At 41.3% G+C, this 144179-nt stretch overlaps 2 protein-coding genes across 4 annotated transcripts; one reads left to right on the forward strand and one right to left on the reverse strand.

The window, feature by feature from the left end:
• Nucleotides 1–781: 781 nt before the first annotated feature.
• Nucleotides 782–34887, forward strand: LOC141987609 (tubulin polymerization-promoting protein family member 2-like). 3 transcript variants are annotated; one of them, XM_074953092.1, is made up of 7 exons: nucleotides 782–846; nucleotides 1121–1201; nucleotides 1764–1932; nucleotides 13983–14134; nucleotides 33577–33753; nucleotides 33936–34089; nucleotides 34474–34887. In XM_074953092.1, the coding sequence occupies exons 3-7, from the start codon at nucleotides 1885–1887 to the stop codon at nucleotides 34654–34656; spliced, it is 714 nt and encodes a 237-aa protein (XP_074809193.1). In that variant the 5' UTR covers nucleotides 782–846; nucleotides 1121–1201; nucleotides 1764–1884; the 3' UTR covers nucleotides 34657–34887. The 3 variants fall into 3 exon arrangements, with proteins under 3 accessions (XP_074809193.1, XP_074809191.1, XP_074809194.1); XM_074953090.1 differs by lacking the exon at nucleotides 782–846 and having other exon boundaries at nucleotides 992–1201; XM_074953093.1 differs by lacking the exons at nucleotides 782–846; nucleotides 13983–14134 and having other exon boundaries at nucleotides 995–1201; nucleotides 34474–34796.
• A 9786-nt stretch (nucleotides 34888–44673) lies between these two features.
• Nucleotides 44674–118812, reverse strand: SYK (spleen associated tyrosine kinase). Its single transcript, XM_074953089.1, has 14 exons — nucleotides 118704–118812; nucleotides 86354–86806; nucleotides 85020–85180; nucleotides 71429–71567; nucleotides 69950–70031; nucleotides 69087–69139; nucleotides 61359–61427; nucleotides 57149–57236; nucleotides 55430–55607; nucleotides 52944–53153; nucleotides 52328–52517; nucleotides 50135–50275; nucleotides 49731–49843; nucleotides 44674–47648 (listed from the first exon to the last, which is right to left on the reverse strand). The coding sequence occupies exons 2-14, from the start codon at nucleotides 86765–86767 to the stop codon at nucleotides 47576–47578; spliced, it is 1911 nt and encodes a 636-aa protein (XP_074809190.1). The 5' UTR covers nucleotides 86768–86806; nucleotides 118704–118812; the 3' UTR covers nucleotides 44674–47575.
• Between the last annotated feature and the right edge of the window lie 25367 nt (nucleotides 118813–144179).

Here is a 144179-nt window from a genome sequence, read left to right on the forward strand (position 1 = left end):
TGTTTCCAGCTGTGCTACCTGATTAGAAAGGACAGGTTTTTCATGTTTGCTTCTCCCCAAGCCACACACAGGTTAAATGCTTCCCACAGATATGTGTGTTTTCTATTAAGGCAAAGTACAGAAGTGCTATTAGAAGTAGGAAGATTTTACATCAATATATCTCTAATCTTTACCACTCGCTGAAAATCAGATGACGCTAAGAACTGAATCCTCAGGTGCTCTAAAACTCTACTGGGACTTTTCTGTCCCCAACCTTGGGGGCAGCCTCTAACACTGGGCTGCTTTAAGTTACTCTGATTTGTAACAGCCCCTTAGGAGCCATTTCAGCCATTCAGGACTGCCAAAGTATAGTGCATTCCAGCCACACAAACCCATGTCTCTGCCTGCCCCAACATCCACACTACACAGAGTTGCTGAGGAGTGGGGGCACAGAACAAGCTTTACCTGGGGGATTCTCCTGTGGCAGAGGAATTCCAGGTGTCCCTTTAAGTCCTCCTTGTTCCACTGGAACAGCAAAACCAAAAGATATGTCTGACAAGTTTTTTGTGGGAGGTTCTATGGCCTGTGTAACACAGGAGATCAGACTAGAGGATCCCAGTGGTCCCTTTTGGCCTTGGAATCTATGAAAACTTGGAGTTAGACTGGGATGAGGGCCTAAAAAACTACTTTTGAGCATTCTGGGTGGTGTAACTACACAGAGGGGGTGTAAACGTGTTAGTTAACAAAGTGTGTTGAAAGATGTATGCAGAATTTTGACATTTCTAGTGGAATATAGTTATATCTAGATGAACTGATCAGCTGGTAAATAGCACACCCGCTTAATGGGGAGAAGTGCCAGGGAACAGAGTGAGTGCAGTGCATTTCAATGACTACACAACCAATCAAATGCACACTTGGTCTGTTTAATGAGCAGCCTATTGTCTATTTTAAAGCCTTTTTATAGGAGGTAATGAGTGAATGGACCTTTACTAGCATAAATTTCCTGTGGAAAGTCCTTTGTTCAGTTCAGACTGGTTTCCTGCCCTGCTATAAATTCACTAAATGAGTCAGCTTTACTAATATTTAGTGTTTTGTAAAATGCTTACTTTTAAAACACGGTGCTACTCATCTTTAAATTTAGGCGAGAGCTGGAGACCAGAGAGGTGTTCATGGTGCGAGGTATGAACTATTGTAGTGTTCCAGAACTATGTGGAAAGGACAGGTATGTTTCATATTTGTGATACAGTGTCATATGTTTTCTTTGTGTGTGAACTGTAGCATTTGAAAGGGGCCAGTTTCTTGATATAATTCATGCAATATGTAAAACACATACATTATTTGCACATATACAACACATTTTTAATTGATGCATGGAGCTGATCAGCAGATATCTGAAAACAATTGCATCAACATGCATGAGTGATTCGATAGGGCAGTGTGTTAACTTTGTGCATCCCAGTGAGAGGGGTCCCTGTAGGTTCAGAGAACTAACTACACTTTGAGAACCTTTTACCAAAGTAAACCTTCAAAAACTTCTGAGGTTTGCCCATCACCATCATTAATCTGTAGCAAAACTGCAGCCCATAAGTCGTTGTCAGTATCATCCAGTATTCTGTACTTAGGATGCATTTGACTTTCAGACACAATCCATAAATTCCTCAACAAATTTTGTGTCATCTTCTACGATTTATCATTTTAATGATGTCACAAGTTTTAATATATTTAAGAATATATATCTAAGGCTGTGAAAACCTGACATGTTCCCATTGTTTCTGTCCAAAAAGATGGACAATAATGAACAGCTGTGTCTGAAGAACTCACCAGTACAGCTTTGGAAGCACTCACCAGGGAGCTGAAGAAAGAGGTATAGCCTACTGAAGAAGGTTGCTAAGAAACAGATTTCAGATGCTTCCTGATTCTATGAAGGAGACACACCCAGAAGGAAATGATCAGGTAAGAAATTTTTTATTATCAGATGAAACAATCATATTATTATTGAATAAGGAAGTCTGAGTAATCAGGATTAAATCCTGTTAATAATAAATAAGAATAAGAATTTATAAACAATGATATAACTGGACAGCTCTGGAGGAGACAGGGCTCTGAACTTTCAACAAATCTTCCACTGTTATAGATTCAGCAGAGAATCACTTAAACAAGCTGCAAAGTTGATTGGGCATGTTGTTTTGATGAACATCAGGTGGAAAACCCACATTAACGGTCCACTTTGAGGCAAGAAGAATTCATGCTGTTATGACAACTGATGTGTGATATATGCAGGCATGCACTGCAGAACAGGACAGAGCTAAGTCAATCCCTGTTGTTTATAGCAAATTATATTCTCCTCTTCCAACTCAAGTAGTTTAAATTGGTGCGAAAAAGCTACCTCAAAGCTTTTAGCTAATCCCAAATATGTATTTCTTAATCCATACAGTTTCAGATGATTTATTTGTTTCCATTATCCTTTCCAAAATTCTACTGAGTTGTATTCCTAAATATGGCAATCAGTTGCTGACTGTGACTTTACCTTGTTTCTTAATCATCTAATTTAAATAGGTTTCAAAGACTGTTTTAATCTTAGGGTATAGAAGTTCAGAAATGCTACAAGCCAGTTTTTTAATATTTGATTCCCAAATTCTTCTTTTTATGAAAACTTGGCCAGTCTATTTATCATCTCTGGATCCAGGGAACTTAACCTGTCAACAATTAAATGAACTGGAATAAAGATAATCAGGCATGATTTAGCAGAGTAGAACATTTCACAGAATAAGTGGCCAATATGGTTTTGATTCTAATGTGCCTCAGTCTGGTTCTGCACGGACCACATTTACAGAGAAGAGCACAGTTAAGTTTCTGAGAAGATTTAATCCTTGGCTTCTATGACTGCATCCTCTCTTGGATCTTCTTCTATCCAGTGGTGTAGCCAGCATGGGATATTTGGTTGGGCCCCGACCTCAGGTGGGTGGGCAATTACAGGAGGGAAGGAAGGACAGGGGGCTGGCCTCCCCCATCCCCTGCAGCCAGCCTTGTGGGGGCGATGGATGGACCCTCTGGCCAGAGCCTCCTCCCGGTCCCAGGCACGTACCTAGCTGCTCTCCACCATGCATGGCTCTCGGCTCCCTTCCAGATCCCACTGCACCACAGCCGCCCTGGCTCCCCCAGGTGGCAGGCCTACCTTTTTTGAAGATCTCCTCTACCGCCACCATCTGTCCACTCACTCACCCTCCTCCCAGTGGTGAATTAGCCACTGGGCTAACCTACGGCCCCAGAAAAAATTGGCACTCCTGCACCTTCTCTCGCTCTGCCTGCCTGGCGCTCCCATGGGGGCTTGCTCCACTCCACCTGCCCCACCGGTGCTCCAGCCTGGAAGTGGGGTCAGGGCATGGGGGCTTGACCCACTCCGCCTGCCCACCTGGCGCTCCAGCCGGGGCATGCGGTTAGGGCATGGGGGCTTGCCCTTCTCTGTCTGCCCAGCCCCAGAAGGAGTGCCAGGCAGGCGGAGCGGAGCAAGCCCCCACACCCCAATCCCACTTCCCGACTGGAGCACTGGGCAGGTGGAGCGTGGCAAGCCCCTTCACCTCAACCCCACTCCCTGTCAGGAGCGCCGGGCAGGCGGGGTGAAAGCCTCCGTATCCCAACCCCACTCCCCAGCAGGAGCGCCTGGCAGTTGGGTAGACTGGGGCAAGTGCTGGGGCCAGAGTAGATCTGGGGCTGGGGTGCTGGGCATGGATGATAAGTGGGTGGGCCATGGCCCTCCCAATCCCTCTCATGGCTACGCCCCTGCTTCTACCTCACAGACTGTTTCTTCTCCTCTCTTCCTTTCTCCTGGCAATTCCAGAGGTTGCCATCCTTAACTCCTCTTCTCCTTCCTTTGTACCCTGTTTGATCTCATCCACGTACATAGCTTCAGCTACCATCCTTAATCTCAAATCTCTCCTCAGAATCCACACCTGACTTGCTGCATGTTAAACAAAACAACAGCCAGTTAATGATGGGTAGACTGTGGGGCTAATGAAGGATAGTTGGCACTTTATCTTAACTATCATAAGATTTTTTAAAAATTCCAAATGTATATCTATGTGAAATTGTATATATTTGATAGTATTTCTAACCCTTTCTTGTGTCATTTGTCTTTTTAGATTTTAGGGAAATGGGACCCTGATCCTGGCTGAGGCCCCTGGGTATAATTGTAATACAAATATTTCATAATAATAATTAATAATAACTAGCTTCTCTTATAAGATTTTCCACTGTGGCAAAAGTGAGGACATTTATCCATTCATAACTGGATCAAGACCAAAACTCATTTCCCCAAGGTCACTAAACAAGTCCTATTTTCAAAAATGCCTACATCATGTATGCACATTCTATAGTTTTACATCTGGACAACTTCATACTGGCAAGCTAGTTGTGGAAGGCTCTATACCCATTGCCATGACTTTGAGTCATCCATTCCCCCAATTAAGTAGTATTCTTAAATCATTTAGATATTGCTGGATGAGTTTGTAGTACATTTAGCCATGAACAAGGTACAATTTTAAGATATTTATTAGATTATAAAACCCTGATATATCTAAAGGTTTACAATGTGCAGCAATTGTATATACTAGACTAGAAGTGATGTATTGTTTGTATGAGTACAATTATTTTAAATAGATTATTTAAATAATTCTCCTTTCAAAATGAATGGCAATGTTTCTCTCAGTGTGTGTTCTCAGGAGACTTGTCAGAGCTGATGCAGGTTAATTTTCCTTGCCTGTATTCCAGGAAGGTATGTTTCCATGCATGATAATCCTGTGGTGGAGATGGGGAGCCCATTATTTTGTTTGATGGATACTGTTGCCCCCTGGAGAGAAATTCTCAATTATCGCAATATTAGAGTGAATCTTAAATTAAAACTTAGAAATGTTCTCTATTATAAACAAAATATCCCCTTTGGCAATTAAAAATATTGTGATTTTAATTAAAAGGGCTTATGAGCTTAGAAATAACTGATTTCTTACTATGCTAATTATTTTTTGTACATTTGCTGTTTGGATTTGCAAATTACTTGACAGTAAAATGTAATTGCTTTTTAAGGGATCTGAATATTTAATTTATGTATAATATTTGGGAAAGCAGAGGGCTTTTTGAACAGTGTAGCTAATCAAAGTAGTAAGTGTGAGTGTATCCACATGCACTATGGGTGTGTTCTTGCATAACACCAGTGTTGCACATGTACATGTGAGGAAATGGGATGAGCAAGGCAGAGAGATCAGGGCAACCCAGCCCTGGATAAATGACCGTGTAACTGCTAAGTTTTCCCTGACTGGTAGGAGGACAAAGGCCAAAGGGTACATGTAGCTAAGCACCTTGCTTTCATGCTGAGGATCATACTTAATTCTGTCTCTCCTCAGACGCCCATTTAAAACCCCATCCCCATCTCTTTTCCAGCATGTGTTCTTGTGATTAGGAGCAGCATTGTACTTTATATAGAAAAGCCATAGAAATGGGTGCTATGAAGGAGCAACTTGTGGTTGTATTGAGGGAGGAGTAATAGACTACACATGTTAAAAGTTTCAGAGTGGTAGCTGTGTTAGTCTGTATCAGCAAAAAGAACGAGGAGTACTAGTGGCACCTTCGAGACTAACAAATTTATCTGGTCATAAGCTTTCGTGGGCTAAACCCAACTTCATCAGATGCATGGAGTGGAAAGTACAGTAGGAAGATATATCTATATCTATACAGAGAACATGAAAAGATGGGGGTTGCCATACCAACTCTAACGAGACAAATCAATTAAGGTGGGCTATTAGCAGCAGGAGAAAAAAAACTTTTGTAGTGATAATCAGGATGGCCCATTTCAAACAGTTGACAAGAAGGTGTGAGTAACAGTAGGGGGAAAAATTAGCCTGGGGAAATAGTTTTTAATTTGTGTAATGACCCATCCACTCCCAGTCTTTATTCAAGCCTGTTGGCATACTGTGGTGCCATGCGGGTACCATAGCAGTGCCACTGACTTGAAGATATACATTGCTCCCAAATGTGAAATAATTGTGGGTGAGGACAAAGTCACAAAGTTCAGCCACCAGGTTTGCCATGACATTATCGGGGATACTGTTCCTGATGGCGTGTAGTCCATCTTTGTGTGGAATGTTGGTGTAGAGGACTTCTACATCCATAGTGGCCAGGATGGTGTTTTGTGGAAGATCACCAATGGATTGTAGTTTCCTCAGGAAGTCAGTGGTGTCTCGAAGATAGCTGGTAGTGCTGGTAGCATAGGGCCTGAGGAGGGAGTCTACATAGCCAGACAATCCTGATGTCAGGATGCCAATGCCTAAGATGATGGGGTTTCCAGGATTTCCAGGTTTATGGATCTTGGGTAGCAGATAGAATACCCCTGGTCGGGGTTCTAGGGGTGTGTCTGTGCAAATTTGTTCTTGTGCTTTTTCAGGGAGTTTCTTGAGCCGATGGTGTAATTTCTTTTGGTAACCCTCAGTGGGATCAGAGGGTAATGGCCTGTAGAATGTGGAGTTAGAGAGCTGCCTAGCAGCCTCTCGTTCATATTCCGACCTATTCAGGATGACAACAGCACCTCCTTTGTCAGCCTTTTTGATTATGATGTCAGAGTTGTTCCTGAGGCTGTGGATGGCGTTGTGTTCTGCACGGCTGAGGTTATGGGACACGCGATGCTGTTTTTCCATGTTAAAAGTGTGGATCCTTCTCCCCCGTCCTCCTACCCCTGGGGTGAAATCCTGGCTACACAAAACTCCCACAGATTTCAGTGGGCCAGAATTTCACCTCCAGTTTTCGATTTTGATGCCTAGATACTAATATGCATTAGGGTGCATTCGGAATGTCTAAGAGAAGCCATCATAGGTCACAAGTTCAAATTGGCCCCAGATCATTTTCACGATGGCTCCCTAGCACTCTGGATCAAATCTGAACCAGTGACCTAATTCCATAGCTCATTACTAATGTCCCTACTCATGCAGCAAGATACTCCTCAATGTGTGTAAGGGTGGCAGAATCTAGCACTAAATATTTAGTTATTGAAAGCATCACTGGTATAAATTAAGTTGTATAGTGCTAATTTGTATGCATATTTATTTTTATATGTTGCAATTGCTCCCTTAATTTACATCAGTAATTTGAGTGGTGCCTTTCTACAAATACTGTAGCTCTTAGTCTTTTTCTCACACTCGCAGTGTTTCTCCCTGTTGGGTATATACCTTACTCCCGACACTCTTGTTGTGTGGGATGTTGAAGATTAGCTCTCTGGGCTTTCTGCCACAGAGACCATTACAATTCTAGGGGTTTATGTGATTGTGAAGAAATCAAATGTGTTTTAGTCCAAGGAGGATCAGGACTAATTTTTTTCTATCTTTTGTATGCAGGTATGATAGTAAAGGGAAATGCTTCACATATTAATCTTCTGTTTGCCTCTGACTCACATTGTGGGTAATTACTAGAAGCATGCACCCAGATAAAAGTAAGGCCATCCTGTTCTGAACCATCCCTTAAGTGTTGTTCATTCCACCAGTCTACCGACCTCATGATGCAGACACTGACAGTTCTCTGAGGTGGTATATTAAGGACCTTCTCTTTTGCCTTCAAGTGCTGTTTTTTATTTGAAGACCCTAGAACAGCTGTTTACCAAATGGTGGGTCCCAACCTATCAATGGGTCACAGGAAGGTTCTAGATAGGTTGCCACATCCAGGGCCTGATGAATCTGAGCCCTGGCCTAGCATACATACAATTCTCCTGGCCCAGTGCAGAGGGGATGCTCCAGGCAGGGTGGGGTGGGAGTAGAGAGGAAGTCTGCCATGCAGCCACCCTGCAGTGGCATGTCCCATCCTTCCTGTTCCGAATGTTGTGACCTGGTGTGCAGAGTCGCAGTGTCACTCAGGTTTGGCATGGCTGCCTTTCCACCAGATCTGAGTGAGTAGCATTGAACCCCATGCGCCAGGTCACCATGCAACTCAGTTAAATTCAGCCTGGCCCCCCTCCATCATGACAGAGGGGTGGCTGGGCCTGACCTGAGTGATGCTGTGAACCCTTGCATCAGGGTTGCAATGCCTGGAGTGGGGAGAAGGGCCCAGCCCTGCAGGACAGGAGATGCTGTTGCAGAGTAAGTGTAGGGTGGGATTGCTCTCCAAGGCCCATCCCCCTCAGAACCTGGCCTCTGCACTGGACGGGATTAGGGTTATGGTGTTGGAGTGGAGGGTGCATATATGTAATGGTGGATCACAAAAAAAGACACTCTGCAGTTGGTGGGTTGCCTGAGAAAAAAGTTTGGGAACCACTGCCCTAGAAACCCTCTATCTCTGGGAATTCATTTTCCTCCTCCATCCAGTTTGCATTCCATCCTAGCTCTTCAAGTGATTCACATTAATGTGTGTAACCTATATGCAGAGCTTTAGCCAAGAATGAGTGCATGCTGAATTTCAATGGTCCTCAAAGGAAGCTGAGTGACTATCATAAAATCCCTGAAAAGCAGATAACTCAATGTCTGTTAGAAATTGCAAAGTCACATGCTTATTGTAGCTGTTCTCTGTCAGAAAGATCAGTGCCACACCCTACATAGTCAGGTTTTAGAACAATTTATTTACTGTAATATCAATTAAAGTGGTTTCCTGCGTCAAGGATTAAATACAATTCTCATCCAATTCGTAGGTCAGAAACCAGGAATGTGTAGTTGAACCACTCACAATACATATCCTAACTAATGAAAAGGATTAATTTCAGTCCTGGGATCTTTTTGCTCTGCAACATAACTCAGCTAAGTCAATATATAGCAGAATATATAATTTTCTTGAGGACACACTAATGGCTTTAGTCATATCATATGGGATAATATGCACACACACACACACATCACTTCATTTATATCGGTAACACATGAAGTAAAAATGGGAGTTCATGCAGTAACATGTAAACCTGTGCAAACTATCTTTACTGTTCCTTCCAACATTCTAGCCTTACAAATAGTGACAGATGCAGTTTAGTGAAAAACATTGCACCTACAGTTGTGCTAGAGACTCCAGTTTTGACCATGTTTGGTTTTCAGGGAAATATTGAGCCTGCATAAAACCTGACTTCTGACATTAATGCACAGAAACTAGGTTTGGGACTGGCAGTCTACTCAGGAAAGAAGCTGAAGGAGTATTACAGAGGTTAAGGCTGAACTACATTGGCAAAGCTATGTGTAGGATTGGACTGTTCAGCTAAAACTCGAACACTAAAGTGATATATCTAAAATAATGCTTAACCCTCATACAGTTCTTTTCATCCAGAGATCTTAAAGCACTTGACAAAAGTGGGTAACCATTATGGTCCCTATTTTATAGATGGGGAAACTGAGGAACAACGGTGAGATATTTTGCCCAAGGTTACACACCAAGCCAATAGCACAGCAAGGTATATAACCCAGGTTTTCTGACTCCTCATGAGGTGTCCCATATATTATATCACATTGATTCCATAGGTATGTAAGAAGTTGTTTTTAGTACATTACTTATTCATTGGTTAATCTCATTTTCAAAAGAACATTGCTTTAGAAAGGGGATGAAAATATTCATTTCTATTTCAAATGTTTCTTTCTATTCAATCTTCCAATTTAAGAATGAACTGTTCACTTTGGCCACCGGGAAGGCTTAGGCTGTCTATATCAATATTAGCTGGGTAATCTTCCTACTTTCTGATTCCTTTCTGACCACAAAATGTGAACTCAAATAGGCCCTAAAGCAGCATGAAAAGCAAAACCTGTTTCTTCTTCATTCCGCGTGGTATTTACAGTTTTGGATATGAACAAAGTACGTTCCAAAAAGGCGTTAATTGTCGTCAGTTACAAATACCACAGCAGGAAGGAGAACTAGCTGTTTCTTTTGTTTGTAATAAAGGGTGAGCAGAGCCACAAACGGAAGATTTAATGAGAAAAAGAATTTGTAAATAATAGAGAGGAGGAATTCTAAATTGAAATAACCACATGCGGACCGCAGTGCTAGCCTGAAATGCTTTGTTGAGGTGATGTATGGTTCACATGAGGTGAGCTCTGTTTTGTCTACTGCTGCAAATAGATGGGTGGAAAAAAGTAACTGGTATGCATGTGCACAGAGGAGTCTAGCAAGGCACTGTAAAAATGGTCAGTTCTTTAGCATTATTCCTCTCCGCCCCCCCCCCCCCCGCAGGTACATTTTTTTTAAAGGATTTGCTGACCCAAAAACATTCTGAACAAAGTGCACCCGTAATCCCTTCCTCAACAGAGCTGAAAGACGATACACTGTAGTATATGCTAGAATCCTCCTATCACAAGGGATAATCTTCTCATACAAACAGCCCTGAAGCCCCTGTGCAACTACTGAAGTCTAAGTTACTAAGGCTGACCGCAGACAAACCACGCAGGACCCATGGAAGGGGACAAAGACTTCCAATAAATTTCCAGTGGTTTGATGTAACAGCTGCTTCAGTGCATAATACCATTAAACTTCAACCACATAGGTTACTGATTTTATTTTTTAAGATTACTTAGTAGGCAGGTAATATAATTTCTGGTACAGTTTCCAGCCACAGATTTTTGCAAAACAAAATTTTAAAAAATCAGAAGTAAAGGGAAAATGTCTACCCTCATCAGCACTGATATAAATCCAGACTTCAGCTAAATTGCTTTGGATTTGCATTGGTGTAACTGAGAGCAAAATTGTCTGATCTTTTTTTAATGTTACAAACATCTGTGGTAAAGTATCAAAAATATCATTAAAAATGTGCCCAAATTAGCCTTGTTTCTCTTGTTCTCTACATAACAATAAGGAAGAAACTTATTTTCTCAATTGTTTTGAAACCAACTGTACTTCCGAATTACTGTTATGGCAAAAAGTGCTTATGGTTTAAACCATTGGGATCATTGATGTATAAGTATTAAGTGTTGAACTCCCCATAGACATAATTAAAGACCCTATGCAGTAGCCACATCCAGAGTTGTTAAGGATATTATTTAGGGTAAATCACTCTCCTTTGTATGGCAGCTGAAGCTCTGAGATTCCTTTGGTTGTACAGCAGCTTCATTAAGGGAGGATATATGTCCAGGTTGACCTTTCCAGACTATGTTATCTTCATGAGTAACCTTGGACTAAGACTACGGGTATGTCTACAGTTAAAACGCTACAACGGCACTGCTGCATCACTATAGTGCTTCAGTGTAGACACTACCTACGCCAACAGGCTGTAGCTAGGTCAACAGAAAAATTCTTCTGTTGACCTACTGCTGTCTACATGGGGATTTAGGTTGGTTTAACTATGCCCCCCAAGGGTGTGGGTTTTTCATACTCCTCAGAGACACAGCTATGCTGATATAACTTGTCAGTATAGATCAGCCCTAAGGGTTTCCCTTGTGTAAAACTCAGGGGACTGAATAAGAAAGAGGACACTGTGTGTTAAGTAGTGGGCCTTGTGGAAGGCAGAGACAGAGGTGCAAGATAACTGCTTCAGGGGACAGGGCAGAGGTGCCTTGCCAAAGGGCTTGTCTTCACGAACAACATTACAGCAGCACATTCAGTGTAGTTAATCTACTTCCCCAAGAGATGGTACCCATGTCTATGGGAGAAGCGCTCCCGTCAACATAGCACTGTCTACACTGGGCATTAGTGGATAACTACATGGCTTAGGGGGGTATATTTTTCACATCCCTGAGTGACTTAGTTATACCAATATAAGTCTGTAGTGTAGAAGGGAATTTCCCATTTGCCATCTGTTATCACCCCGTTCCAGGGCACAGGATTTGTGCACTTTTGTAAATTAACGAATGACACTAAGAAAACACGTGACGCCACATCACTGATTTCTCTTCCAAACAGGAAACTGATCTTGAAACCCTCAAATTCTGCCTCTGCTCAGTAAACAGGCAACATTATTTAAAAAGAAATATTTTCCTGGGCCAGACTTTATGCTGTTCCTTCATGTAGTTGTTGTTCTGAGTGGTGTGGCTAATGCTATTAGGCAGAGATCTCCAATTCAGCTGTCATTTTTATAATGAGCCATTTGATGTCTTTACCCTACTGTAACAGTTTAAAATGCTGTCTGTGTCCTATTGAGCAAAGGTGGCAGGAATTGAATGTGGAAAGTGTTTTATCATGCAACACGGTAGGTTAATTAGAAAACTTCTTACATTAATAGTGAGCCTAATTAATTTCACTCTTTTGAAGAGAGCACTGATTACATTTGGAAAATGTCTGATAACCCCAATAGCAAATGAAAGGTAATTTAACACAAGGTCACTGTAGTTTGCAAAGTAACATGGCAGCAGTACATTATGCTGACATCTGAGACAGTTGGCTGGGATTTGGGAGCGGCATGTCATGCCGGTGAAAGGCTTATTCACTTCAGTGCAGCCTTGTTCCTCTGGATAAAGTATTTGTGTTTCCAGAGTCTAGCAACTTGCATGGAATTTGGAGGGAGGAGGACAGCTTGCAGGAGGGGGAAGAGTTTGAAGGAAGCACCAGGAAATCTGTCTTTGTGTACATGGCTGGAATGGTTGCTGCAGTTGCAGCATTTCTGTAGTTTTACACTTCTACCCTTCAGTTCATGGGAAATATTGTGCACTGCAGGTGACTGACTTATTCCATTTACAAGCAAGAAAAATATAACTGATCTTGCACACAATTAAGCACAGACAGAAGGTTGCTCACGTGAGCAGACCTGTTAACTTCAATGAGCCTGCTCAAAATAGCAAAGTCATGCAGACGCACAAGTATTTACAGAATAGGCCCGATAGTAAATGTGTCAGGGCCACTTTTCTCAGGCCTCCTTTTTTCACTCTGCCAGTGGAGATAGGAGGTATGGGAAGAATTCCTTCAGTGGGCCTCAGTGGGAGATCTGTGATGGAACCAGCAGGGGATGATGGCAGGGTGCCCCTGCATTGAAGCAATAGCATAAATGCTCATGACAGAGAGGTCAGTCTGATTCAGACCTCATTGCTTCAGAAGCCTCCGTTTATATCAGCACTATATAGGGGCATACAGGGTCTGTATGGCTCTTAGATATTTCTGCTGCCCAGCCATCCCAAATCCACAGATGCAGAGATTACATCTATTACTGCCCCTGCCTGCCGGCACATTTTTGTGCATCATCATGTCAGTGCATATACCTGAGGAGCTGGCCCTTTAACTTTTCAAAGAGAGTCTTAAAATCATTTTGCTAGGTTATTTTTTAAGTAATAAGTGATTTTCAGGTGTTGTGATTTAGTTTTATATTTGGATATGATTTTCCATGTCTGTAATGATCTGAAGTCTTTTAAGGCTGAGTTTTTAAGTAAGGTGACTAGAACGCTGGCAATAGACATGCTATATATGTACATTATATTACTGTTCCATTGTTTTGTAGGTAAGAGTTCAACAGCATCTGTGTGAGTTGCTGAGGATTTTGTTGCTAATTCCCATTCCTGTGGCTAAATCTATCTGCATCACAATATTTTTGTTCCAATTGTATCAAATCACAATAATTTTTTATTTAAAAACCTGGACTGACCTATTTTTAGAGCAGTGTTTTTCACTCATAGTATCTAAAAATGTAATCATCCTGTATCCTCATAGGAAGTATGGTACTGACTGATATCACGCTTAGCTGAAGACACATTATAGAGAATTGCTGTGGCCTGTTCACATAGCCATAAAATCCTTGTGAAATCATCCACTGAAGTCTCTCTCCAGAGGAGACCAATGTGGCGAGAGAGGGTTTTTTTCAAAGATTTAATCTGACTTTTGTTTAAACATATTTGTATAAAAGAATAAAGAAACCCGGCATGGAGGTACTTGGGGCCAAAATTGTCTCCACTGAAAAAGTGGAGCTTTAACAGTCTACCCCAGCAGAGAATCTGCCCCTTGGCCTTTGTACATGTATTTAAGTGGAATGAGGGACAAACTGAATGTACTCAGAATAAAATGAGCTTGCCCCTGAGTATAGCTATGTTTGAAGGCCTGATGGCCAGACTGATTGTTTTTGTTTCCACTCCTGCCTGCCACATCATTAGGTGGACCATGCTGATTCCTGTCATTCCATGGAAATACCATGCAGACGTCTCCCAAAAATGGTACATCTGAGAGTGATGCACTGCACAGGAATTGCAGCATTGGAATGTCATGTGGAGGGATTAAACCTACCAAATGTTTTCCAAGTAGTTAGGTGGGTAGCACTTTATTCTAGTACCTTCATCGTTTTATCACTTCAGAATGGGATTTTCAAAAGTGTTCAGGGTTGGCCTAAGTCTGCTGTTAATGGAGTTTTACCATTGAATTCGCTGACAGCAGAGTTAGGCCGTCACTTTTGAAAATCCCACCCGGAATGCCCACAAGCCAGGCACTGATCTTTCCAGGGCTGCCTGTGTGTTTGCCCTAGCTGGCTTGTTGGTAGAGCTGGGCAATGCTTGAAGAGCTCTTTTGCTGATGCCATCTGAGCCGCTCATCCCTGCCCCTGCTGTGCCAGCTGTGAGGATTGGAGGGGCTGAGTATATTGCCAAGATAAGCCCTGCTGACTCAGAGCCTCCAGCAGCAACAGATATTAGCCCATGTGGTGGAACCTGAAGGGAATTCTAGATGTTACTGCCCATCCTGTCAGGGGTTTACTGTCACTGGCACTTTTTGCACATGTGATGAAGCAGAGGGCTCTGCCAGCTTCACATACACAAGACTGAATTCGGATCCAAGAAAACTATTTAATATGTAGTTTGTAATCCAAAATCAGAATTTAGAATCCGTTTTTGGATTTGGAGGTTGGCAAAGACCAAACTGATGATATTCTGCTGCTGTACCAGGGAAAGAGGTAGTGTGCTTAATCTTATGCAGATGGGAGAGCACCAAGCCACCACCTGTGACACTCAGTAATGTCTTGGAACATGACCAGGGTATTAATAATAGGCCAGAAGTACTGGAACTCCTCCCCATTTCCAGTGCTCACTAATCTGCATACTGTACAAATCCTCAGTGGGCAGATGAATGAGGGAACGGAGGACTTAGTGATTATTTGTTTATATAGTTTGTAAACCACAACATTTGGTCACCTGCATGAGTCTTCCCTTCATTAATACAGTTTAAAGAGGTTCTTCCATAGGTTTTTAAGGCTGGAAGGGACCATTATGATCATCCAGTCTGCCATGCATTATACAAGCCAGAGGTATTCATAAAGTACAATTCTTTTGTATTGAGATTTCTGAAATTCTTCAGGGAAAAAATATTCTAGAGCATTAAAGTTTTTAAAGCTGTTCTGTCTTCCACGTGTGTCCATGTCTCCCATTAATCTCTATAGTGTTTATGCATGCATAGGTACCCACACAGTTTGGGGCTAACCTCTGCTGTCCTTTATTCATACAAATAGTCCCACTGACATCAAGTTTGAATGCGTACAATGAATAAAGCAAGGATTTGGCCCCATTTATAAATCTTGACCCCAGTTCATATATATTTTTATGCTTTCAAGCCATGTGCAGTTATGAGTATAAACTGGCTGTGTGTGGAAAAGAGGTCCTGTTTTCCCAAAATGCCAAGTGTTTTCTCCTACCAATTAGGAGATGATGTTAGCACCACAATGAGGTTTTTAATTTAATTCGGGATGGAGGAGTTGATATAATCCCTACCCCTAAAATCCGCTGCCCTCCCGCCATACCTGACATTCCCATTGTTGCTAAGAGGACTGAAGGCCTGGATCAAAGGTAATAGGTGGTGCTAAATACTGAATTATTTATCTTGAAATTGATACTAAAAATCCAAGTGTCAAAGAAGCAAAAGATACTTCAGGGGCAGAGAAGTTTATATTTATATCCTGTTTCCATGAAGGAACCAGCGGCTGAAATTGACAGTTGAACCGTTGTGCTCACGTAGAGCATGTGAGTGTGTGTGTGTGTGTGTATTTCTGCTAATAAAACCAGCATTCCCCTATAATTAGGAGTAGCAGATGGTGAGATCCTGAGCATTGTGTACCACAAGCATGGGTTCACACCTGTTCCTTTCACAAAAATAGGAATATATATATATATGTGTGTGTGTGTGTATGTATATATATATATATATATTTTGCCTCAGGTTCTCTGTTTTTGCACACGATTCACCTAAGATGGAAACACAGGGCTTGATTGATATCAGCTTTAAACAAGCTGGGTTTTGGTTTTTTCCACCCCCCCCCCTTAACCAGACCTGTAAAGCAGTCCCAGGCTGTGGCTTCAGCAACCGGCAGAGTGAGGCCAGCTGAGTTGTGTAGACTCCCACAAAGGGTGTCTTGCTTCCGGCAGATGTCCCAGATACCAGGCCATTCAATTCCACCACAAAAATAGTTGCGTAAAATATTGTGTGTTCTCTCTGACCTGACAGTGATGGGACTGTTCTGCTTAACTGGGCTTGTGGAAATATCCAGAATGAGCTGTGGCTTGTGTCCAGTAAACCTCTCTTCATGGTGCAGCAAAATGCCTATCTGTTAGAATGAGAAAGGGAGAGGATGTGTGGTTCCCTGGCCCCCTTTAATGTTAAACTTTAAAAAATTCGGGTTTGTGTTCCTAATTGACACTTTTTATGTTGGTTGCCAGAAGGGATGGAAGAAAGGAGGAAGGAGCCAGGGAATTTGTGTTTCTGGTACATTTTGGGACTTTTGCAATGTCTTCAGGAAAATTAGAACAGAGAGCCAGATTCTCAGCTGGTGTAAACTGGCATAGCGCCAGTGACTTCTGTGCAGCTGTGCTGATTTTCACCCTCTGAGGATCTGGCCCACGAAGAATTTTTAAAATGAAGCAGAGTATTTTGCATTTTATGTCATGAAATAAGGAGGAGATAAGAAATGATAGCAAAGATTCAGCCACCTGAGCTGGACTGATTTCTTGGAGCTAGAAGACGGCTGATTCTCTTTAACATTGCTTTTTTCTCTTCACTGCCCTGTTTCTAATCTTATGCCTCTTTATCTGGTCTTTGCTGGGAGCAGGGACTGTGTTAGACTAACATGGATTTCCGAGGAACTCTGAGCACCTTTCTGTCCAAATCATGCTACCAATTATCCCCAAATGCACAGAAAAATCCTTATTCACATTGGTCAGTGAAAATGTACAAGACCCCGGCTTTTCTACAAATATTCTGCTCCTAATGTGGACAAGGCTTTCCATTCTGCTTGCTGGATTTCATCTTACTTTATATGAATTTCAGAACTCATCCCTGTTGCCTAGGGTCTCATTCACCACTGCCTTGCACCATATGATATCATTTACATAGGTGCAAATTAGACTGCACAAAGTATGAATGACTCCACGGGATACAAGGCTTATTTCCTCCCATCTTCCTCTCTTGCTCTCATATTTCCAGAACTATGCTAATCTTTCTCCATGTGGTTATCTCATCTCTCATCTCTTTCCGTGGGCCAAATTCCAGTTGGAGCTGATTTGGCTCCCTGTCTGTGGAAGTGCATAGTTTTTTAAAGTGCCTTCCTCCAGCCAACCTTAAACAGAGAGCACTACACAGAGCTCAAGCTCTTTTCTCTCAGGACATCTCAAACTGGGGGTGAGTCTCAATTTTGCCTGAGTTGTACTTGGTTCAGGAGTGGAGTGGGGCAGGAGTGTAGAGGGGATTTTGTCATATCTTGGCATCTCCCCATATTCTTGGGCAATCTGTGGGCCAATTTGACTATTAGTGTAAAATAGAATATCATTGGTGTGCTCTAACTTCTCACTCTGCTGCAAAGGTCCAACCACCTGTTCCTGCTATGCTGGGGGCTGTGAGGATGGGTGAAGGAGAGCTGACTGTGATACTGCAATAAATTTAATATTGGCCTCAATCCTATGCACAGGGATGGATTGGGGGGTGGGGGTGGGGAAATAGTTGCATAATCCAGCTGTATCTATATCAGTAATCAAGTTTTTGGAAATTATTATTATTATTACATAAGAACATAAGAATGGCCATACTGGGTCAGACAAAGGTCCATCCAGCCCAGTATCCTGTCTGCTGACAGTGGCCAATGCCAGGTGCCCCAGAGGGAGTAAACCTAACAGGTAATGATCTAGTGATCTCGCTCCTGCCATCCATCTCCACCCTCTGACAAACAGAGGCTAGGGAGATTCCTTTCCCATTCCTTACCCATCCTGGCTAATAGCCACTGATGGACTTAACCTCCATGAATTTATCCAGTTCTCTTTTAAACCCTGTTATAGTCCTAGCCTTCACAACCTCCTCAGGCAAGGAGTTCCACAGGTTGACTGTGCTCTGAGTGAAGAAGAACTTCCTTTTATTTGTTTTAAACCTACTACCCATTAATTTCATTTGGTGGCCCCTAGTTCTTATATTATGGGAACAAGTAAATAACTTTTCCTTATTCACTTTCTCCACACCACTCATGATTTTATAGACCTCTATTATATCCCCCCTTAGTCTCCTCTTTTCCAAGCTGAAAAGTCCTAGCCTCTTTAATCTCTCCTCATATGGGACCCGCTCCAAACCCCTAATCATTTTAGTTGCCCTTTTCTGAATCTTTTCTAATGCCAGTATATCTTTTTTGAGATGAGGGGACCACATCTGTATGCAGTATTCTAGATGTGGGCGTACCATGGGTTTATATAAGGGCACTAAGATATTCTCCGTCTTATTCTCTATCCCTTTTTTAATGATTCCTAACATCCCGTTTGCATTTTTGACTGCCGCTGCACACTGCGTGGACATCTTCAGAGAACTATCCACGATGACTCCCAGATCTTTCTCCTGATTAGTTGTAGCTAAATTAGCCCCCATCATATTGTATGTATGGGTGGGGTTATTTTTTCCAATGTGCATTACTTTACATTTATCCACATTAAATTTCATTTGCCGTTTTGTTGCCCAATCACTTAGTTTTGTGAGATCTTTTTGAAGTTCTTCACAGTCTGCTTTGGTCTTAACTATCTTGAGCAGTTTAGTATCATCTGCAAACTTTGCCACCTCACTATTTACCCCTTTCTCCAGATCATTTATGAATAAGTTGAATAGGATTGGTCCTAGGACTGACCCTTGGGGAACACCACTAGTTACACCTCTCCATTCTGAAAATTTACCATTTATTCCTACCCTTTGTTCCCTGTCTTTTACCCAGTTCTCAATCCATGAAAGGATCTTCCCTCTTATCCCACAACAACTTAATTTACATACAAGCCTTTGGTGAGGGACCTTGTCAAAGGCTTTCTGGAAATCTAAGTACACTATGTCCACTGGATCCCCCTTGTCCACGTGTTTGTTGACCCCCTCAAAGAACTCTAATAGATTAGTAAGACATGATCTCCCTTTACAGAAACCATGTTGACTTTTGCGCAACAATTTATGTTCTTCTATGTGTCTGACAATTTTATTCTTTACTATTGTTTCAACTGATTTGCTTGGTACTGATGTTAGACTGCAATTGCCAGGGTCACCTCTATAGCCCTTCTTAAATATTGGCATTACATTAACTATCTTCTAGTCATTGGGTACAGTAGCTGATTTAAAGGACAGGTTACAAACCATAGTTAATAGTTCCGCAATTTCACATTTGAGTTCTTTCAGAACTCTTGGGTGAATAAAGAAAAGGAGTACTTGTGGCACCTTAGAGACTAACCAATTTATTTGAGCATAAGCTTTCGTGAGCTACAGCTCACTTCATCGGATGCATACTGTGGAAAGTATAGAAGATCTTATTATATACACACAAAGCATGAAAAAATACCTCCTCCCACCCCACTCTCCTGCTGGTAATAGCTTATCTAAAGTGATCACTCTCCTTACAATGTGTATGATAATCAAGTTGGGCCCAACTTGATTATCATACACATTGTAAGGAGAGTGATCACTTTAGATAAGCTATTACCAGCAGGAGAGTGGGGTGGGAGGAGGTATTTTTTTCATGCTTTATGTGTATATAATAAGATCTTCTATACTTTCCACAGTATGCATCCGATGAAGTGAGCTGTAGCTCACGAAAGCTTATGCTCAAATAAATTGGTTAGTCTCCAAGGTGCCACAAGTACTCCTTTTCTTTTTGCGAATACAGACTAACACGGCTGTTACTCTGAAATCTTGGGTGAATGCCATCTGGTCCCGGTGACTTGTTACTCTTAAGTTTCTCAATTAATTCCAAAACCTCCTCTAGTGACACTTCAATCTGTGACAATTCCTCAGATTTGTCACCTACAAATGACAGCTCAGGTTTGGGAATCTCCCTAACATCCTCAGCCATGAAGACTGAAGCAAAGAATTTATTTAGTTTCTCCGCGATGACTTTATCGTCTTTAAGTGCTACTTTTGTATCTTGATCGTCTCGGGGCCCCACTGGTTGTTTAGCAGGCTTCCTGCTTCTGATGTACTTAAAAAACATTTTGTTATTACCTTTAGAGTTTTTGGCTAGCTGTTCTTCAAAATTCTTTTTGGCTTTTCTTATTACATTTTTACATTTAATTTTGCAGTGTTTATGCTCCTTTCTATTTACCTCACTAGGATTTGACTTCCACCTTTTAAAACATGCCTTTTTATCTCTCACTGCTTCTTTTACATGGTTGTTAAGCCACGGTGACTCTTTTTTAGCTCTTTTACTGTGTTTTTTAATTTGGAGTATACGTTTAAGTTGAGCCTCTATTATGGTGTCTTTGAAAAGTGTCCATGCAGCTTGCAGGGATTTCACTCTAGTCACTTTTCAGAGTAGCAGCTGTGTTAGTCTGTATCCGCAAAAAGAAAAGGAGGACTTGTGGCACCTTAGAGACTAACAAATTTATTTGAGCATAAGCTTTCGTGAGCTACAGCTCACTTCATCGGAATGCATTCAGTGGAAAATACAGTGCGGAGATTTATATACACAGAGAACATGAAACAATGGGTGTTACCATACACACTGTAAGGAGAGTGATCAGGTAAGGTGAGCTATTACCAGCAGGCGAGCGGGGGGTGGGGGGGGACCTTTTGTAGTGATAATCAAGGTGGGCCATTTCCAGCAGTTGACAAGAACGTCTGAGGAACAGCGGCGGGGGGGGGGGGGAAGAAGGGGGGAATAAACATGGGGAAATAGTTTTACTTTGTGTAATGACCCATCCACTCCCAGTCTTTATTCAAGCCTAAGTTAATTGTATCCAGTTTGCAAATTAATTCCAATTCAGCAGTCTCCTGTTGGAGTCTGTTTTTGAAGTCTTTTTGTTGAAGAATTGCCACTTTTAGGTCTGTAATCAAGTGACCAAAGAGATTGAAGTGTTCTCCAACTGGTTTTTTAATGTTATAATTCTTGACGTGTGATTTGTGTCCATTTATTCTTTTACGTAGAGACTGTCCAGTTTGACCAATGTACATGGCAGAGGGGCATTGCTGGCACATGATGACATATATCACATTGGTAGATGTGCAGGTGAACGAGCCTCTGATATTGTGGCTGATGTGATTAGGCCCTATGATGGTGTCCCCTGAGTAGATATGTGGGCACAGTTGGCAACGGGCTTTGTTGCAAGGATAGGTTCCTGGGTTAGTGGTTCTGTTGTGTGGTGTGTGGTTGCTGGTGAGTATTTGCTTCAGGTTGGGGGGCTGTCTGTAAGCAAGGACTGGCCTGTCTCCCAAGATCTGTGAGGGTGATGAGTCGTCCTTCAGGTTAGGTTGTAGATCCTTGATGATGCGTTGGAGAGGTTTTAGTTGGGGGCTGAAGGTGATGGCTAGTGGCGTTCTGTTATTTTCTTTGTTGGGCCTGTCCTGTAGTTGGTAACTTCTGGGTACTCTTCTGGCTCTGTCAATCTGTTTCTTCACTTCAGTAGGTGGGTATAGTAGTTGTAAGAACGCTTGATAGAGATCTTGTAGGTGTTTATCTCTGTCTGGGGGGTTGGAGCAAATGTGGTTGTATCGTAGAGCTTGGCTGTAGACAATGGATTGTGTGGTGTGGTCTGGATGTCACTGTACTTTTTAATTTCTGTTTAACTAACCTCCTCATTTTTGCATAGTTCCCCTTTCTGAAATTAAATGCCACAGTGTTGGGCTGTTGAGGTGTTCTTCCCACCACAGGAATGTTAAATGTTATTATATTATGGTCACTATTTCCAAGCGGTCCTGTTATAGTTACCTCTTGGACCAGATCCTGCGCTCCACTCAGGACTAGATCGAGAGTTTCCTCTCCCCTTGTGGGTTCCTGTACCAACTGCTCCAAGAAGCAGTCATTTAAAGTATCGAGAAATTTTGTCTCTGCGTTTCATCCTGAGGTGACATATACCCAGTCAATATGGGGATAATTGAAATCCCCTACTATATTGAGTTTTTTATTTTGATAGCCTCTCTAATCTCCCTTAGCATTTCATCGTCACTATCACTGTCCTGGTCAGGTGGTCGATAATAGATCCCTACTGTTATATTCTTATTAGAGCAAGGAATTACTAGCCACAGAAATTCTATGGAACAAGTGGATTCATTTAAGATTTTTTATTTCATTTGGTTCTACATTTTCTTTCACATATAATGCCACTCCCCCCACCGCACGATCTGTTCTGTCCTTCTGGTATATTTTGTACCCAGGAATGATTGTGTCCCATTGATTGTCCTCACTCCACCAGGTTTCTGCGATGCCTATTATATCAATATCATCCTTTAACACGAGGCACTCTAGTTCACCCATCTTATTATTTAGACTTCTAGCATTTGTGTACAAGCACAGATAAGTTATTAGTTATTAATAGTAGTTATTAATTTTATTGCCATGAGGCCACACCCAAGATGTGGCCCACATTTTGCTTGGTGCTGTTCATACATAATGAAAAGACAGTCTCTGCCCCAGGGAGCTTACAATTCAAGTATACAATGAGAGACAACAAGTGGATTCAGCAAACAGACAGGGGACCAAAGGCAGCCATGAGACAATGATTTCCTTCTTGTCTTCCCCTTTAGTGATTTGTATAAAGAATTTTCTGTGCATGTGGTATTCATGGAAGGTACTGGATTGACAGCTGTGAAGATTGAAGCTCTCTGCTAATACAGTCCCAGTGCAGAATGGTAGTAACAATGCAAGGTTCCCTCCATTTGCGCACCAGTTTGCTTCAGCATTGGGTCCCCTACAGGAGGGAGATTTCAAACTCTATGCTCATTCATATCTCTCTCTCTTTCTGAAAAGTTTACAATCTCAGTCTCTGTTTGATGGCAGCTGCAGCCTTTTCATTTGCAAAACACAGTTTATTTTCAAATGAGTCATTATATTTCCTACCACTGATGGAAACATAACGAAATCTCTGTTTTATTTTTTCATTGATATTCCTTGATGGAAACATATTAGTGTTTTAAAATCCCCAAAATGGCTAAACGAGCATTACTTCTGCTTTTGGAACTCACAACAGATTGTTAACAAAGTAATATTATTTCCTACACACAGTGCAAGGAGTCTACACACTGCAAACAGGGAGTTCTAAAATGCGAGCTAAATCGTCTTGTGTTGTGTAAGTCATGCTATGCTCAAGGCTTATTAACTGGGATGTTGTAAGTAGTTTTTTTACTTTTCACGGAGTGCGAGGTGAGATGATATAGCAAAAAGATAATGTAATACAGACTGCAGATATAAACTTTTACAGTAACTTTGCTTAATAGCTACCTAAGCAAGGTCAAAGCTCTGTTTCCATATAGTAATTGAGCCTTGATCTTTATGCATTGACATTAGAGAATGTTGTTGTTATTTCATAGATTAGAGAGGAAAAGTTAACAGAATGCGGTCCATTAATTATTTTATAGTTTGCCATTTTTCTTTCCTCCCATTACCTGAAATACATCCTAAGAAGCTTGAAATAACATTCTTCAGCGTTCAAACATGTCAGTCCAATCAATGGGAAAAGGAGAAAAAACAATAGCTACAGAAGGGACATTAAGGACCAGTTTCATGTCATGTGGGTGTATCTCTGTTGGGGGTCCCGCATATTTGCCTGTAAGGACATTGGGTGGCAACCTGTTCACACTACAGATAGGTTTCCAAAAGCTTGAAAGTATCTAAATTTTCCATAGGCTTAAGTGTTGGGTCTAAACTGCAAAATCCCACTGAAAGTCAATTGGACCTGGGCTCCTTAGGCACTTCTGTAATTTTTACTTCTTATAATTTTTGTTAAAGTGCTTGTTTTTGTAAACAAGAATGTAAGCATTAAAACAATATTAACATAATCTTTCTTGTACACGAAAACCAAGCTTCAATGACTGCTGATAAAACATCAGCGTCTGTACTAGTACGGTAAGTACAGTACAAAAGGCATGAAGAATTTAAGATATGTGTCTTTTAGATTAGTGTTGAAAAACTGCCAAGGGTCTTGTGCATACAGAAAAATGCTGTTGGAACAACATCCACATGACTGGACTTGTTGAAACATGTCCAAACGAAATCACTCATTACCAGATGATTTCATCCAATCAAGTCTGAGGCAAGTGCAGTTTTGATTCTGGAGGGAGCTAATATATCAAAACAAGAAAATAGACTTCAGGAGCTAAATTAATTCATAGAATATCAGGGTTGGAAGGGCATCGAGTCCAAAACCCCCTGCTCAAAGCAGGACCATTCCCAAACTTTTTTGCCCCAGATGGCCCCCTCAAGGATTGAACTCACAACCCTGGGTTTAGCTCAAACCCTCACAACCCTGGGTTTAGCTCAATGCTCAAACCACTGAGCTATCCCTTCCACTTCTGTGATTTAACTCCAGGGAAGCAGGATTATATTAGGGATGAATTTTACTAACATCACAGCATGTTTTTTTATTATTGTGATAAATTATTGTATGCCATCTTTCTTAAGAGGTTAGCTACAGCCTTGTGAAGGCCAGTCTGGAATTATTTAATAGTTTCTCTGTACCTCAGTAGATTTTCAACAAAAGGCATGTCCACTTAGCACTTGGGTAGTTAATGGCCATGCCAGCATATTGATTAGACACTGTAGACCAAGTTCGACTCTGACTTATGCCCATGCTATCCCATTCAAAACAATAGGGATGCAGGGTGTAGATATTGTCCTGCCTTCTCATCCTGTGTCTTAAGGATCTATCATCCGGCTGCAAAATATTTACTATGGGCCCCTCAGCCTGAGAGAAACTTTTATCTTTTTTCCCTTGTGGGCAGGTTCCTGGGGAAAAGAATTCTTCCTGCTCCCCAATACAACCAATGCAAACCAAAACCAGTATTCCATTCAAGTGAGTAGGAAGAGAAGGAAGCAGTATAAAGAGTGTTGATAAGTACGTGAGGGCTGCTAACCCTAGGCTGAGTTTGTTAGGCCCGAGGCCTCCAGGCTGCATTGAGACAAGGGCAGAAAAGACACTTTGAGAAGTATTGTAGCATCTACACAGTTTGAGAAATTGTAAAACCAAGGTTCTTAAGAACAATTTCACTTACTACGTTTCCGTTGCTGTCCAGCACAGTCAGACCCTGGTCTTCTTTAGGGCCTCTAGGGGGTATCATAGTAAGACTACTACTGCTAAAAATAAGGGAAAAATAAAAGGGGGAAACTTCATTTAAGTGTTCAGAATTAAGAACTGTACAGTGAAAACTGAATATTGTTTTCTTTTGGTCATGTTCCATAATAAGAGTACAAGGCGGTCACTTGTTGACATTGATGTCTGTGAAACAAACAAACAAAAAATGCAAATACATCTTCACACAGCATGTAGTTAACTTTAGCCTTCATTCCAGCACTCACAGATCATCTGGTTCCTTTTTGATCAGAGAAGTCTAACTTTCTGATACTGTTAAACACATCTAATGTTTTTCATTTATTGGTACTAAGAGCACACTTTACAGACCCTGGCCACTAGAATATTTTCTGAATTATTTTTCATTGGATCCTGATTCATATTTAATGAATATTGATTATGTTTTTAGTCACACTAGTTCACGAAGTAGAAGCTTGAATAATTAATATTTGCACTCCTCTTTGTACTGGGATCATCAAATATTTTTTTTTACAATTTATAAATAAGGCTATGGGTATTTTTAGTATAAGTCATGGACAGGTCACGGGAAATAAACAAAAATTCATGGCCCGTGACCTGTTCATGACTTATACTAAAAATACCTGTGATTAAATTTGCTGGGGGAGCATGGGAGAACCCCTGCAAGGGGGGGTGCCCGTGGCCAGCAGCATCAGCTGCTGGTTGGCGGGGGACCACTCCCTGGGGCCATGGACTGCGGCTGCTCCAGCTGGCCAGGGACTGCTGCCTGGGGCCGCAGACTGCAGCTGCTCTGGCTGGCTACCTGGGGACTGCTGCCTGGGGTCACGGATTGCGGCTGCTCTGGCTGGCTGCCTGCGGACCATTGCAGGGGCTACAGGAGCAGCGGGTGGTATGGCTGTCCCTGGGGCTCCTCCAGCGGCTGGTGTGGCTGTCCCAGGGCCACCTGAGCAGCTGGCCCCAGAGCCCTGGGGTCAGCCACCCTGGTCCATGGAGAAGTCATGGAGGTCGTGGAAAGACATGAAATCCGTGACTTCTGCAACCTCTGTGATAGACATGGGGCCCGAGTTATAAATGATGAAATGTTCTTTTTAATAAAAAAAATCTTTCCCCTTACCAGAGGTAAGCAGAGTCTCACTTTAAATAAAACTGAGTGCCCTGTATGAAAGTTCAGCCTATTTGTGGCCAGTTAAAGAGTATTCTTTCTGAAGCGAACTGCAGAGTCCTTTACAGATTCTGTTTGACCAAAACTCAAAGCAAAAATCAGCCACCTCTCTATGTTCTCAATGTCTGATACTATAGATCAGTGATTTTAAAAGACTTGTAGGGGTGCTAGTCTCAGGAAATTGGTCATTGGAAAAATATTTTTATTTTTTTATGGAGGGGAATGCACATACTATGGTCAGTGTCCTTAATACACAGGCTAGAATGGACAATTTCTGATTTATTTCTGAAAGTTAATTGGAATGGGCACCTCCAGGACCCAAGGACAGTAAGAGAAGGTCATGTACCACACACTGGTTTTCAAATGCTGGGCTGGGGCTTTTTTGCTCACTATGAGCTATCTTGTGGCATTTACACTGTATCATTACGTCGAGGGCAGAGGAGTGCTTTCCTACCCAGAAAGAGCACGAGGAAAGACTGTCTTTAAGAGTTTTGCCAGGGGATTGGCCCATGAAGAAGGCTATACCCAGATTTAAAATTTCTACTAAAACACTGTCATTATAATCCCATATGTTTAGGGACTACAAACCCTGTGATGATAAATTTCCCCTCTGAATTAAAATTTAACCTCTGAGCCTAAGAAAGAATTCATTTTCTGTAACATAAATGGAAAATTCATTATGAGAATTAAATTCTAAACTATAAGATAAAATAATATTAGGAGCAACTAAGTGTTTAATCTATTTTGCCTTATCTTAATTTCTGACAAGCTGTTTGTCACTTTTCTAAGACTAGGATTTTCTCTTCTTAAAACTCCATAAATCCTTTCCTATAAAAATGGGTAATTATGCCCTGCTCATGATCTTGCTTTTACTCCTATAAATTTGCATCAAACATAGTATATTTGTTTACCTAGGCAGACATGATCATTGACTTTCTAGATAGGACAGCATATCACTCCACTGTACTTCACTTTGATTAAAAGTAAAACACTATGTAAATGGTGTTTCTGTTTAGAGTTTAAAAAGGCTAAGGTTCAACCTCAAAATACAGTACTGTTGACCTCAACAAGGGACAGGCTCAAGACACAAAACATACAGCCATGTCTGCGTCATGATTTCAGACTTCTCCATAGTTCAAAGGTTCTTGGATCCGCACTTTTGATTTTGGTCCATCTGTACTTTGAACAGCTCATTTTGATTGATTTCAAATGTTTAATACAGTTCTTGGGATTGTCAATGTGTTAATGCCTTCATTCAAACAATTTCTCTGATCATGGCACTAAAAAGAATTTATGCTATAAACAGCTGCATGTGAAAAGAGAGGTTTATGTGATTATGGTCATAATTCATAAAATATAGAAGCTACATAGTAATTTGGAATTAATTTATTCATAACAGCAGAAAAACATTCTTCTTGCATATTAAAGATTTTGATACTTTAATCTTTCTCTTTTCCTGAATTTCTGGTGTTCTGTATAACATGTATGCATTATTTTAGCATTGCAAGTGCCCTAACTATTTTCTTTTTTAGGCTCTACAAAATGTTTGGGTCTCCTTTAAATAGATTATCAGAATCCTCACGATGATATCAAAGCTGTCCTCCAACTTTCCTGAACAACTGTGTGTTTGAACAGAATCCTGAATTATACTGTTTCTTTAGTGGCTAAGCATTTTACTAGTGCAGATTCATCCCCTTACCTAGCGCTGAAGGTTGGGCAACCTACTGCATCCTTCATAATTTGTAAAGTTTTGAAAAAGTTGGGTTTTTTTGCTCTGGAAAGTGGAGATGTGGACTTTGTGGGACTTCTTTAAAGAAGTCACAAAGGAGGGCCTTTTTTTGTGATCCTTCTCAGTGGCAGAAATAGAGCATTAACTTGTTCTCAGCCTGGTGTCTTCAGTGTCTGTCCACATGAGATTCTCATCTCAAACCTCACTAAACGGAGTTTGTAAGAGGCTGGCAGCAGCTCAATACTTAACTAGTTACATGGTACCAAATTTTGCACTCTCTTGTATAGACTTTGTTGAAAGCCCTGGATGTGCTGTAAGTTCACTGAAGCAATGTACCTGGAACATTTTGAAAATTATTCTGCCATGTGATCTGTCTACTTTAGACAAGAAAAGATGCTCTTTACAGCTAGGTCCTCCATGTTAAATGGATTAAGAACAGACTGACTGACAGGTGTGAAAAATAGTTGTCAATGTGGAATCATCATTACGTTGGGGGTGTTGCTAGTGGGTTTCTGTAGGGATTGGGAGTAGACCAGGTACTAGTTAACATTTTGATCAATGAGGTGGAAGTAAATATAAAACCAATGCTGATAAAAATTTACAGATGACACAAAGATTGGGGGAGTGGTAAATAATGAGGAGAGGAGGGCAGTTATACAGAGTAATTTGGATTGCTTGGTAAGCTGGGCCTAGTCAAACAAACTGAGTTTTAATACAGCCAAACGCAAGGCTATATATTTTGGAACAAAGAATGCAGGCTATACCTACAGAATAGACAACTGTATCTTGGAAAGCAGTGATTCCAAAAAGGATTTTAGGCTCATAGCAGACAAACAACAGAACACGAGCTCCCAGTGTGACGCTGTGACAAAAAGAGCTAATATGATCCTTGGAAGTATGAACAGGGAAAGTGTGACTAGGAACTGAGAAGTGAGAGCAATACTGGAATACTGTGACCTGTTCTGGTGTCCACATTTTAAAAATGATATTGAAAAATTGGAGAGGACGCAGAAAAGAGGCACAAAAATGGTTTGAAGGGTTGAAAAAAATGCCTTACATTGAGAAAATTAAGGAGCTCAATCTACATAGTTTATCAAAAAGAAGAATGAGAGCTCGCTTGATTACTGTGTGTAAGTAGCTTAGTAGGGAGAAAATACAAGGAACTCATTAATCTAATTTAGCAGAGAAAGGCCAAACAAAACAAAATAAAAAGCAATGGCTGGAAGTTAAATTCAGACAAATTCAAATAAAAAACAAGGCAACATTTTTAACAGTCAGGGTGATTAACTATTGGACAAACTACCAAGGGGAATGGTGGGTTCTCTACCTCTCGATATCTTCAAAGCAAGACTGGATCTCTTTCTGGAAAATGTGTGTTGGTCAAACACAAGTTATTGGGCTCAATACAGGGTAAAGTGGGTGAAAATCTCTGCTCAGTGTTACATAGGTGGTCAGACTAGGTGATCTAATGGTCCCTTCTGGCCTTAAAATGGATGAATGCTGGTGACACTGGATCTAAGCAATCAGGTGTAGGTTGACCCAAATATATTACTAAATTCATTACATGGTACTATCTAAGCACTTGTTTCAATTTAAGGTCTGATCCTGCACCACTGAAATCAGTATGGGTTTTACCATTGGCTTAACTGGAAACATGATCAGGCATTTTCTCTGGGTAAATTATAGTTAATTTACTTATCCACTTGTGCCTCCTCAGATGTTTAGCCAATAGGAAGCTTTCTGGTTGTACAAGGTTTCAAACAGTTCAGTTAACATTGCTGGAAAGATAAAATCAAACACCCAAGGAATATAATGCTCAACACAGTGGAACCCCAATCCTGACTATGGCCTCTGAGCACTATTGTAATCCTAATAAATAATAATACCAAAGTCAGGTGGATTTGTGAAACTCCCTGGAGCCAGAACTATAATCTCAGAAACATCTCACAGTTTATTCTTACTAAGAAGTGGGTCTTATCTGTGAGTTTCCAGACCTCTGAGCCGAGTAAAAAATGGATACCGCTTTCAGTTGTAGAGCTAAAACAACTCCAGACACATTCTGCTCTTGTATGTGAGTGTGGGGCTGCCACTAATGGAATGCTTTTATAAAAACTGTTTCCACATAAGTGATAGTGAGGAGTATTGTACTGTTTGGCTCAGTGTACACTGTGCTAGTGGTGGTCACGGTTGAGATAGGAAACGTTTATGTTGTTGGGTGAACTGTCTGGAGTTTCCCATTTTAGAGGAGCACTGTTTATGCCTTATAATATTCCTCACCATCCAGAAAGTTAAACTTATATGTGTTTTAATAATAAAGGCCCCATGTATTATGCTACATAAACATGGACTAAATTTGTCAGAAATGCTTATCTAGAAATTGCCAGTTCTGCGCATGCATGCTGAGGTGAACAGAACCCTTGTATAATGGTTTCTCTCTGATATTCTAGCTCCTGGACTAAATAACGGTCACCTGTGCTAACTAATATTACCACACAGGCTATCCTAGCCTGGATTAAACTGGCATGGAGAGGAATGCTGACTACATTACATTGAAGTACAGATTATACTCTCCTTGTAGCATGAAGCAACCGTCCAACGTGCATGCTGAGGTGCAGTACTGCTCTGAAACATGAATAACAATAGCATTGTGGGGATTTCATATTCTGTCAATGACTTCTAAAGCAACTTTGCCCAATTTATCAGTCAAAAGATCTCCTTCAAACTGCAGTTGGTTTCTTTCTGGCACACCATTAGGCATAGGTTCAAATATATCTTCAGTAATAACTTTTATTATAACTAATATTTTAGAGACAATGGGATTGCATGTGTGTTATGTGTGTTGTGTTATGGCCTGCAAATTTTCCATTCTTACAGCACATGCAGCAGAAGGAAAGAACCCGCTTGACTTTCACATCCCAGGCTGAGTTTGCAATCTTTTGACTTGTAAAGTGAATAAATTTGATTTGGAATCACTGAGAGATAATAAACATGGAATCCCAGGACTTATTGTATTGATTACATCCAGGTGAAATATTTTTGGTAGAAACTTTTTGGGAAGAAAAATTCAGATTTTTGTGACACAAAAATGTTTTGCAAATTTGCGTCAGTTTTGCCAAATATTTCATTTTGGGAGGAAAACACATTCTGAAAAAATCTAAACTTTTCATTTTGACATTTTTGAAACATTTCATTTTATGATTTGTAATAACTTTTCATTTCAAAATTTCCTGTAATTTTATCTTTCACAAAAATAAAAAAATGTCTAAAGCTGGTCAAAATTCAGCATTAGGTTTCAACTTTGTCAAAACAAAACATTTCATTCAACCTGAAATGATTTTTTTTTCTTTTTGAGCTGTAGATAATTTACATTTTTGGTTCAACCTGAAATTTGTTTTTGTTTACTTTTCAAAATTGCCAATGAACCAAACAATTTGTTATTTTCAGTTTTAGTATAAATTCCTTTTTCAGAGTATAATAAACTTTAATGGATTGATTCTCCTCTTGTTACACACAAATTATTTCCATTAACATTAGTAGGAATAATACACATGCATAGATGGGCGAAATGAGTCGTCGTGTGCATGTGACTTCAGAAGGGAAAAAATCTGTCTCTTGTTTTTTAGTCTTTTGGCTTAGCGAGCTGCTTTATTCTACAAAGTTACCGTTCTGGAAATTCACCTAACTTTTTCGAGGACAGTAAGTGCTGGAGCCAGAAGCACAAGGAAAGCCACCTCTTGATTGATTTCTACCAACTGTTTGGGCTGTGAAGAGCAGTGATAAGCTCTCTGTGTGTTTAGGAATGAGTGATGGTGGGTTTGAAGACACTGGGAGTTTTTCTGTTGACTTCAATGGAGCCAGGCTTTCATTCCGAGGGTTTTGGCATTAGGGGCAGGGAATCCATTTCCTAATTTTTTCCCAAATAATGTTGTAAAATAATATGTAGTTGGGTATAAACATTTCTCATCCTTCAACCCAGTTCCCCAAATACCACCACTGCTTTTAGCCTTCGCCCTGTGACACTGATGTCAGCGCTCAGGTGGGTGGGCAAGTGATGACATCACAAACAACTGATGAGGTTACAATAGGTGGCTCAGCCTGAAACCCCAGTCTCTGGTGCTGATGGCTTAAAGTAGTTGACCTCCTCCCAAGAGAAACACGCAACAAGCAGACAAAGGGCCAGGAATATCTGCCCACTCAGGTTAGCCCAGCCTCTGGATAAGGAGTCAGTATTAGAGGGGAAAGGGATCAGTTCTGATTTTAGTTATCCCTTGGACTAAATCCAGAGACACTACATTCAGTAAATTCTTTTGGGATTTCAGATGAGTGTCTCTGGATTTACCCAGGTGAGCAATCTGGTTCTTCCTTAGTGTTCTGGAAGCACTGGGAGTACTTTAAAAACCCTATCAGCCCCAAAGAAACTTGAAGGACAGAACCAGTGGGTGAAGGGAGGTGGGTGTCGATAGGACTTGATGGAAATTTCCAAGAAGCCTAAGGAGCTTAGACACTCAAATCCCTTTAAAAATCAACAGAATTGGAGTGCCCAGCTCCCTTGTATTGCTTTGAAAATCCTGGCATTTTCTCTCTCAAGCCTAAATCCAATAGTCCTGAGTCTGAATCAATTGACAATTAATGGAATATTGACAAACGGTCAGAAGAGGCTATAGAGCTATGTCTGGGGAATTAGTGAGAGGGAGAGTTTGATTGATTTGGGTTTGATTTTAAGCTCAGCCAAAGACTTAAACTAGGATTTTCAGATCTGCCTAAGGGGATTTGACAACCAGTCTCCATTTAATTTTAATGGGAATTGGATGTCCTAATTGCTTAGACAGCATTCAAAATCTCAGACTTCATTTCTCCATCCCTTAGTTCCCCATCGATAAAATGGGAATAATTCCCTTCCTCAGAGGCTAAATTCAGGGATGAGGCTCAGATACTATGGTAAGAGGGGTCTAAATAGGGAGCTATGGTCTGACCTACCAACTTCATTCACTGCGGGGAGAAAGCAGACCATGCAGGAATCTTTGGGTAGAATCCCAAAGTTTGTGTGATGCTGGAGCTCTGACTATGGTTGTGGTTTCCAAAGCTGTCCAGAGGATTTAGACTGCCCAATTTCTATACATTTTAATAGAATAAGACTGACACACTCCCTCTCCACAAATCCCAACTCTCTAGAAATAACGCCCACCCATTTCTCTTCTCTCCCCAGACACCCCACTCCTAAATTCCAGTTGTCTTTATGTAAATATCATTATGACCCCAACAACTTACTCTCAGGGTGAAGGGGTTGTAGTGGTGATGTCTTGGTGGGGAGGCCCAGCCTAACAGTCTCCCTCTTTCCCTAGCTGGAGGATGTCGGAGTTGGAGAAAGCCTTCCGTAAATTTGCCACATATGGTGACACGGCTGCCACTGGCAATGATATGACGGGCAAGAACTTCTCCAAGATGTTGAAGGATTGTGGCGTGATGGACGGGAAGGCCGTGACCAGCACCGATGTCGATATTGTGTTCAACAAAGTCAAGTGAGTGGGCAATGGAGAAGAGATGGGAGCAACAGATAAGGGTGGGAAGGGAAAAACAAAGAGGAGTGAAGAGCTCGTTCCCCAGTGTGATGAGTGTAGTGGGGATGTTCTGGACTTTTTGCTGCCACTGCAGCTCCCTGGCCCAGTGGTAACTTCCCATGTCTGTTCCCCTCTCACTGCAGGACCAAAGGCTCTCGCACCATCAACTTCGCTGAGTTCCAGCAGGCCATGAAGGAACTGTGTGGCAAGCGGTTCAAGGGCAAGTCTCCTGAGGAGGCCCTGCAGGCTGTGTACGCACTGATGGAGGGCAAAGAGCCAGCCAACGTGGGTGTAACGGTGAGTTACCAGCTCTCCCTAAGGTGTCCCTAACCTGGCACCCCCTCACTTCCCTGCCCAAGCACCAGATCTCCCTGCCCTCTGTACAGACCCTACTTGGGGCAGGAATGAACCCGCTATGAGGGCTCTTCTTCCCTTCCACCTGCCCAAGATCCCACTTCACTCAGGAAAAGAATGAGCATAATGTGAGGCATCCCACCATAGAGAGATAACACCCCACTCAGGGCAGGAACTAACCTAATGTGAGCTTCATGGAGATATTACATTCCCCGGAGACAGGAATGAGCCCAGTACAACCCCCACACAGGCCCCAACCTTTGGGATAGGCCTGAAACTATTGTGACCTCCACCCTCAATTCTGCTGACTTTTGCTGTCTCTTGCAGAAAACCACCACAGCTGGTGGGGTTGATAGACTGACAGACACCAGCAAATACACAGGGTCCCACAAGGAACGGTTTGATGAGAGCGGCAAGGGGAAAGGGATAGCTGGACGTGAAGACGTGACCGATAACAGTGGCTATGTTGGGGCCTACAAGGGAGCTGGCACCTATGACAAGAAACACTAGAGTTGGCACTGCACCTTAGGAAGCCCTACACCCTGTCAACTCCTGTAGCCTAGGAGGGAGGCCATTAAACATCTCATGCTCAGTGCACCTTGGCTTCTTTGTGTGTGTTACTCCTGGGGGAATACTGCGCCACTCCATGCACACAGAATTCATGTCCCTCACAGATTTCTTTGCTTATCTGCGGAAAAAATGACTTCTGACAGAGAAGCAAAGGGAAGACTCAAGAGCAGTCATGTGCCCCTCCCCAGCCCTGCAGGTGTGTTGATTCGGGCACCCGGAACAACAGGCAGAGAGGTAAATTACTGTGGGGATGCAGGAGGCTGGGGTTGACCTGGCTGGAGGCTCCTACCCTGTGCTGAGCTCAGCTGCTAGTTCTGGTTGTGTTGGGGTGTTTCTGGGACAGGCCAGGCCTTGCTCTTTATCTGGGTTGGGTGCAGCCTCACCGCCCACTCTGTGTTGGGGGTGGCTTCAGGGTGATCTCCCATCCCACTGCAATGCTGGAGCCTCCACATTTATTTATTGACAAATAAAATATGCAGAATTTTAAAATATTGTGTGCAGAATTTTTAGGCACAGAATTCCCTCAGGAATAGTGTATGTGTGGGTGTTTGACTCCCAAATAAGGTTGCCTCGTGTCCGGTTTTTGACTGGAACGTCCAGTCAAAAAAGTGACCCTGGCAGCTCGAGTCAGCACTGCTGACTAGGCTGTTAAAAGTCCAGTTGGTGGTGGGGGTATGAGGACGGGACCTGCTGCAGCTCTCTCTGTGGAGCTCAGGCGTGGTGCGAGCCCTGGCAGGCATGTATCCCAGCAGAAAGGCTGGGAAAGGCATTTGGCTGCAGGCTGGGGCCAGCAGTGTTAATCCGGGGCAGTAGCTGCCGCAGTGGCCAGGGTGGATCCCTGAGGACTGGGCACTGTGGCCTTTAGGAACTGCTTTCAGCCCCCTCCCTGACCCGCAGAATGCCCCCTGGCCGATGGGAGCAGAAAGAAGAGCCAGCCCAGCTCCCCATGGATTACATGAAGCCGGCATGAGGGCAGGGGGCCAGGGCGAGCTGTCGCTGGCTGTCCCATAGCCTGTTCCCAGAGGCTGCTGTGCCGGGCTTGTTTCAGGACCATGCAACCAGCAGGTAAGGGGCTGTGGGCTTATCAGTCTCCTCCCGAATGGGCTGCCCAGAAGCATGGGACTAAAGTTGGGCTGCTCTCCCTGGGAACGGGTCCGAGCAGAGCCGGGCAGCAGCTGGGCATGGAGGCCCGAGCCAGTGGCTGGAGTGGGGGGAAAAAGGAGAGGGGCTGGGGATCACTGCAAAGGGTGTGGGGATGAGGAGGGAATCTGCAGCAACTCTCTCCCTGGAGCTGCTGTGATTTGGGCTACACTGGGGGGGCGCAGCAAGCCAGGGGCAGCAGTGAGGTATGTGTGTGTGTGTGTGTCACTTGTGGGGAATTCACTCCCCTTCACCCCTCCCACCCCCCGCATTCCGGAGAACAAGATAAACTTTTGTCCTTGGTGCACTGGCCAAGCCATGTGTCCAGGATTCATGGCAGATAGAGCAGCCTCTGAGCCCCTGGAAATGCCAGAGCAGTGCTGATGTGGCTGCTATTTAAGGGGCCCCTGCGAACTGACCCAGCGAGAGCCGCCTGGAGCCTGCACCCCAAACCCCCTCCCATGCCCCTGCCACAACTCAGCACCCCCTCCCAGACCCAACCCCGAGCTCCCTCTCACACTTGGCCCCAGCCCAGACCCCCCTCCTGCACCCCAAACCCCTCAGCACCACCCCAGAACCTGCACCCCCAGCTGGAGCCCTCATCCCTTCCCACACCCCAACCCCATGCCACAGCCTGGAGCCCCCTCCCACACTCCAAACCCCTTGGCCCCAGCCCAGACCCCCCTAACTCCTCATCCCCAGCCCCACCCCAGAGTCTGCACCCCCAGTCAGAGCCCTCAGCTCCCCCTACCCCAGCCCGGTGAAAAGGAGCAAGTGAGCCGGGGGGGGGGGGTAAGAGCAAGGGATGGAGTGATCAGGGACAGGGCCTTGGAGAATGGGAAGGACCTTGGGGCAAGGCGTGGGGCAAGGGTGTTCGGTTTTCTGCAATTAGAAAGTTGGCAACCTTACTCCCAAGTCTAGGATTACAAGGGGCCAGAACAGCTGGTAAAATACCTGGATGCGGGACTGGAGGAGTCCCATCCAAATATGAACAGGTCCAGCCCAGCTCAGTGCAGGATCCTGACACCATGCTGTTTTGGCTGCTGTCTGGTGGAATCCTCAGCTCTATTTTCAGGATCATGTTTATCAAAGCTCCCACTAGTTATAGAGATTAAAAGGAGCAGGAATGAAGCTAGCTCTAGAGTGCTGCAGAGAATGGCAGAAAGCCAATGCGAGGAGATGCTGATCTGGGTTGTCAATACAGATGGGTTCTGTTCATAGAGGAAAGAGAGGGGAGGGGTTGCTAGAGTTTTTCAATCCAGTAGCAATATAGGGCTTATGAAACATGTATGTTTAGTCCTGATTCCACTCTTTGGTGTGATTTAGTAGTTAGAACAGGAGGGAAGCAAGGAGTCAGGACTCCTGGGTTCTCTTCTCAGCTGTTTATGGGGAGCGAGCTCTTACATGATAAACAAGAGGGTAAGTCAGGACTCCTGTGGCTGCTCTGCCACAGTTCCTGTATGACCTCAAGCAAATCACTAAAGCTTTGTGCCTCAGTTTCCCCATGTGTAAAATTGGGCTAATCTTATTTTCTCCCACCCAATAGACCAAATCCAAGCTTAGTTATACCAGTGTAAATGTGCGGTACCTCCAGTCAAGTTAATGGCATTACTCCAAGTTTACATATCAGTAACTGACCAGAAAAGATAGCCCTTAATCTATCATGTCTATTTAGATTATGAATGCATTCCTCCCACATCTACCTATGCATGCTGTAGAACAAGGGTTCTCAAATGTCCTTGCACCACAACCCCCTTCTGACAACAAAAATTACTATACGACCCCAGGAGAAGGGACTTAAGCCTGAGCCCTCCCAAGTCCTGCGGCCCTGGGTGAGGGTGCCAAAGCCTAAGCCCCAATGCCCTAGGGTTGTGTGTGTGTGTGTGTGTGTGTGTGGAGCTAAAGACCAAGGGCTTCAGTCCCACGCAGGGGGCCTATAACCTGAGCCCCACCATTCAGGGCCCCAGCAAGTCCAATGCCAACCCTGGTGACGCCATTCAAACGTGGTTGTGACCCGCTTTGAGGGTTTAACCCACAGTTTGAGAACCAGTGCCCTAGAACAAGAAGGGAGAGTATTGGCAGTGGGTGAACATGCTGTTGGGAAAGGCTAGCTCCTGGCCTCCCCTTCTGGCCAAGGCCCTGCCCCTGCCACCTACCCCCGCTGAAGCCTAGAACACACACTCCTCCATGCCTGCTGGCCCCCCGCGCATGCCCCCCGTGGTGGGCAGGAGGATGGCATGGCCGGAGCACCCTCCAGTCCCAGACAGGTGGTGTGGTGGGAGCACCCCCAACCCAGAGTGCGGGATGGGTGGCACGGTCCCAGAGCCCAGCCCTGGGCCTTGTGTGCACCGGCCCCAGCCTCTCAGCCACAGAAGAATGGGAAGGGAACTGAAGCAGGCAGAAGGGAGCATGGGGGACGCGGAGCCTGGGTGGAGCCACACCAGGCTGTTTGGGGAGGCACAGTCTTCCCCTGCCTATGCTTCCTGCCGCCCGTGTGGGCGAGCCAAATCACAGCTGGGCTATGAAGAGCAGCAGTCCCAGCAACACAGAATCCCCTATTAGTAATCTAGGAAGGCAGGGATGACCAGGGTATGAAGTGATGCACTCGAGGAATCACAGCACCCCCTTAGCATCTGTCTGGGGAGAAGCAACAGGAGTGGGTGGAGAGGGAAGTAACGCATGCAGCACAGTGCTCCCTGGTACGAGGTTTGACAGATGGCGCACTGCCAAGATAATGTGGGTGGCACCTGTAGCTTCACAATGCCCCCTTGTGTTAGGCTGTGGTGACAGGGCACAGCCAGGGTGGTGGCATGCCCAGCTACATAGTGTCCCTTCACAGCCAGGCTGGTGAGACAGGGCATGACCAGGGGACAAAGGAGGCTTATTGCCATTTTCTTCCTGTCCCTCAGTGCTGGCAACTTTAGAGGCTTCAAATACTTCAGCTAGGATATGGGATACAGCAGGGGTTCTCAAACTGGGGGGTCATGAGGGTATTATATGGGGGGGGGCGCAAGCGGTCAGCCTGCACCCCAAACCCTGCTTTGCATCCAGCATTTATAATGGTGTTAAATATATTAAAAAGTGTTTTTAATTTATAAGGGGGGGGTCGCACTCAGAGGCTTGCTATGTGAAAGGGGTCACTAGTACAAAAGTTTGAGAACCACTGGGATACAGCATGTACCAACCTCCTTTGAATATCCTCCTTCATTACCCACATTCACCCTCTGGCATGACAGTTGACTCTAACCCCATGTGACTTCCCCTCCTAAACTGGGGGAAGGTGTCATGGGTGTTAGGAAGGGGAGGGGCAGTAAAACTTTAGTTAAGGAGGCAGTGGAGCCCTGCAGGATTTGAGGGGAGGATTTCCCCTGGGGCTGTCATTGCTCTCTGCCCTCTAGCCCCTGCCTGGTCTGGTCCTCTGCATGTATCCAATTGCATCCTGCTGTGGAGCAGAGAAACATTAAATGCAGGGGACTCCATTTTGGGGGGAGGAGCAGTCATGGAGGGTCTCCCCTTTGGCATGCGTGAGGAGGGAATTGGGGACTCCTGGTTAGTGTGGGTGGGAGGCCTGGGGCAATATGTTAAGATATGGAAATGCACAGAAATACCTAAACAACCTTAACCTGCCCTGTAGTGACAAAACAAAATGGGTGTGTGTCTCATTAAAAATAAATTTAATCAACTCTGTAACCACAATCACTAAAAGGCCTTAATCATAATCATATGGTTAGTGCATGGTGTCACTACAGGGCAGAGTTAAGGTTGTTTAGGTGCCATAACTGTATTTCCATATCTTAACACATTTGGATATCTTTTAATGTCAAAGCTTAACTCCAAATTTCACAGGTTTATAATGTTTGGTTTAGGAATAATTGCCACAGCTCTGTAACAGATTTTAGCCTACATGATTGATACCTATTATTATTAATTTATATTACTGTAACACCCCTAGTCACAGGACGTCATTGTGCTAGACCCTTCACAAACTGAACAAAAAACAGCCCCTTCCCAAAGAGCTTATATGCTCTCAACCTTAACTCCATCTTTACATAGTATTTGTCTGCAAATAGAATCTGAATTTTAAATATTTTATATGTATAAATATATTAAATACTTATCAGTTACATTTTCAGCCATGGTAGAAACATTACCTAGTTACTATAATCCTAACCTATGTAGTTAGGGTTAATTAACATATAGTTGTAAAGTGCTTTGAGATCCCTGAGTGCAAAGATGAGAAGACCCATGTATTTTTCTTGGAGAAAATATGTAGTAGAGAGAAACACGAACAATATTTCAAAATAGTAGGGGAAATAAACTAAGAACATATGGAGGAAAATACAAGCCCCATCCTTGCATTTTATGGCAGAGCTCTGAATAGTCAACACACAGCATCTGTCCTCAGCGCTGCTTGTTTTAGTACATTATGTCCTGTACAATACTGCAAGCAAAGTACATGTACGTTAAGAGAGATGAGGACATTATCCAAAAAAGCTATTGCACCAGATGAAACAATCATAGAACATTCTCTTGTCACTTTGTTTTCCAGGGCAAACCAGTGTTTTGTTTATACAGTCAGCAGGCAACTGCAACGAGTATAATATTTCATAGCTACTTTGTTGGCTCTCTTATTTGCTTCCTGAAACAGCTCTGCTTGCCTAATATTGTACTTAGTGTTCAGGAGTCAATGTGACTCAGAGGCTGTGGGACTAATAAGGGTAATAGCATTCCCCCACATAGAGACCCATTGCCCCACTCTCACCGTTGCCCCATTCTGGGTCGTAATGGTAGAAGCCATCCCCATAGGGCATACCCTCAGTGCTCTTTGGGAAGGCTAGGGCTTCCTTCCTTTCCAACCCAGTGCTTCCTTTCTTCCAATGGGCCGCGAGCCATCCCAGAGGAGAGAGGCCTCAACCGCCCACTCCCCACAGAATACAAGCAGAGAACTATGTGTGAGTACGCCCTCCTGACACTCCAGCAGAGTGTTCTGTGTATGGGGGCCTTTACAAACGACCTCTCAGTTTGTGCTCTCCTTCCCCTTTATGGTGGAGCCAATCTGTGAGGAGATCCCTTCAGGAACTACAGAGGGAACCTCTGTCATAATTGCTCCTTGCCTGTGAACTGTCACTCTTCCCAAGTGATAGAGACTCTTCTAGCATCACACAGACCTTCTATCAGCTGGACTGGTAAAACCATTTGGACAAAATTCTACTAATGTCAAGGGGAAAGGGAAACACTAGAACCCCAGCTGTTCCAGCTCTTCTGGATTTCTTAAAAGATGACCATGCAAAAACTCTGCTCTTACAGAAAAAAACCCAAAAAATAGTATTCTGAGGATAATCTTCATATTCTAGTGTTGTTGGTAACTAAGATTTAACTCTTTCTTCCACACATCACAGAAAAGTCTCTTTTTGCCTTGGCTTACAGTGGCAATGGTCCTCAAGACCCTGAAATAAACTTGTGAATAAAAAAGCTGATCATAAGAAACGGCATCTTCTTTTGTCTCAAAGCAGAAGAAAGCTACAAATTTTGACTCCTACAGAAAACATTTAACTCCCCCCCCCCCCGCAGTTCTGCTGAACACAGCAAGTACAAAACAGATGGAGTTCACATCAGCTATTAAATTTCCAGAAATATAAATCAGAGGTTTGATTTCAGGATTACTTTACAGCCTGTATGCATTGTATACAGTATATACTGTCACAAAGTATCTGCTGAACAAATTGAACAGCTAGGAATTTAATATACAGGTATACAATAGTCAGATTTTTGAAGGGAACAGTTTGGATGCAACAAAAAAGAATTGCACAATAATTTCCTGGTATAAAGTTATGAAACAAATTCAAGAGGGTTTTTTTTTTTTTGTAAGAAAAAAGCTTGCATAGAAGCAGCTGTGGGAGCTTTGGGAACAAATTGTGAACTTTGTACTTGTGTTTGTGTGTACTGCAAGTTCTGTTTGGCATTAACATGGATACAATCAGACAATTGAGGGTGACTTTCTGAGGCATGACTTACTCCATACTTCATCCATCCTTTAACCTAAATTGTGCCGCACTGTATCACTAAGAAGAACCAGTACTTGTTCTACTTGCTCAATATATGCAAAAACTATGAATGGGTCAAGAATGCCAGACTCACAATCCATAGTGTCTAAACCCTTTCACTTTCTGTGAGTGGATGGACAGAGTCACAGTCTACTAAAGAATTTAAAAATAGTACCGGAGCCAGGCAGGGTTCTGCAATAGCACAGCAAGGATAGAGCCTACAATTGAATACATAAAGAAAAAAGGGGCTGTCCTAGCATTCTGAAAGACAGGAGCAGCCAGGCAATATACAATATCTTGTTTGGCCTGGATTTTTACAATTACATTGCCAAGTGTCGTACAGTCGCTGTGTATTGCAGTGTGCAGAACCCCTACCTGATTTTTAAAAAAGTGGCTGCTAAATGAAAGAGGGCAAAATAGAAGGGCAAGCTTTTGGGTTGGTTTTTTTGGGGGGTGGGGGGGGAACTTTTCAGATACACAGTGGGCACAATTGAAAAGTTTCCTTTTACCTGGTTTTCCATTCAGCATGAGCGTAATGGTTTTAGTGATACTGCTGTTGTAGAGAAGGAATATTGCACAAACTACCACATTATTCCAAATGTGGAAAAGAAAACCATTTATGTGCACGCACAGTAGTGCAGTCATGTCTTCAAAACAGACATGTAAATGTGCATTCAGAGAAGCAACTGCACTCCTAATATTGTAGTTTTTGTCTGTGTGCCAAATTACTTGCTGTGCTTTTAAACCTTTATTTTGAAAAGGGGAAGGCAGCCATTGCAACACCTCTTCCATGTCCCTTCCCCACCATCTGGCGCTGGGCAGAAGCACTGGGAGGCTAGTGCTGCATCCTCTCCAAGGTGTTCCTCTAGCCCTGAGGGACATTCAAGGAGAGTGAATGTGGCTGGCCTTTGTGCAGAGATGCCAGGCTGAGGGAGTCTTGCACCCATTCTCATTCTTGCAGGGACAAGCTGCCACTGAAGTTGGTTATTCGTATGGCAATGTAAAGCATTTATTATGATGGGCAGTCTTTGGTATCTGTATATTTTTATACCTGCTGGCTGTAAAAGAGTTCATTGAAATGAGAGCTATGAGTGTGATGGTCCATCAAGGCATTGTGCTCTGTGGAAAAGCTGAGGTGACTGAAGGGAAATGGTGAATGTGCCAATCTCTCAGCCATTCAAAAAGGTAATGACTAGGCTCAGTGAATATTTCAGTGTATGTTAAAGTGTCTAGCTGCTTTTCACCTGAACTAATAGGTAGGGCTAAGGCACAGGGGAAATGTGGGTGATTGCTATAACTATTCCCCTAACCTGAGATAACATTCTATCAATTTAGTATTGATATTTAATACCGTTGCTTTCATTTATGTTTCTAGAGGCAAGCTAAGCTACCCGAGACTGACAGGCCACAGCTTTGTTAAAATTCATGAGCGAAGCAACATTGGATAGTGCTTGGATGGGATGGGAGACTTCCATGGAACAACTGGATGCTCCAAGCAGGGAGGTATTGATTTAATAGGTGGCATGCATCCCTCTGAGTCAGTACTCAAGCCCTGAAGGCTAGCTGTAATCCTTGAGGTGCTTTCCTTCACTGTGGTCATTAAAATACCCCAGGATACTTTTTGCAAGAATTAGAGGTATATTTTCCTGGACAAAATTTATTGCAGGAAATTATATACACTTAGCCTAAGATTTCCACTCTCATTCATTTGGTTACAATATCCTTTTCTTCTTGCCCTAACTTGTGCAGTGTGTTACTGTGTGCTCTTCAATAGCTGTCATGTTTTATCCCAGAGTTGGTTGCACTTCAATGGTAGGGGAAGTGATGGATTTATTTAATTACTTATTTTTTTCTAAATATATAATCAAAGTGAAAATGCAAATTAAATTAAAGGTAGTTACAGAAAATAAAAGGTAAGGTGTTTAGAGAATAAGAGAGTATTAACAGCATTAAATCTATTCAATCACTGCCATCTGCTGGCAAGATGTGTTTCTTACAGCTGGATCAGCACAATTCTAAAGTGACTAACGGATTGAGGAATATCATTATTGACCTTTTAAAAATAAAAACAGACAGTTTCAGGCGTTTAGCCTGAACCTGTTACCAGTTCTAGCTGTAATTATTTTAGTTCATGAAATTTATGGGTATTATTTTTGGTTCCAAGTTTAAAAAAATCTTCACTTGGTATATTTCTTGGTATATTTAGGGTTTATCTACACACTGATTCTTTTCAGTTTCTTTAAGTAAGCAATGAGTGGGGATGAGTGAGTGGGACCATAATACAATAAGTACCAAGATGCAAATGATTAAAACAGATGGTAACTGACATGATATTGAATGCTTTACATAAATCATAATCTTAAGAGATTATACTTTTCCATCAATGTAATAAATACATCTCTTCAAGAGGCGGTAACTAAGTGCACGGAAGAATTCCTCCAGCAACCTATCTGCATGTACAATGGGCATTAGGTTGACCTAACTATGTCTCTCAGGGTGCAAAATTTTGGCCCTGAGCAATGCAGCTAGGTCAGCCTAAATTTTAGGTGTAGACCAGGCCTGAGTAAGGGAATCACAATCAGGCTCAAAATAAATAATCACAGTAATTTGACAAATACATATTCGCTACCTTGTATCAGTAATGGTTAGAAGACAGTAAATAAAACATAACTATATCACAGTCAAATATATTTTTAAAAAGGATTCTTATTACAACCAAACCTTTTACAAAAGAATACCTTTAATTTCAGTTTAATAATATATTCATTTAGGTCACAAAACTTTGTATTCATACGCTGTAGGCTTTTATAGCAAAGCTAAAAAACAATAAAATAATACTAATCATGATCTTTCTTCACTTTTAAAAATGTTTTAAAAAAAAATGGGAGGAGGTTGGGCCTCCCCAACTTTGTCACATTAGGCCATGCTCTCAGAGGGTCCGAGAGCATGTGGAATTGTAGCCCTTCTTGGTGATGGGATTTTATACTCAAATCTCACTTGTGCTTGATTTACATCCAGTTTCATGCACAGGTGGATTACCGCACATGGAGATTCTAAATTGTCTGTGCAAAAGTGAGTGCTCAAAAATCAAATAGAGGCCACTTCTGGACAACATGGCCATGCAGAAAAACAGATGCTGAGATATCTAGCTTTTCAAACCAACCAATTTATATACTGGTCCCACTTGGATAAAGATAAATAGCCTTCATTTTCAAAAGCAAATAGTGGTTTTGAGTGTCTTTAAATATCAGTTACCTTTACAATGTCCTCCACTGGACACCTCAAAACTGAGGCATTGAAAAATCACTAGTCAATTTTGAAAACGTAGGACATTTATCATTAATTTAGTCAAAAGAAACAAATGATCTCTTACATTAGATCTACAGTACCTACAAATATTTCACAAGGGAAACCAAACTTCTATAACCCTCTTCTATGTTTGAAACATTGGCACTGTGTAATCAATTTCTTTTTCAAATGACAAAAATACCATCTAAATTAACTTTTAAAATACCCAGTTAATTCCATGGTAAAATACATATGTTCTGAAAATACATAGAAATAAATATATCAAACCTTAAACATTATTCTTCAGTACGTTTGCATACCCGTATTTCCTGTAGTAATAAAATGTGCATCCATTTATGTGCATGCCAATAAATTAATTTTGGGAACTATTTATCTTATAAGAATAGTCTACATATATTTGGAAGGTGTAAACACCAATAATTATTTAGGATTGAATACAGGGCTCAAAAACAGTATTGGAGTATGGGGCTGTAATTAAGAAAGGGAATGAAAATTTAGGCTACATATCAGGATAAACCTGGAATATTTAAAATGAGACTGGAGAAAAGTGGCAATAGGGAACTATGAGGGGAACTGAATGATTTGTTATCTTTAGACACTGCCAGAGAGAGTTTGGTGCATTGCAAACAAACAGAAAGACAAAGACTCCTTCCTGAAGGGTTTACATTCTAATGCAAGATGAAAGCTATAATGGTAGCACAAACACTAACATTATGGGAAGGGCAAAGGTAATGAAATTGAGGCAGATGGATCCCTTGGGATAAAGGGATTGGGGCTGGGGGATGCTCTGATTCCTGCAGAGTGAGAAGTGAAAAACTGGTTGCACTTCAAATGTCTTGAGAGTTCCCTTTTTATGCAATGACGTTATTATAAAATATTAGAGTGCTGGTGCCCACAATTCAAGGAAGACATTGATAAATTGAAGGGGGTTCAGAGAAGAACCATGAGAATGATTCAAGGATAGAAAACATGCCATCTAGCTCAATCTATTTAGTTTAACAAAGAGAAGGTTAAGAGGTGACTCGATTAAGTATCTAGAGGGGGAACAAATATTTAATAATGTGCTTGTCAATCCAGCAGAGGAAGGTGTAACACAATCTAATGGCTGGAAGGTAAAGATAGACAAATTCAGACTGGAAATAAGGTGTCACTTTTTGACAGCGGGAGTAATTAGCCATTCGAACACTTTACCAATGGTCATGGTGGATCCTCTAATCACGGACAATTTTTAAATCAAGACTGGATCTCTGTAAAAGGTATGCCCTAGGAATTTTGGGGAAGTTGTATGGCCTGTGTTGGAGCTCTGACTAGATGCTCACAATGGTCCCTTCTGGCCTTGGAATCTGTGGAAGCGCGTTGTGGACGAGGAGGAATTTGAAAGAGGAGGTGGTAGCTGTTTGGCATACAACATCAAGAAGTCTGTTAAAAGACATAATCCATAAAAGACATTGGAGGAAGAGGACAAAGGTAAGACAGAAAAGGAGATGCTTCCACTGGCCAACCAATGCTCTCTCAGCTAATGCAGGCACAGACAATAAGTTTAATACTGAGCAACATTAACTGAGGCATTGTTACTCCCTCTTCTAGAAGGAAGCATGCCCCAAGGACTCCTCTTGTATATATGACTATTCCCCTAGACAAGCTGGAGAGTCCTGAATAGAAAAGGGGGCAGGTCGGGGGAAGAGGAGAATTCAGAGGGGAATGGATGCTTCCTTGCCACACGGTAGGGATTCACAAATTCTGTTTCCTCTCTCCTTGCATTACTGCAGGGGAGTGTAGGGCTTTTTACTTGAGAGGATTTCAGTGGTCCAGGTAGAGTACATTAGGATATAAACTAAGAATTAAACAGTCAAAGATCAATACCTTCCTCTCACTGGGAGAAAAAGCTTTATCAAAGCTTGGGGACTTCTGAGCAATTTTTAGGGTAAATAACAGTAGTGAGAAAATTAGTAGCAAAGCTTTTATGCTGGCTCTGTATTCAAATATATGCATGAGAGGAAGAGAGATGAAAGAGAGAAAATGGAATTTGCAATATACATCCCTCCCTCCAAAGACAAGAAGGCTGTATGTAAAATAAAACAAACTTAATTTAGTAGAATTCTAAAGATCTATTATGCTGTCTTTGCTGCACACAGTGTAGCAATGTCTGCTTTTGAAAAGATATTTCAGGGCCGGAAATTGCACTGAAAGCAAGTAAAGACGTCTATTACAAAGGGCTTTGCTTTGAACTTTGGTACTGCTGAAGCTCTTTATGTTGTCGACACTGAAGTCATGATGTTTTCTAAAGCTAAAACTTTTGGCTTTCATTTTCAGAAGGGAGCTTTCAGCAGACCAAAGTGAGCATAAGGTCCATAGTACCCACATTGTTAATGTGAAATGTCATAATAGTAGTTACGTAGTCTGAGTTCAACAGCAGAAAATCCTGGTCGGTCATCAATCCTGTAAGAGGAAGAGAGATATGATGGTATAGTAATTGGAAAGCTGTGAAAGGAATGACTTTTGGACCACTGTTCCATCTCCTTATACCCCCAGACTTTGCTGAAGGTTCATGTAAATGGTGAAGATATTATTAGAATTACCACCAGAGAGAACACCAAACGGTGATTGTCACACTAAAGTACATCCAGATCAACTAACCCATCATTCATCTAGACAATGCAATATATTACCTATTACTATATGTAGTCAGAGTCAGTGATACACCTGTGCACGAAAGGATAAAACTGCTCCCCTTTACCTTCTACCTCATTTATTTCAGATGTAAGGTGTGGAAGATAGTCCATACACTGCACCATCTGACTCATAATGAGAGCTATGACCAAAGCCCTGGAGTTGCTTCTGCTCATCTCTGAACGTGGTCCTGGATACGTGGCTAGAATGCGTTTCTTTTACCCACTATTAATTCAGGCAACTGATTAAATTGAGAACAAGTCCTTATGAAATTTACATTATACATGGATCCATTTACTTCATATGGGTATAGAACTCCTGTTCAAGCACAGGTGCACTGTCCTTAGCATTTGCCCTGGTACATTTATTTCATGGATATAATAATTAGTTTTCTCATAATATATTTATTCAATGATGTCATAATTAAGTGTTTAAGACTTTGCAATTAATCCTGACAGAAGTGACTCTGATGTGATCAACAATTGTTTATGGCATTCATTGAATTAATCAGGGAAGAAAGTCAGGCTGATTATAAGAAAGAATTTATATTTCTGTGAAGCTCGTTATGTTTGTTGTTATTTCTAGAAGCACTTTGCTCACGAGGACTGTATTCCTGCTATGACATACCATCCACCAAATTCTGCTTTCAGTTATTTACTGATGTAAATTGAAAGGAACTTCTCCCAATTTATGCCAATGGAACTGAAAGCAGAGTTTGGCCCACTGCTTTCATATGTAGAAGACTGTTTCTTTTTGAAATGTACCTGTGATGCATACAATATGATTTTTGTCTTGTCTTGCGGGAACACTGAATTTGTAGTAGTTGTTTAAGAACCCGTCTTCTCACCATGGCTGATTTTGAAGTGTAAAAAGCATAAATTTAAATAATTTGAGTTTAAATTTGAAGACACCAAAAGACTGCATAGCCATTGTAGTCCCCATACAGTCTGATATTTATTTTATAGAAGGTAGACAAAATATAGTGAGGAAAAATCAGAATTTTGAAATATTTTGCAAGTTGTTTCTATTTTACAGAATAGAACTTCATTTCTAAATGAAGAACTTTTTAAAAAATGTTTTTCCAAAGTAAAAATATTTCACATGTCAAATTTTTGAATATTTATCACACAGTGCAATAAAAGGAATGTCCAGGTTAGGGTGGGTTTTTGTGCTTTACATTTTCAAAATTTCTTCAACTTTGGAAAAACTATAGAGTGGAAAAATGAAATTAACTTAGCCATTCTGTAACTTTTCAAAACTTCAGTCTTAAAAAAGTTAGTTCCCCCCCCCCTTTTGCCTCTTAATAACTTTTCCAAAGTTGTGGATGTTTTGAAAAGATGGGGGGAGGGGGAGAAGAAAGAGAGAGAGAGAATATAATGTAGAAAAAAATCTAGACTTCAGTGATTCTATTGCATTCAAGGGGGAAGGGAGTGGGAAAATATCTGATAATTGGAAATTTTCTTGTTTTCAAAAATTGAAATGGAACAAAAAATCTGTTAAAAATATCATCAAAAGTGACATTTGTCTGTGAACAATTTTGATTTTGATGAAACCCTATTTTTTGGCCAGAACATTTTTATGCCTTATTCTTGTTTAAGCAGTGTGGAAAATATCACATTTGAAATCAGATACATTTTTTGTTTGATAGGTAGATAGTAAGGGCATATAGTTCCACAGCAACTTGTGGTTATTTGAAAGCATGATGGACTGCCTGAAGATTATAGCTCATTGTTTCTAATTAAAACATCAGCTGAAAGTATATGTTTTCAAATGTCTCTTGTTTTCTTTCTACGTATAAGCTAAGCTGCCTAAGAAATATCAACAGGAGGTAAAATGTCACATTATACTTACTTGTATGTCCAACACAGTTTCATCAAGTCATAGACCTCACTTGGACAAGCCTCAGGAGATTCCATTCGCTCTCCTCTTTCAATCATCTGGGCAACCTCACTTCCTTTCATTCCCTAAAACAGAACGATAAAGCCTCAGTTGCAGCTAGAGTACATCATCCGTGCTGTCACTTAGAATATGAAAGGTGTAGACACAGCAAACTTCGGAGCCACACTATAGCCCATGTGCTTCATCAAGCTTTCACAAATGGGTAGCTGGGGATTGCCCTGACCTGGGAGAATCACTTGTTGCAGCAGAATGGATCTATCAGATATGTGTGTGCGCACACATGTGCACATATACATGTGTGAGGTCATTACTTTTCACTAACTTCGACAAAAACATAATTGAAGAAAAATACTCACCTTATATGGCTTTTGCCCAAAGGAAAAAGCTTCCCACATTAGAACCCCAAAGCTCCAAACATCACTCTTGCTAGAAAATTTGTAGAAGTTCATGCATTCTGGAGCATACCACTTGACTGGCCACTTCCCATGGCTTTGTGCCTAAAAATGAGTCACAAAAGAAAAAGCAGGCAGTGGAAACAATTATAGTTATCATCAAAATTCAAATATGCCATGTTAACTGAAGAAATGTAAAGCAATGCCATCAAATTGCTTACACATGCACACACACACACACAGAGAGGAGTTATTACTGTGCTATTCACACTATTCCACACTCTATGTTCTAGCATAGGAATACCAGGAATACCACAGTAAAGGTAAATTTATCTGCAAATTATTTTTGGTCATGTTTTTAATGGCATCTGCTGCATGCTATTTGTTTAATTTAATACTCAATCCTTTTGACACTTTTTTAAAAATAAAGGTTTTCATATCAAGTCTCAGTTGCACAACCTGAGACATACCCAATTAACCTGAGGCTCATACTTGCTTCAAGGCAGAACTCGGTCTCAAGCAGAGATTCCCTTTTGCCTCAAACAGCATAGGGACTGACAGCATTGCATTATGATACTGAGTTGCAATCTAATTAAGTTATTTCTTAACACTATTCTGTGGCAATACCAAGTTATCACAAGGCAATGTCACTGTGAAACTCCACTCTGCTTTTCAGTGGGAAAGAGGAATGCACCTTTGTCATCGACTCTCAGGGCTGGTCTACACTACTGCATAAGTTGATGTAACTTATGTCATACAGGGGTGTGAAAACAACACCCCCCTGAGCGACATAAGTTACATCGGCTTAAAGTGCTGTCCACACCTTGCCATGGCGGCCTCTTGCAGAAGTGGAGTTATTATGCTGATGTAGTGGGGTAGTGTAGACATGCCCTCAGTTAAGGTCCCCTCTTCACTTGAAACAAACTGTGCTTTTAAAGAGCTCATCCTGATCCCAAACATTTTACTTGTAATTAAAAACATATTTCTACTGTTTGTGGCTCCCCAGCACCAATTGTAATGAGCATCCTCACACTTTTCTTAATGCTACCGCTCATGTAGCATTCATGCAGGTTGGCCCTAACTTACCTATGATGATAAATCGATTGAGTAGGACGAAGAGGAGGAGAGGACAGGGGCAAGGAATGATTTGAATTGCAAAGCCTCACATGCATATCTGGCTATTCACCTAGCCTTGGAGACGTTTTGACAAGAAAGACAGAGCAGTGAAAAACATGGGGAGAGGCTGGTATCATAAGTTCATCCAAAAATGCTTCCACAGGGGACTTGGATCTCATTTTAGCCCTAGATATTCTGCTCTTCAGGAAATACAACAGACCAGCTCCAGCTTAAAAAGGACAAAACCTTCTTGTGTTGGGAACAGGGGGAGCAAAATCAGAATATAAGATAAGGGAATTAAAAGAAGATATGATGGGCCCAAAGGTCTCCCTTAACTCTCAAGGACTGTTATATTTTTATGAAACTTGGCCGTCATTTCCTTTCCTTTGGATGCAGGCAGCAAAATTCACTTAAAACTGAACTGAACAGTCCCTCTATACAAGGATTTATTTAGCCATCATTTAACCAAACTGTTTTCATTCAACCTCTTCCCAAAATGAATCATCATATTTCAATAACAACAGTGTTAGGTTTAGTTTTGGTTGATGATGTTGAAAGAGTTTGGATGCAAAATATATGCAAATGGATTGACACTATTCTGTAGTAGAATCCATTTCTAGGGCTGGTCAAATGTTTTTAATTGAAACTGTTTTTCAACAGTAAATTGGGCTTTTGACTAAACAAAAATTTTCAAGGAAAGTGTCTGTTTTCCGTAGAAAACTTTGACTTGTAATCAAAAAACAATATCTGAAAAGTCTTTGCCTTTAGGCCAAAACCAATCTTTTTGGCTGAAAATTCCCTGAGCCCCCTTTTTTTGTGTGTGGAAAATAGTAAAAAAAATTTCCATTGAATTTTTGTTCCCAACCAGCTCTATACAGTTCAGTAAGGCCATTCCTTTGTTTTAATTACCTACTAACAGGCAACAAAATAATAAATTATGTTCTGTATTTCAACTTTTAGAATAACTACTTCCACTGAAAATCATTCCATAAAAAAAAAATCACATCACTATCAAAGTCATATTCCTTGTACTAATCTTACCTTGTAATAATTCTCATCAGAAGCAAGAGCTTTGGAAAGTCCAAAGTCACTAATTTTGGCATAATGTTGGGTAACTAGCAACACATTTCTTGCAGCCAAATCCCTGTGTACAAAATTGTTTTCCTCCAAGTATTTCATCCCCATGGAAACCTGATGCACCAGCTCTGTTATATTCTTTTCCTTGACATGTCTGAAAGTCATAATTGGGTCTGTAAGAGGTCAGTAGTTCATTTTCATGACTTTTAATGGAGCTACTGTACAAATTCATTAAATGACCTTCCTTGCATCATATGGGTCATCGTGTTCATTTATGTTTTAATAAACTTTAATTAGAACTGATGACAGAAGTGGTTCCTGAACAAAAATAAGAGTTGTATTCTCAGATCAACAGGCAATTGACAGTGGGGCATTTGGAAATGTTTCATTTATTCAAAAATGTGGCAGTTTCATCAGAAAATGTTTGATACATAGGAGTCTTACAGTAGCTTTCCACACTGTAGATTTAAGAAAAGAGCCCATTTTCATTGGTATTCAATTTTTTTTAAAAAAAAAGAACATACCAATCTCGTTTCCTTTTTTGATAAAACAATATAAAACATACTCAAAGCCAGCATACCGGTTTTTCTGCAAAAATTTGTTCAACGGTCCAAGTTCTGCCATCTCCATTACTAACATCCAGGACTCAGCTTCACATATGCCTATCATTCGGACAATGTATGGGTTATCCAGTTGCTGCATTACATTAGCTTCTCTCAGTAATTCATCCTTTACGGCTGGATCATTATTTTCATTCTTAAGAATTTTTACAGCTACTGGCTTGGCACCCCTATAAAAGAAAGTCCAGTTGTGGGATTACCTGTAACAAAAATTCTAACTTGCACATACACACAAATTTCTCAAGAGTTACCGTACACCGACATTGACACTTCTAGGTTTATAGCAGAGATTAGAAGTGGTGATACAATTGGGATGTTTGAATTCTTTTTGGCACTGAAAGGCAAAAAAGTGTAACAAGAGTATCTCTTACAATGGGTGAAGACAGCTGAATGAAAGATAGAACTGAAGGAATCATAGAAACAATGCACACGCATCCAAGAGAAGGGTCTTGTAAACAACCGCAAGATCCTCATCCCCACTCTGGCCTCTTTACATTGGATAAAAGGCCTGAAGCAGTATGAAGGGGCCCTGAAAGCCCTGTGTCTGGCTGGGGGAGGATTCCCCTGGTGCAGGCACATGGAAAATAGCTATAAGGTTGCCTTCCAAGGACTACTTCATAAGCCCTGGTAAAGGGGCAGGTTGATATGGTGTTCTGGGCGGGTGGGACTGGTGTGTTGGGGGCAAACCAGGACTATGTAGCACTCCAGAGACTCAAGTCAGCACACTGGCAGATAGGGCAGCCAGGGAAGGCTGCTGTAACTTAGAGAATGTGCAACTGAATGGGAAAGTCATTGTCTGGAGAAAAGTGGTGAATGGTCATAATTTGGGCCCAACAAATTCACAGTCCATTTTGGTAAATTTCACAATCATAGGATTTTTAAAATCGTAAATTTCACCAGTTCCAGATGTTTAAATCTGAAATGTCACAGTGTTGTAACAACTGGGGTCCCGACCTAAGTTCCCTGTAATCTGTGCGGTTGCACAGCACAGTCTTCTTAGCATCACACAGGCACTCAGGGAACCCGCGCCGGGACCTGCTATGGCCAGGGGAGGGGCGCCTCTCCCCTGGCCCCAACCTAGCCCGGCCCCCAATCTGCCATGGTGCCCCTCTCCCAGCCCGAACTCAGCCCCAGCCTGGACCTGCTGTGGCACCCCTCCTCCGGCCTGAACACAGCCCCGACCTGGCCTGCCAGGGGAGAGACACCTATCCTGCAAGCCCCAGCTCCGGAGCTGCTGTGGCAGGGAGAGGTGCCTCTCCCCAGGTGCTGCTGCAGGGAGAGAGAGCTGGGGGGAGTCCTCTCTCCCCGCCATAGCCCTGGAGCACCCTCCTGCACCCCAAACCCTTCATGCCCAGGCCGACCCCAGAGTCCGCACCCCCAGCTGAAGCCCTCACACCCCTGCACCCCAACCCTCTGCCCCAGCCCTGAGCCCCCTCCCACACTCTGAACCCCTCGGCCCCGCCCCCACCACATGAATTTTGTTATGTGCACCAATATGAAGGGCATGTGTCACATTACCTCCATATTGGTGCACATAACAAAATGTATTCCACACACGGGTGGGAAAAATTAGAGAGAACACTGGTCCTGACCCAAAAGAGGGTTGTGGGGGGCAGTCACAAGGCTACTGTGGGGGGATGCGCTTTTGCCACCCTCGTTTCTGCTCTGCTGCTGCTGGTGGCAGTGCTGCCTTCAGAGCTGGGCTCCCAGCCAGCAGCTGCAGAGTTTCCTGGAGTTGGGTCTGACCCGGCCTCAGGAGCAGCCTGTGCAGGGGAAGAGGAAGCGTTGTCCCTGCTCAGCGCAGCTAGGACTAGCAGCTGGAGCCCGGCACAAGGTGGGAGCTCCCAGATGGGATGCCCCCAGCCCAGCCCTGCCTCTCCCTGGCTCTAAGCCCAGCACAAGGGGGTTAAAGGGGCCTTGCAGTGGCTCTGTGTGTGTGTGTGTGTGTGTGTGTGTGTGTGTGTGTATGTAATGACCACGTCACTCACCTGACCATGGCAGCCTGGGCCATCACCCACCCATAAGGCCGGCCCTGGCCCCCTGCAAGAAGCGATGACCCCCACCTCATACCATGCCACCCTCACGTCTGTGCTGCTTCTGACACTGGCGCTGCCTTCAGAGTTGGGTGCCTGGCCAACAGCTGCCCCTCTCCAGCTGCCCAGTTCTGAAGGCAGCACAGAAGTAAGGAGCACAGAAGTAAGGGTGGCAATACCATGAGCGCACCCCCTTCCCTCCCCCCCCCCCCAGCCAGATTTCATGGGACAGACCAGATTTCACTACATAGATGTAGTGGGCACACTTACACCATATGGGCTAAAATAATGGCTGGGGAGTACATGAAGCTTATATATTTGGACACAGAGGGAGAAATGTGTGTGAATTTCACCCTCAGTTACTGTATGTAAAACATTTTGTGACACTAAATGAAATGGTAGTAAAAACTTACTTTTTCATCATATAGAGCCCTTTCTTTACAGTACCAAAGTTACCAGAGCCAAGTTCTCCTTCCTCCAGAGACAGCAGTTTTCTGTCTAGGGAGACATTTTTTGGTTTTATCTCCTCTGGATCTGCATATGGACTTTCATAGACTTCTGTGTCCATGGGCAAGGCATCCCTCTGATCTCCTGCATTTCAACCAATGAACAAGTTATCAAATTACAGGAAGTATGTCCATTACTTATGGTAGTTCCTGCCTTCACACCTACTGTATTCACAACGTAGGTGATCAGAATTGTCACTCATACCTCTGGTTTAGCTGTATGAGTATTTGCTTAAAAAAAGCCTAGCTACTGATAGCTTCATACACATGTGGCATTACTCACATTGGGGGGCATTGGGGTAAGAATGGTGAGCTACCTCATCTTTTTATCAACCTATTTTCCTTTCTACTACCACCAGCAGTGGAAAGTGTAGCATTTGTCATCACTACCTGCATTGTCCTTGCTGGTACACTGATGTGCCATTTTTTTTGCAGCCTTGTATACATGGAAAATAAATAGAATGTTACAAATAAGTGAAGTCTTTCCGAGACAATGTTTGTGGATGTACTCTACTGTGTGTGTCATTGTAAATGTTAGCCTGTGCTTATAGTCTGATCCATTGTTTAATCTTGGGAAAAAGTTCATTTATATGGTGACATCTTATTTGTATGCCCTTACCCTTTCCATTCCGCATAAATATCCACAGTCATCAACTTAAAAACACAGTGCTTTTCTGAAAAGTGACTCTGGTAAAACTGGCATCATGCACTTCTGTGTTTACTGTCAGAATGATTTCCAGATCTAATTTTCTCTGTTTAAAAGGAACATGATGTTTTACTAACTGCCAGCCCTGATCAACCTGGCATCCGAAAGTCCAAGTTGGGTTCTTTCCTTTTCTTACATCATGACTGGTGATGAAGATTCTGGAAACCAAATTAGGTGACCACTTGTACCTCTACAACCTGAGGTCTCAAAATTTAGTGTGTGTGTGTGTGTGTGTGTGTGTGTGTGTGTGTGTGTGTGTGTGTGTGTGTGTGTGTGTGTGTGTGTGTGTGTGTGTGTGTGTGTGTGTGTGTGTGTGTGTGTGTGTGGTGGGAATATTCTGCACCCTTTTTCAAGGGTGGTACAGCAGGCATGTGCAGGAGCACTGCTGGGGAAACTTCCCTGCAGGTTCCAGATGCTGCAGAGCCCCTCTTCATCCATCTAACATGCCCGACGATGCATGTGGTAGACTCTAGCCCACAAGTAGTAATCATTTTTAAATGGTTTGAAATGTCTTCCTTTGTTGAAACGGTCACATATTTTAAAAGTTGACAGCATTGCTGTTACTGAACAAACACTGAATTATCTGTCTGAGCTCTTATCCATATGTAAAGGGCATTATGCCAGCACTGAGCCCTGTGCTATTACTGCCCAAAGGGGAAAAACAGGCTATCCCTAAATCACCCCCATGCTGTTATTCATATTGTACCAACTCCTCTGACCAGGATGCTGTGTCCATGTGTTGCTGCTCACGGGAAGAGAGTCGAGAATGTAGTGGGGTTCCATACAACCTTAGACTCTGTGTCAAGGAGCCATGGGAAAGGGAGAGAAGGATCCTCCTCTGTATGTCTGGGCTTGGTAGTGATTAATATTGGCAGGGAGAGGTAAAGGTTTTGGTATTGACATAACATATCTCTGCCTACCTTGTTCAGCTCCCATTAGAGCTCTCGTCCTCTGCAGCACATAAGGATTAAAAGATGCTGAATCATCATGAGCAATGGATGGATGGAACTGCAGCACACAAATAGAATTTTTCAGTTTGCTTAAGAAATGGTGCCCTTGAAAGCATTTTTTTCAGGGGATTATGGCATAATGTATGCTAGAAAGATGTAGGTGGAGAATTAGAGCATAAGAAAGGGGTCAAACCAAGCTTATCTCATTCTTCAGGTTATTGCTTGAGTAAATATGCAGGCCAAATAAAACATATGCTGCTAAAGCAGAACAAGGTACTGCAAATATTTCAGAGCATTGGTTGTGAGATAATTAACTTTAATGGTTCATGCACAAATCTTATCCTGTGGTCATTTTAATTTGCATGCAGTTTTCAAATCCTATTTCAGTGTAACACTAGAAGTCCTCAGTATTTTTCTTTAATTTTTTTACCCCCTGATTAAGTCTCTCCAAACCCAGGCCATACAGAAATTCTGAGCACAAAAATATATCTATCTATTGTCAATGCACATATTGTAGAAATGGCTCCAGTTCCACTATTTTGAGGAAAACAAGGGTAGATAGAGATGACATTAATACTTTTAGGCAATCAAAGATTATGGGCCTACTCAGTCCCCTTTATGGTTGTCTCATTTCACAAAGGGGCCAGAAACTCACCCTACCTCTCCAGCATGGGGAAATCTCCAGCAGATGTAGAGCCAGTTATGCCACCCCCACTGCAAACTTTGTTGTAGGGGAGTGAATATGGCTCGTGTGCACAATTTTTTCCCCTCAAACAGAAGCTCAGGAGAAATGGGGACATAAATGGGGAAAGGGCTTAAAAATGACAAGCTCAGAATTTCTAGTGGACTGGAACTTGCTGATTGAAACTATGAGCCAAATACATGCTTGATAGTAATACAAACATGGAGCCTGAATCATAAAGAGGTAAAGTTATGAAAGACCAAAAAGTAATTATTTTTGCATTTTGATAATTAGTAAGATATTTTGATTTGTACCTGATCCAAATTTATATATGGAAGTATTCTACCTCTTTCATTTACTAATATTCATAACCAAAATCCAATAAGTTAGCACTCAGACCTTACTAGCTAAGCAAAGACTAGACACTGGCTAAGACATTTTAGCCCCCACTAGATGGCACTAGTTGATTTAAATTTTCTTTTTTGCCAGGTGACTTGAACTTCCTTTGTCTAAAGGAATGTGTGAACTGTCTATTTTGAGTCACTGAAGGAGCTGCCAGGAAACATTTTGATTTGACATTAAGATATAAAATCAAACATGATCTATTTTTAAACTTTTTAAAATGCACATTCTAGAAACTACTGGCTGTAATTAAGGAGAAATAATAATCTTCCTAATTAATCAAGTCTAAATAAACTTTGACGTCCAGCTCAGTATGTTAATTTTTGAGCATGGGTTGTAATTTTGCATTATCATAAAACCTGCATTATTGTTGAGTACTCATAGACACGTACTGTTGAATCGCTATCAAATCAGGGTTCAGAAGCTACCTCCCATTTCCTAAAAATATCCGGCTTCCCTTACAAATATGTACGTAATAACAGAAACTGCTCTCCAGGACTGCAGTTGTCTTCACAACAGCCACACAAAAGCACAGATTATTTATTAGGGTGCTGTTATACTGCAGCCACCAGACATTATTTTGCTGCACAACAGACTTCAAAATGTGATTCTGAAATCCATGTGTCACAAGACAAGGCTGCCTTTCCTAGCACTAACTTGAGATCCACTCACTTTGCGCATTTGGGGCTCATGTCCTGCACCCTTTGAAGGCAACAGAAGTCTTATTATTTAACTCTACCTCATTTTTCCCACAATTTTTACCTTCCACTGTTACAAAGTGCATGAGAGAGACTGGACTACAGTAATTAATATGGTTGTAGCTGTTGTGTGGCAGCTTCTGGAGCCTTAGATCAATGTATGGTCATACCACTAGGATTCCATAATCTTCCATCAAATGCTGGGTTCTTACTGGGATCACCGGGAGTTATGGCATGAAACTGAGAAAGGGAAAATTTAGCCATAAGGAAAAGCTTTCTCACAATAGATGTATCCCACTGAGGGAACAGTCCTCCAAGGGAAATAGTGGAAGCACGATCACTTAGAACTTTTAACAGTAGGGTAGAGAAAACACTAGTAAATATGTAATAGCATTGAAAGGCAGGTAGTTTAGAGGAGAGATTTTCTCTATCTGTAATTTCTATGATCCCCCAAAGCATTTAATGTGCATTATATTGCCACAGGAAACAGAGTTGTAGTTTCCCTGAAACAGTCCACATTTTCAGCCCAAATCTCACAAGGTAGTTTGATTCTGGGCTGTCAATCTGTAACCTGTGAGATCCCACCTGATAACCACACGTACATTTGTTTCTGAAGGAATGAGAAGAAATCCTGAACGGTTGTGTATTAGCCATTTGTGCTAGAAGTTTAGTTCTGAAAGAATAAATGTGGCAAAACAAGAATGTCGCTAGCCTCTTAAGGGACTGCATGTTGAAGGAAATTTTTCAAGGAGAAATTTTCAAATGCAGAAATGAGAGTTATACGCCCAACTTCCACTGAAAGCCAACAGGAGTTAGGCGCATCTAACTCCCATTTCTGCCTTTGAAAATCTCCTTCTTAAATTCTTGGACACAGACTTTGCTATGAAATATAAGATAATACAACAATATTTTGTCTTATGAAACACTATTAATGTATCAGTTAGGATGGTTGATAGTCACCTAAAACTGAATGACAGTCAGGAGTCAATGATGGTAGCGCAAGTCACCTGCAATACCACTGATTAGGAGGTGTATTGACTTGCTGAAGAAGGAACAGATAAGGGTGCTGTTGGTTGTCTATAGTATTTTGTTGCTGAGTGCTTATAGACATGGTGATGTCCAGAAATTACTTTTCGTTCCTGATGGTGCTCTCCACAGAGTTCCATTCCATGTCCCCTGTGATCCAGTGTGCATGTGAGCCTACTGGGGAGGTGGATGGGAGTTGGGTGGCAAGTATTGAGGATAAATGGCATTGATTAGATAGCACCAATAACCAAGATGGCTTTTTCCCCCATCTATACCTAGAAAGAATTCAGACCCCAAGGAACTTATTAACCAACAACAATGTAATCAAACAAAAACACCTACACTCCTCACATTCAACATCATGGGCAAATTTTCAGATGGGCTTTAAAATCTGTGTCCATAAGTATTGTGCACACAAACAAGCACATGTGCATGCAAATGGAGCATTTACCACAAGGCCTTCTTCTGCAAGTCCTCACATGGTGCCCAGCAGAGAGCAAAGGTTGTTCGTGCTCCAGCATGACAAATAAGGTAAGCACTAAGCATAGTGCTCCACACTAACCAGGAGTAAATCTCAAGCATCTTTTGTGTCTGCTTCTTTACTCTCAAGAACATAGGGTAAAAAAAGGGTGAGGTATGGGTGAAGAAAGGACATAAGTGTTATTCTCAATATGCAATGAAGCTTTTTTTGTTAGGTATGTGCTTGAGATTTTGCCTCTATACCTATCACTGTGCAGCGATAATTTATTGGCCATGTAGGAGTATTCTCTTTAATGCAGGATTGAGTTCTCTGGCACCCACTACCTACTTAATTGTGCTTATTCTTGCAACACTGCACTTGCACAACGCATGATCAACCCCAAGACATAACGACAAGATCTGTGCCCATAAGTTCTGCAGAAGCATTGTAGTTGTTGTTTGAATATTTGACCCTAAATGTACTCACTAATACATAAAACAAGCCAATTTTCTGATGGCTAGTAATTGTTTACATTAGAAATATAATTTTGTACTGGTATAATTTATTATTTTTAAAAGTATGTCCCTTATATTGTATCTCAGGCATACTGAAAACAGTGCTAACATTTCTGGATGTGAGGAATAAGTTATCTAAAAATACAAAACAAATCTTCTACCGTTGCTAAGGATCAGGCACTGGTTTAATTCAATTAACCAAGACCACATCTGTGCATATGATTTGTGATTAGATAAAACGAGAATTAGAAGCAAAAAGATTATCAAATCTACACGACCAAATTGTTAGTAGCCAGACACATGCTTAGTATCAGCAAGCCGAAAAAGAAGTGAGGTTAGCCAAGTGTGGGTAAATCTTTTCACTCATTCAAAAACCTACTAAGACTGTATTATGCACCTTTTTGCTGCCAGGCTTTGGAAAGGTGTACGATTTGAGTCTTGAGATAATTCCACCTGTTGACCAAGTCTAGAAACCATAATGTCAAAGAGGAAAGTAAATATGTCAGGAAAATATCTAACGGTAATTTATAAACAGATGTATTTTTACAAGAACAATCTTCCAAAACACTCCTGGTATTTTCTCTACTCTGTCTTTAAGTATACTTTTAAATTATTACACTGTATCAAAAAGTATGCAAAAGTAGCATGTAAAATCTGCAACAGATCTTCCTTAAACCATATCACTCCCTCCCCCTTCAAATCTCTCCTTTAGAAATCATTATATCCCAACATAAAGGAGAAAAACACAACTGTTACATGTTGACTAGCATCATTGGGATAATTTCTGCTTCCAGTTACACTTCTGCAATCCCACTAATTTTAGTGAGGTTCCATGTGTGTAGAGCAAAATTTAGTCCTTCATATTGTATAGAATTTCCAAAGTTGGAAAATACACCATACTTTGCAGAAATACAAAAGGCAAATTTGACTACAGTTATAAATCAAAGACAGTTAGGCTTTTCTCCCAGTCATTCACACAGTAAACCTCTTCCACTACTACTGTGAAATTCTTACTCCCTAAATAAACAGGATTTACCAATGTGAAGCAGATAATACTCCACCTATAATGTATTAAGATTAATACAGCTATCCATTTGAAGCCCACCTTGGTTTTAGAGTTAACATAAGATGGTTATTTGGTTATTTTTTAAAAAACTACATAAGCTGAACTGAACGCAAAACAGTATTTTGAAAAACAACAACAACAATAGATTTTGATTTCCACAAATGCAGTCGTGTCTATCTAAATTAATTGAAAACAAAAGCAAATATGTTGTTCAGCAAGTACGTTATATGAGTTGATTAGCCTAATGCGACTGATTAGCCCTAAATGGCTTTCTCTAAGAAATAAACAGGTACAAAGAGCACACATTTAAATTTTTGAAATAGTATTGTGTTGGCCTAACAATTACACACTTACAGTTGAGATGGCACTTTGACTCCTCTTTTCAGTCATGTAAAACAGTCTCAGAACTTACTTTTGAGGTTGAAGGTTTAGAACTTTTCAAATAATTAATTTGGACATTATTTTGAGTTATCTTATTATTTAAAAAGAGTCTGTCAGCTGTATTTTCCCCAAAGCTTTCTTTTTAAAAGGACCATTTGCTTTCAGACAACTAAAAAAGCAGCTTTGTTTTAAAACATCAAACTTGGCCAACATGTACATATTCATGTTTCAGGAATGGGTGCTGTGTGGTGTGAGATAAATTTTAGGATTGAAATATCAAAGTTCCAAGATTTTTAAAATTGCATATTTGAATTGGTTATTTTCCTTAATCTGACAATGTTCTCTTTCCATATGGGATCAAAAACCTTTGGGAACTTTCTAGTTATCCTGCAACAAATGAACATATCTTCTAAAGCAGTGTCTCCCAAACTTGGCATGCTGCTTGTTCAGGGAAAGCCCCTGGTGGGCCGAGCCAGTTTGTTTACCTGCCGTGTCCACAGGTTTGGCCGATCACAGCTCCCATTGGCCGCAGTTTGACGCTCCAGGCCAATGGGGGCTGCGGGAAGCGGCGGCCGGTATGTCCCTTGGCCCGCACCGCTTCCCGCAGGCCCCTTTGGCCTGCCGCGGTGAAGTGGGAGCTGCGATCGACCGAACCTGCGGACGCGGCAGGTAAACAAACTGGCCAAGCCCGCCAGGGTCTGTCCCTGAACAAGCGGCGTCCCAAGTTTGGGAAACATTCTTCTAAAACGTTTAGTGTTTTTGTGTAGGGTGAGCACTGTTCATCACACTTTTCCTGTAACAGTCACTCCTTAACTTTTGACCCGACCCCTGTACAGCTGTTTGTAAGGCTTTAAAGCTAATAATGGCTAACTCACATGACAGTATTGCAGACATAAAAATGCATCCTAAGATGAATATTTGGTAGAAGTTGAAGGAGGATGGCAGTACCAGTCTAAATAAGCTGGCACTCATAAAAATTTAAAAACTAATTAGGTTTGGGCCTAGGACTTACATGCCTAGTGCATGGTAACTACTATATAAATATATTAATATAACAATACTTGGACAGATGACCATTACTGAAATCTGGGTGCTCTAGACTTGTTGCTTCTCTGTATTGTTAGTGACTGATCTCAGGCTCAAATCCTAAACTCATTTCCTGGCCTAAATCCGATCAAGGTTTTAGGAAGATGCTCAGGGTGAAGGAATCATCCCCAAGGTGGTAGAGCCAGTGTCTGAAGAAGTTTACTTAGGGTCCCTTTACATGATGGGAAGGAAATGTCTCTACCCTGCCCAACTCTTCAGTGGAGTACTGCTATATATGGGGATGATGAGCAGGGCTTCATGCTCTCTGTGGTGTATGCACCTCTTGTACAGCCTTCTAACACCCTGTCTCCCCTTTCTGCTCTGGTTTCACTGCAAAGGAGACCTCAGTGTGGTAGAAGAGGGGACTGGATTTTGACATCTTGTCTGGTGGCTTAGTGATAATATTACAGGAGACCCTACTGCTCTGTTAGTCATTGATGCTCCAGAGGATGAACAAAAGGAGCTTCTCCGAAGCCATAAATTGTGATCTTCACTCTCATGAGCTAAGAAATATTGGAACTACTAGAGGCTTGTCTTGTGAACATAGCAAAGTCTATTCCATCTTTTCTTCCTGCACTGCTTATCTATCACCTTACATTCCACACAACTTTATTTCTGGGTGCCTTTTCCAAGACAAGCTGGGGCCTCTTAATCAGAAATGTTTGAATAATAGATTTTTTTGGTTCACTGGCAATAAAAATATTTTTTCGGGTTGACATGAAAACAATTTTTTTGGAAGTTTTCAAAAAGTCAAAAAAATCATTTTGGGTCAAACTAAACAACATTTTGTTTGATCTAAAATGAAACTTCATTTTGGATCAAATGAGTTTTTTTCCTTTTTAATTTTTTTTAAATAAAATGAAAAAAGTCATTTCAAAATTGAAAAGCGAAAGAATTTAATTTTGAAAACGTCAAAATAAAACATTTGACAAAACAGATTTTTTTTCAGTTTTTTGTTTTGATTTATTTTGTTTTTTCACTGAAACAATTTGCAAAATGGATGCAAATTCATTAAGTGCTTTTAGTGGATCCAAATCTGCCTATTTTGGCTGAAAATAGTTTCAGTTGAAAAGTTTTTCCCACTCTACCCCTAATCAGTCTAGCTCAGGCAATAGCCAAGTCTAAGAAGCAAAGGATGATATCTCTGACTGTAGAGTCATGTTTAGGGTACTCATTGATGCATGTATCTGGGAAGAATTCCATGCAGATGTGTCTATTGACTGTGAATGTTTTTTGTGGAATAGCAGGCACTAAATAGGGGTCTCTCCATGTAATATTCTCCTGTAGCACATTAAATCTCCTGCTCTGAGCACCTCCTCTTTGTTTTATAGGTCACCATTGGTATTTATGCTAAATTGAGTCCTGCATTCTTTGTGGCTTTCTCTCTTTCAAAGTAGAGGCTAGTGTTGTTATTTAAAAATATGGGCCAAAAAAATGTGCTTGCAAGTTTAAAATAGGAGTATCATGGAAAGGAAAATGTCAGCTTCTTCTACAGCTCAATTGGCTGCCTAGCTATTTTCAGATCCAAACCTCCCCATTCTACTTCATGATTAAATACTTCTCTTACACAAAATATACCACTCCTTTTGGTAACTTCCTCATTGCTGGTTTTTGTATCTAGAGAATTCAAGAACAGAGTGAGGAGTGGGAAAGTGATAGTGACCGAGAGGGGCTAGTGGCATGGCGGGCTTGTTTATGAATAGGGGTAAAGGAGGATCAGACTAGCAAGTGGGAGAGAAGAAGATGATTGAGGGGATGAGTAGTAACATGGGGCCAGATGAGGAGTAACAAGAGACCAGAGACTAAGGGAAGCAGCAGCAGCAGGGTAAGGTAGGAAGAAGGGAGCCAGGACAAAGATAGGTAGGTGACAGGGGCTTTTTGGAGCAGGACAGGGAGAGGAAGGCAGAACTATATGGAATAAGGAGTATGAGGGAAGGTGGAGAGGCAGAGGGAAATCTGCTTAGGTGAGGAGACCCTGTTGACTCTCTGGCTCGTGGAGAAGGAGGAAGGACTTGGGCTATATGCTGGTTGGCAGGCAGGAAGAATCTGGTCTGTGGGAGGAGGGGAGTGGATTTGGCTGCCATAGTTAAAAAGGAAGAGGCAGGTAAGGGGAGGAGCTCCTTGCTATCCAGCTTTGTAAAATTAAAGGGATATAATGCTCCAGGATTTCTGAAAACTCTGATCGTAGAAGAGACCTAGCATGCTATGAAAATGGTGTATTGGAATCAAGTGGATGGTTAACTGCGAATTCTACATGGTCTACATCAGTGTTTGCAATTGTTATTGATTCTTCTGAGGATGCAATTCTATCTGTGACGTTTGAATTAATTTTTCATTTAAGCCCTGTATATAAGAACTGCTGCATAAGTGGTCAGCTGAACAGTTCAAGAGTTACCGTTTCTCCACAAGGATGTCCATGTGGAATTCAACTACAGTAAGTAAACCTTTTGAGCTCTGTAGATAATATGATTCCCTGTAATTTTCTGTTTTTTCCCTTTATATTAAAAAAGCAAAGAAATGACATACAAGGAACTCTGTTAATGCAATACCAATGTTCAGATGTTAATTACAGAAAAGTCTATAAATTATATATTACTGAGAATATATTCTCTTTACAGCAATAATTTTAGAAAAGGAACTAACAAGGTATGCACATAACAACATTGAACTCTTTGTTCTCCCCAACCCTCCTTGCTGTTTTACCATATGTCTAAGAAAGGGCTCAAAACTATTTCAAATTAGGTCAATAGCAAAATTTCTATTCACTTCCATGGCAGAAGACTCAGGTCTATATCTGTAAGTCCCTTGAAGTTTTAGTGTTTTGAGCTCCAGTGCTGAAAACACTAAGAATGTGTATAATTCTACTCGTGAACAATTCTACTCATGTATAATTCATGTAAATAATTCTACTCATGTATAATTCTACTCATGCCTTTTAAACTCAATGGGACTATTCACATGAGTAAAAACACACGTTTAAGTGTTTGCAGGACCAGGTCCTTAGTATGTAAAGAATCATGAAAAACTATGGAGATATAAATAACGTTAAATTATAATGATACAACTAGAATTAGAGTTGCACTGCAATTTCACTGATGAAGTGGAAAGAAGAGTTGGGCCTGTGTTCTTTCATTATATGATCACACAACATTGGTCAATTTAACCTACTATTCAGCTAATAGTATAAAAAAAATAGAACTACCGTTTTTTCTAAGATAACACTTTATAGAGTTTCAGGTGTTTACTTTTCCTTTATAAACTTGCAAGCATATAAGCAGTATTTTCTGTTCTTGCATAAGCTGAATTTTAACATTTTGCCTCCACTAAGGTTGTGTAAATAAGATGACTTGTGTATCACTGACATATTTAAACTTCATATTTGAATAGAATTTTAGTTACACATATGTTGTATGAGCCAAACCTCAAGACCAAGATTTTCAAAAGTGGCTAATGGTTTTGGATGCATATGTCAAAGAGACCTGATTTTCAGAAAGCATTGGCCTCCTATTCTCTGAAAATCAGGCCACTTTAAGGTGTCTTCAGTTGGCACCCAAAAATTCAGGCATCCAATACTATGGGCCACTTTTTGAAATATTGGCCCAAATCCAGATATTGTATGATGATATAGCAGATTGGGACAGTATTCTCACAAAAATCTCTCTCAGTCTCATCGAAGTATTTCCTGGGGTTATTTCTCTGTGGAAAAAGCCATTGAACAATCTACCGTTGCAGTAAGAGGTGGATGTGTTTTGTGATGAAGGGAATGGATGGCAGGCCACAGTCATTAGTTTGAGCAGGCATAGCATCAGCACAAAAGCTAGAGCTAATCTGAGCCAGCGGGGCAGGGAAGCAGCACTTTTGAGAGCCAGGAATTTTTCTTCTTTAAAAACAGGGTGAAGCCCTGGCTCCATTGAAGTCAATAGCAAAACTCCCACTGATTTCAACGGGGCCAGGATTTCACCCAAAGCTTGTGATCAAGGTAAAGATGCACAGCTCTTGTTTATGTGAGAAAAAGTGTTTATTTTGTTTTTTTAAAAATTACTACGTCAATCTCCCTGACCCTCCGAGGCTCCAGTAATGGCTGTGGTGCAGTCACCCCTCTAACTGGGTTGTGTGAGCTAGTCCAGGACTTGGCCCTTAGTATGTGACTAAGTCAAAGTTGTCCCTGAGGCCGGTGTGAGTATTCAAGCAGCCTATGTACATGCATGCATCAGGCAGAAATGCTATTGTCACATTTTGTGCATTGCTTGGCAAAGGTATTACATTATTATTATTATTTTAAATATTACATTTTCCTCTCTGGCACCACTGCCTTTCATGTTCTGTTGTTACTGATCAAACACTAAAAGGCTGAACATAGGGTACCGTGCTGTTGTTTACCTAAATGCTATCACCAGCCCGCACCTCACCACAGGCTCATGTATTGTATGCTCGCCTGTTTATGTGACATTTTGTTTTTAGCTGATCATCACTCATGGAGAGCCAGGACAGTTTACCTAACTACTGCCCACTCATCAAGCTCTGGCTCGTTTGGGCCCCTGTAGGCCTAAAACACAGTCTTAGTTTGGGTATATCGGCTCTCTCATTCTTCCCCAGAAAGAGTTTCCCAAGAGCTCAACAATTTCAGACTCTTCCTGTATTGTTTTTCTGTATCTGATGTTTCCCTAACTGGAATCCTAAACCTGAGTCTAAACATTCATAAGTGTCAAAGGTACAAGATTCACATTTTAGATATTTTTAAAAACTAGTGGCATATAGGTGCCATTTGTGCCTCTGAAAGTATGCCTGTATTTTCCTACAATATAACAAGTGATATGATTGCATATGTTTGGCGATCATGTAATTAAAGACTCTTTTGCAGTCCATATGGGCAAGCAGGGCAGTTCTGTTTGGTGTGAACCTCAATTATGAATTTCTTGTGCTTTGTATAATTAAAATTTCAAGTTTGGGGCCAAATCCTGCCCCCTGCAGCAGTGAGGAGAAAAAAGAAGAAAGTCTAGATAATCTTTGACTGCCTCTTCATCTTTTGCAGAAGCAGCAGGGCAGAATATTTCCAGACAGCCCAGCGCATGGGCCTGGCTGTCATCTCTGTCTGCAAACCACATCCTAAAGGGTACATAGTTTGTGGTCAAACAAGGGTGCTTCTAGCCTCCCAGTCAGCTATAGCCCAACCCAACACTCACTGAAGTCAGTGGAAAAAATCCTACTGATTTCAGCGCATATTGGATCAGGCCTTTGCAAAACCAGATGTCAGCAACAAGTGTTAACTGTGGAAATAGTTTGTACTTATTCAGCAAAGTGATTCTGTTTTAGCCAGCAGGTTCCTGAAACAGAAGATGCACTGTGCAGTATCTCAGCTCCCCCCTGCTGTTATAGTTAGTGCAGGATCTAGCCAGTAATGTTGCTATAGTGTAGCTTTTTCACATGATAGATCATAATATTTGAATCTTGTGCCTATAAAACAAGCCCAAGAAATTATGTGCTGCATATAACTGAGCATGCATTCATTAAAGTTCCTAAAATGCTAAAAAATACTAAGGATCTCACTTGCTTTTCTTAAACATAAGCATTACTGCTACTGCTTACTCTTACCTTAGGATGCGTTCCAGGAAGTGGAGGCGGACGGGTGTCAAAAATGATGTTAGCTATAAGGGAATCACACATAAGAATTACTTTATAAGCATACAAATTGCTGCCATTCTTACCAATAGTGGGGAATATAGCAGCGAAAAATAGCAGGTGGATGGCCTCTTACCAAACTACTGATTTTACATACTATGGTTCCAATAGGTTTTACTTATGACCAACTGACGAGATATTGAACACAACAATCACTGTCTACACTGATTGGTAAGTCATGTTCAACACCATGTTAGTTATCACCATGCTACAATATTGTATTCTGATGAGAACTAATTTTCAAGTGAAGAAAAAGCCATTTTTATGACCTGTTGAGACTTTCACCCCCTATTGCTATATAAACTAGCCTTAGAACCTGGCCCAGAATTTTTTTCTGCTTTCTGGACTAGACAGAATACTTGCCAGGCCTACTGGCCTTGAAAAGCTTGCAGACAATACTTCACCTCCTGAGAAAGAGAAACCATCCCAAGAAGAATTAAAATATTTGCGGATAGCAAGGGATGATTTAGTTGGGGATTGGTCCTGCTTTGAGCAGGGGATTGGACTAGATGACCTCTTGAGGTCCCTTCCAACTATGATTCTATGACTAATTGCCATCAAGATTAGCATTCATTGGAGGCAAGAATATGGCTCTATATAATATAGAATCTCCCCACACCTTCTCACACTACTTACTATACCTTATATCACTATTATCCCTGAGCAATTCTTTATAATATTCTGCATGTTCCTATTCCTGTAATGAAGAAAATGCACACACCTCTTCTTATCTGTAGCAGGAACATTAGAGTTTTACAATCATCTGAATAACTTACCATTTTCTGAGCCAAGACGTGCACATGGAATTGTGAGGACCCTTTGCAGCCCATCTGGTTTGTATGAATAATGTTCAACTAACTACCAGGGCAAAAAAGAAGAGAGAATGTCAGAAGGTAATGGAGGAAAGAAAATAATGGGCAATAATACCTGCTGTTTGTTCTTGACAAGTCATTTCACCTTTCTGTGCCTCTGCTTCCCGTCCTACTCTTTGTCTGTCATGCCCACATGCTTCAGGGCAGGCACTGCTTCTCACTGTATGCCTGTACTGTCCCTTGGCTGGGCCTGTAGACACTACTGTGATGTTAACAATAAGACATGTATTGTTATTAGAACTGGCCTTCGCATTTTGGGTTGGCTTTACCTGCACACAGACAGTGGAATCACAGTCATTCTACTGTCTATTGTGGGGTGGGATGGGGGAATGCAGGCAGGATTTGCAGCTCTGTTCAGACCACCACAGTACTTTCTCTCAATCCTATCTTTCTCAATTGTGCCTGTGTGTGCACAGCATCTACAGTACATATTCATTATGCGAGGGAGTTGGGGGGGAAGGAGTGTGTGTATGCATTTATTTATTTTACACAGCTCTAGGATCACAGGCAAATCCTGCCTCCCACCAGTATCTGTCTGTGGTGGAAGAATTTGCTTTGCCCATACAGGTCTCCTCATCAATAGTGGAGAACACTAGTAAATCAGCATTTTTGTCAGCTTTTCATTAAGCAGGAAGGATATGCATAGTTAAGGGAAAGGCTAACTATTATACACAACTATAGACTTACATTATACACATACAGTTATAACAATTTGTGTTAATATACTTTTAAACAATAGGCGGCAGCAGAAATCTGCTACTGTTTCATTTTCTTTAGTGCTTTCAATTTACCCATATTTATTCCTTGCAGTGCCTCACCTTTATTACAGACTATAGTATAATCAGCAATCCATTCCATGATTACTTAATCTGAGCCAGGATTTAGACAAACAGTGTTGGTAATGCTGGGCAGGCTGTATCTCTCAGTTTGCCAGCTAGCGAGTCACAGAGCTAAAGAGGATTATGTGTGCCTAGCATCCTAAACTATTCCCTTTGTGGTTACCACACCAGAGTTCTGCCTTTCGCTTGTCACAAAGGATGTTACAGAAATGCCATAGAGCTATTATTTAATCTTGCTTTTACAAATGAAAATGCCTTTTCATTCAAGGAAATGTACAATTCTTTAAATAATAACTAGAGCAATTTTAAATTAAGCCAAAATATTTAAAAAAAACAACAACTACCTGTACCGCTTACATAGCCTTCTATACTAAAAACTACTTCCCCCTTTTCCCCTAAAGGATGAAAATCACTAAAAATTAAGTTAGAAATATGTGGCCAATTAGCTAAAGATTGCAGATGTGCAGTAAAGTAAAACAGAAACTGCGTTATTTGGTGCTATAAAAACATGATGACAGTTACCCAACTGACTAATTTAGCAGACCTGCCAGAGGGTGTCAAACTTTTTTCCATCTGGTATAGAGAGCTTTCCTGTCTTGTCTCTGTCAATACGATAATGCAGTACTTTTCCTTCACTGAGCAGACAGAGAGCATAGGATCCATTGTTGTCCCTTTCCCTGATTCTGAAATGACAAGAGAAATATCAAAGGTTATTCTCAACTAGTAGCAAGCATCTGTATTTTGGGAAAAAAATCGTATTTTCTACAAGCTTTCCAAAAGGAAATAGGGCTAAATCTGCATCCCAGCTTTTGAGGACTTCCCATAAAACTCTCATGTACTTTTAGTGTAAATTTTATAAAATGGAATTTTCTGAAGTTTGTTTTGAATTTTCTGAAGTCATTTTCCTTTCGGGGGGGGGGGGGGGAGAAGGAAGTTCCAACATGTGGCGCTATTTGCTAGGGAGCAGCAGAATCCTGTGTTGTGCACAACAGGCATACTATGGGCAGGTCTACACGAGAAGTGCTACATCGGCACAGCTGCACTGATGCAGCTGGCTGCTGTAGCGCTTCTGGTGAAGACGCTCTATGGCAACAGGAGAGTGCTTTCCTGTCAGCATAATTACTCCACCTCCGCAAGAGGTGGAAGCTATGTCAGCGGGTGGGTGTCTCCCACCGACATAACGCCAGTGTGGATAGCACTTAGGTCATTATAACTTGCCTTGCTGAGAGGGGGTGTCTTTTTCACACCTCTGAGCAAAGTAAGTTAGATCAAATTAAACAGTAGTGTAGACCTGCCCTCAGTGAGTCAAGGGCTCTGAATGCATGCACTTTGTGCACTTGCCGGCCTGATCCAAAGCCTAGTGAAGTCAGAGACAGAGCTCTTGTACATAACAGTTGTATTTACGTCTCTCTAGCACCTCAAATAAAGTGGACATCAGCAGATAGGTAGATACAGTGAAAACTGATTATTCACTCTTTTATCCTATATCCTAATACAAAGGTTGGGGGGCGGGGGTTATCTGAAATTAACAGCAGGTTAAGATAAGCATAAATAAAAAGAGAAACATTGAATTAGCTTGTGGTGTTTACTACTATAAGTAAGGATTATGTCATGGAGGTCATGGATTCTGTGACTTTCAGAGACCTCTGTGACATTTTCCACTTCAGCCTCGGGATGGGGACCACGGAGTTCTGAGCCACTGTGGGTGGCAGGAGTGCCATGGAGCTGTCTGCTGCTGCGGGTGGCGAGGGAGCCCCAGAGCTCTCAGCAGTGGCGGTGGGTGCTGGACCCTGCCCCCCACACAGCAGGGCTCGGACTTCAGTTGTCCCCCCATCAAACCTCCCCTTAATTTTTAGTAGAAGTCACAGATGGGTCAGGAGGTTCTGTGAATTTTTGTTTATTGCCTGTGACCTGTCCATGACTTTTACTAAAAATAACTGTGAAAAAAGTTAACCTTAACTATAAGTCATGTTCAAACAACAGAGCAGGATTTTAAAAAGCAGTTTAATTTTATTAATTATGTTAATATTTGTTAAGCAAATTAGATCTTATGCTTCCTGATGCAAAGTCTGCAGTGGATACATAAAGCATTGCACTGTTGGTTATGCACGCAAGCAATGATTTTCTCTCTCTGAAGTATCTCTTTATAGCTACTGCCCCAGACAGAGTGCTCATCTTAATGGACCTGTGGCAAAAAGTCAAATCCTGGTTCTGTGTCCTTACGTGTTTGGAATTCAAGTGCAATTCTTATTTATTTTACATAATATTAGGTTATGAAGATGATCCATGTTCTCTCCCCAGTATCTTCATTGGTAAGATAAGGACAATCAAAAGTTACCTAGTAGACCATGGAATGTAGTGCAAAAAAACCGTGTACTATTCACATTCAGCCAGGATACTGGCTAAACAGGAGGTCTTAAAACAATATATGAAGCACCTGCATGCAGTAGTACTGCTTTTATAACCATACTGCACGTTGTAGTCACATTAATCCAGTATGGGTTTGTCTCCCTTCAGTGGCTGACCCCAGGAAATGGTTTGAGCAGGCTACTGCCTCTATGCTGTCACACTGGTCCTTTATCAGAAAAAGTAGACTTTTAACTTTAGATCCAGAGGCCCCAGGTTCAAACACTGCTGGTAGGAGGCTGTCAACTGAATTGGTCAGTACGTTTTCGGATGTAACGTCTTCCCACTGGAAAATGCAGCTTCAACTACATTGAAACATTCTGAGGGGACGTGTCAATTCTGACTAAACTTTAGACTGAAACCTGCCTGGTTTCCTGCCACCTCACCTACATGCCTTCCTGGACTCCTGAGCAGCCAAGAAAACATGCCAAAAAATTCCATTTTTGGTTCTCCTGCCTGTGAAAAATTGCAGTGTTTTGACCGTTTTCTCCCAATTCGAGACAAAGGGTTTTTTGGTTGTCCACCTCCTCACCCCCAAAATTCAAAATTTTTCATGGGCGGGAAAAATTGTTTCTCAGCCAGGTCTATATGTCAAACAGCTTTCAGAGTTTAAATGATATTGAAATGAGTTCACAGTATTAAAGAACTGAAAAGCTGAATCATTGTTAAGGTTAAGATTTTGCCATGATTATTTTTAGTAAAAGTCACGGGCAGGTCGCAGGCAATAAACAAAAATTCCTGGAAGCCTGTGACCTGTCTGTGACTTTTACTAAAAATAATGGGCTGATGGAGGGGTGACTGAAGCCCGAGCTCCAATGGGGGTGGGAGGGGTCCAGCAGCTTCCAATACCACGGCAGCTAACAGCTCCAAGGCCCCACCATGACCCATGATGGCAGGGAATTACAGGTCTCCCCAAAACCAATGGTGGCTAAGAGCTCCGGGTCACCACCGGCTGACAGCTCCAGTCCCTCCACACTGGGGGTGAAGCAGAAAATGTCACAAAGGTCTCTGAAAGTCATGGAATCTGTGAGTTCTGTGACCTCTGTGACATAATCTTATACTTAATCATTGTCAACTAGTTTCTCAAAGAACTTAGAGGTAAATATATGGCATGAAACCTATGTCACACACCCCTCTCCCCCCCCAGGGGGTTCCCTGGGAAGGCAGATCAGCACTGCATGTTGCTAACACTGTTGCAAGCAACACAAAGCATTTTGGGGAGGGTCAAAGGTGTGAGTGGGGAGTGGAAGATTCCTTTGCAGGCTGTGAGAGGCTAAAGGGGGAAAGAGGGAGAGAACAGAGAACAAGTTAACTCAACACTTCGGCTAGCTCAGTCTGAAGATAAGACGCTGGCTCCAGCTCAAGGCCAAAGCACACAACTGACGCTCGGCGGCCTGCCAAGAAAGACGGGGGTGGGGAGCCTGGATTCCAACTCCGACCAGCCGCGAGAAAAGAAGATTCAACTGCATAAATCTGCAGCGGCTGCAAAACCGAGCAACACAGTGAAGGCTGACAAAGGGGAAAACAACTAATGTAGTGTCCCTAAAGCCAGGATGTTTTGGGAAAACTGAAGAAGCCACGAAAGGCCGGCTTGGACCAGTACAAAGAGCACGGGGAGGGAGTAGGGGGGAGGCAGAAGTCCCAGACTAAGATGCCCCCAAAGGACCCTAAGGTTTAAAACCCTCCCGAGAGCTGAAGCAAATTGGAGATTGGCAGCGGACCCTGGATGACCTGTGCGCACAGGACAGAACTCCTGTCCACCTCTGCCCCTCTTCTTCTTACGTTACACCCAGGCCTGTCCAGCCTTGGGTAGTGCAGGTGTGAGTATGAAAGTGGGTTAGGGCTTCGGGTACTAATGCTTTCTTCCTTCCTCTGAGTGACGTGGGGAGCACCCATCACTCTCTGCTGTTATTTTATTATTTTATCAATAAAGCTTTAAAACTTAGACACTTGGTGTGTTCGGTCATCTCTTCCCTTAACGATCCTGTGGCCTCAGCCTGATCACCTGACGCCTCAGGCAGATTGGTAACAGAAATCTTTCACACCCAGACATGGTACTGAGAGGCTTTTGTTGGTGTTGTATTTATTAATACACAATTAGGTCACGTTCCTGTAACTCCATTAGGCTTTGTAATGCTTTCCTGGTTGCTGTGAAGGAAAGGGGTTTAATTCTCTTCCCCCTTCCTGGTTCCTGATGTGTGTGTTTGTTTCCCCTCTTCTCTTATATGTAAGATGGAAGGAGTCTCTCCTTTCCTCGCACCCACCATCTCTTGGCAGGTAGGAGTCCCAGTACCTTTCTCTCCTCCTCATGCCTGCAGAGAAAATACCAGGTTTCCAGTGGCATTTATATGGATGAGTTTGTCCAGCACACTTTGAAATGCCTGAGCCACAGTTGTGTGATTCTCTCTTTCTTCTCTCTGCCTTCATTTCATGTAGAAGCAGCAAAGTGTAAGCCAGGTCAGGAGACTAAGTAAGAGGCACATGTTGGGCCCTGAAAAGCTGTATCCTACTTCAGAATATTTTCCTTTTCATCTCTGATCCTTAAAAAACTTACTGTAATCAGAGTCTACCCTCTCGTTGATGTCTGGTCCTGAGAGACTGTATGAAGGTAACTCATTAACAGTAATAATCTCTGCACATGTAAAATGTCAGCCTCAGTAGAGCAGATCAATATACTGGATACAGGATTGCTTTACATGTTATTGGGAGATAATAGATTATATTTCTTAATATGGTGCAAGTTATTTTCTGAATGGAGGTCTGAATTCTATGGAATATAATGCAAAATTGCATATCTATTTTGGAGACAATGCCCTCCACTCTGAACATGTATTTCTAGTTCTTTTAATTATTAACAGCAATACACAGGACAACAAACTGCAAGTCATTCTCCATTTTAGCAGAGACCTTGCTGCTCTTGACTGGTCAGTCAGTACAGGAAGTCAGTGTGCTAAGTACCTATATGTTAAGAAAAACCACAAACAATATGGTTCAGGTTTCTTTTAAAGTGGTAGGCAAGCTATTTTGGTTTCAGAAAAAAAATATCTTATTCTATTTCCCCTTTTGGCAAGTCAGTGTTCCAATCACATTTATGTTCTGTACATTTACATTTTAACAAACAAATATAACTTTGCATGCAAAATGGCTGAATGAGCAGTTCAGAACAACCCATGAACAAGCTCAAACAAGTCCCATTTGAATTCAATGAATCAAATCAAAACATTACATCACATCCATTGTTACTATATCACATAGCATTGTGATGTTAAGATGCTAGCACTATGATGCAATTAAGAGCCTGCACACTTTCAGATAGCCTCCAAACCTGTTGTCACAGCTCAAAACTAAATGCTTGCTGCCTTTGCAAGACAGTGTGAAGTGCTCTTAGAAGCTGGGTTTCACAATTTCATTTTGGTTTTGTAATAGTAACTTGTGAAACTGATCATGGTTTTCTAGGTTAAGCTAATCCCAAGGAACTCTTGCTAAGTATATACTGCTTAGCACTTAATAAAATTCACCACTTAGTGTGTCTCCTTTGCCCATGGAGTTTGAACAAACTTAAAAATTAAAGTGAAACTAACAAAGAGAGAACTACCTAAATTGAAAATGATAACATTTTCTGAACAGCTGGATAAGTGAAATCAACAAGTTTTGCACAGCTCTCATTGTGGCAGGGTGATACTGGCAATGCCGCATCAGTGTCGCCATGTTGGATTTGGGGTTCACCTACATTATTTTGCATACACAGAAGTTTCTGTTTAGTAATTTTCAGAACTGCAAAAACAATGTAACTGATTAGACTGTGTGTTGTAACCGGTTGTACAATCATAGAATATCAGGGTTGGAAGGGACCTCAGGAGGTCATCTAGTCCAACCCCCTGCTCAAAGCAGGACCAATCCCCAATTTTTGCCCCAGATCCCTAAATGGCCCCCTCAAGGATTGAATTCACAACCCTGGGTTTAGTAGGCCAATGCTCAAACCACTGAGCTATCCTACCCCCACTGCACCACAGCATTTATGAATCTTCAATAAATTCCCATGTAGGCGTTCAGATGATACAATAATAAATCCCTTGCCAAAATGTTTTTCTGTGGGCATTGTACATTTTTAAACTTTTTTAAAAATCAAGATCCATTAAAGAAACCATTAGTAGAATACAACCTGCTCCTCCATCCCAACACTTGCATACACCCAGAGAAGTAAAATATAACAGTTAATGCCTGGAAACAAAAGATTGCTCCTATTCCTACTGAAGTCAGCTCTCATAGATAGTAATAACAGGTGGAATCACACTGGTATCCAAATGTTTTGTACTACTTATATTTTAAACACCAAGGTTACAATGAATTCACAACCAAAAATTAAGTATTGAGTGGTGCAGTAAAAACAGAATTTATTCATTCCATTGGTTGGAATTCTTCCACTCAATCTGTCCCTTGGATTTCTTAGGTCCTTATGACTGTAAGGTTAAGTGACAATTGATAGCTATTTCAAGGATAAATGTAAATCCTGTAGGCTCATTTAAACATTTTCTTGCATAAAGTCTTGATTTTATCTCAGTACCTTTTGCTTCCAAACAAAGCCAAATTATCCCCTCTGTAAAAAGAAACAATCCTATTGAGGAAAAAAAATATGTTGTATATATAATGTGGAAAATTCATGACCTTCTACCACTGGGGAAGTTTGGAAGAAGTTAGTGACAAAAGACTTGGTTTTGGAATGCTGTGGAACTCAAGGATGCTTGAAGAATCACAACTGTGAATTGACCGGAGGCCCTCTCAAAATATTGGGTTCCTGCTTGGGTCTTTGCAGACCCCTAAAGAGCAACCACGTGAAGCCATTACAGGGACTGTAAGCAAGCTATAATTTATACAAAAAAACATCACTGACACCAACTTCCAACCCTAGTAATCCGTTTACATTTTGAAGGCTATATTTAGCACTAAAAGGGGCTGGCAATTTTGTGGGGGAGGAAAGTCCCTCCTCCCAGTTAAATATTGGTGGGGATAAGTCCTCCCTACTTTCCATTGGGTCCAACACCCATGAAAGTGTAGCCAAAAAAAGGCTGACAGTAAGTCTGGTGGAACGTGAGAAGAGAGGAGGAAACATATAGTGTAGTTACTCATCCTCTTTTCATGCTCATGTGTATGTGTGTCCTACCCCCAGGCCATAGAATAGAGAGAGCTATCTGGCCCACAGTCAACAACTAACATGATCCTGTAATACCTTTATCAGTGGAATAGTTGGGTAGAATTTTCCAGTTCCCTAATTAAAGTATCATAGATATTTTTATTTTCATGATAGCCGATGTCAGCAGTTCCCAGTCCTATTTATAGATACAGAGCTAATAAAAATAATGCAAATGTGCATTACACAATTCAGCACCATGTAGTTTGGTCAGGCAGTATTTAAAAAGAAAAGCAGACTGCTGAAACTATACATGAGAAAAGCATTTAGTGTCATCAGGTATAATATCACATCAAATAATGCTGGGCAGGATGCCATTAGTCATTTTAATGGACTAGACTAGCTTTGCTCAGCCTTGGCAAGCTCAAAAGATACTGTAGGCATCCTTGTGATATTAAAATTATGTTTTGGTTCCTTTCTGGTACTTCTACATGGATGTTCAAGTTATATACAAACTATATGTGGCTGTGAACCTTCTGATGTACACGATCGTATGTAATTACAATAATTAGAGAAGCTGTATGTGTTTGTATCGAATGCTGAATTTAAAACTTTATAAATGTGTTAGAAACTACATATCTCATTTCAAACCACAAGATTTGAAGCTGTACGGCTAAATTTCTAAATCTAGCCTTATGTCTTGCAGGAGTTCATCTTCTAAACACATGCTTATAAAACTAAATTTACAAATTCAAAGTCAGGTGTATACTGGCTACTATTGCTTAGTTAGGTGCTGGAGCTCAAGCAATTTTTGCACTTTCATAACTGATGCGGAAAGCCCAGAGGTACTGGGGCCATGAACTGCCAAACCACTAATTAAGCACTGCTGGCCACCACTAACAACAGCAGCACAGACAAACAGATACCAAAGGTATTTCCCATTGAAAGTGCAGGAGAAAACTGGCATTTTTGATATGGCTGGTTTGTACTTGTTGGCAAATGTTTATTGTATTTCTTAATGGGAATTTACTGTGCCCACGCACAAACCTGTATTTGAAAATTGATAGACTTCTGATAAAATTTTAGAGCCCCATAGAGAGAAGAATGAAATAATAAGAAAGTTGACAAGTATTTTACAACAATATCGCAATGAACTTTCAGTCTATTCTTCATTTAATGAATGCCACCTGTTGGGGGTGGTGATGAGGCCGTAAAATTTCCCAGACCTCTTTTGTTGCAAAGAAAACGTTTCCATGTTCTGAAATGGAGAACATGCTTTCTCTAATTCTTAAAAATGCTAACTAGTAAGGCTATTTCTGCAATAAATGAGAAAAAACCCTGATTTGATCTTCTACTCCTCAAATGCTAGTACATCATCTAGGAGTAGAAACTAGATCTCTCTGCATCTGGGGCAAAGTGCTAACACAACCAGCCACGCTGTTAGAAACTGAAAAATGATCTGCATGAAGCCGAGGGGGTAATGAAGCAGTTTTCTAGTGACTACATCACATTACATACCTAACTCAGTTTTTTTTTTTTTTAGAACAGGCAGATCAGTCAGTCAGGGAGGGTTTCAAATCATAGAATCATAGAATCTCAGGGTTGGAAGGGACCTCAGGAGGTCATCTAGTCCAACCCCTTGCTCAAAGCAGGACCATTCCCCAACTAAATCATCCCAGCCAGGGCTTTGTGAAGCCTGACCTTAAAAACCTCAAAGGAAGGAGATTCCACCACCTCCCTAGGTAACTCATTCCAGTGCTTCACCACCCTCCTAGTGAAAAGATTTTTCCTAATATCCAACCTAAACCTCCCCCACTGCAACTTGAGACCATTACTCCTCGTTCTGTCATCTGCTACCACTGAGAATAGTCTAGATCCATCCTCTTTGGAACCCCCTTTCAGGTAGTTGAAAGCAGCTATCAAATCCCCCCTCATTCTTCTCTTCCACAGACAACAATCCCAGTTCCCTCAGCCTCTCCTCATAAGTCATGAAGAACCTCACAGAAGACATTCACAGCAAGTTCCCAGAAATTACCACTTTTAGTGAAACTATTTTACTGCACATAAACATCACTTAAGCATCAGAAAATTACTCACTAGTAACTCTGTTTGTTATAGTTCTCTTCCACCCTCCTATCCAGTAACAGCATTTATAGACAGTGGATGCTACAAGCAATGAGCCAAAGAATGTAAGTATGCCTTATGGCATTTGGAGCACTTAATGGCCAATAAGTTTCAGAAGGGAATGCCTACACTAGCACTTTTGTCGGTCAGGGATGTGAAAAACACACACCCCCGAGCGACATAAATTACACTGACAGAAGCACTGGTGTGGACAGCACTATGTTGGCGGGAGACCATCTCCCACTGATATAGCTACTGCTGCTCATTGTGAGTTGTTTAATTATACCAAAGTGAGAGAGCTCTCTCCCGTTGGCATAGAGCGGCTACACAGGAGACCTTACAGCGGCTCATGGGAGACCGTGCTATTGTAAGGTCTCTAGTGTAGACATAGCCAAAAAGTACATGTGAAAAAAAACAGAGATGCTGGGTAGTCACTTTACAAATTCCAGAGGCAGAACCTCCTGTCCACTGAGCCCATAAAATCACTATACTTATGTGGGACTTCACAATTTTGGCTGTAGCTGTTCGGCCTGGCCTTAAGGTAATGGGGAATAATTGTTAATCCACTAGTAGCCTTCTTTCCCTTGTTATAATCTCAAAAAAAATAATTGTTAACTTTTATAAATTATGAGCATGATTTATGTAAAACTTCTGATCTCACTCATCTCTGCTGCAAAGAGACATTGCAACATAACATATTTAAAACAAGAGGTTAATTGACACTAAATGGATTGTTTTGGGGTAGAGGATGCAGGGGGAACCCCCTCCCCCCCGCCCAACCTCAGAACTGAAGGAAAGAAATGAGCAGGACACCTCTTCCCCCATTCTGCAAGCTACATTGATAGTAACTGAAAATTCTCCCTAAAGAGAAAGAAGTTCTTATGTGTCACTCTTAGTTTCCTACAATTTCTAAAGATATGGCTCCTAAAGCTTTGAATGGGTTCTACAAGTACCTGGAAAACCAATCGTAGGATCTACCGAAGAACAAATGGTCAATGCCTAGGTCTCCTCAAAAGAAGAGGACAAAGAAGCATTTGGATATAGGGAGGAGAATCGATTTCTCTGTCTTGATGGGACCATATAAAGATGAAATGGCTGAGGTGGACTTGCACAAACTTGATTCAGAGACCTCTTTAGAAACCAGCCACGAAAAAAACCAAGAACATTCTGGGGGGAGCAGGAATACACATCCAGCCACACTCAGAACTTCTCACTGGAAAAGGTATTGCTAATCCAGGAATAGGCAAGGGAAGTCAAGTGCAATCCTCTGTGTGACAGTCAGCAAAACCTTTCAAGAAACCCTCATCTCTGAACCAGCACTACTCAATATTCTGCCATCAGACCAAAGTGTTCCAAGGTATAGAAGAAGAGCAGACCTGTGAGAGGAGGTCTCATCCACTCGGAAATTTTCTCACCATGGTTAATTCTGTTCTGTCCATCAGGGTAGCAGGAACCTTGACTGCAAAATACACAGAAAGAACCAGAATAGCACTAAACTACTCCAGCAACAAATCACTGGACAGACTGTTTCTTTTCTAGAGCATAAGAATCTTCTTCCACTCAGCTTCTGAAGACAAAGCCTGCAGTATCTGTGCACTTCAGTATGTGATTACATTTTCTGAACAGATAGGAGCATAAAATGACCTTTGAGAATTCCTAACCCGAACTACCCACAGCTATTTATATACTTATCTGCTTGTTCTGGGGGCAGAGTACTTGAGTTCTGGTGGTATCTGTAATCTTCTGAATTTAAACAGGATAGGAGAGCCTTCTCTCACCTGTCATTCCTCAATAATAAGGGGAGCCCTTGAAAAGTCTTCTTTCTGGATTATCTTCATATTTCATAGCAGTGAAAACTTTCCAGGTTTGATAACACCAGTTCTCCCATAAGATACTCCTGAAGGGATCTAGATGTTAGACATATTCAGACTCAGACCCTTTTATTGGACACCGAATCAAGAGAAGTAGGAAAAGTCGGAAGTGCAAAGTTGGTCAGGACTCTGACAGATTTCTTGGGTGTATAAGCTCTAGAGATGGTTGCAGAAGAGCATATAGCAGCACTAGGAATCCTCCAATCTTATCTACATTTTTTCTAAAGGGAAAGGCAGAATGGTTCAAGAAATCAGATGACAGCAATTGACGCTAGCCTACTACTGAATCGGATAGTATGCTGAAAACCCTTGACATACCTTCCTTCTACTAAGCCCTAGCTTTCCTCAACCTCCTTCTCTTCTAAGTTCATGTTGACTTCAGGTCTCTGCCACACCAAGTGAGCTCCCTCATTGCTAAGTGTGATGGGGTGCTTGCCCCACACTCGGGTCTAAGGGATTAATAGAGTCCTAGGGAGGCTGCGCAGGAGGCAGCCAATCAGAGAAGGGCTGAAGGAAGCAGCCAATCAGGGGCAAGAAGGCCCATATAAAAAGGGAGCTGCAGGGCAGAGGAAGGCAGTTCTCTGCTGGGAGCCCAGGGAGGAAGGACTGTGTCTCTGGAGGGCTGAGAGAACTGCCAGTACCCTGGACAGAGCAGTGCTGTAAGCAGGGACCTGGGGAGCAAGAGACAGCTCCTGGCTGGCTGTTGGGGTTTGCAGGCTGAGGCCTTGAGGCAAAGGCAAAAAGGATGCTGGGGCCATGAGGAAGTGGCCAGACAATTCACTGCAGTAGCCAGTAAGGGAAGTGGCTGAACAGTGGACTGCAGGTCCCCCAGAAGGGTGGGGGGACAACGGTGTATGGCATGGCCAGAGGACTGTGTCGCTGAAGAGGACACTGCAGTCCTTGGAGAGACATGGGCCCTAGAGCAGGAGTGATGGTGGCGAGGCACCACCCAAGAGGGTGCACTGACATGCAGAGCTAATTCACATGATAGATGTCAGAAGGCGCCAGAGTGGTGAGTGAACCTCATTACACTAAGCTGTGTGCTGAGTCCAGGTTCTCCAATAAAGCTCCTGAGAACCATCTCAAGCAAGCTGAAGCCATAACTACCCAACCCCTACTGGGAACAGCAGATGTTCAAGTGACCAGAAAGCACTTATCTCCACTGAAGGCAAAGAAGTGTTTCAGGAAGGACAGCTCTTGCACCTTCTTCTGTTTGTTGTTAGGCTTCTTCTGCTTTGGAAGCTGCTTCCATGATGTGTGTACAGATTCCAGAAAACAAAGACAGCTGCCACAAGCAGGCTGCCAGAGTTGCTCAGTTGCGTGTCTTAACTCAGACCACATACAAAGTAAATTCCAAGAAATAGCAGGAAGAAGATGAGAACACCTATTGAGAAGGCACAGAAATTCTACACTCCATGTAGCTGCCAAGCTTGCCTGTCTGTACCAGCAAGAGAAAAAAACCATGTAATCTGTTTCAGAGCAGCTACTGTCACAGAAACAAGTGTATACAGTACTTAGTCTATAAATACAAGGTAGATTCTTATACACATTGCTATATATTGTTGTTTGGGAAGGAATATTTATGTGATGTGTGTGACTTGTAACCTAAAGCTTTGTTTCCTTTCTATCACTCACAGAAGTGTTGGAGTTCCTGTTCCTGTTTAATAAAGGAGTGGTTTATTTCTCAACTTCTACCGTGGAAAACACATATTGGGCAAATTATTACAGAAACCAGGAAAATGACTCAGGGCTAGATTGTCACTTTGCCCCCTGTCCAGTTTACAGTGTGTAGCTGCATTGGTCCAGGAGCAGACCAGGGAGGGAACTGTGACTACAGCTAGGCAAAATTTGTTTGGTGAATAGTAAATTAATCCGAAAATGCATTTTCTGAGGCACCAGAACAATTTGTAATTCCGGATTGAATTCAACCCACAAAATGTTTTGATTGAGTCAAATTAGCATTTTCCAAGAGAAAACTGTCCCACTGGAAAATTTTCAGCCCACCTCTTCTCCTGACAAACTAGCTCTGATTAATCATTATCCCAAATGTCTTGTTTGTGATCAGGTAAACAGTAGAGGGGTCATATGAGTGGACAGAGAAATAGACACAGAATGGAATGATAAAGTGAAAGGAGCATTATTTAATTACATTCTTGCTGCCACTTAGTTGCAGAACAAAGTATTGTCATTGCCTCCTTGAAAAACAAATAATAATTATGGACACTAAATGTTAACGTAGTTTACTAGTATTTTGTATTTCTTTGATATCACATTCAGTACTATACCCTCAGTCATAAAGCTGAATGGAATTTTCTTGACACTCTGAATTCCTCTGCTGCTTCATACAGATTTTCCCTCAATGTCTGCTTGAACAAAACATGACCCTTGCTTTCACTCTACATTTTCATTTGAGTAAAGGTGAAAAACTAATCTCGAAGACATCTGCTTAGCTTTGGAATGGTTAGCAGCAATGAATGTCACACTGCATTGGGCTTTCCCACAGTGAACACCCAACTCCTTTCTCACAGTCTCATTCATGATTTAGTTATGGAAAAGGTGCAGCAACCATGGTGGCAACTGCCACTACCAGAGATGAAAGTACTCACAAAAATTTTCCATTGGTCCTTGTCCCTAAAAGAACGCGGTGCTCTGATTCTTCCCGAGAGATCTTCTCATGGAACCAAGGCATCTTCTCATGGGCAGTAGTGGCTATCAATTTCTCCAGCTGTGGTTTTTGACTAATAATAGCTTGTTCGAGGGCATTACCCTGCAGAGTGGGAAAAGCACAGAAGGGTCAGTTGTACTGTTTTCTGTTACAGTGCAAAAAAACAAAACAAAACCCAACAAACACAACATCATAGTAAATGCCAATTACTGGACTGTGTGAGACACATCCAAAGTCTGTGGATAATCAGAGTTTTAGATCAAATTAATCTGGTTACTATTCAAGTTTTGGACTCATAGGGCAGAAACTAAATTCAAACAGACAATCCGAAATTCAGACATCTGGAGTTTATGTTTGTGATAGATATTGCAATGGGTATCTTTGGGAGATCATATTGTATAAAGAAAAGGAGTACTTGTGGCACCTTAGAGACTAACCAATTTATTGGAGCATAAGCTTTCGTCAGCTACAGCTCACTTCAAGTGAGCTGTAGCTGACGAAAGCTTATGCTCCAATAAATTGGTTAGTCTCTAAGGTGCCACAAGTACTCCTTTTCTTTTTGCGAATACAGACTAACAGGGCTGCTACTCTGAAACCTGTCATATTGTATAAGTTTATGAATGGTTACATATCATTTTGGGCTAGGAATTCTTTGGAACTCCAGTAGGTGGTAAGGCTAGTCACTGAACCTGCAAACAACTCCAGTGGTGTACTGCCCCTTCAGGTTGCGTGCCTATACTGGTTCAAATGGGTTTTCACAGACCAACAGACTAAGGCTTTTGGTATAAAAATGCTGTGTTTAAACTCTCAGTCATGTAGCAAGACAAGTTCCTGTTCTAAATTGTATATAATCTAAATAGACATACAAACAAAGCAGGCCAGGAGGGGAGGATACAACACAAAATAACTGTGCGCCAAGCACAAACATACACTCTGTATACAACAGCTTCCTTTACAAAAATGTGTGTGTTTAACAATTACCTATTTTCCTTTTTTTGGTTTGTTTTCAATCCTGATTGGCATAGAGAGATTTGGTCTTATAACACTTAAAAAATAAATGATAAACTGTGCCACATTTCAGGAAAGAATACATTTATGGCCAAATTAATACAATGTACTGAAAAATAAAGGCTCATAAAACACAAGCAAATATAGCAACGTTAACACAAACCTAACCACTACACAGCAGTAGCAATGGGTTGGAACCCATATAATACTGACTTTTTAAAAATTCAGAGTGAAGCATCTCTATTGCAGAAATGGGATTGCATTTACCTGTAGGTTCCAAGTTTGTTTGACATATTCCCTGATAAGGGTCTCTTTTAAATCCTCAAATGGCCCTGTTTTTGGCTCAACACCTGGTGGCCGGTTGCAAGGTCTCCTCAGTAGACAAACAAGACCATCAGCTTCATCTGAGTGATAGTTAATGAGTTCAGCAGGACTCAGATGTGACTTCCCTCCTGCAATGGCATAAAAGCCACTCAGCTCTCTTTCAATTGTGTAGTGATGAACTTTCCTTCCATGTGCCAGGGACAAAGCAAAGCCACCCAGGTAGTTTCGACTCTGGCGCAACAGATATAGTCCATCACTCAGCCCTCCTTGCATCAGGTAATCTTCTGCTTCTTCACGTGTAATATTGCCAAAGAAGTAGGGCAGATGATTAGCACTGTTAGCCATGTTGGCGGCCATGGCTTTTCCTTTTGATCAGCAAGGATTAACGTTTTGTACCTGAAAGGAACGAAGGAAAAATAAGCATCCACTGGAAAAAACAAAAGACAATACTTTGAGGAATTTGGTAATAATCCTCCCCCACTTAAGTCAAAGGGAGTTTTGCCATTGGCTTCAACAGGAGCAAGATGGGGTCCTAGCTGTTTTGTCACTCTACTACACAGACATGAGATTACTATTTTTTGGACCAAAAAGGCATAAGGCCATTTCCTGCAATGTTTCATGCAAACCTCCCATTGAACTCAAAGGGCAGTCTGCATATGGGATGATGGCAGAACATACCCTAGAACCAATTGCATATGGGGAGTGCATGCCATGTATGCCCTGGGAGCGGCTAGGCCCTCAGAACAATTTTGTCTGGCTCCTGAACCTGCATGAAGGATGCCATTTTGTATATTTAGTTTTTTGTTTTTTTCTAATAAGGTGACTGCATTGAAACTGCTAAGTCTTGCACGTGCATCATGAATTCACCATCTGAAAGAAAGCTGAGCACTTTGAGTTTGAGAGTACAAGATTACCGAATATGGGGGACAGCATGTGTTTATATATAGTAACATACAGACATTACACATTACATTTGAATAACTGTTTGCACATCCAATGCAAATACTTCACATCTGTATTGACAGAATCATGATTTATTTGTTTTTTAATTAAAGCAGTAATCATTTTTTCTCAAAATAAGAAAGGACACTCATAATAACAAAGGACCAAATTCTGTCCTCAGACATATTTGTGTGACCCCCATAGTTGTAAACTGGTGTTGTATGTATGTCACTGAGGGCAGATTTTGTTTCTTGCTGTTTAAACAATTCATTAATAGTATTCACTTGATACAATGTTTCAGTTTTAAAAAACGAGTGTTTTGTTAGAGGTAGAAACAATGGGCCTTGCTGAAGTTAATGGAGCAATGCTGACAAACGTACACCAACTGAGAATCTGACTCCATGTTTAATCCATAGTACTTACACTGGGATGCTGTTTTACAAGTTTACTAGTCTGTCTACGAAAAACCAGTGGATTTTATAGGCTAAGGTAGACCAGCCTATTGCATTACTTTGGACCCTGCTGTGCCAGGTTATTTCTGGCCAGTTCAAAGATACCATCTGTGGATCCCACTGGACTGTGACATCTACAGAAGAATATTCAAGATTACAGATGCAGAAAGACACCTCCCACTTTTCACTTCCACTTTGTTCCACTATGGGGGACCAAAAACTAGGTGTTTCACTTTTTAAACTAGCAGTAGACTATATATGACATGACCAAACATGTCTTTTTATAGCACTGCAGCTGTGGTTATGATTTCATGAGACTCTTTCATCCAAGTTCCTATTTGCAGGTGCTTACAATTTTCAGATAATATATATCCTTTCGGCTAATTTTTATATACTTATTTTCAGCTCAAATGTGAGATACAGAAATGTAGTGTGGCTGCTTCTGAGATAGCCCAGCATGGAGAGAGAAACATTTAAGAAATTTTTTCCCACATATTTTCCCACATTCCTTAATAAGAAAATGCTTTTGTTTAGAGAGACTACAGCCTCAGTGAAGAAGGGATGTTTTGTTAAGTCTGAAAAAACCAGCTGTGAAGTGAAGCGGTTACAATTTACTGGTGATGGCGTGCGGCATGAATGCAGTACATCCTTTTCTTTAGGCCGTGTTTATAGTACAACCACTACAGCATCACAGCTACAGCACTGAATCTGTGCTGTTATAGTGCCGGAGTGTAGGTGCTTCCTACGTCTACACTATAGAAAGTGTTTTTCTGCCAGTGTCATTAATCCAGCTCTCCAAGAGCCAGTAGCTAGGTTGACAGATGAATTCTCCCGTTGACCTAGCCACGTATATACCGGGGGATTAGGTTGACCTATGTGGTCAGGGCACAACATTTTTCACAGTCCTGAGTGATGTCGCTAGGTCAATCTAATTTTTACATTTAGACCAGGCCTCAGAGAAGGGCAATTCCTAACTCTGTTGCTGCGCAGGATCCCCAGCAGCAGAACTAGTGTGGTTTCAGTGTCAAAGGGAAGGGGTAGGACTCTAGGGAGTCTATTCAGGGGATCTGCAACCCTTGCATAACAGGGTTCAGGACACATATGGGACTGGGACCAGGGCCAGGAGATCTATTGCTATGTGAATCTTCTTGTCTTCACTTTGTGCTGGGAAAGGGACACGTTGGAGCTACAGAGCTACTGCAGCCCCACACAGCATAGTGATATGCAGTGCAGTATTTACTACCCTGATTGGTCTGAAACAAAAATCTGTGGTTTAAGAGAGTCACTTGCTAAACACTTCTACTTATACCTTGCCTGGGATTTTTGGTCACCCACAGTGATGACAGGTTCCCTATACTTCTGAATAGCCTGATGTTTGGACATTTATGTTCTTAATCTTAAGAATCTATTAATACAGTTTTTATGCATTAAATATGAAAGAATAAATTAAAAACAATTAAAAAGGCATAAAATCACCAATGAAAATTGAGAATTGATTTAAGAACAAGATAAATGGTGATGTATAAGGGATATCAAATATTGATTTCATATAAAATAACTGTTCACAAGGCTGAAACTGTCTGCACAAGATGAAATCTATGAAGGCTTTTCTTCAATGAATTGAATCCATTGGGCATCTAATGATAGACCCAAAGCTCTTAATAGTGAATATGTGAAGTCACTCTCATATAATACATTCAGTAAAGAGACATTTAGGTTAATAGATGCTTAAAAGTTGATCTTCTTATGTGGTTTATTATTTCAACAATATATTTGCTTCCCACTCTTGCTGTCTTTGTTATACTTCGGACTCATTAGACCAGTGTCAGAGCCTGCTTTCTGAATTTACTGTGCAGTTATTAAAATACAGTTATGTTCTGGGATACATGATATACACAACATGGAAAAATAACAAAACAAATTAGGATGAAAAAGTGAAAAGAAATGTAGGGTAAATAAAATAGAGTGAAAGTAAATTTGAATTTTATCTTGTGCTTTGAAGTATATGAAGAGTTTCTTTCTTGCTATCTACCGCAGAGACCACTCTAGCTATAGGCAAACTAGGCAGCAACCTCACGTAACAGATTTCTGGGAGAAGTGATTTTACGGGGTACCACAAACCGGTCTATGGAGATATGAATCGCAGAGCACCTTAACACGTAGTGCTTTAATTGCCCCATGTGGACCCTCCTGGAACTGCAGTGGTGCAGTCTGTTCACGTCAGACCAGCTGGAAAGGCCCCTGCGCGCACACACGGAAGAGTGCTCGATCTGAGGGAGGGAAGCAGAAATGGGGAAGTGCCTCCCATTTTTCTGGGCTCAGCAGCTATGAGGCGGGGGGCACCTGGTACTTGCTCCTGACAGGGATGTGTGCGGGGGAGGGGGTGAGAGTGAATCAGGGATAACTCTGCTTCTCCACCTCCCACGCAACTCCCCCACAACCTCCTATAGGCACCCACCATACACCATGTGCTTCCTCCAAATACCCCCCAACCTCCCACACAATCCCCCCAGTCTCCTGCAAGCACCCATCATGCACTCCCTGCTTCTCCCAGACACCCTCCACCCCCAACCTCCCACACTGCTGGTGAATGCTGTAGCAGTCATCACCCTCGGTCGCACAATAAAGGCTCTCTGGACTGGGGGTGGCTCTGAACTGCTGGGGCACCAGGTTGTCTTAAGTGGTCTCTGATCCACAGACATCGTTGTTTCAGTTATAACAGCCTACAGCAGACAAAAATAAGCCACACACACATATTTAATCCATTATTTGCTTGTTATAAAGAATTTTGTGTTACAATAAACACACTAAAACTTATTACTATTCTGAAGTGTTGAAGGGCAAAATTTCATTTCTTAAAAATAATTATCTAAAACAAAACTGTAACTATTTTACATTAAAAATGCTCTAAACTGCAAAATTGGATGAACACCCATTCACACTTCCACTAGCACTAATAAGAGTTTCCAGGAATAACTCCTGCTCATAATATTTATTTCATCTGTTTATATGATTAAACTAAATACAAAATCTGAAGAGAAGCCAATCAACCATATACAATAATAATAATAAAAGAATAGTAATAGCATCAAAAACAGACCACACTCCCAAAACAGTGAGTTATAGACTTGTCAGAGGAATGAGAAAACCAAAAGGGAAGTGCCCCCAGAAGGTGTCAGATATAAATCTACTGAACTAAATAGAACTAACAGAGGTAAGGCAGCCAGCAATGGAGTCCTCCAAGAGCTGGTTCTGCCAAAGACCCTTGAGTGACCCTTGTCACTGCCTACAGGCACCAAAATAAGCAGACCATAATTAGCAGGCTGTTAGGTAAGGCAAGGGGCAATCATTCAAGGACCTAGGGCAGGGGTGGGCAAACTACAGCCTGCAGAACCGTTTTAAGCCGGCCCCTGAGCTCCAGCTGGGGTGCCGGGTCGGGGGCCACACCAAGCAGCTTGGCCCTGCTATGGCGCTCCAGCCGGGGTGCCAGGTTCGGGGGCCACACCACGTGGCTCGGCTCCACTCCGGCGCTCCAGCCAGGGCGCCGGGGTGCCACGGCACGGCCCCACTCCAGGGTTTATTTCCAAGCTGAAATATACATAAACCTTGTTTCCAGTGTCTTTGCCTCTTCTTACAGCATCATTACAGCACCATTTCTAGTAGCATGATGCATTACAGCACCATTACATACATTACAGCACCATTTCTAGTAGCATCATGTTTGTAATTCATGTAATGGTGCTGTAATGCATCATGCTACTAGAAATGGTGCTGTAATGATGCTGTAAGGTGAGGCAAAGACACTGGAAACAAGATTCAGAGTAGCAGCCGTGTTAGTCTGTATTCGCAAAAAGAAAAGGAGGACTTGTGGCACCTTAGAGACTAACCAATTTATTTAAGCATAAGCTTTCGTGAGCTACAGCTCACTTCATCGGATGCATTCAGTGGAAAATACAGTGAGGAGATTTACATACACACAGGCCATGAAAAAAATGGGTGTTATCATACACACTGTAAGGAGAGTGATCACTTAAGATGAGCTATTACCAGTAGGAGAGCGGGGGGGGGGGGGGGGGGAAGAGAAGAAAACCTTTTGTAGTGATAATCAAGGTGGGCCATTTGCAGCAGTTAAAAGGAACGTCTAAGGAACAATGGGGGGGGGAAGGGTTATGTATATTTCAGCTTGGAAATAAATCCTTATAAAATATACTCGAGTATTCTGCTTTAATTGTCCCAAACGCTACAGCTGACAATAATGTTACTGCAGTGTTTTGAGCTATCACTGCAGAATACCACACCATTCTTAACAAGGGAATCACATGGGCCTATTTTGGTTAGTCTTCTGATTTGTGAATGCTTGCAGTTAGCAGTACCGCTATTTGGCCGTGGGGAAGTACCATGTCAGATTCTGCTACATCACCACTCTGTCCCTTTCTCAGCTAACCACTGGGCAGCAGCTACAGTCCCACAGCATTCCCTTAGACTTAGCCAAATTCAAAACACTTCACCTCAGAATCCTATATACTTCGACTCTCTACTAGGGTCTTGAACAATCTGCATGATCCGGAAAAACCTAAAAATTGTTTCTCTTTTTGGAAATTGTTCTGGAATATGAACTGGACTCTCAGCTACTAGTTTCTAGAATTTTCTAGCTCTGGCCCTAGCACCAGCTCTATCTCTACTTTCCCTAGCGTGGGAATGGACAATGCTGAGCTTCCTGGTTAATTAAGGGCATGATCCAAATGGCTACAGAGGTCAAGGCTTCCTTTCACTTCAGTGAGCTTTAGATGAAGCTGTAACTGGGGAGCATTATTTCGGATTCAGACATGTCATTTCCCCCTCACGAGCAATCAACCAGAGTCAGACCCTCTTCAGAGCCCTCAGGTTTTTAGCCAGTTTAATAACCCTGCCTGACATTCTGATGTCAAGTTTCTATGTTGCTGTTAATTCAGAAACCTAATGAAAACAAAGTTTCAGAAAACTCTCATTTTATTCTTAAAAAGTAGTAAAGGATTCTGAAGTCAGTCACATTAAGTATGTAGCAGTCACAGGGCCAAAATTTTCAAGAACGCCTAAGTGATTTAGAAGCCTAAGTCTCAGTGAAAGTCAATGCTAAATGCAAATACAATATGCTGGTTACAACAGACACTGCCTTCAGCATATCTAGATACAGAAATGTAGGTTCCACGCCAATGGGGGCTGTGGGAAGTGGCGCGGGCCGAGGGATGTGCTAGCTGCCGCTATCCGCAGCCCCCATTAGCCTGGAAGGGCGAACCGCAGCCAGTGGGAGCTGCGATCGGCCAAACCTGGGTACGCCGCAAGTAAACAAACTGTGCTGGCCCGTCAGCGGATTTCCCTGATGGGCCGTGTGCCAAAAGTTGCTGATCCCTGTTCTAGAATGATTAAAAATCCAATTTTTTCCAGTAAAAACAATGGATATAAATTATGGCTTTTTATTTTAGCTGCCTGAATAGATTTCTGGTATCAAAGTCCAAAGGAATTTTTTGTATATGGAAAAATTATAGGGATTCAATATTCTGCCTAGCAAGTATGTTTTTATATCCATATATATGTAAGCTTATTTAAATTCATTCTGCAATCAAAGAACATACAGTACAATTTGTAAAAGCAATTTTCTACTAAAGGAGAAAGCAGAAAAAGATCTTGGAACTTTGTTCAACAAACGCTTAAGGAACTATTACTTTGAGTTTCACTAAAAATATAAATTTGCTGTTGTCTGTTCTCCCTTCAGTACTGATGACACATGACTCCATTAGCTTCCTTTTTAATAAGCCCATTATGGACCGCCTAGCTAGACATTTTATTATCTGAATGAGAAACAGCTAGTTAAGACTCAACTCAAAGATGACAGAGGTGCTGCTTGTGGGTAGAAGAAAATATTTTGAGAATCGAGCAGGTGGCTTGTGCATGGTTATTATTCAGGAAGTATAGATGTTGCTTTTGAGACTGTCTGAATTTACGGGTCACCCTTGACTACCTTTCTCAGAATGGAGGCCAGTGCTGCAGTAATGGTCAAGAATGCTTATTGCCTTGTATTGCTTAACCAGAAGGTCCACCTGCTTCTCTCTGATGCACATCTCACCAGTCATTTATCTCTCCATTTTATCCAGGGTAGGCTATTGTCATGTGTTCCTAATGTTCCTTTCATGGGCTTTCCTTGAAATTGATAAAAGGGTCTACAACAGTTGCAGAATACAGCAGCTCACTTATTTCTCAAGGCCCTTCGTCAGCAGGCCATCCCTATTCAGCAAAGCACGTACGTAGGTCATTAACTTCAGGCATGTGCTTAGGTCCCATTAAGAAGACTAGAGCATGTGCTGAGGTGCTTTGATGAAGAGGGATGGACTTAAGCACTTGTTTGTATACTTTGCCAAACTGGGGCCATACATTTTAGAATAGGAATGAAGGATTTATTTACACCTGCCCACCAAAATCTAAATTAGCTGCCGATACACCATAAGATAAATTTTAAAATGTTAACATTAATACACTCAACCATTTATGTTGTATATAGCATAATTTACCTTATTTAAATGTAATGAAGTTTTCCAATTAAACATTCAAACTAGTCCTTATATCACTTTTTGAACCATGGTGTAAATTTCAGATACAAAATGTCACACTTTCAATTTCATCCCAGTACAAGTTAAATGACATACCACTATATACTCATACAAACTATGGCTCAACTCTCCAGTCACTGCCTGACCATGACCCTGCAAAGTACATATGCACATACTCAACTTTAAGCAAATGAGGAATACCAAAGTACTGTAAATGGGATTAATCCCATGCTTAAAGGTAAGTTTGTGTACAAGTGCTTTGCTGGATCAGGGGCACAAGAGCAACTCCCAATGGAGTCAGTCCCGCAAATATGCCCAGGAATAGTTCTACTGAAATCCATAGAACAACTCACCTGCATAAAGTTAAGCACAAGTGCTTCTGTAGATAAGGCCAGATGGTATACTGGGCCATAGGTGCTGGAACTAGGGGTGCATCACTGGCTTGAAGTGGTTTCCACCATTTACAGCAGTGTTTCCCAAACTTGGGACGCTGCTTGTTCAGGGAAAGCCCCTGGCGCGCCGGGCCGGTTTGTTTACCTGCCGCGTCCGCAGGTTCAGCTGATTGCGACTCCCACTGGCCGCGGTTCGCCGCTGCAGGCCAATGGGGGCTGCGGGAAGCGGCGGCCGGTACGTCCCTCGGCCCATGCCACTTCCAACAGCCCCCATTGGCTTGCAGCGGCGTACCGCGGCCAGTGGGAGTCGCAATCAGCTGAACCTGCGAACGCGGCAGGTAAACAAACCGGCTGGGCCCGCCAGGGGCTTTCCCTAAACAAGCGGCGTCCCAAGTTTGGGAAACACTGATTTACAGGATTTACAGTTTGATTCAATGGCTTTCAGCACCCCTGTCTGGGTCCTGGAACTACTCATGCTCAGTCCTGGGTCTTTCAACAAAATAAACTCTTATTCATCCAGTTTAACTAGTCTCTACTGCAAAAAAAAATTACACACCCTGCATTTCTATTGGGTACTTTGAATCTAAGAAACAAGAACCAGAGGAAAGGAGTACTTGTGGCACCTTAGAGACTAACCAATTTATTTGACCATAAGCTTTCGTGAGCTACAGCTCACTTCATCAGATGCATACTGTGGAAAGTGTAGAAGATCTTTTTATATACACACAAAGCATGAAAAAATACCTCCTCCCACCCCACTCTCCTGCTGGTAATAGCTTATCTAAAGTGATCACTCTCCTCTACAATGTGTATGATAATCAAGGTGGGCCATTTCCAGCACAAATCCAGGGTTTAACACGAACGTCTGAGGAGGGTGGGGGATAGGAAAAAACAAGGGGAAATAGGTTACCTTGCATAATGACTTAGCAACTCCCAGTCTCTATTCAAGCCTAAGTTAATTGTATCCAATTTGCAAATGAATTCCAATTCAACAGTTTCTCGCTGGAGTCTGGATTTGAAGTTTTTTTGTTTTAATATTGCAACCTTTAGGTCTGAGATCGAGTGACCAGAGAGATTGAAGTGTTCTCCAACTGGTTTATGAATGTTATAATTCTTGACATCTGATTTGTGTCCATTTATTCTTTTACGTAGAGACTGTCCAGTTTGACCAATGTACATGGCAGAGGGGCACTGCTGGCACATGATGGCATATATCACATTGGTGGATGTGCAGGTGAACGAGCCTCTGATAGTGTGGCTGATGTTATTAGGCTCTGTGATGGTGTCCCCTGAATAGATATGTGGGCACAGTTGGCAATGGGCTTTGTTGCAAGGATAGGTTCCTGGGTTAGTGGTTCTGTTGTGTGGTATGTGGTTGCTGGTGAGTATTTGCTTCAGGTTGGGGGGCAGTAATTAACTTAGGCTTGAATAGAGACTGGAAGTGGCTAAGTCATTATGCAAGGTAACCTATTTCCCCTTGTTTTTTCCTACCCCCCACCCTCCTCAGACGTTCGAGTTAAACCCTGGATTTGTGCTGGAAATGGCCCACCTTGATTATCATACACATTGTAAGGAGAGTGGTCACTTTAGATAAGCTATTACCAGCAGGAGAGTGGGTTTGTGTGTGTGTGTGGGAGGGGGGTGAGAAAACCTGGATTTGTGCTGGAAATGGCCCAACTTGATTATCATACACATTGTAAGGAGAGTGATCACTTTAGATAAGCTATTACCAGCAGGAGAGTGGGGTGGGAGGAGGTATTTTTTCATGCTTTGTGTGTATATAAAAAGATCTTCTACACTTTCCACAGTATGCATCCGATGAAGTGAGCTGTAGCTCACGAAAGCTTATGCTCAAATAAATTGGTTAGTCTCTAAGGTGCCACAAGTACTCCTTTTCTTTTTGCAAATACAGACTAACACGGCTGTTACTCTGAAACCTGTCAAAAGAACCAGAGGAAATGCTGCTTAGTATTTTGCAGTGAACAGATAATATCACTCTATACAAGTGGATATAAGAAAATTCATTAATTAAGAAGGAGATAGATGCCTCCTTTTCTTGTCTTTTCTTCTGCAAAGAAGGGGGAAAGTAATTTAATTGACTGTAAGGACTGGTATAATGTCTGCTCATCAGAAGGAAATGGAGGCCCAAATTCATCAGCTTTATAATTCAAACAAAAGTTCAAGACTTTTAAAGAAATCTCTCAGGCAACATGGGGGATTATGTCAACATAATTAAAACCAAGCAAAATGACATGTGAAACAAGCTGCAAAGAATTTCATCTACCATTGTGGGCAATTAAATTACATATAATTGTACTAGCTGTTTAAATACATCATTCCTAGAAGATTTGGAATGCAAGTTATTCAAAAGATTAATGAACATATAACTTTGTAGAAGGTAAAACAATTGAGAGGGAAGGGATACCACAGGGCATAATCAGCATTTAAAGCTGCATCTTCCTGTGTACAGCTTTATTTCTGCATTCTTTCATTTCAGAACACTGTCTTCTGCATTACACAAGAAAACATACCAGACCGTGTGCCTAAAACCTTCTTCAACATAGCTTCCAAACACAACTAGGTAATATGTGCTCTAACTTCCATTAATTTTGTGCACTTTTGTATAAAAGGTTGACAAATTATTACAGCTGAAAACAGTATTTAAGAAAATGTACATTTTTTTATATTGCACCCGTACCAATACGGGAAAACAGCTAGAGGGTTTCCATTCCCACCACTGTATATGCTTTAAAACCCAACTCTTGGAAGTGCTCTGAAATCCAAATAGTTAACTGGACTGCTATGAAATTTGATGTGCCTCATGGGGGAGTGCTAGACATCCAAATTTTGGGTAATTTCACCAAGGGGTTCTCAAATTACAGCCCACCCCAAAAGCCCTAGTTTCCTTTTGCCACCTTGTACCGTTAAACTGAGAGGTACTAATGACTGGACGAATAGGAGACCTCTCGATTGCTCTGAACTCACCCTTCAATTAACTAAGTAAGTCTAGGTTAATCACACATCCCCATCTAAGACAAACTGAGTGTCAGCTGACCGGCTAGAGTGTCAGCTGACCGGATGTGAGCAGTCTAGTCTAGTTGTCAGGGTGGGCATTAGGAACCAAAGCCAAGGGTCAAAAAGGAAGGCAAGAACTCTCTCTTTGAAACAACAAACCAGCTGAAACGTACATGGTTTGGGATTTCACATGACCTTGAAATTCACTAAGGTTTGGGGAACATTATTAAAGTCATGGGCAGACCCAGAACCTTCTCTCAATCTACCTGGACTCTTTGATCCAGCAGATACTATCAGCCATCTGCCTTGTGCTATCTACTGGCATAAGAAATATCTCTAAGTATAGAGCAGGCAGCGTGCCCATTTCCACAAGCACTAGGAAATGGTCCTTTTGTTCTGCTGCTATTTGTGAAACGCTCTTTACTTTATTCTGGGGCCAATGAGCCCCCCAAATATGCTCTCTTAATAAACTGACATGTTTCACTGGAATTTGCTTGATGTTCATTTGGAATTCCTGTGTTCATATGGACCTGAAAACTCCAAGTAAACTTCAAGAAATATGAACCTAGTTAAATAAATTCTGCCATTTTAGGTTCAGCAAAAACTAAAACATGTAATCCCAAAGCAGTGGATTTCACACAGGCACTTTTAAGTGATAACTTTCACAGTGTCTCAGGGAAAGCTAAACATGTCCAAGTGTCGCCTGGCTACTAAAACACATCCAGAACACAGAAAATATCTGCTATTTATTCTCTCATATAATTGTCATAGATACAGAATGGTATACAGGATTATTTGATGAAAGTAACTGCACCTTGTTTTATTTATTTTGCATTTGCCATTACCATGTTACTGTTTTAAAATCAATAAAGGTGTTCTAAAATGAAATAAAAATAAAGGCAGTATTTTCTTGGTATCCATCAGAAATTTCAGATAACACACAGGATTAATAAACAAATCTATTAGTGTTGCAGTATTTCAGTTACTGACATTTCTTAGTTTCTAGGACTTTTAGCTATAAGATAGGAGTCAGTATTTGAATTTATGAAAGCCCATCTCTATGAAAATTCATCTCTGGTAGTTTTCCAAGGATTTAGTCAAAGCTTACCTGTCTGATTTTAGTATCTTGTAAAAGAGAGACCTCCTTTCAGTGAAAATGCTATATGCCGTGAGGATGAGAACTGTTGTTGGCAAAGGAAGTGATTGGCTGTACAATCACAGTATAGTTCCTAGTCTAAATTAGTCACTGAATTGGTTTCTTTTTAGAAAATGAAGTACGTGTGTTTAATACAATTTAGTAACAGGTGCATTTTCAACATAAAAATAGAAGAATGGGAGATTCTCCAGGTCACTTTCACCAGTGTGGTTAAAGCCCAAGATAAAACAAAAGACTGAGCTGGAATTCAAATGAGGGGGGAAAAGTATGAACCAAAAGGAAACTAAGTTCAGAACCAGGACTCATCCCTACTGCTATACCTACAAACAAAACACAAGACTTTGCTAGCTTGTTGGGTTTTTTTGCAGGGGTGGAGGGAATATTTTAAGTTCGATTTAAACCTATATCATTCCATCAAGCAGCATCTTTCAAAGGAGGTGAGAAAGGAAACGTTCTTCTACTTGTTCTGGAAGAAGAGCAACTCACAAGAGCCATCAAACAGGCTTCACATCTACTGGAGAACAGAAGCTCTTGGGCTATGCAGCTATATGCTACTTCTAAAGGGGTACTTCCGCCTGGGCACTGATCTTGGAATAATATTACCTAGCCCTTACATAGCATTTTTAGCATGCACATTAAGTATTATAAAAGGGCCTGTGGCATCCCAATTCCCAGCACAGAGTCATGAATTCCAGCTGGCTCAAATATCATATTGCAACTTAGCTAACTGAGCTTAGGGGAATGGTGTTGAAGGATGCACTGAATGTTTTTTGGTTTGTCTTTCCTCTTGCAACCTCTAAGTGAATACTTAGGATCAGACTGTGACTGGCCCAGTGCAGGTGTTCAAGGACAAAAAGAGGATGCAAGAAGCCTTCCCCCCAGCTTTGTGTAGCTGTGCAAGAGCCAGTCATTGCATGGCTAGAGAGAATAGGCATTGTGCAGAGCTAACCTCATCTGTGGCACAGGACTCACCAAGAGGCAGTGCCCCTGCCACCTCCCTCAGTACTAGTTCGCGCAGATGCTGGGCATGGAAATGAGCACATGCTCAACCCTCCCTTGGGGTGTTGTTGGATCATATTAAAGAAGTTCTGTATTAAAATCACAAATGAGTTTGATTCCCCATAGTTTAAATTCCAGGGTATTACTAATTAAGAGGTCTCTTGGGTTTTGGTACTGTTTCTCTCCCTCTATGTGTGAAACTTGCAAGCTGCTAATTGCGTTAGTACATTCTAAGACAGAATCTGTTCTCAAAGCAATTCACAGAGACTCAAAGCAATACTCTAACAACAGAAACAGCACCCAGAGACTCCCCGCCCTTTTGTTGTATTAACAATTGTGATTAAAATAGAGATAGAGGATGTATGTGGACGGATGCTTGGTGTGGATAACAACTGAATGATCAGGGAGGTGCCAGCCTAAGAATCCAGTGTCCATCGGCTGAAGAAGGCGTCAAGTGGAAATAACCAGAGGACCCCCGGAGGGCAGACTGGAATCCACCCAACAGCCTCAAGAATGGGAGAACCAAAGAACAAGATAACTTCTTGGAGCCGTCAGGAATGTGCTATCTGCTGATTGATTCAGCAACAGCATGATGAAGCAATTCCCATAGACTGGCATAGGAAGAAATTCCTATAAAAATAGACTCTTAAAAAGTGAGAACTTTGGGGTCTGATTCTGCAAACCAACTTCCAGGAGCATCAGATGAGCATCTGACAAGGCCCTGCTCCCTCCTCATGTCCAGGCCACCTGGCCAGTGGCTTGGCATGAGCAACTCTAAGGCTGGTAACTATGATGACAACCTTGCAGAACCTCTGTGTGTGTGTGTGTGTGTGTGTGTGTGTGAATGTGTGAATAAATATGAGATTGAATGGAATGTTATAGCTATAACTAACTGCTTACTATGATAACAACCTTGCAGAACCTGTGTGTGTGTGTGTGTGTGTTTGTATGAATGAATGAGTGAATAAAGATGAGATTGAATGGAATGTTACAGCTGTAACTAACTGCTCACTATGATTCTTTCTGTATTCACAATAAATGTGGTATTTTGCCTTTTTCCCTTTAATAAGATCCTGCTGGTTTTTAATTTATTGGTACAACAGTGTCAGAGTTGGGGCAAGGGTGAATTATGCGAAAGTCTACCAGAATTCCCCTTGAGGAGTCCCTCACATGCCATCCAGGCAGGAATGTGGCTTTGAGTTAAAGTTTAGCTCTGTGTATCTCCCCCAGTAGTGTGAGAGAGCATCAGTGAGGCAGGGAAGAATTATGAATTGGTTGCAGGTTTACAAGCCAGATTCTTAGCTACTAAATATTCATATAGCTCCACTGACTTTAATAGAGCTATGCCAATTTACATCAGATGAGGGTCTGGCTCTAGATCTCCTCAGTGACAGCTCCATCCAGAAGTACAGCCAGGAAAGAATGACGATTATTAATACTATACAATGGCGACTGGGGCAAGGAGAACCCCCTTCCTAGGTAAAAATTATGTCGCATCCGTTAGGCCAAGATGTGATGATCTGTCTCCCCATTCAATTATGGCTCTGCTCTGTGGAAACTCCCAGGGATTTCATGGTCACAGAATGAGGAAGACAGGCCACTCACAGGTTAGGAGGTGAAAAGTACAAGAGACAAGGAGCTCATTCACAGGAGCTCTCTTCTCCTCCCAGGCAGCTCTACAGCCACTTCTCTCCAGCAAGCTAATATTTCCCCTAAATAAGTTGGTCCAATGTGGATCCCGTATCCTTAACTTCTAAAACCTGGAGAGCTTGGAAAGCCATGCAAATTACATTCTGGATAGGCTTTCTATATGAGTAAATGCATAAGTTTAATGTAGATAATAGTTGAAACAGGAAGTTTCTTATAACCGTTTCTGTGAAATACCCCACTGAGATTTGGTTGGTTACTCTCATAATGTCACCAGTGCATTGCTTTTCTGCATTTAGATGTTTATCTGTCCATACATGTAACAATCTCACAGACCTTTCCATTTCTCACTGCAGCTAGTGGACACAAAAAAGCCACATAGTTTAACCAAGAGACAGCTACACACTCTGCACAGCTGCACTGTGAATGGCTGAAGACAGAATGCTAGGACTGGCCTCAGGGACATAGCATTAGCTCTTAATTTTTTAGAAGATGAAATAAAGATTGTTACAGCACACAAAAATAAGAAGTTCCATTTAACAAAAGCTGAAGATTTCTCAGTCATAACAAATAACAACAGCAAGAATCCTTATAGGCCTCTTTAATATTTATAATCCATTTATTCATAACTATAGCAGATAATCACAAATTAGACATGAGTTTGCAAGGTGATATAGTAACTTTGATAGAGTTCATTAAGAGTTTCTTCGGTATGCCTGAATTCTTCTTCAAGAATTGTTAGGTATATTCAGGTCAAGTGACAGTGTTTAAATGTTTGATATAATGGCACATAGATATGCACCGGTACAAAAACACACATGAAACGCACTAGACAACTTCTCTCTCTGGAGTTGTTCCTTTTACAGTGGTTTCCTACATAACTGACTTGCCTTTCTTTCTGGGATTCAAATACAATGATAGGATCAACAATCCAGTCGCAACTAAGAGAAGTTGATTATGGCACAAATCTTACCCCTCCTTCTAAACCACCGTAGGAGCCCAGTGTGTTTCCCTCAAAATCATCGCTTGGCACCCTACCAAGATTCCATCCAGACTAATGTGGAGTGGGGGGTAACGGGCAATGCCAGGACAGGGTAGGAGAGGTGTGAGGGAATAGCCAAGGGATGCATAACAATGCAGACCAGAACTCCATGCAGAGGTGCACATGCAAATGTGGAGGAGAGCCAGGGAAGATCTGTCTTCCCCAGTCCTCAGGGAACTATACTGTGCAAAGCCCATTTACTTCGGGACAGATTCTGGAACTCTTACTCACATGGAGTAGTACCTTAATCTGCAAGTAGTCTCATTTATTTCAATGATCTACTCATGACATTAGGCACTACTCAGCATGAGTAAGAGTGTCATAATCTTATCCTTAGTCTTTTCACAGGGGAAAGTATTTGGGCCAAAGTGAGAAGGGAAAAAAAGTACCATAACAGAGGGCAGGAATACATAATGTGTGACTTTAGAGCTAGCTGCAGTCCATGAACCTTAAACTGCCCTACCTGTGAAACAGGATAGTGAGGACCAAGCTATCAGGTGTGGTGTTTTACTTATGGTCACTCCAACAACAAGCAGTATCGATTATTGTGGAGAACGGAGTTAATCTGTAACAATTTTATAAATGTGTGACCTAGCTATTAAGATAACCCTATCTGGCTCTGCATTGGCTATTGGAATGTGTGACTAGACTGGTTCAATTCAGTAGTCAGTATGGGCCTGTTGGGAAACAAAACAATGATTATAAATAAGATATTGGGGGGTGGGGGGGCAGGTGAAGAAGGAAAAATAATTCAAAGACCCTTAAGAAAAAAAATGAGTGGGCTATTAAGTAGAAAGTGCCTACCTACCCCGGGCCTGGCTCCCTTAAGATTAGCAGGCTTATATTTCCAGGCTGGGGGCCAAGATCCACAGGAAACCGAACTGTAAAAAGGGGGATTTGTAAGTGAGCAGCAGCTACTCAGAGCAGACACTGCAGGAGAGACACTAGGATAGAGAAACTGCAGCAGTGCAGTCTGCCCCCACACCTCCAGCCCAGAAGTGTGGGTACCTGAGCTAAGTAGCACTTACCAAAATGTGCAAGGAAATGAAAAGATCCAGGCATATAGACCTTTTGTTATTTTAACTTTGTTGGCTTGTTATATCGTTTGGGTGAACAAACAATATATTGATTTTGAAAAAGCTATTGTGAGTCACTTTAATCAGCTGCTGGTCATAGGCTCTGCAAGAAAATTTCTTGCAGCTATCAAATAGAGTTAGGTCTGTCAGGTTAACACAGTTGGGAAATAGGGGACTGCTTTCAGTCTAAGACTGATTGAATGAGGAAACAAAGTCTGTTAACCAGAGGTCTGAGTTTAAGAGGGACAGCAAAGGGGTCTAAGTATACACCTTGCCCTGTAACTGTCACAATAATCTATCAAAGAAGATAGAACTATAAGCAAATATTATGGTTGGTTTAAATTTAAAACAATATATATATATGTAAATTTATAAGCAAATTAGGTGCCACCACGGATGGGTGGCTGGCTAAGTTACCAATAAGGCAGTCAGTGTTGCGTACCCCTGCCGTATGGCAAACAGCATAACATTAGGGAAGTAGGTCTTTCCACACAGACTGAGATCATATACACATCCAAAAAACAGAAATACAAAACATAAATTATACTAGAGTTTAGTGGCACATTAATTACAGTCACAGATAATACTAATTTGGAAGAAGTTACAGAGGAGCTATGTCTGTGTTCCCTCCCCATTATGACATCCATTATGTCCACCTATTGCCTCTTCTACTTAGGGACCATCTTTCTGTGATACATTTATATAGTACCCAGCACAACAGATCTGGCACCTATAGATGCTACCAGAATAAAAATAATAAGAAAATCAGTAAGGAGAAGAAACAATAATGCTGAAAGAAACCTGGGGACAGCAAGTTAGTCTGCTCTTGCAGCCATAATCTCAGAAGTAAAGGAACTGAATTGTGAGGGAATATTAAAAACGTGGCTAACTAGCAATAAAGTGGGGTTTTGCTTGATAAAATCTGTACATATTTGAACAGCGTGAAAAACAAGGGTGTAGAGGAATTAGTGTAATGCACAAGGATACAGCTGGGAGTAATAGGATGAAATTAAGAAAAAAGAAGATGTAGGCTGAATATCTTTAACAAAAACAAAAACTTTCTACCAACAAGATGTAGCATGCTGCAATGGACTTCCAAGGAAGTAGTGGCAACTCTTATAGTTTGGAACATTTAAAACTAGACTGCACAAAATGAATATATGCTGACAGGGACAAGCCTCTCTTAGCAAAAACATCATTCAATAGATCTTTTACACCTTTAACTTTCACAATTATCTGATTACATATTGAAGAGAAATTTGAACAGCATTAGTGTACAACTTTTTCCTAAAATATTTTATGCACGACTGCCTCCTATATTACTCTTCCAAATGAATTAGATACTGATTTTGAGGAATTCCTTTGTACTCGAAATGATAAGTCAGTATATGTAGGATTTTGGCCTAGTTAATATTCTTTCAAGCAAAATTAGCTAATCTGCAAACAGTACTCCAATTTTTGGTCTAACAACTAGGTGTATATTTTCTCCTTATATAACACCCATTAATACTTAAAGGAGTTAAACATGCTTCTAAAGGAGAATATATATTTGGTGGCAGTTTCAAGACTAGCCGATCCAGCTGTGAGCATTTCATACCTGCTCTGCATCAGCCTCTATTCTGTAGTGAACTGGTGTGACAGATTATTAAAAAACGAAGCGATAGCACTTTGCTATTTCTAAGTAAAAGGAGCCAGATCCTCAGCTACTGTAAATTAATAGCTGTGTTGAAATCAATAGAGGTATGTCAACAGAGACCAGCTGAAGATCTGGACCAAGATGAAATATACAGTATATTACACATCACTCTGGCCTCACATCAGAACAACCTGGTTAATGCATTAAAGTCCATAAACTGCCCTTGATCCATGGACAGAAAAAGTGTAGTAGGATTAGCATGCAAGGGAGCACCCGCAATATAACATTTATAACACACAAGGATAACATCCAAATATTTCTCGCCATTAGCTATCTATATCTGTGAGTTGTGTGTGGATTGAGGTTAATATATAGTCCATAGAATTCTTTAATACTACCTTTGATGCTGTTGTAAATTGGGGTAGTTACAGAGGTGCTATAAATCCATACTTATTTTTTTCCACTTTGAAAGCAGAAACTTAAATTTTTACAGTATTTTTAACAAGAATGATGGATTTAAAATATCAGTAAGTCAATTCTCATTTCTCATCTTCATATTTTTCACACATGACATATTATGATTGCTAGTAACTTTCCTGTGCCTAGATTATATTGTTTAGATTATATTGTTAATTTGGTTCAGGATTACCTTTGTTTTCACTGTCTACTATAAAAGTGAGTTTTTAGTCACAATAAGCCCAAGGAAAGGAAAAAGGGAAAATTATCCAGAAGTTGAGGAACTTAGTAGATGTTTAATAATATGCAGTTTAGGAGAGTAACTGAATCTCAGCCATGCAAACTGGAATGACTACTTTTTCTATTTATTACACAAAATCCCTGGGATCCTTAATGATCACAAGTGATCAAGAGTTTGAGTTTATATCTCATCCAATAGATGGCACTTCCTCACAATGCCCCTGAACATCATGCTGAAACATAGTTCAATACTGATTCAGTGACCTCCATGGGATCCACAATAAATTTCATGTAGCACGCTGGGGTTTCCTTGGAGGGCTGACTGCATTATGTATGAAAGCCTAAGGCAGTATGTTTGCAGACTTCACCCAGTGCTTCTCCACCCACCTCAAAGCCTGCAGTCACCTTCACCCTTCCCCCCACCCCATCCGCCCAACATTTGGTTTCCCTGCTCTCAGTGGCAATAAAGCAACTGGTAGATAGAGATCTTACTCTTGACCCAAAGTAGTTCCGACCACTTCCATCCTCTTTGATCGCTTTAAGTACTAGGCTGTTGTTTCTGACTCCAGTATCACCTAACTTCTATTGCAAATGTTCAATTACTCTTTGTCTCTGCTGTTGATTGTAATTCAAACTCTAAGATACTCCTTTCTTGGGTACCAAAAACTGTCCTCATTGCATAGCATGCTGTCCTTTGCACCTCTGATTGTAACATTCTGAAAGTCTATTGACAACCCTAATAGCAAGTTCCATTTTCACCACTGCCTCAACACTTACTCTGCTTCCATACTTTTGAGATAAAAATCATCTTGTTTGAGGGGTACCCCTCCTGTGCATTTTCATACTTTAAAGTAGTTGAGTTTCAGTTACATTCACCCTTAACTTTGAATTGCCTGAATTTCTTGTGGTTGTTTCTAAGCTGTAAATGTTCCTGTAAGCCTTTAAAAAAAATGATTTAGGATAGTGATGTGTATTCTTAAACATAACTCCAATTTAATTAAGTTTTGGTCTGGGAACAGGACATACTATATGCTGACTCTTATACAGAAGAAGATCTTTGAACCACTAGTCATATCTTGGACCCAAAGTTCCTCTTTACTGAAGTCAATGGGAGCTTTGCCATTGACATCATTGGGAGCAGGAATGGGTTTAAGGTAATCTCATGTCTCTGAAATTTGGGAATGTCCTTGTGTTCAGCACCTGTCCCAGTGTATTTTCTCAGCTATACAGAAAACAGTGTTTTTTCCTGTTTTTTTTTGTGACACGTCATGGACAGCCCTTCTCCTGGCCTTTCACATATTGCAATCTTACCAACCCCAAGCATTCAAAAATCATGAATGGGTCCAAAATACCATTAAATTGGCTTAAAAATAATGATACTTTAAAGAAAAAAAAATTTGTATTTGCCTTCTGGTCTTTGAGCCTTTTGGGTTCACATTGTCAAGCTTTTCTCTGCAAGCACATGGACTAGAAACTTCCTTTTTATTTTAAGTGAAAGTTGAGATTCTCATGTAATCAGATGACTCCAGGAGATGGGGATTTAAAAAGAACTAGCAGATATCACAAGAGTTGGCAACACTGTACCTCCCACCAATAGGGTGAGTAGATACCCTGGGGGAGGGATAGCTCAGTGGTTTGAGCATTAGCCTGCTAAACCCAGGGTTGTGAGTTCAATCCTTGAGGGGGCCATTTAGGGATCTGGGGCAAAAATTGGGGATTGGTCCTGCTTTGAGCAGGGGGTTAGACTAGATGACCTCCTGAGGTCCCTTCCAACCCTGTGATTCTATGATACCTGGAAAAAAACCAAGAATTTCCTGGTTCTTTTGAGAGCTCTCCTGGCTTTGGGTTATAAAAAAATGGGACTGGTTTTGACATTTATAAAGCTGCTTCAGTGCCACTCCTAGTGCTTCTGTGCTGAGGCTGAGGAGAGGAAAGAGAGGAGCAGAACCTCACCTCACCTCAACCCATTCCCCCTTTTGATCCCAAAATTCTCCCACTTGAATCTTCACCTCCCCAACAAGACCATGACTGGTGGACTTTCCCCTCTCCCACAACCCTTTGACAGGTGTTGGTTTGAAAATCATGTCATCCTAATCAGGTCCTTTAAATAAAGCAAGTTACTGAAAAATTGCCTGGTATTTGTGCCTCACATAGTGAGTGTCCCCTTGATTATATCTTTTTTCAGTGGGGCAAGAGTAGGGCCCTACTATTTCCTTTTACATTTAGTTTAAAATATTACTTTGCTTTTTTAAAAACAAATCACATATTTAGTGGTTATTAAATCATCCTTTTGCTACCTGCCCAGAGAATACTTATGCTGACATGAAGCATCCAGTGCCTCTGGCAGAAAGATGCCTTCTATGAAAGCAAACATTTCATCTGGGACACAAATTGCAACATTTGGATAGAAGAATGATCCCTTATCGGCAAAACGATTTTCAATGCATGGTATCCACTCTGCCAGCTGCCAAAATTAGGACCTGATGGGGATTTGCTAATGCTGAATGGAAAGCATTTCAGTTATTTCTGGTGGACTGTCCTGTAGACTGGCTACTCCTCAATACTTGCACATGAATGAGATTTTCCTGTGCATTGACAATTAAACAAGCATACCAAATACGCCAGCACCACAGAGATGTGTAATGGGTTTGATACTAGACCCAGTGCACAGCTTGAGTAAATGGGGTGGAAAAGGAGCAGGATTTGCCTCTAGTTGCACACACAGAACTCTCATTGACTCCAACTGATGTTGTGTGCTCACAATGATTACATTGTAATAATGTTCATTAACTCTTATTCTACGATCAAGCTGACAATACTGACAAAGCCTGTATCGGGGAGCACAGTAATATAATCAGTTCATGGAACCAACAGCCAACCTTAATTCTTAAAGAATTATTGAACTAAATTACAGTATATGCAAGCAAGACTTTTTATGATACCTTGTGTCCATTTTTTGTTATGAATTCAGTTCCACTGTAGGAAAAACACTTGTTTTCTAAAATTGTTACACTGAATAATAATACTATATAATGTAATGAGCATAATTACGTGTGTATTGTAAAGTCTGAGACTATATATTTTGCTCTTGTCAAAGACAGAGGCAGAGCTACCACTGACGTCAAATAGAGCAGGTTCAGGCTGATTGATCTCGAGCTTTGGATCAGGCCCAATGGAAGACTTTCCATTGACTTCATTTAAACCCATAGTGAGTATTAGAGGCATAAACTCATATTTTGAGATTTTAAATAACAAAGACATAAATGTTTGCCCAAGGCTGAATCTGAATATATAATATACTGTAGTCCCAGAGAGAACTTTTCAAGCCAAGTTTAGTTTAAAACAATTAATTCTATGATACAGCAAGCACTTGGAGGCAGAACACTGCAGAGAACTGTACAAAAACAATAAGAAGGTAAAAAGAAAAGAATGGCCATACTGGGTCAGACCAAAGGTCCATCTAGCCCAGTATGCCATCTTCCGACAGTGGCCAAAGCCAGATATCCCAGAGAGAATGAACAAACAAGTGATCTATCCCGTCACCCATTCCCAGCTTCCGGCAAACAGAGGCTAGGAACACCATTCCTGCCCATCCTGACTAATAGCCATTGATGGACCTATCCTCCATGAACTTATCTAGTTCTTTTTTGAACCCTGCCATAGCCTTGGCCATGTTTGAACCCACTTGATTTCTGGTCATACTTTGGTATAAAGTGAAGTTTGTCCTCTTCTGTTTTCTATGCCTTATGTTTAGGCACAATTTATCAAAAATGTAAAGTACAGTAGCACAGAAAAGAAAAAAAAGCAGCAACTGAAAAGGATACAAATAAAGAGAAATGCTAACACATAAAAAGTGAAAATAAAACAACATAGTTGGGATGCTAAACATAGAAACCAAAAGAAACCATTACAGCAGAGCGGGGTGAACTGCAAAATGAACTTGCAGAATTGGGAAAAGCAGTTTAGGAATTAAACAAGAACTTTCTCAGTACATTTGCAAGGAGAAACACTAAAAATAACCATAACTGTCTATCCAATGCCCTGGATATTTTCAGGACCAGTGAGGCAGTGGCAGTAAATATGGCAGTGAAGCACATTTCCAGATGGAGCTTATTCTCCTTTTAGAGGAGATCAGAATTGTAATCCCGAGGCCATTATGACAAACCAGTAAGGAAGGATAAAATACAAATCAAACTTTCACCCAACTCTTTTACTGAGGTTAACTTTAAAGAAAATTGTTTGATGTACCCCTGTGCTTCCTGGGTTCATGCAGGAGAAGAAACTGAAGTACTGGAATGCTGTAGGAGAGGAACACTCAATTTCCAGAAAGGCTAACCTTGGAGATATTCAGCCTGATTGCCAAACAAAAGAAATAGCCACAATGCTGAGCACCTCCTTATAGTGGTGTGCATCCTTAACTCCCACAGATTGCAACTGGTTGTGTGGCTGCTTGGCCTCATTCAGGATCGACTCAGCATCTTGCAGGCTCAGGCCCTAAATCTGGATGTGTGTGCACACCATCCCTTCAAACGCTGGGCTTGACTCATCCTTGTTTATGACATTCTAGCATGGGCTCCAGGAGACTAGCTACCCCTCTGAACTCAAGTGTATCAACTCTGGAAGCTGAGGCTGCCTAGTAAAGGAGGATCTCACCAGAAACAAAACAGGAGATGGGAGAAAATACAAGCCCTCCCTCAAAATGAGAGGTGCTTCAGCAAAAACTGAACATCTGCTTACTTGAAAAAGAATTGTGCAAGGGCATTACAGTGGGTGACATGCATGCACAGCCTTATTTAAATGTAGGCCGAGGGCAAAATTAGTGGTGCATTTTTTAAATTAATCAGTGCTACAAGGGTCATTTAGAAAAATTTGGTTGGAATAATGATCACATTCCTTATAATAATACACTGTCCTATCTGGCCCAGCAAAGGATTTCACAGCATCTTTTAAACTAGTAGTTTCAGGCTGAGATGTTCAAAGTTGCCTAAAGAATTTTGACTCCCATTCCCCTACTCAGCTTTGAACATCTCAGCCTTAAATTCAGTTCTAAAAACCCTACATATAAATAATAGTGTTCTCCTTAAATAAAGAGGTATCATCAACCACCACAACCATGTATTCTTAAAGTAAGAAGGCTTAAATCACAGGCTAATTCATTCATTGCACTGAAACTTGCTGTTAAACTATTTTCTAGTGTTGAGTCTCTCCAGGTATTTTTCTTCTCTGGGTTGTCTCTCAGATCACATCAAGTCAGATTAATACTAAACTAGACAGGCATCTAAATGGGCACTTTGCTCACTTTAGGCCCATTTTACTGTCCTTACCTTGCCTGAGAATTACCTTGCTCTGTGAATAGTCATATTCGACTAAGATTCAACTCAATGAAAATACAAGTGGCAGAATCAGGCCCTTTCCTCATTCAGAGAGATGTCACCTGACACAAGATCTTTACTGATAAACACACTTTTAAATAAGATACTGCGAATTAAGTGCGAAACTAAGATGGGACTTGCACAAACAAGTTAGTCTGCCTTCTCATCTCCTAGGACAGAAAGGATTACAGTACACTGAAAAGCTTCTCCAGCAATGTTCCTGGTAAACTTTGCTGAAGTATACTGAGTTAGTCTAATTTTTCTAAGATTAAGGTATCAACAGGAAACAGGTGAGATTAACCCTCACTGGTGTAGAAAGGGTACAATTTACATTTCCCCGTGTCCGTGCAGACAGTCATGCTGGCAGACAAGTTCAGTCCCAAAGGAAAGGGTTCCACCAAGAAAAAGCCAAAGAAAAAATAAAAATGTTGCTAATAGAGGATGTTATGGCTAACGGTTAGTCAGATTGTGAACATCAAGGGTTGGTTTCTTAAGCAAAGCCCACATATGGCTTCTGTAAGAGAAGCCATCAACCTGTCTCCCTAAAAGAGGCATTTACACTTTCCTCCAGCAGTAGAGCCAGTTCTTCCTGGCTGGCCTTCAACCAACCAAGACACATATCTGGAGGACATGTTGTGGAATGAAAGGCTTCTAACCACTCCTAGTACTTCAGTGTGTCACCAGTCTAAACTATTCTAGAGAAGATCTAGCTTTGTGTCCTGTGGACACTATTCTGTATCCACAGAACAAACAGTTCAGCTAAAACTGCTGAAATTTATTTGCTTTACTTTATGAGGCAATCAAAAATAGTTTCACAATGGGAGAAAAATTTCTCTTGATAAAGGCCCCTTTCTCATTCTCGGCAGAAAGAGGATGCACCTGGCCCCAGAGTGTTCTGGGCCAATAGGCAATATGTTTCTAGTTTTTGCATTGCTGCCACTATAAGAAGCTGCCAGGCGGGGAAAATATTTGGTAGCCAAAAGTGTTCTCTTGTGCTGTCTTCTGAGCAATATTAGCTATTGTGTTGCAAAGTGATCTGAATGTAAATGACTGTATAGTGCCCACTACATCAGGTATGAAACAATGACCAATACTGGTACCACTGAGGTTCATTCTATCCTAGCTGCTGGATCTGGATCAGAGTATTATGATTACCTGGCACCTGTTAGATCTCCATATCCCTAAAGCTTCCAAAATATTCTCTAATATCTGCTCTTGTTTTCCAAGCTGCTCTTGTTCCCTCATCCTCTAATCAATCCCGCTCAGAACATCTTCACCACTGATTGGCTGGTCACTTGCTTTTTCTTTCTCCTGGGCTTATGATGGTTTGACTATCCTTGAGGTCACTGAGAGCTGCTGGAATACCAAGTCAGGTTACTTGCTGACTTCATGGTCAGTGCAGCTCGACACTTGCCAGAAAAAAGCCAATATAGGAATTTGCTTCTAGAGTACTGATGTTGTGGCCCTTTTCCTTTGTTTGGGCATGGGATGCGTCTACTAAACAGTAGCCATGCCTACTGTTGCTACTACACATAAAAATATCCAGTGGATATTATGGTGGAAACTGTGCCCTCCTCTTTTGGCACTTTTTTCTGTATCACTTCTCTGGGGATTTTTATGTCCATCAGATCCGTACTATTCTTTGTGTCCACTCATCAAGTCCAGTTTACCCAGGCATTGTATGACACACAAAGCCCCCATCAGAACTGAGAATGAAAGATTTACCTGTCACTCCAAAAGAGTTCCCTCTTTACCAATCACTTTTTCCATACATGGCTTCCTGGCACCCTGACAACCTCAGACCAGGGACTCTATTTTAAACAAAAAATGGTCATAGTTTGGATAAAAATAACATATTTCTTGTCAACTTATTGGACATCCTCTTGATCTAAAAGGCAGCTAACCCAGGTATCTGATTTACAAAAATAATTGCCACATGCTACTATCTGTTTTACAGCCCTCCTAGCAAAAGGCATCCTATTGAATTCACATATCTGCTTTGATGTGCAGTAAATTTTCCCCTTTTAACTCAGGCATATATTGCATTAATTGTCCATCATCTTCTTTTAAACGTATCATATGTAACAAGGCTTAGATGTTGGAGGAGATTTTATATTCAAAAGTTCTTCCCACCATGTCAAAATCATCGATTTGATTGAGTGAAATAAACAGTCTGAGTTCACACATAAATGATACAGGCCACATTTTCAAAAGTGGTAGTACTGAAATGCACAAGAGCTCTAAGAGCATTACCTGCACTGGTTGAGTGCAAATCAGACTACTGTGCATTTTCCTGATCTTTACATATAAAACTCCCACACTAGATTTTTATTGTAAATGTTGCTGTATCAGAATATAGTACAACTTTGAAAAACTATCTGTGCTTTGGGCCAAATTCTACTCTCAATTCACTAATTTAAATTAAAAGTAACTCTAGAGAGTCAGTTTCCCTCTGTGACATCATTTTAAATTGACAGTAATTCCATCAAAGTCCATGGAGTCCCTCTTAATTTAAATTTGTGTAACTGAGAGCAGAATTTGATCACTTCTAATTCAGTGGTGTAAATTTTAAATTAACTACCTTAAAGTCTGATTCTGCTCTCAGTTACATAATTTTAAAGGGAGAGGAACTCCACTGACTTCCATACGACTGTGTAGATGAGGTCAGAATATGGATCTTGAACGTAGTCTTATCTCACTTACCCCAGCAACTTAAAACAACACATAACCAAGGGGTTTAAAAAAGAATGTGTATATGTGGGGGAAAGAAAGCACTGCTAATTGTGATGAATCTGTACTATGAGGTAAGGATTTTAATGCAGTTTTTAAAAAGATTTAGGAAATGCTTCTGTGCTCTATAATCCTTAAGTATTTGTATAATTCTATAATACTTATTTCCCTGGTACACTTTTTATTCTTACACTTCCTGCCATTATTGCACCTGCTTCCCCAACCTATCTCCACCCACACTGGGGGTTCATGACAGGGTAAGCTGCATTACCAACCTAAGAGCTGCTTCACTACAACAGGCTGAATTTTCATATTGCAAATTTACAAATCTCACCGCTTTGCAAAAGGATAAAAACATACAGCAGCAAAAGTGCAAGCCAAATGAAATCATGTGCAGTTATACAAAAACGCAAACCATAAAGTTAAAATGCTTTTTCTTGCAGCGCTCACCTAGTCAATTTGACTATATGGACAGGAAGTTATAACCTATTTTTAACTTTGGAATGTGAACAATAATCAAAAGAGAGGCTAAAAACTTTATAACATAACTTCATTCCACTGCAGTAGGTGATATTTTATATCAAATGTATGTATATTTCTCCATAATCTTATACTACAGTGAGGTCTGGATTGATCTCTCCGCCCTACAGAAGCACAATTTGCACCTCCCTGCAACAACAATGCCTCGTACACTCTTAGTGGATTCACCCCCAAGGAGGGGAACTTTAGTTTCCACTAAGGTTAAAACATCACGGTAATGAAGTGTTGCAATTGCTCAGTTAAAATTACAAAAATTCTGGGAATGCAAAAATGAGGGGTCCAAGTGCAACATTAATTCAGCTATAAAGCACACATAGTACTTTGTCTCTGTTTTTTTCTGGTTAAATGCATATCTTTAGCTGTCATTCTTTGTAAGGTGTAAATCATAAAAACGTATACCATATGAGCAAGTTAATATTGTTGTTGGAAGCTTAACTTCAGCATTTTATTTCTGTAATTTTAACTATAACTTTGCAACAAAATATCTTTTTGCATTTCCAAAATTATAATACTAACAAAACCAGTAATAATTGCTCAGTGTATTCCTCAGGTGTTCCACTATGCAGATAGTGTGCAAGGTCTGATCCTGCAAAACTTAATCACATGATTTGTCTTTACTTATGGGAGTAATCAGTGAGACTACTCATATACCAAAAGAGAAGAGAGGATTTTCAGTAACTGTAAGGTGAGACATTTAAAAAGATGTTCTTGTTATTTCAAATGAAAATAGGATTTGTAATGTGAAATTTCTTTTCTTATAATAAAACAATATTGTTCAGTTTGCAATTAAAGAACCTGACTCTGCAAACCCTTGTCCATGTGAGAGAAGTCTTTACTCACGCGACTGGATCCATTGACTTATGTGGGATCAACAGCTCTCACTGATAAGATATTACAGGATCAGGCCAAAACTGAATAAACGATCATTTGAGCTAGACCTGATGAGATAACTTTCTAGGGCCTGATCCTGAGAGGTTTTAAGCACTTTGGCCCCAATTCACAAAGTACTTGAGTAGCCTAATTGAAATCCGTAGCTAACTAATTATGCAGGGCTCAGTTCTTTGCTCAGTTTCACCAGTGTATAAATATGGAATATTCCACTGCTATCGGTGGAGTTACTTCACTCAAATGAGAGAAATGGATCTATAATATTCCATTAACATTCACATATTTTCTAAGGGCCAAATTTTGCTCTCTCAGTTACTATAGTAGTTACATTCATTTCCTTTACTTCACTGGGGTTCCTCTGAATTTAACCAAATGCAAATGGAGGAAGTATTTGGCTTAGTCACTCCCTATCCTCCTCTGCCTCTAGGGCCTGATCCAAAGCCCGGTGACATCAGTGGGAGTCTTTCTAATAACTTTAGTAGGTTTTGAATCAGTCTGTAGATCAACTAATTAGGCACACTTACAAAATCAAAATTAACATAAATAACATTCTCAAACAGCATCAGACTCATACAACATGAATACTATTGCCAAGTTTTATCTCAATGCAGTATATCATATCAGCATTTGGAAAGGAAAAGAAAAATGTAATTTGCCTTAAAAAAATCTAAAACTTGCATCCTCTGACTTCAACAGCAGTTTTACCATTGACTTTAGTGGGAGCAAGAGTAGGCACTTACATAGCAAATGCAAAGAGAAAAAAGGAATCAAATGCATCAATGCCATTATAGGGTAGTCACTAAAGTTAAAGAGTGGTAGCCATGTTAGTCTGTATCAGCAAAAACAATGAGGGGTCCTTGTGGTACCTTAGAGACTAACAAATTTATCTGGCATAAGCTTCCGTGGGCTAGAACCCACTTCATCGGATGCATGGATTTTCACTCCATGCATCCAATGTAGTGGGTTCTAGCCCACGAAAGCTTGTACCCAGATAAATTTGTTAGTCTCTAAAGTGCCACAAAGACTCCTCCTTGTTTTTACTAAAGTTGAAAACATTATAACATTAATACTACTCTTTTAACAGGTTTTTTTTTGGTGATCCTAGTATTTTTTAAAAGACACCTATAAACCTCTTCCAAAAATAACTTTCCCGCCCGACTTTAGGTCAAATTCTGCTCTCAATTACATCAGTACAACCATGATGACTTGAAAGTAGAAATGTAACCGAGTAAAATTTACATCTTTCATTTTACTGGGCGTTAATATTTTTCAGTAGAAACAAAACCTGAAAGCTTTATAAAATACTGTTATGGATTTTAATGATTCCTCCAACTGAACATGAAAATAAGAGCAAATATTAGTCATTAGTTTAGTCATTCTGATCTTCCTAAAATGGTTTAAAAACATTTATTCCAAGTTGTTTTATCTATTCAAGATGAGGCCTTCTTCATAACCTTCCTCTCCACAAAAAACTGTCAGAAAACAAAAACACTCATGTCTCAAGCTTCCTTATTTCTGCATTTATCAGTCTTAAGTTTAACAAATGGCTGAGAAAGGAAAGAGTCATAGTTCCTGTAAAAGTACCCCCTCCAAGTGCTCTCAGGCTGTAACAGTTTATGGCCCTGATCTTCTTATCAGATCTGTGCAAGGTCAATGCATGTGGATCAGACTGCACATTTGGGTCCAAAGGTCCAGAAAATGAAAATACTTTGTACAAAGTATACTTTGCAAGACAAAGCCCAAAATAAAGGATATTAACAAAAATTATAAGTGAGAATGTGAATGGCTTGTTGAATTATGGAAAAAAAATTGTCATAAGAGGGAGATGCTTTCCAAAACTACTTTATAATTAAGCGAAATTAGGGAATTTGGGGCTTGATCCTACTCCACTGAAGTCAGTGGTATTTGTGGCTAAGAAAAGAATGTTGGATTGGCCCAAAAATTGGCCTGACATACCACTCGCTATACTCCTCCAGTTTTACGTACCTGTGACTCTATTAAAGTCAATGGAGTTTCACTGGTGTAAAACTGAAATAAATAGTGGTGACAGCATCCAACCCATTTCAGTGTGTCTAATGCTAGTCTGTCATTTTTTTCCTTAGAAAAAATCATCAAAGACATTTGACCAAAAAAAATGGTCAGGCTTTAAACCCCTGAATTAGTACATTGTATTTAGAATCTCTGTAATAACTTCATCCCATGCAAACTGTGAGCATTGTTTGTTATGTTTACAGAACAAATCAGTCTCACATTCATGTATCTAAATAGGCTCATTTACTTGAATACTGGTTTGTGTTGATTTTAAAGACAGTTGTAATTTACAGAGGTTTTTGTTTGCTTTCAAACTGGTACATTTTATTTGTTTTCAAAGTAAGCAGTTTAGTGGAATATGCCTCCTTATATTGCTTTTTAGTGTTATTTTTTCCTTATGACTTTATTAAGTATTTTTAAAAAGTGTCCGTAATAATTTTGTTTGACTGACTAATTCGTATTTTTGATTTGCCATGGGTATGGTGTGTATTTTTCCCTGTATCATTTACTCCACCGTTTTTCAAATTATACATGAAAAGTTAGCATAGGATGCAACAAAGAAACCTAGTTGGGGAAACTTTTGGCTTTTAGGTGTGAAGGAAATTTAAATGTTATTTTAGGGATGGGCCCAAACGAAAACTGCAGATTTGAACACCTCAGAACTTGGCGCGGGGGTGTCTGTGTGTGTGTGAGGGAGTGTGTGAATTTTGCAACTTGGGGCCCTCTACTAAATGTTTTGTTACTTGATGCAACCCAACGTACTTGGAACGGGGCAAAACATCCTCCCAGGCTGTATTTAAAGGGTGGAAGACGCTGCGACGGACAGTTAGTTATAAAGCACCTTGAAGGCGAACGCGGAAGAAATCGATCCACGCTCATCCCGTGCGCGCCCCTTTCCTAGCGCGAGCCTGACAACTGCAGCCCAGTCCAGCCGCGAAGCTTCCCCCGCTCTCCGATCCGCTAGCGACGGGCTAGATGCAGGGCCACAAAAGCGACAACCCGTCTCTTTGCCTTCGCAGCCAGCCGGACTCCCGAGCGCGCCCCTGCCAGCGCGCCCCACCCCGAGCCCCCGCCGGAGCAGGCAGCGCCTCTTACCTAGGCACGGCGCACGGGGAGCGCCGCGGGCTGGCGATCCGCCGGGATCCTGGCCGCGGGGAGGGAAGCGGCGCCCTTCCCCGGCTGAGCGAGGCAGCCGGTGGCCGCGGGCAAGCTGCAGCTGAGCCCCGCGGCGAGGCTGCCGGAGCGTCCACACCTCAGCGGGGCGGGTTCCCCCCGGGGGGACGCCCCCAGCCCGGGAGCAGCACAACGGGAAGCGGAGGCAGCAGCCGCTGTGCCCTGCTGCGGGGGTCCCGGCTCGACCCCAGCGCGCTGCCTCCCAGACCTGCGTTCAGGGTGAGCGAAACCTTCGCTTCCTCATTTTCTGTGGTAGCCTCGGCTACTTCCTCCCAGCCTGGTTTCAGCTCACATACTTCCTCATTGGGCAGGACCGCAGCTGCTCCCCCCTCCATTTGCTTAACAGCCTTGACACTTCGAGGGAGGCCCGCGGCTTCCCCAGCCAAGATGCACCAGCTCGGCGCTGGGTGGCTTTGCCTCAGCTGTCTTCTTCTCCCTTTCCTGTCTGCAGCCTCTAATCCGTCCCTGTGAAACACTTCCCCTAATTCCACACCTCCCTCTCTTGCCTTTCCCCCAGGCCAGTTTCATCTGCAACATAATCCTTCCCACTTTCCTTTCTGGTCCAAAAGAGTTCAAGGGAACCCGCCCACACTGGGTTTCATAGAATCAAAAAGGAATAAAAAATGTAGGACTGGAAGGGGCTTGGAGAGGTTATCAAGTCCAGCCCCCACTGGCTGAGGCAGGGCCAAGTAAACCTAGACCATCCCTGACAGCTCTTTTGTTTTCTAACCTGTTCTTAAAAACTTCCAGTGAGAGGGATTCCACCACCTCTTGGGCTAACTTTTTTCTGTGCTTACCTAGCCTTATCCTTAGAAAGTGTTTCCTAATATCCAACCTAACTCTCTTTTACTGGACATCCAGCCCATTACCTCATCTTATCTTCAGTGGACATGGAGAACAGTTGATAACCAGCCTCTTCATAACTGCCCTTAATGTCTTTGAAGACCTTTAGCAGGTGTCCATCCCCAGCCTCTTCTTCTCTAGAAGAAACACTTCTTTCGGTCTTTCCTGTTTTCCAAACCTCTGATCCTTTTTGTTACTTTCCTCTGGACTCTCTCCAGAGTGTTCACATCTGAAGGTGTGGTGCCAAAAACTGGATATGATACACCAACTGAGGCTTCATTAGTGCCAAGTGGACTGAAACAATTACCTCCTGGGCCTTACAAATGACACTCCTATCCTGACATCCCAGAATGATATTAGCCTTTTTTGCAACTGCATCATATTGTTGATTCATATTCAATGTGTGTTGTATGTGGTCTACATGAAATAATTATAACGTGGGTGCACAGCTAGTTGGAAAAGTGTACCCAAAGAGTAGTTAAGGGGTACAATGGGAGCTGTCTGTTACTATTCAGTATTTGCATTAACAACTTGGATAATGAAGTTGGGAGTATACTTATAAAATTTGCAAATGACACAGGTGGGAGGAATTGTAAATATTTTGCAGGATTAGAATTCAAAATGACCTTGATACATTGGAGAATTGGTCTGAAATCAATGAGATTTAATAAAGACAAGTTCAAAGTACTGCACTAAGGGGAAAAAAAAAAGCCCAATAGGAAATGGTGAATAACTGGCTAGGCAATGGTATTGCAGAACTGGATTAAATCATATCTTTTAAAAATGTCTACTCTTGTCTTGAAGACTCCAAGCAATGGTGAGTCCACCACCTCTTTGGGTGAGCTATTCCAATGTTTAATTATCCTCAGAGCTAGAAAATTGTACCTTATTTCAAGGCTGAATTTGTCTAACTTCAGCTTCTAGCCCTTGAATTTGTTACGCCTTTGTCAACAAGAATGAAATGCCCCTGCTATTAGCTATGTTTCATGTGTGAGTGCCTCGACATATTGATCAAGTCACCTCTCAACCTTTTCTTTGATAAACTGAATAGATTGAACTCTTCAAGCTTTGTAATGTGAGGCTTGATTTCCAACCTTTAGATCTCTTTTGTGGCCTTCCTTTGAACTCTCTCCATTGTTTCCATATCCTTCCTGAAATGGGAGTACCAGAACTGGACACAGTTTTCCGGTAGTGGTTTACCAATGCTGTATATAGAGCAAGATCATTCCCCTACTTCATCCCACTTTTTATACATCTAAGGATTGCGTTAGTTTTTTTTGCCACAGTGTTATACTGAGTTCATGCTCAGACATTGTGTACAATGACCCGCAAAGTCCTTCTTTGAGTCACTGCTTTCCAAGACAGCCTCCCCACCTGTAAATGTAGCCTGTATTCCTTGTTCCCAGATGTATTACCTTGCATTTAGCGGTGACCATTTAACTAGGCTATTCAGATCACTCTCTAATAGTAACCTGCCCGCTAGTGAAAGCTCCGTGGGAAGCTCAGAGGTTTCTCCAACCTTTCACACTTGCTAATGGAGGGAACAGGATCTTATTTTCTGTATAGGAATCTACTTATTCTTTTCTTATCACAACATGGAAGAAAAACCTTACAAACATTAGAGCCTGAAAGTTCTAAATTCTGGCATCTCCTAACTATACTAAAGGAGGGTATTTATCTGAGCAGTATACCTCTGTTTCTAGTTCTTTCCTATTTTGCAATCTTCCTGGCACTCATTGTGCTGTAGGCCCATTGCCCATAGGCCCTGCCTCAAAAAAAAAAAAAAAAAAAACTATTCCAAGAAACCATGTAAAAAACCGGATTATAATTTTGAATGGGACAGTTCCACCCTCCCTCTCTGAATGGAACATAATCTGGTTAAAATGTCTTTTGAAAACCATTATCAAGATCAGGGGGCATATTGTACCATTAGCTTTTAAACAGAAATCACCATTGAAATATATGGTACAGAATGATCCCAGGTTATGTATAAGCAATATAGGAGGATTCAAGCAAAGGAAATTGGAATTCCATGAGGCTGTCTACATTTTTCCCCCTCAATTTTTTAAAAATCATTGTTAGCATTTCAGATGAGACTTAATGCAAGTAAATGTAAAGATGTACCTCAAATACAAATATGTTGACTTTTTTGTGGGTGGAGGGGAAAATCTTCAAGTTTGTTAACCAACAAACTCTTTCTACTATGTACTATTATACTCTGTGCAAAGGATGTCAGCTATCAGTCAATTCAAATCATTCATCTTTTTGTGGAAGTGTGTAGCTGGCTAAAGAAAACACAGTATGCATGGTGCTTCTGAAAGTATTTGATAGATGTTAGGAATCTGTGACCAACTACTTCAATGTGAATGCACAAAGGGGACACCAGTGTAACATAATCAGTAATTAATTTTGTATTTCTCATTACATTTCATCTGCAGGAGGAAGTCCCAAAAATCTTTTGTCCTTGCAATCTGATCCAATTAGACCATAGCACTCAGGGCTGATTCCATCAGGCTGTCCCACCTGTGATTGCAGTGGGCCCCAGCTTGGGAGATGCCCCCATAGGAATGCAGAGACAGTTCAGAGAACACCTGCTCAGCTCTTCACTTTGAGATAACTTTCACCAAACTGAGCTGAGCCTCATTTGCTACTTTGAGCAGCCAAAGCCACATAAGCCTGGCCAAGAATGTGGAGCTTCTTAGAGAAGAGAACCTGTCTTCAAAACATACAGGTATAATGGAAGTGGCATCAGTGTCCTCATTTGCCCACTGTAGCAGACCCCACCTTCTAGCACTTGTCTTGAGCTTGTCTTCTGTTCTTCCCATTTCTCTCGAGTTGCTCCTGCTCCCCATGGCTTCTCCTACTCCAAAGTAAGGTTCCTCTGCTTCCCTTGGAGCTGCTACTGCACACAAGCAGGGTTTCCTTTGGACACCGCCCCCCAGTAAAGGACTGCTCCTCATTTATCTCCGCAGCTCCTTCCTGCTGCTCCAGTACAGGAGCTTCCTCCACCCTCAACACTTTCCTGCCCTTTCACTAGAGCTGTGCAAATAATTGATTTTTTGGCTCTCTGGCAAAACCAAAACCAAAGTTTGTTTTGGGTGAGCCAAAGCTATTTGTTCAACCTGAAACAAGACAATTTGTTTAAAAAAATTTTTTTTTTTAAAGAAATTAGGCAAATTTTGAAATGAAACCTTGAAATATTTCATTTTGAAAGTGAACATACCTGGTGTAGCACTTACTACAGTGACTAGCTCCATTTAAGTCAAAGGAACAACTCATGGGAGGAAGCTCTATGCCAGTAGAAAATGTCAGCAGGATCGGGCTCCATTTAGTGTACAGAGGAAGAGAGAAGCGACTAATTTTGATAAGGAAAAGAAAAATTAAATCAAATTTATTGAATTCAATCACATCCTGTACTATATATATATCAGTTGAGAGTTATTAACTACTGAAAGAAGCAGTAATTCACTGTTAGTACAACAACAGTAAACAACATTGGAGAAAATTAAAAGCTGATAGCCTGAAAGGGACATTGTCGCACAAAAACAAGTATTAGAGTCAGAATGAACTGAGTTTTGGACTTGGATCACAAGCAGCAAAGAGTAAGGGTCGGATTCTCATTTACACTAAGGTTTCTTTATGCTGCCTGAGCAGTATAAAAGAGTCTAACTGTTAATAAGTATCAGGGCCTAAGAGATTCCATACAGTAGAAGTACTAACTTTTTATGTTGCTATTGGGATTTCACCTACATATAGTTGGATGTGAGGGGACTACAATGGTGGCAGTCTATAGGGGAAATGAAATGCCGTTAAACAAGAATTAAAGTGAGGAAAAACAAAAAATGGATCCGCCAGCCTGCTAAGATACATAGGCAATTTGGGTTTATATAGATTTGCTAATGTGATTTGATAGTGTGGGGGAAAACACAACAGACAATATCGCTTGCTGTATAACGTGGTTGAAAATCCCATATTTTCTACAGTAACTCTTCACTTAACGTTGTAGTTATGTTCCTGAAAAATGCGACTTTAAGCGAAATGATGTTAAGTGAATCCAATTTCCCCATAAGAATTAATGTAAATAGGGGGGTTAGGTTTCAGGGAAATTTTTTTTTGCCAGACAAAAGGCATTATGTACATTTTAAACAATTTTAAACAAGCAATTTAAAATAGGTATTAAACAGGCTGGCAGCCCCCCATCAGCTCCCCTATGCCCCCGCGGATCAGCGCCTTCCCCCTGCTCCCCCCGCCTCCTACCTGTGGCAATCAGCTGGTTTGTGGCATTCAGGAGGCTGGGGGGAGGAGCGAGGACGTGCCGCGCAGCCTCTCCCCTCCCTCCCCCGATCCTCCTGAACACCGCAAACCAGCTGATTACCGCAAGCAGGAGGAGGCTGCACGCCGCATCCTCGCTCCTCCCCCAAGCCTCCTGAACGCCGCAAGACCACTGATTGCCGCAGGCAGGAGGAAGGGGAAGCAGGGGGACGGCACTGATCTGCGGGGTCCAGCAGCGGGCGGGAGGCGCATAGGGGGGCTGCCAGCTGTGGACAAAGCAGGCGGCCAAATGACGTTATAGCAGAGCATTGCACACTTTAAACGAGCATGTTCTGTAATGGAACAGGGATGTAACATCAAAACAACGTTAAGCGAGAGGACATTAAGTGGGGAGTTACTGTACTTACCAAGATAGAAATGAATGGTTCTAGAACTCATGTTAAGTTTACATTTACATTATTTTGACTGCATATAATTATGATAATTTAAAATAAACAACTATTCTTCTCTAAAAAGCCCCTAACAAAAAGCTATTAAGAAAACTAAGCAGTTATGGAGTCATTGATTAGAAGTTGGCTAAAAGACAGAAAATAAAGAATAAATAATCAGTTTTCAACATGTCACAAGGTAAACAGTGGGTTTTTCAAAGCATACTTACTAGGGGCCAGATTCTCAGGTCCCTATTCTGCACCTAGCCCTGCTTAGGGAGTAGAATAGGAGCTGTGAAGGCTCCCTGATCCTCAGACTGCTGGTAGCTGGTCTGGTCTCAAGGAACAAGGTAGAGCAGCCTTGGGGACCAATAAACTATTCCACTAGCTATGGATTACCTGAGTACAGAGGCATTCCAGCCATGCCCCTTTTCTCTCAGCCATTACTCTTATGTTAGGGCATGGCAAGGAAGTGGTGTAGAGCTAATTTTCTTGGCCCTATTCCATTTGGGAAGTCCCCTATGCTGGGACAATCCTCAACAGGCTGGTTAAGCCAGTTTTCTACCTCCTAGAACTGATGTTGTATAAGGTACATTTCAGTGATTTGAAAACAAGCATGAACAATCAAGTGATAAATCTGCTGATGAAATGAAGATATTTGGGATAATCAGAACCGCACAAGACTGCGAGGAGAATGAGAAGGACCTAACAGAGCTGAATTTGTATCGTGAAAAAAATAATTCCTAGCTTTTCATGAGTAGAAATCAGCGTGTTTTATAAAGGAGGTCAGTATCATTATCCCCACTTTACAGATGGGGAAATTGAGGCACGGAGAGGTGAAGTGACTTGCCCAAGGTCACCCAACAGGCCAGTGGCAGAGCCAGAAATAGAACTCAGGTCCCTGGGTCCCAGTCCAGTATGCTGGACACTAGGCCACTCTCTTTTGTTAATGACATCAGAAATGTACTGTTGACAATTGCAGGCTCATACACTTTGTAAGGAATCATTTCAACTACTCATGCACATTGCAGGGTTCTAAATTTAGGATTACCACTGAGGAAAGAAACCTAGGTGTCATCGTGGACTGCCCAATGAAAACTTTTACTAAATAAGCAGCAGAAGTCAAGCAAGCAAACTATTAGGATGCATGAAGAATGAGAAAAGAAATAACACTAAGAATAGTACTAGCCCCATTATATAATTCAACAATATACCTTCACTGCAAATACTATTTTCAGATCTGATGACTATCTCTGAAAGAAAAAAGTTGCAGAAACAGCAGAAGTTCAGAGATTGGTAATAAAAATGATTAGAGACTTGGACGCAGTGAAAAGATTAGAACTGCTTAAGTTTGAGAGAAGATGAATGAGAGGAGATGAGAGCTGTATTGATAATAATGAATGGTATAGGCCTTGATTCAGCAATATTCTTATTAAGCACTGACCTAACTTTAAGCCCTGAAGTCAATGCATGAGGCTGAATCTGGACCATAGCAATAAATTAGGCAATCCTATTTAAGCAGCCTTATAATATAGGAACAAGAGGACATCCAATGCAACTGAAAGAAATACATTGATAAAAGGAAATGCATTATGGGGGAAAATGTATTAGCCCATGGAACTAATTGCCACAAGGTATCATTGAGGCCAAAACTTTAGCAGGATTCCAAAAATGATTAGATATTTATATGGATAATGAGAACATGCACAGTTAGGTTGGGGGTCAGGAAGTCAGTGAATATTAGTCTAGCTAGAAGAAAACTACAGACACCCCAGAGGAAGTAGGTAAGCTAAGGATGCAACCAATGATTTTCACAATCGAAAATAACTAATGACATGTAGAGCTTCTTATCCTTATTTTTACTTTCAAGTGAAACATGACTGGCTTGACTAATTCATAAATATGAAGTAGGCTTTAAAACACCACACACACTGAGTTTATTTCAAACTGACTTAAATATTGTCAATCCAACATCATGACCTAGTTTTCTTTTTACATTCAGCATAGGGTTTTTCATAATAGTAAGAGTCCAGACAGATCGTTTCAAGGTTTCATTGTCAGTTTTGGTTTGTTTGCTTGTTGCTGTCAGGTAACTGAAGGCATGGTTACCTGAAATTTTGTGATCTTGAGATGTGAACTGCTATTTATGTCTTTTAGGTGATTAAATAGCAGTTTTCTTCTGCATTTTGGTTTCTGAGGCTTGATTCAGTACTGAAAGAACAATAACTGATTTGGTTCTTCACAGCTAGTCTCAGAAGTTTTCAAAAACAGTTAAGTTATAACTGTTAAAGTTTATATATACACACACACCGTTATATTAAAGTTTGTTTAACAATAAATTTCTTTCTTACTATTAAGAGTGGTTTGAATACTATAATCTCTTTCTTGTAGTGGAACTGGTTTGTTGGGTTTCCCCTGCCATTAAATACTGTATATGAATCCACACATGCCTACAATTTGGGGAACGGGGGACAGAAAAATGTACACTGTTAATCTGTCAGAAGCCTGTTCTGGTGAGTATGTTGATTATACAGAGTCATTCATTTAGTCACATTTGATGAGTCACTGGGATTCTTCCCAAAGGGACTATGTATACAGTGTGTATTTAAAAAAAGGGATGTCTTAAAGAAGGCCTGTCATAAATATAAAGGGAAGGGTAAACCCCTTTAAAATCCCTCCTGGCCAGAGGAAATCTCCTCTCACCTGTAAAGGGTTAAGAAGCTAAAGGTAACCTCGCTGGCACCTGACCAAAATGACCAATGAGGAGACAAGATACTTTCAAAAGCTGGGAGGAGGGAGAGAAACAAAGGGTATGTGTGTCTGTCTATATTCTGTCTTTGCCGGGGATAGACCAGGAATGAAGCCTTAGAACTTTTAGTAAGTAATCTAGCTAGGTACGTGTTAGATTATGATTTCTTTAAATGGCTGAGAAAAGAATTGTGCTGAATAGAATAACTATTTCTGTCTGTGTATCTTTTTTGTAACTTAAGGGTTTTGCCTAGAGGGGTTCTCTATGTTTTGAATCTAATTACCCTGTAAGGTATCTACCATCCTGACTTTACAGGGGGGATTTTTTTTTTTATTTCTATTTACTTCTATGTCTATTAAAAGTCTTTTTGTAAGAAAACTGAATGCTTTTTCATTGTTCTCAGATCCAAGGGTTTGGTTCTGTGGTCACCTATGCAAATTGGTGAGGCTTTTTATCCAACATTTCCCTGGAAAGGGGGGGTGCAAGTGTTGGGAGGATTGTTCATTGTTCTTAAGATCCAAGGGTCTGGGTCTGTAGTCACCTAGGCAAATTGGTGAGGCTTTTTACCAAACCTTATCCAGGAAGTGGGGTGCAAGGTTTTGGGAAGTATTTTGGGGGGAAAGACGTGTCCAAACAGCTCCTCCCCAGTAACCAGTATTTGTTTGGTGGTGGTAGCGGCCAATCCAAGGACAAAAGGGTGGAATATTTTGTACCTTGGGGAAGTTTTGACCTAAGCTGGTAAAGATAAGCTTAGGAGGTTTTTCATGCAGGTCCCCACATCTGTACCCTAGAGTTCAGAGTGGGGGAGGAACCTTGACAAGGCCTAACTTTAATTCCAGTCAAATGTTACCATCTCTGAAATTTTAGTCCATTTAACTGCTTGCTTTTTGTTCAACACCATAAAAGCAAGTGACAGAGAAAGACAGAAGGACAGAAAAATGGTAAATTATAACATGGTTTTCTCTGTGTGTATGTGCACACACTAAGCTTTTATCTGACTAAATAATTTAGGGCTCAGTGTGCCTTTGAGGCATAGCTTGCTGTTGGCAGTGGGGTAGGGGAGCTTTGGGAGGAATTATTCCCCCTGTATAGCCAGCCAGCTCAACTGTTTGGTGCATATGAGAGATGGAAAGAGCTGGAGTTAGAAAGATGGTGCTTTTCCTTCGTCTTTGGCACTAGAGATTAGGGCTGGCTTGCTTGTGTGATTATGAACAGCAATGGAGGAAGAGCAAGAGTCAAAGTCATGCAAAGCTATCTCTACAGGGCTCCAGAATGGAGCTAGGAAAGAGTCATTTCAAGCTCAAAACATGAACCAAATATGACAAAGTCAAAAAACATTTTGAGTGAACCTTGAACTGGAGTCAGGTACTGGGTGAATTCTTTCTTTATTCACTGCATGAGCATTGGAGAAATTGATTAAAAGCTGAAACTGCAGAAGAGCTTCACTCGAAGTGCAAACCCCTACATAAAATATCTCCTTAACTCCCTAAGAACCAAAACTGCTGAGAGTCTCATAGCTCCACTACTGTGTCCCTTGAATAGGAAACAAAAGTAGGCCTGATTCTGATCTCACTTACATTGGTTTTATACAAGTGTAGCTACTGTGACTTCAGTGGAGTGTGTCAGTTCCTCCTCTATAAAATGATGAAACTACTACTTTCCTACTTCACAGGGAGTTGTGAGATAAATACATTGAAGATTATGAGGTGTTTAGTCATGAGGATCATATAAGTACCTGAGACACACTGAATCGCTTTCTTTGCTGTGTATGATAAAGGGAAATGCACCAAAAGATGCAATTTGTGTTTTGTTGGCACAGATAAGCAATAAAAGGGATTATGCAAATCCAAGAGAAAATATCTGTCTAGGTTAAAAAAAGTCATATGGCTGATGGACACTATACTGCAGAAGGCCCTGAGGAGAATGGAAGTAACACAGTCTATGGTATGTCCAGCTAGCTTAACCACATGTGAGGAATATCCTTTCCTGTGTGCTTGGATCCTCACCACAGCACTGCTACAAACCTGCAAGAGAGAGAACCTCCAAATGCTTCAACACCTGTTTTTGTTAATAAGTGTTATTTTTATTATTCCCATTTTAGAAATAGGGAAACAGATGCAGAGAGGCAGCGATTTTCAGAGGAGTTTAGGGGAACAAGAGGCTAAATTTTTAGAAGTATTTAGGTGCCTAGTGGAATTTTCAAAAGTTCCTAGGCATTTAACTCAGACTTAAGTGCCTAGGTGTGTTTGAAAATCCCACTAGGCACTTATCTGCATCTTTAGGCACTTGAATACTTCTCAAAATCTGGGTCTAGGTGCCCAAATCTCATGATTTACAAATGAGTTGGATGCCTGACTCCCTTAGGGTCCTTTAAAACTGCTAGCCTAAGTCACTTGTACAAGGTCTCACAGCCAGGCTTTGACAAGCCTAGAGCCCATTTTTAACACTCTGTTCAGTGTTCTAACAACTAGACTACATAGCTACAAGACTCACTAGCTCCTACGTCGCCACTCACATCTAAAGGAGAATAGATTGCTCTGAATTTTAAAAGGTTATATTTATAATCGAACATAATACACCCACAAAAACACAGTATTGTTCTTGGGAGAATATTGTTCTGTAAAGGAATATAAGTTGCATACACATATACACACACACAATATTAAAGTTGCAACGTCTAGCACTCAAACATTTGGGCATTTCCTAAGTAAGGTTGCCTATGTAGGAGCTGGAAGGTGTGTCATCCTGAAATCCCTTGCCTCATTCATGAAGTAAAAAGATGATCTCATGATTATAGTTGAATGACACACTGGAGAACTTGATCCTTTCTCTATTTCTGCCACAAAATTCCTATGTGATGCTAGACAAGTTACTAAACCCAAACTTTTCACAGGTGGTCATTGTGAGTTCATTTTCTGGATGCCCTACTTGAGACCCTCCAGTGGGATTTGCAGATGTGCTGAGCACTCACAACTGCCACTGACGTTAATGGGATTTATACTTTGAACACAGCAAGTGCTAAATAATGCTAAGTAGGCCAAAAAAAAAGATCTTAGTGAGTTCAAATTGGACACCCAAAATTAGTGGAAACCATTTCTCTGTGCCTCAGTTCCCAATCTAATCAAATGCGGATAATGATTTCCTCTCATTTGCAGGAATGTTGTGAAAATAAATTAATGTTTGTGGAGCACACAGATAGCACAGAGATGTGCACCATTAAAAAAAAAAGTCCTGAAGAAGTTGTTAATTCTGTCTTTAGAGCAGGATTTGGATGGTGGTCAGTAAATAAGGTCATAGGCCACACATTGAACCAGGAGAAAATAAAATATTGAATGGCTATGCAGTAAGTGAGCACTATCGATCCTGTGCACTGCAGGGTGCTATGGAAAAAAGTATTTGATCATAGAAATGTAGGACTGGAAGGGACCTCAAGAAGTCATCAAGTCCAGCCCGCTGCACTGAAGCAGGACCAAGTAGACCTAGAACTTCCCTGACAGGAGTTTGTCTAACCTTTTGTTAAAAACCTCCTGTGACTGGAATTCCAATCCTTCCTTCCTTCCTTCCTTCCTTCGTGAAGTATTTTGCACTCGTCTTTATTGAATTTCATCTTGAATTCAGACCAAAGTCTCCAGTTTCGCAAGGTCATTTTGAATTGGAGGAATTCTGTCCTCCAACCTGCTTGCAACCTCTCCCTGCTTGGTGTCATTTGCAATTTCAAGACATGTCTAACTTGAAAAGGAGGCCAACATCCCAAGGACATTTGTTCAAATTCAGTCTAAATGGGTGGATGGCAAAACACTGGTACTATCTGATTGCTGTTTGATGGCTTATGTGGAGTTCTTAGTCCACTTACCAATGGCCGAGTATCTACAAAATGAAAGCCAATACCTCCGCAATCGGTTTTAGTTGTTACCTTTGTTGGCAGTCTCAGCAGAGAGACCAAAGACTGAGGGGCAGTGGGACTAAATTATTTTGACCTCCAGAGATGGAATGAGAAACAGTAGCAGAAAAGTACTGAGAAGCTTTAATTTGTCATAGCCCATGCTGTACAGATCTGTGAATAAATGGAAGACTTAATTCTCTGGGACTGCCAGCCTAGCACCATTCAAGACCAATACATTCATACACATTTTTTTCAAATGGACTGCAGTCTGAGTTTATTCAGAGAGAAGCTCAGGGAAAATGTTTTGAAACAGCTGAGGGAAGTTTGGACAGAACACCATGCTCTCCTTTCCTTTGTATTTGCTAAAAGAGGTTTGCATTTAGTCAACACAAGATGGCAGGGTACAATAGTCACCTACACAAATGTTCATTAATTTTGAAAGTATAGGAACACAGAGTCAGCTGCTGTGACAAGCAGGATTCCTTTTCAGACTAGAACACCCTGCTGACACTTCCGCCTATTCTGTAGGATCATTACAAGAGGCTCCGACCTGTCCTTTCACTGCAGCACACCATTCTTTAAATATGCTGTGGTGTGAACGAGATTGCCTTGGAAATGCCAATGAGGCTGAGAGCTTTTATGACACAGTAGTGCAGTTCTCCTTAGTAAACCTCTATTAGTTATTGTTTTATCAATCAAATGTGGCAGCTTGGACTGAGAAAAAAACAGTTTGGACAAAATAAGATAAAGCTAATCTATATAAACAAGAAATTCAGAAACAGTCACATCTTGCTACATGGTAGACATTTAGGCAACTCAGCCTGTAATTGTCAATTATAAGTGCTGTATATTGACACAGCAATTGCAACAAACATAGATGGAGGATGCTCCCAATATTTATGGAATTCTACAAGATCATAAAGATGAAGCACAGCCAACATCATAATTCAGTGCAAGTATACATTTCCTTCCCTCCCCCATCCCCATGTACATATCCCTATAGCCTCCCTAGTTTGTATGTTTCTTCCAGCGGAGGGATGGGTGAACTTGGAAAGGTGACTGTCCAAACAGCCAAGAAAATCCCATTATCTATTGTTAACCAACATCTTCCCATTAGAAAGTTTAAGCTACACAGCTTGTGTCAGTTGTTCACCCCTAACAGCATAGTTTCCTGTCAAATATATGAACTATCACTTCTGACGCCTGCTACTTATCAAAGTCTAATCTCCTGTAAGTGTGAATACACATATGCATGTGTGTTTCTGACCTTACAGGCCAAACTTGAGTGGACATCTGGTATTCTGGCAATGTCTGCTTCCAACTGGGGCTCTCCTTTGACAGCTATTTCTGATAGCACCATGAATCTTTGCTTTTGGAAGCTCTCCTACAGAAGACCCTGTCAGCCACAACCTTTCTGAGCACCAATTCTGTGTCACTGGGCTTATCCACTTCTGACCCTCTGTGGTCTCACCATAGACTAATGATATCCCCCCTGAAATCTATTGCTCCTTTAAGGATGGCTGAGAGTCCCACTGTTAAAGACTATACTTTCATCACCTGGTCTCACTCCCAGCTGTCTCCATAAGTCTGGAGGGAAACTTTCCCTTTAAGAGGAAGCCTTGAGAATTGCTCTCTGAGGTCTCTCAATGCTGATTTTTTGGTAGCAGCCCAGCTAGTACTATTTCTGTATCCACCAGCTAAACTCTGCAAATGCTGTTCAAGGCAGAACTGGATTATGGCAGCCTGGGGCCCTAAGCTACAGGTCCCACTCCAACCAAGGCTCTGCCTCTGTAGCCTAGCCCCCATGCTGAGTGCCCCCCCCCCCCCAGATTGGTATACACAGTCATTTGACTTCAGTCCATGCCTATTACTGTAAGTATGAGTTGGCTATTTGTTTGTTTTGACAAACAAAAGTTTCTACTTAAAATCCACCAAAAACTGTTTTAGCAATTTTCAATTTATATCTTTGGTTTTGTATTTTTTTTTAAACGCCCATGCCACCACTACAAAGATACTGGGCTAAATCCTGCAATCTTTACATAAAGTGAATTTCCATTGAGTTTTACCTAACTTTAGGCTTCACCATATTGTTAAAAAATGTAGAGTTAATGGTCATAAAACTGTGTGTGCATTTTGATTTACCCTCAATGTCCTGTAGAGGGTAGTGCAACTCCATGCTCCTTATTTTCTGTTTCCAGCAGGTGGCATGGTGTGTTGCAGGAAATATTAAATACAGATTCGCAAAATGGTTATGATTCTCAGATTTTGTTGATTTCACCTGGAATGAGCTTTTGGGTTGTCCCAGCTTCTGAAATACAAGCCACATACTGTTCATTCCAATGTACAAGCTGTGCAATACTGTCAAACAGTTTTTAATAACCATTTCTTATAAAATTATCTCAATGCACAAAACAAATCAAATAAACCTTTGTCCTTTTCATAGGTAGTATGTTAAACTCTGATAAAAGTATCACAGTAGTAGTACAGAGTTCTTTGTCTGAAACTTACTGAACCTTGATTTTAAAGAACTGCAACCACATTGTAACAGTGAAGTCATATTGCTGAATGACAGTAACATTCAAAGTCTGATGACCATTTAGCATTCAAAATATCAATGAACATTTCCAGTTTCCCCTGTTTTACCTTGTAGAGTACCTAGTGTGAGATAATATTAAAGGCCAGCACGAAAGCATTAGACATTAGATGCAAAGGTACCTAGCACCAGATATGTTCTTACCCACTTGCACTCTTATCCAGTACATTAGGAGATTTTTATTACAGCAGGAAGAAAGGAAAGAGTCCAGATACCCAAGGTCAAAGTCTTAATTACAGGAGTTCACACAGAATAATCCCTAACTAAATATGTATAGAGAGAATGCACAGCTAGCCTTACTCATGGGCTCTAGAACCCAGCATGCCCCTTTCAGGCTGAATCTTTCTTGGAAAGCAAACAAAAATCTTTTGTTTTACTTTACCTCAAACTCCAATGTGTGTGAGAGCAGTATCCCAGCTTCACTGAGATCTGAGAATCAGTTTATCGCATCTCCTTCCCACTCATCTTGGTAGTCTATGGCTAATATAGTTTAAACATAGTTTACCTGGCCAGTGTGGATTTAAAAACAAGTTCCATTCACAGAGTTCCAGTGCCATGTGTGGAAGACACGATAAGGCTCAACCCTGTTCTAGAAGGAGCACTGCTGATATGACAGGATAATTTGTTCTCCAAACACCATTCCTTACTTGGTCTTTCTTCTAAGAGTCAATACTACTTTAATTTTGGTACCAAACTGGGTTGGACACAAATTGGTGAGGCTATAAATTCCATTTATTATACCAATTATTGTACCGTTCAGTTGCCCCAGAAATTATGCACACATATACATACGTTTGCATTCTATATTACATATGCTAATGAATTCCATTGTCATTAGTGCCCCGAAATAGAGAGAACTTAAAACTAAAAAATAAAATTAGTTAAATTAGTGTAAATGGCTGCAAAGCTGAATGCACAGGCACAGAACAAGTTACTCACTTCTAAACCCTTTGAATGATTTTGTCTGTCACTGACTACGAAAGCACCTTTTTCTTCCTGTGCAAAGCTGTATGTTCATTGTAGAATGATACTGCCCTAGCAAAGTGAACTGCATGGTAACTCCTAAATGCATATATCTAAATACTAACAATAGAAAGCCTGCACTTTGTTTGCTATACAGTTCTAACAGCTTTCTAGAGAGGAAGACTAATGGAGCAGATGAACAGGTTAGTGCATTAGCCTGACACACAAGAGACCTGAATTCAAATCCCAGTTTACTCGTAGGTTATAATAAGTGAACATTAATGTTCCTGTTTCGCCTTAGTCCACAACTGTGTTCATCACTAAACCACCACGTGACTGGCAGCCTCTGCCCTCGAAAGGCCAAAGATTGGGAAAAAAGGTGCTGCAGGTAAAGACTAGAGTAAATTGACAGAATTCTTGTGGAAAAACCTGCCAATCTATTTGACCTCTATCTTTAGGTATAAGAACTTACCCCATTGCTGTGGCAACTGAAGACCAAGCAATATTATGCCTAGTTCAAGCACGTTCTTTAAATCCTTTTATCCCAGCACTGAGGCCTGCTTTTCAAACCATCAATAAACTAGGACTGTATGCAAAAGTGTGTGCGCAATTGCATGTAAAAATGCACATCACTCCATGCCTAATTAGCACTACTCTCTGAGCAAAACACATATTTATGTGCAATCAGCTGATTAAAAGCCTATCATTTATGTGCACATACATCTCATTTATATGCGTGGTAAATTACACGTGAAGATAAGAAATGTCATACATTTTGCATATTGGGTTTTGAAAAACAGGTCCTACATTCACTCAGATTTTTAGAATACAAAGGACTCCTCCTCCAAGTGCAATGCAGATGTCTAAGCAAAAACAAGACAAGCAAAACCAGCAGATATCAGATGTAAAAATCAGCTTTTCATACTTTGGTTCACAAGATGCAGGTAAATATCTCTTTGATCAAGACAATGAGATTCCTTGTACTTCATACATGATTTCCTCAGAAAGAGTTTTTGGCTAAATTTTTGCAGACAGACTTGTTAAGGCAAAAGAGTGAGCAAGAATAGATCATTTGACAGGCTTTAGCCCAGTGAAGTCAGTGGGTTTCACAGATGTGAGAACAGAATGTGTTCCTTCATCTCTGTGAAGTGCTGGGGATGTTTTCCAGGGATTAACGGTCTATGACCATGTTTATTTTCTAAATGTCTAGAAAATCTCTCATAATAAACCAGGGTTAAGGGTTACCAGAGTGTCATATTAAAAATGTGCCTAGGATTTATTTAGAGAAATATTGTCATGAGTGTCAAGCCAAGTATGCAGCCTATTTTTAAAATGACACAAATTATTCTGTTGACCCCTAAACGTCCCGAGGTTGCCTAAAAGCAAGAGCTCAAATTCTGCTCTTGAAAATTCTGCTCCTGAAACCCAAAGGAAGGCAGTGTAGATGTTGCAGAGCAGAGTTAGACCCTAGGATTACGACCGTGATATAAGTCTAGCTTCTCAACTAGGATGATCACCAAGAACAAACCCAGTTTCTTTATGAGTGCCACAGCATGCTAATTCTTCATTCTGCCTGCCTGTTCTGTTTTTATGAGCATTCGGAGTTCTCTCTCATGAAATACTGGAAATGCACTTATGCACTTCAATACCCTGATCATTAGAGCAGAGCGCATGAGGTTAAATTCTGTTCCCATGGATATCAGTAGGGAAACTCCCATTGACTTTAATGGGGCCAGGATTTAACCAATAGATTAGAAGGGGCAAACAAGAGGCAAATCTAGTTTTAAGCAGGCCTAGCACCTTGACAACATCCCGTAAAGAATTACTGTTGTTGCTAATGTTGTAATAGACTGCTCTGCACAGTGTTCCCATGAGTGGTATGGTACATCAAATCCTTTCAAATACCTGATAGAGTCCTGTGTGGACTATAAGCTGAAATGTTTGCATTGTAGATGGTCAAAAACACTAGGCCCTATAAGATCTTGCCTTCCTAGTAAACAACTTCACACACATAGCACGAGTTGGAAAAAGGAGCATAAATATCCTTGGTACAAAGACTTAGTTAATACTATGTTTTTTGATACATTAATGTAATACTGATCAGAGCCTCTAGGAAGAAGTCCAGTAGGAGGATACAAGACTATCGTTGTCGTCAGAGCTTGTTTGAGACCCTAAAATTCATGTCTCCTCTATGGTCGTCAATTCTGAGCTTTTTAACTGAATGAGCTGCATTTCAAAATCTTCAACACCCATCCACTGAAATACAGACAAATCCAAGTCGCTTCCGTTGAACTTTTCAGGTTTAATTCAAAAAGGAAGCATTGGGCCAAATCGCTTGAAATCTTGAAATCTGTCAGAAAATTCTGATTCCAGTTCTTGCATGTACATTCTAATCTCAATGTCAAACTCAGTGCGCTGTTCCACATGGCGTGATAGTGATGTACACAGCAAATCAGGACTTAAAAATATCCCAGTACAGTGGTGCTGTAACAATTTTTAAGGTGGGGGTGCTGAACTGTGCCCCCTCTTGTCCCTGTCTGCACCCCTCACTGCCCCAGGCTGGGGCCAGTGGGCCACAGCTGGAGGCAGCTGCAGAGCCCCGGGCTGACGGCCAGGACCCCAGGCCGGCAACAGAGGCCCCCGGACCGGTGGCTGGGACCCGGGACCGTCAGCGGCCTGAGTGGGGCCGGCGGACGGAACCCCAGCTGGTAGGGGGCCAGCGGCCGGTACTCCAGGCCAGCAGCGGAGCCCCCGAGACCAGTGGCCAGGACCTGGGCAGTGTGAGTGCTACTGAAAAGCAGCTCGCGTGCCATAAGTTGCCTACCCCTGATCTAGTCTGACCTCCTGCACATTGCAGGCCACAGAACCTTGCCCACACACTCCTGTAATAGACTCATAAACTCTGGCTAAGTCACTAAAGACTTCAAGTAACAGAGAATCCACTATTTACACTAGTTTAAAGCTGCAAGTGACCTGTGCCCCCTGCTGCAGAGGAATGCAAAAAAAAACCAATAATAAAACAGGGTCTCTGCCAATCTGACCTGGGGGAAAATTTCTTCATGACTCCAAATATGGTGATCAGTTAGACCCTGAGCACGTGGGTGAGACCCACCAGCCAGACAATTGGGAAAGAATTCTGTGTATTAACTCAAAGTCCTCCCCAATAATGTGTCCCATCATTAATATTTATCAAGAATATTCCTTCTGCTCCACCAGTATTTCCAAAGGGGCAATGTGAAAAAACAAAATCAGCTAAGAGTAAGATTTCTTAGACTGAAAAGTCTTTGGGGGTCCATTTCTCTTATTTGTTTGTACAGTGCCTTGCACAGCAGTGCCATAAGTAATCCAAATAATAATAGGGGGAGGACAATTATGTGAGTTCTTGAAAATGAGGGGAAGCTTAAACTTGGCACAGCAAAGTTGGCATTGGCTCTGGAGTAATTCAAAGGTTGTCAGATCAAGGGGCAAACAACAAGATCTTAATGGCAACATTTTGAATGGACTGAAGAGGGAAATGCTGGTGTCAGGGAGACTAGAAAGGAGGCTGCAGTTTTCAAGATGTAAAATAAGGGCATTGGATGAGAATTTTTGCTGGTGTGGAGTAATGAAAAGGTCAGATTTTGGAGATGTTGTGGGTAAGACGCAATATGATCTGGATACAATCTGGATGTGAGGAACAAAGGAGAAGGGAGAAATCAAAGATCTGTACAGACTTGACGAACAGAGTTGATGGTGGTGGAGTTAGCTATAGTGAGAGAGAATGGGGGAGTGGAGGAAGTTGGAATCTCAGACACCCAGATACCAAGTTGAAGAGGGCTTTATAAGTACCTAGATAGATCAGGCAAATAGATTGTTCCGTTTTAGCTATGTTAGGCAAGATCCTGTCTTGCACCAGAACTCCAGTCAGCTCTTAGGGAGATGAAGAAGGACAATAAGGGAGAAGGTTACATCTCTCTCATACTCAGTCTCCCCTTAGAGTTGCCCAGCAACTCTAATTTTTGCCACTGACGGATGGTTCTTGTCATAGCGGAGGATTGGCATAGCAGAACTCTCCACCATCATCTACCCTTTATCCCCTCAATATATCCCTGCACTGGTGGGTGCCAGATCTAACACAGTTACACTAGGGAGTTCTGCCAGAGGAATTCTCTGCTGAGAATATGTGGATAGATTACAACCACTTCTGCCACCTGGAGTAGAGGGGTCATAACTCACTTGAGAATTGAGCCCTTGAAATAAGTTGATGGCAAGATATCAACAAGCTTGTTAAGTGGCTGAAAATAAAAGAGGTAAGGGATTCCAGGCAGGGCAGTATATTCACACACTAGTCTTATACCTCTAAAGTCCTGAGTTCAGAGCTCACAAGTGAAAATGCATTTGATCATCATTCTAGTCTATAGCAGGGTTTTCTCACATCACGAATTCCCCACGCAATATGACATGACTAACAGTTTCTGCTCAAGAGGCTCAGGATAGGAACAGTGGAGGTGTTGTATTTGGGACTGAGATGTACTGGCAGAGCTGTGTGGGGATAGCTTATGCACCAGGCTATGCAACTAGTCTTTGATTTTCGTGAGCAACAAAAATCACACACAAAGTTTTGTGGGCGGAGAACAAGTGCACGTTTGGTTTACAATAAAAAATGAGCCTAAAATATTAGAGAAGATCTGCAGTAGGAAATGCCAGCAAGAAATTCCATTATTGTTATTCCCCTTCTCTCACCAGCCAGAATCCCCTTTGTAACTTCTGACTTTCCTCATCTTCCCTGTCTGTTTTAACTGCTGCATCTGCGATTTGGACCCAGAGATCAAATGCCATGTCTCTCCTGTCTATTCAAGTATCTTCATTAGGTCCCTGATGTTGCGTACCAAAACAATCTGATCATTCATACTGTGTCTCTCTTCTCCTTTAACTCTAATCTGACTCTTATTCCCTCCACATACTATACCAATTGTTAACTACAACATTGAAAAGGAGCACAGGGTCAGATGGTCTATTTATCTGAACCAAGCTATTTCTTTGAACCTATACAATTCGTTTTCCTTGATCTGTATGCAGAGTATAGTCCAAAATTAACACATGAGCAACTACTGTAGTCCATGGCTTCAAGTACCTGTTTTGATATTATTTGCCTTCATCTAACTCTAACCTGTAGTCGAACTGTTTCAATTTATTGAAAAACGCTTGCCAAGAAAGTTGTTGATATAAGAAAATCTTGGAGGAAATATTCATTGAAGCAGTGACAGGCTGTGCTTAACAACCATTCCACATACTGATTAGGTGCATGGGTCATGATTCTCCACCGTCTCTAGTGTCCGTTGCTGATGGTCACTCCATTGCAATGGTGAACTCCTTTCTAGTAGATACTGATTTGACTCTCTGGCCAAGTCCCCAGTTCAGTCTTCCCCCTTCTGAGGGTGCAGGAATAAGGAAGTCCAAAAATATACAGGTAAGTCCAATGTTCCACACAAAAGTCTTCAGCCCATGTCCAGATCTCTGGTGGCGGTGTGGCCTAACCTCAGGTCTTACAATGTATCTGTCCCCCTTAGCTCCAGGAGGGAAGGGATTTGTGCCCCCTTTGCAGGATGGGGGATTGATAGACGAGCCAAGGCCCAACCTCACCACTGAGCTCTGGTCCAGAGTCCTCCAAGAGGCAGCAATTTCAGACACCTACAGGCTCTTCAGGGCTGCCTCCCTAAGCCACTTTCTACCATTTACCCACCCAGTCCAGGGTGTGGTCAAAAGTCTCACAGATGATCCACCAGAAGATGGAGTGAATGGTTCCCTAGTTCTAGGAAAGGGATAGTTCCTCCTCTAGGGCTTGGATTAGCTGCTGCTTGTAGCCCTTTCCAGTGCAGCTAGGAGTCTAGCTGGACCCTTATTCAGGAACTCCTAATATAAGTCTCTGCTACTATCCTTTCTGCCCCCTTCTGAGCTGTCTCGCTCCCTTTTAAGCTCTTCCTCCAGCTGGCACAGGCTCTGCAGGTGCAGCAGGACAGAGGCATCTGGACCCTGCTATCCCAGTGTGGGGTTTATATACCCCATCACAGGAGCCCTGACTGTTACTGATTTAGTTACAGACACTTGCCTTCTTACATGAGCAAATAAAGGCATCCAAGGTTAATTTACTCAGAATCAACATCTTTTGCACGTCTCCACTACAAAATAAAAGAAAGAATCAGAGTTTCATTGGTGGTTCATTAGAAATATTATTAAATGATTAATCTGAGACAATTACTGTAGATGAGTCTCATTATGTAGATGTTGATTTAAATGGATTTGCATTCTAATTCTCATCAAGTTTTTCCTAATCAAGGAAGTTCAAGTCAGGCTTACTGAACAACACAGTTATTTCAGAATCACAAAATAGATAATCATTTCTAAAGAACTCTGTCTCATTGATACTTAGTCCCCAACACTTAAAAGCCCTTTTATAATTAGATGGAACAGCACACAGGCACAAAGGAATCATCTCGTCAAATCCTGATATAATATCAATACATTGTAACATTGCCTTGTTGTTAAATCCTTTCTTCTGTCCCAAGAAATGTGGTAGGGAATGGGGTGTAACCTACTCTGGGGCTCCTTGCTCTCAGTGGGAGGAAGGGACATGGAACTAAGGGATAAGTTTCCAAAGTGCCCATGAGGATGCAAAATAGCACATAATCATGGCATTCTTAACAGAGCTTGTTGAAAAATTGTTAAGAGAACAGTTTTCTGTCAAAAAATAGTTTCATCAAAATTGAAATGTTTTGCGGGAACATGTGGATTTTGACAATATTTTTAGATGGGCAAGAGTCAAAACATTTTGCTCCAACAATGTCAAAAATTAATTTCAATAGTGTTGTTTCGATTCATTTTGTTTTGACTTTTATATTGCATTAAATTAAATGCCGTATATATTATAGGTACATAATATTAAGTCAACTACAATATATAAATATAATGTAATCTTCAAATTAATATTTTAATATAATAGTCGAAATGAAATTAATTGAAATGGCAATGTTGTTCAGCACTGCTGAAATTAAACATTTCCATAGTCCCTAATCAAAATTTTTCAGATTTTTTTTTATCATAGGAAATTTTGAAATTTCAGCATTTTGTTCTGCTTCATAATGAAAAAAATATTTGAAATGTCAGAATTCCCCCAGCATGAAAATTCTGGTGCCTGACCAGGTCTGATGATTTAACAGTTGCCATAGGCAGTTTGGCTACACTGCTGAAAATAACCCCAAGATTTTGGGGTTGCAGTTTTTGCATGTCTATACATGCTTAACATGTGCTCTTTCAACAGCTATCCAACAATGGCCAGACAATAGACGACAAGGCAAGCACATTTATAAAACACACTAGTATTCTATCACAAAGGTTCCAAACACTGTAGTAACACTTCCCCGCCCCCATATTTACTCACTGTCTGCTTCATACACAAGTGACAGCAAAATATACGTTTCTAGGACTATGTCATCTACAATATCTATGAAAAAAGAAAAGGAGGACTTGTGGCACCTTAGAGACTAACAAATTTATTTGAGCATAAGCTTTCGTGAGCTACAGCTCACTTCATTGGATGCATTCAGTGGAAAATACAGTGAGGAGATTTATATACACACAGAACATGAAACAACGGGTGTGACCATACACACTGTAAGGAGAGTGATCAGGTAAGGTGAGCTATTAGCAGCAGGAGAGTGGGGGGGTGGGGGGGACCTTTTGTAGTGATAATCAAGGTGGGCCATTTCCAGCAGTTGACAAGAACCTCTAAGGAACAGCGGCGGGGGGGGGGGGGGGGAGGCGGTGGGAGGGGGGAAGGCGAGGAATAAACGTTGGCAAATAGTTTTACTTTGTGTAACTATTTGCCCATGTTTATTCCTCTCCCCCTCCCCCCCGCTGTTCCTCAGACCTGTATACCCAGTGGCACTTGCAGCCCTACATGTTACGCACACTACTTACTATTGGCAGTGGTCTAGGGTTGCTATCTGGCCCATAGGCGCTGACTCCGTGGGTGCTCCGGGGCTGGAGCACCTACGGGGAAAAATGAGTGGGTGCTCTGCACCCACCGGCAGCCACGCTCCCCTCCCCCCCCCAACTCACCTCTGCTCCGCCTCTGCCTCCTCCCCTGAGCACGCCGCGTCCCCGCTCCTCTGCCTACCTCCCAGTGCTTGCCGCTGCCAAACAGCTGTAGCAAGCTCCAGGAGGGAGGGCGAGGAGCAGGAACATGGTATGCTCAGGGGTAGAGGCGGGGCCAGGGCAGGGATTTGGGGAAGGGGTTGGAATGGGGGTGGGGCAGGGGTGGAGTCAGGGCAGAGGCAGATTGGGGTTGAGCACCCACTGGTGCAAGCAGAGGGCTGCGCCTATGATCTGGCCAGTTTTCCCCCTCTGTTCCCAGTTGCTACTTTCCTGTTGTAGTGTGCTGGGTTTTTTTTTTATTTTACAACTTTACTGTTCTTGCAGCAGAAAATACCACAAATACCCAGATTCAGCCAAATATAAAAGGGGAGAGAAATGTGGATTTTTTTTTTTGGTAACTACTATCGTATGTATCTAACTATATTGAGACATAAATGGTAATGCAATGCCCTCAAATTCAGAGAGGTCCATGATTCATTGACTACTTAAACATATTTTTCAGCCATTTCATGCATTCCAATTATTTTAAGACCACATGGATAAATAACTCCACCTTTCAGCAGTGAAAACAAACAAGCAAGCAAACAAAACATGCCAGGGCATTAATAAAAGTCATTTCTTAACACTAAACTTAATTAGAGAACAAACCCTCAATTTGTCTCTGAAGTCTGAGGCAATAATACTCTTTACAGCACCTACTCTATATGTCTAATTGAAATTCAAGATAAATAGTGTGTTCTCCTTGATTTTTAAAACAATTTTGATTGAAAGGTCAACATCATGGTTTGATACAAAATTAATCCCTTTGAACTTTACAAAATAGATGGTATGAAAAGTGATTAAAACGATTTATTTAGATAATATAGAGAGTATTCATATGTAAAGGTCAGCAATGCAACTTCCACCAGAGTGGTTAGCTGGTTGTCCTGATGTAATGCAATCCCTACAGAATGAGGAAGTTATGCTTATGTAACTGAGTAAAGCATTTGGCTCATTCAGTTCACTGAGAGAAGATCAGAGCACAATTATTTTACAACCTCCACAACTTCTGCTGTGCTGTGCTGTGCTGTATAACTGTGCTACAAAGACACACACATTCATCTTTGTGCTCGTCCTCTAATACATTTTAGCCCAAGGCCTAGGCAAAAGCAGGACCAGGAATTGAACATTAATCTGTGGCAGCCCTCTCTGAAGGTATGCCACTGAATATAGCTTAGTCTCCTGGGATATTACGACATTCCCTGGAACAAAGATTTGAAGACTCACTGGGACTGAACCAGCAAGAAGAGCAGCGAAATAGGAGCAGCAGAACTTCCTCTTAAAATCATAGAGCGATGGGGTTAGAATCAAGCAAGGCTACTGATCTGGAGGTCAAAAACAGAGAAATGCCTTTACAAACTAGGCACTTTCCCCATACAGCTAATAATAATTGAGGAAGTGAGGGTTCATTAACATTTCCTTCTTTCTGCTGGAAAGCTAATAATAATTGAGGAAGTGAGGGTTCATTAACATTTCCTTCTTTCTGCTGGAAAGC

Source organism: Natator depressus, chromosome 5 (genome assembly GCF_965152275.1).
Source record: "Natator depressus isolate rNatDep1 chromosome 5, rNatDep2.hap1, whole genome shotgun sequence".
Lineage (NCBI taxonomy): Eukaryota > Metazoa > Chordata > Testudines > Cheloniidae > Natator > Natator depressus.

What these genes read in the sequence shown, in the direction of transcription:
- LOC141987609 (XM_074953092.1), top strand. Translation starts at nt 1,885, where the DNA reads ATGCTTCCTGATTCTATGAAGGAGACACACCCAGAAGGAAATGATCAG. An exon ending in ACCCAGAAGGAAATGATCAG is followed by an intron (nt 1,933 to 13,982) that starts GTAAGAAATTTT and finishes CCACATCATTAG; the next exon opens with GTGGACCATGCTGATTCCTG. An exon ending in CAGCCAACGTGGGTGTAACG is followed by an intron (nt 34,090 to 34,473) that starts GTGAGTTACCAG and finishes TGTCTCTTGCAG; the next exon opens with AAAACCACCACAGCTGGTGG.
- SYK (XM_074953089.1), bottom strand. Translation starts at nt 86,767, where the DNA reads ATGGCCGCCAACATGGCTAACAGTGCTAATCATCTGCCCTACTTCTTT. An exon ending in CAAAGCCTGGCAGCAAAAAG is followed by an intron (nt 57,237 to 61,358) that starts GTGCATAATACA and finishes TGTGTGCTGCAG; the next exon opens with TTCCATCCATCCATTGCTCA. An exon ending in CTGATGAGAATTATTACAAG is followed by an intron (nt 50,276 to 52,327) that starts GTAAGATTAGTA and finishes ACTCATTTTTAG; the next exon opens with GCACAAAGCCATGGGAAGTG.